The sequence below is a fragment of the Electrophorus electricus genome, chromosome 14, assembly GCF_041902795.1.
Source record: "Electrophorus electricus isolate QZ-2024a chromosome 14, ASM4190279v1, whole genome shotgun sequence".
NCBI lineage: Eukaryota > Metazoa > Chordata > Actinopteri > Gymnotiformes > Gymnotidae > Electrophorus > Electrophorus electricus.
Window position 1 is genome coordinate 11,743,951 of NC_137510.1, and position 121,896 is coordinate 11,865,846.

Genomic DNA, 121,896 nt, shown 5'->3' on the forward strand with positions numbered 1-121,896 from the left:
ACACTCAACATTTATCAAAACCAAATGCCTTGTATAAATATTATCGTTAGGACTGAAGTGTTCTAATTCTAAATCTCTTTAGTATTATGAAGGAATATAGTTACCTATCCTTCAGTTCAGCCTTCAGTTATTTAAATCTAAGTAAACAGCCAACCAGCAAGTAGATTACATACAAAATAGAACCTAGAGATGAAATAAGGCACATTTCAATATAGTCCTGAGTTTATGGACACAGTAGTGTTAAAACCAGGAGAGGAAATGGCATGGTGATGTGTGTACACTCTCTGTATTGTGTTGTGGTGACCTCACAATCAGCAGTGGAATTTGGGAGCAGGGGATTTTGGGAATTCTGTATGCTCAGCTCAAATTCACCATCTACTGTAGTGCTCAGACAGATGTAAAGGGATAATAGGCTGAACATATCAAAATGTTAACTAGATATGTAAAACTCCTCAGATCACAGGAAACATACTGTTTTTTACATTCTTTTGTTAGAGGGCCAACAATTAGACCAACTAATATTTATTTTCTCACTGAGTAAGAAATAAATAAGATGGTAATATTTCCTCATGTGAATTATTTTTTTCCCACAAAGTTTCTGTTTTTACATTCACATGCATATTTACAGCATTTGGCAGGGCTCTTATCCAGAGTGGCTTGCATATTTATCTATATTCATTGTGACCCAATCAAATCATCAGAAGTGCCTGCACCTATGGAAGTGTGTAGTGTTTTCCCTTTCTGTTTGATCACACTTAATTGTGGGAGTGACAATAGTGCGGACTATAGTCAACACCAACAGCTCAGTGGCCATGAGCCAATAGCCTAAGTGTGTGAAGGAGAGAGCAGAAAATGACAGTTATTGAACATAAAAAATTTCAAACCTGGTAATAAGGTTGGAAAAAAAACCTGGAAAAAACTGACCGTATATGTTTTGTTCCAGCACAAAAGATTAATAATAAAGACGGAACTTAGCAATGTGGAATGAGAAGATTCAAATGTGTCAGGCAGATTTGTAACTTGTTAATCAAACCCAGCTAAAGAACATATAAAACATTTTTTTTTCAATTTTTGGCTATGTTGAAAGAGCAATAGTTAACTTTTGGCAAGAGTTTAATTAAGACTTGGATAATGATTCACGGTTCAGCCAGCCCTGAATAAAATTCAGTGGCAAAAGGCTGAAAAGTTATGTAATCTGGCTAATGTCAGTAGAAAACATAAATGTAGATGGCCATGAGGTGGTGCTGGGATATTGAGGTCCTTTTGGAGCTTGTTAACCTGCAAACATCTGTGCCTTCTAATATTACGATCTGAGCTGAATAGTCCTAGTCTTTAGTTCATGTAGTTCATAGTCTTTTGGCCTGAGTCCAGCCAGGTGCAGATGTAGAGGTGAACCCATAAACCCACAGTAGCTAAGGAAGAGCAAAAATTAGTATCTTGCCACATGTATGCATGTTTATAAGGAAAGCTTAGACTATATGCAGAGTAGCCAAACAGGCCTGCAGATGAACTTATAAAAAAGATAAAAGATAAGAACTTAGGACACCATAAAAGTCAGGAAGAGAATATTAAAGTCTTGTGATGAATGTGCAGGGCAGACTGCGTAAAACCCCTTAAGACTTAGCTTGTGTGTGGTCAGCGCATACCAGATCTTGGCTCACCTCACTTTGTCCACAAACATGTAGGATACACAAATTGCACTAATGTTGTGTGCAATCAACCAGTTTTTATATAGACATTTTTTTATTATATTCATATATATAAAGAATCCCAGGCAGTCTTTTTCCTTCAAGCTCGGGTCCTCTACCAGAGGCCTGGGAGCTTGAGAGTCCTGCATAGAATCTTAAATGCTTCCAGGATGACACTCTTCTGGAAAGAGATCTTGAAGGTGCATTGCAGTATTTTTTACTGCTCCTAGGTTTGCACTCATCTGGACTAAGATTGATGTCATTCCTAGGATCTTTTTGGGCCACTCTTCCAGCTTAGGGTTCACAGCCCGGGGCCTACCTACCTCTGTAATTCTAAGTGAGGTGAGGCACGATGCATTTTTGGAGATGAGCAATGTTTATTTTAGGTTAATTCTTCTCATAAGTGGTAATATGATCCAAAGCAAAAAAAGCCAGAAGTAAATGTGGAAAACCAGAATATATGACTGAACAAAAAACAAAAGAGAAAAAATGCACAAAGTGGAAGACAGCAATAAGTACAATAAAGAAAAACATGCTACAACACATGGAGGTATCCACAACATATGGAGGTAGTTACAAATCACAGAGAGTTAGCAGGTGTTTACAAAGACTGACAAACTAGACAGGGTAACGTGGGGTATATACTCAGGATGTTCACACAAACAAGAAACACCTGAAAACAATATAAGGTGGGAATTCATGAGAGAACGAGGATGGAGACAGGTAGAAAAACAAAACAAAGAATACATGGCATCACTGCCATGGGAACCACATTGCCAGAGAGCAAACCTGTGACAGTCATCACTGGGACAACCTTGGTGTTAACCTTCAACATTCTCTCTATTTCTTATTTTAGTCTTTGATATTTGCCCAACTCCTTTCATTCCTTCCTTTGAATATTTCCTTCTCTTAGGACTGACACGTCTATTACCACTGCTGATGAGGTCTGGTTGCTTCACCACTACATGTTTATCTGTGTGAATCTGCAGGTCCTACAGGATCTTAGCCTTGATGTTCTCTGCAACCCTCTGCAGTTCCTCTCATTTTGGGGTGTCCAGCTCATATGGATTTCATATGTTCTTGTTTATAATCCCTGACACTTGGTTATGCATATGTCAATGTATGCACAAGTAGGGGATAAAGCCACATTTTTGTTCCCCATCCAGACATTTGAGGAACCAGGGGCTGATTTTTCTTCGCAGAACCTTCTTAGCATAGTGCTGCAAAGGAAAGGTGGTCTCAGCAATGTGGGTGAATTTTAAGAATTAAGCATCCACTATTCATTTACATCATTCAAATGCTAATATACTTGGGACCAAAGTGACTTATTGATCCTGAAACCAAACTACAGTGCCCCACAACCTAACAAACCTAATGCCAGGAGTTCAGCTTTAGATAGATTAGATAAACCAGAGAGTGTGTCATGTATATTATTATGCTTAATTTAACATAGAGCATACTGCGCTGCTACACATATCCAGACCCGGAGAGCCAAAATCGTGCATAGAATATAACTCACATCAAGAACTAATTAAGAAGTCCTGAGTAAATTAGCATATGGAAAGTGCTGGGACCCTTTAGTAGTATAATATGCATTGTTTATTTTTACATTTAAAAAACAAGCTCTCTGCTGATGGAATGTAACACTCATACAAGATCATGCAAATATTAGCCTATTATACTCCTTCCCCAGACATTACTCAAGGAACACATTATAGGATTTTATTGAAACTATGGCCACTAGGTTTGACTGAATAAAAAAAAAGGAAGTTTTATGGTGAACCTCTGTTGCTTTCAGGAACTCATCATGGCATGATTATTAATCAGCATATGGCTTATATAACATGCATAAGAATACAAGGCCTTCTGGTGTTGAGTGATGCACTTGAGATGGAACCTCTGTAAATCAATGTATCTGTAAACCATCAGTCATTGTAAAAATGTCTATACGGAACCTACTAAAGGATAAAGCAACACTTGCAGAACACCTGTATTAATCCAAAAATAGTGCACAGACACAGGCCGATAAATCAACAGCTGCAGTAAATGCAGTAAATTATTATATCTGGGAGCCTGACCATAAACTGAATTGTTCCTGGGTTTGTGTGCAGAATCTCTGTGTGTCTGTGTTTTGATCCCAGCTGTATGAAACAACTAAGACCAAGAATGCTGAAAAGCCTTAGAAAACACATAAAACCACAACATAAGGAAGGCTGAACTGCTACTTCAACTGCTGCTCAGAGAAAAGCTGCCCTGAACTCATCCATGTAAGTTGCAAGAACAAGGGGTCAGGATAGCAGAAGACAGAAATATCCTGTCACTCATGCATTAAAACCTGCAGTTCTGCTTAAAACTGTTTGATGTATCCATGATAAAGATATAAAGATCAAAAATTTTCTCTCACTAAAAAGATGAATATATCTCATACTTTCAGTATAAGATCAAGCTGAAAACCTATATTTATATTTTGAGCATTTAGCAGCCAATCTTATCTAGAGCAAGAGAATCAGTAAACAGCACTTGTACCCCCTGGGAACATTTGTCAGATAAAGATCTTGTTATTTTCTGTCTGCTCATTTTTACCAGGGGTTCTGTACAACTTCTACATCGTGTTTTTCCTCCTTCATAAAAGAAATAAGGGGAACAGTTATAGCACTGTGGATGAACATACACTGACCTGTCCCCCTGCTTTAAAACATTTGGTTCACATGCCAAAAAGCAAAACAACTTCACAGAAACAGCAAAGTGAATTAGTGAAATCATAGCACTGCTTATTCAAGGAAACTTCAGCTAAGTAACAAATTATTAGTGGTGAATAACACCTAAACACTTTAAAAGTTTATGAAAGTGATATAAACACAAGAAACTGCATTGTCATGTAAAAAAGTTATTTTAAACATGTTCTCAGCCTATGTTATGCAGTTGCTCATGTGGTTAAGAGTTAATCACATTCATATTCCCTGGCTTATCTTAGCTGGACTCAAAACTTTGAGCATGAGGATGTGGATATCAACAGAATAATTTCAGACATCAGTTACTTTAATTACTTCAGACTGAAGAAATTAATAGTACATTGCATATCAAATAGGTGTTATTCAGTGACTTTCTCTTTTATTTAGCATATAGAGGAAGGCTATGTAGCATTTTTTCTTCTATGGCTATCATCTGTGTTTGAGCAGCTGTAAAGCAATATGCCCAAAACAAAATCTGAGAACTGTTCACAAATTTGCTAGTATCGTTGACAGATTGCCTCCAAAATGTAACCATTCAGCTGCTGACCTTTGAGTTTGAGTGTGAAGCTTTTTGAGTGAAGGGGAGGGGTTGGGGCAAGGAAACACCTTCATGCAGCTGACAACGTTATATACATGTGAAGAACTCTACACAGTGGCAAACTGACGAAGATGGTCAAGGAAAGACCAAAAGCACAAGGTCCTCTACCAATGTCATTTTGAGCCAACCTCTTAATGTTAAAAAGTTAAAATATATGTTTTCTTTTGTCCTAAATGTCCATTTACCAACACACACTTAAGGAAATGGGTAATACTAAGCACTTGAATTCCAAGTAAAACCAGTTGATTTTAACACCATTCTTCAGAATTTCCAAACTACAGAACTATGAAATATATACTATACTCTACACACACACACACACACACACACACACACACACACACACACACACAGAACACAGAATAGACAAGACATAGGCAATACATAAAATGCAGATTTTGCAAATGACCCTCTAAAATAATCCAGCATCTTGTAATAAAGCATACGAGCTAGACATCCTTAAGTCTAAATCGGAAGAGCAACACAGAGTGGTGGAGAACAACAAGGATAAGACCATGTGTGTGTGTGCACATAAACAGACACACCGTATGCTCATAAAAATAAACCTAGTAATTCTTCAAATCTGTTTAAAACCATGAAGCAGTGTGTTTAAGACAGAACACATTATGGCCACTAAAGAGCCTCATTAATTTATATATTAGTATAGCACTGACAGTACGCACTGTAAACCTGTGTAAACCTTAGGAATGTCATAAAGCTGGGCTGTTCACCTCTGGTGCTGCAGGGTGGGTGGTCCACAGGCTGATACATCTCCAGGGCCAGAGCTGTGCACTCCTCTCAAGGCACAAAATACTCAAATTTTTTTTTTTTCTCAAAAGTAGTTAAAATCATTAAAGAGGTCTATACCAGTTAGGTTAGTTTGCTCAGGCTATAGCTAGATATTTTCTCAGCACCAGAGATAATTAGCCTATAACAAAATTGTGACAAGACATTTTTCCAAAGTATATTTACACAAATAAGTCACAAAAGTCCCATCCCTGTGCCAAATATTCAAGCAAAGAGTGAGCGAAAAGTAAGAACAGTTTTAAAAGGAGATATTTTAGAAGGGAAAAATATGTTGGGGTATAGACATTACAGCAGATCTGGTAGTACATATAGAAGGAAACTTTCAGAAATATTTGGACAAGAATATCTGTGGATACATTTTGGCCTTGTAGATTTGTTTAGTTGTACATTAGTACTTCAACAATAGATATAAAAAGCTTTATTGGCTATTGTAACTGTCCCATGCATTAATGAAGATATGGAAATGCTTTTCAAAGCTTTGCAAACTCCTGAAAAAATCTTGATCCATTACTTATCCATTACACATCCATACTTAGTGAAAAATAACAAACACGACTAAAACAGTACTACCAGCTAAGCTATATTTATTTGATGACCCAATTTCTCAGACTCTATATGGAAACTAAATCTTCACTTTTCACTTGAATTATCTGTATCTGTATGTATCTGGCATCTGTATGTGTTTTCTGTAGTTTCATATCTTATAGGATTGTGGCCAATCCTATAGTTTTATATCGTTTAAGATTGTAGTTTTATGTCTTATAGGATTGTGGCCACACTGTACATAGTTTAAACAAACCCCCACTGCCACCACTCTTCCCCAAATCCAAAAGCATTTGCTTATGCTTTTCATTGAAAACTCATGTTCCTATCCCCAATCACACCCACACTTGTGTATGTGGGGTGAACTCGTCCAGCATTGAAACTGATTAATTTCCTCAAGTGCTAGCATGTGCTTTAAGGGCTATCCAAGAGCTTCTGTAACCCATCTGTTGAGCACTACCCTGTGCATTTACCCGCAGTTTTTGTGTGGTCTACTACATCCCATGAGGCTCATTTTTCCATGCTGACAACATTCATGTATGGGGGTCAACGGCATGGAAACAGGCTTTCAGGAATAGAAACCTAAAACTTTTAAAGTGAAAAGTGCAGTTTATGAGCTCAATATTATTGTATCTTTTCAGGTTTTCTACACAGTGATTTTGCTGGCAGAGAGAATGGACAAAATTGTTCTGTTACCTATCAGTTTCCTATGACAGAGCAATAGGAAACAATGTGATAGATGGCAAGCACCACACAGGTTCTATAGATAGCAAGTAAGAGGAGCAATGGCAAAGTAATATATAGCTATAGGTGAAAATGAAAATCAGTTACAAGAGAATCTTCTTCTGCAGACAACAAGCAGACAGGTATAAGGAAGAAAGAGTTTTGGTGTGTGAATCAACTAATTAATAACTGCATAGTAGAAATAGCTGTAGATGAACAGCAAAAATCAGTTACAAATAAGTACTGAAATATCTGTACTGCATGTACCATTTCCATCACCCACAGAATCAATACATGCTTAACTCATCTATGTGTAGGATATGTAATGCAGTCTATTTTCCAAAAAACATTCAGAAGCTTCCAGTAGCAAAGAGGCCAGCCAGCAGTCTCGCAAATATGCATATTGAGCAATTAATGGCAGACAGCAACTGCAAATTCACTTCCACTCACATAAATCTGATGCTAAAGTTCCTAAAGTGGGTTGAGAAGAGATTTGGCAGGTTTCACACAAATGCAACCCATATACAATGATCAGCCATAACATTAAAGCCACCTGCCTAATATTGTATATGTAATATCCATGGAATACCAGGATCCAAGATTTCCTAGTAGAACATTGTCCAGAGCATTACACTGCCTCCTCCGGCTTGCCATAGGTCATCCTGGTGCCATTTCTTCACCAGGTAAGCAATGCACACACGCCATCCACATGATGATGATAAAAGAAAATATGATTCATCATACCAGGCCACCATGTTCCATTGCTGTATGGCCCATTTCTGATGCTCATGTACCCATTGTCACTTCTGGAAGTGGTCAGGGGTCAGCATGGGCCCCATACACAGCAAGCTGCAATGCACTTTCTATCATAGCCAGCATTAACTTTTTCAGAAATCTGTGCTACTGCATTTCTATAGGATCAGATCAGATGGGCAAGCCTTTGCTCCCCACATGCATCAATGAACCTTGGGCACAAATGACCCTGTCAATGATTCACCAGTTGTCCTTCATTGGACCTACCAAAAAATAGGTACTAACCACTGCATACCAGGAATATCCCACAGGACCTGCCTTTTTGAAGATGCTCTGACCCTGCCATCCAGCCATCACAATCTGGCCCTTGTCAAAGTCGCTCTGATCCTTTAAGCTTGCTCATTTTTCCTGCTTCCAACACATAAACTTCAAGGACTGACTGTTCACTTGTTGCCTAACATCCCACCTGACAGGTGCTACTGTAACAAGATAATCAATGTTATTCACAGCTGTCTGTGATTTTAATGTTGTGGCTGATTGGTATATTTTATTAAAATACATATGCATTTTTCTGTCAATAACTTGTTTTTGAAAATGATTAACATACATATGAAAGTAAATACGCTATTTAATAGTTGATGTATCACATATAGTAATGTGATATGTGATATACAACATCTACAGCTGATGTGTGATTGATTGGATTTATCACAGATGTGCTGACAGCACATCAGTGCATATTTGAAAGCTAGCCAGTTTTTGAAAGCTAGCAAGTTTCTTTCCAAACTCTAATTCATATTTGTCCTGCTCTTTGACTGCCCTTTTCTGACTTCTATTTCCTGTTCACTTTCTAAGTGTTCATTATCTCATGCCCTGTACCTTCCTTCAAATGACACCTTACCTTCTGAAGGAAACATAATCTAATATTCAGTAAAATAGCAATGGATGTAATTGCTGTATGGGCCAAGTTATAACATTATATGTAGCTAATCAATCAAATAAGTGGCCATGTAATAGTTGGAAAACCACATCACAACATAGCCATGGTCATCTGATCCATTTCCTCCATCACAGCTACCCATAAAATAAAGAAATAGATTGAAACCTCCAATGGAAAATCAACAAAGACCTTGACTTTTTGGAGCTTCATAATGAATATGTATCAAATCAGAAGAAAGACATGTGAATGACGTTAAAATGACTTATGCTGCCATAACTAATATTAATATTTAGAATGCCAGAAAAATTTTAAAGCACTGGAGCGTTCTGAGATTCCAGATGGTTCAAACTCAGCTGAACATCCATTATTAATATTCCTGAAGAACTTAATTATAATTTAATGCAGTGGCCAAATACTTCACAGCAAGTGAGTTCCATTGCTGGTAACTCAGTAACTTCATTTGTTTTGGATTTAAAAAATAAGTCCATGATAATCTGACATGTTCAAATGAAACAATCCAAAGATCACATAAAGGTTGCTGCATTTATAAAATTGCAATTGTCTTTGCACATTTCTAGTGGTTAAACTGTACTTCTTTAGTATAGGGCCGCACGTTTGACATAGATTGTGACACTGATGTACTGACAAAAGGAAGACATGTATTTTTCCCATGATTATTGGCAATCTGCCTATGAAAATGGCCTCGATTTCAAGAGCAATATATAACTTGGACACAGGTACCTACCAACATAGAACTAGCCTCTAATTTGGGAATGACAGAATTCTATCAAGACATAAAAATACTCTCACTAAGGTGACCAAACTAAAATTGCCAGAACATATCTTCTCCAATGTACATTTTGCATAATAACCATGAATATGAACATATGAACCTCCCTTGCTGGTGTTTAGTGGAAGTAGAATTGTATGGGCATCAACCCAAAAGCTACTGTTGCCCAAGTGTTAGAGATTGGGATCAGTCATCTTCCACTCCACTGAGCTCTAAAGTATAAATGAAGTGGATCCAGGCAGCATGCAGAGTCACATCACAGCAGCTGGAAACTAAGTCTGAACTAATAGTCGCTCCATGTCTGTGTCTCTCTTTAAGACCATCTGGTTTTTGGATGTGGTTATCTTTTACACTGGTATGCTTCTGGTACAGAAGCACTTTAAGCACAATACAGATTTTTGTGAGATGTAATCACAGGTTTTATTAGCTTGTCATGCATTTAATAAACTCACTGGATACTTATAGCCAAGGGATCATAGGGCTATACATTACACTGATAGTGGACACTACTCTTCCAATGAATTGTGCTTTATAATTTTTTATTATGCAAATGCAATGTTGCATACCATTTAGTTTTTTTGTTGTTGTTGTTGTTGTTGTTTTATTTTTGTATTACGGTGCAGAAAGATGTGTACTTGTATCAAAGGCTATTTTTAATTTGTAGTTACCTGTAAAAAAAACACCCGGTGCAAGTATAGAAAGATGCTTTCCTAACTGATAGCCACTTCATATTGGAATACCTAAGCAATTATCTCACTGAGGACAAAACAATACGGACTATATATTATGTTATTAGAATAAATGTATTTATTTAAAATACATCTAAATGTTTTCAGGTGTATAATCAACTACATCACACCACAAATCAAAGTCCTGTATCCATTCAGAGTATGTCAGGATTCTAGCATCCTACAGTAATCGATGACTTTATTTCACATTCTGACTTGTTTGTGATATTCAAACCCATCACTCATAAAGCAACAGCATCTTCCATAGCTCGTGCTCGCCCCATCCCTTGTGGAAGCCCAGCTTGGTCTTTCATACTTCAATAGCAAATCCAGGTGAAAAATTAATTATGCGAGCTCTTGTTGCCAGCTCTGAGTAAAATCAACATCTCATACATAGGTTGCCAATTCTAATTCTGCAAATTCCTCCTGCTGACTGGACATTTTGAATGAAATGGGGACAATATTCAAAGGAAACAGTCCTGGGGGTTTAACCTCCTGTTGGCTGAATGCTCTCTTCCTAGAGTAATGCTTGTGGGGGAGAAGTGCTTGAAAGCTGGAGAATAAAACTTAACAAACAAAAATGTAATTCTTAAGGTGTTTTTGTGTCTGCCAAGTGCCATTGCCCTAACCACTGCTTTAATCATCTCATGACTTGGTTTGAGCAGTGTCCCTACATTTTGGGAGCTATAGACACATTAACAAACTCTATTCCACAGACAGAGAAATGAAGAAGTAACTATATGTCAAACAAGAAACAGCACTGGCCGTCCCCATTAGGCTTTTAACAAGTGACTGGAGAAAGTGGTGATTAGCCACTAAAACACTCAATTTCCTGAAGACCAGAATAAGGAAATAAAGTGCTTAAATTACAGAAAATGAAAAAAAAAGACAGGAATGTCAGGGAGTGTTTCTGGATCCCAGCTGGAGAACTGTGGTTGTGGCTCAGAGAGAAAGGGCTGATTGCAGGATGCTAGTGCCTTTGCAGGAAGCACACATGTCGCTCCTACAGTCGTACAATAATGTCGCACCTCAGAAAAGTGACACAGCTGCCACACAGCTGTGAGGTGACACTCGCACCAGATTTCATCCAACTACTTATCCAGCCTGCAGATTTCCTTTACTGGCATCACTACAACATGAGCCATTAAGATAGGAACATGTCAATAAAAGAGAACAAAGGGAATCATCAGATTTAGTGTACTGCCACTGCACTTTACCTATCAAATTATTCACTAAGTAGCATTGAAGAAGAAGCGATGCACAGCTAACACAGGGTTGTGCATAATTCCTAACTGAAATGCATATATAGTATTCACAATTATAACTGGGTTTATAATTTCACAGTTGAATGGCTCTGATATCGGGCATCATAAAATATTTTAGGAAATGTTTATGTTCATGTAAAAGTATACTGAGTCAATATTTTGGGATATCTTTGTATTTCACTTAACGGAAACCTCATGTAGATTAGCTATGTCATTCTGTAGATACTAGTTAACTGTAATTAGGATAATGTAGGCAGCCACAAACTTGGTTTAAGGTAGTTTTCTCAGATTTACCTGCCTATCTGAAGGCTGTAAACAGTTGCATTGCAGATTGGCTTCATTCACATCTGCACTCACTATGCCAGTGAACCCTCTAGAGTCAATATTGTCTTTATTTTGTACACTGGAAGGCAGACCTTTGATGTTAAAGACATTCGTGAAAATTTGCTTATTGTAGTTTTCACCTATAACACCTAATAACACCAAATTATCAGCAAACACTAATTATATTTATCAATTTCATATGGAAACTCTTTAACATCATAAAAACTGATTTTAATTTTAATGTATTCTTTAAGTATCTTCAAGAATCAATTGAGTGCATGTTTTATCAGTTTTGAGAAAATTATAAAATCAGACACTACATAGACCAAAAGCGGACACATCTGTGCGTCATCAATACAGTATACACACAACATAGAGCCTCTCCGACACAGGTCACTTTTTGATGCAGTCCAACACAGGTTACAAAATGATTTTTTTCCTGTTGCAGCTATTCACTGCAAGAAGGACAGTGCTGCACTGTGTCAGGAAAAACTGGATTCTGAAGTTCTTAAATGACCTTGCAATGGCAATGGCAAGCTTTTATCAGTACTGAGTGGGTTCCTTCAGATGCTTAGAATCTAAGATTAAAGAACCCTGGAAATATTAAATCAGATATCAAATGCTCAAGAAAGGAACTCTATATGTGTGTTCATACCATTTCCTTTCTATTTGTCATTACAGGTTCTACTTCTACTTCTACTATAATCTACTACTGTAATCTACTACTATAATTTGATTCATGCTTCAATTTACCTAATAAACGTCAAAGAAGCTTTACTACCTGCAGTATATAGCCTTGTCATCCTTCTATATGTTCAGAGCCAGTGGCCAGGGTCATATGCTGTTTCTTTGGTAATATGAAAACATACCTATCTGTCTTCCCATTGTCCAGTGGTGACAAGAACTTTCCAATTAGTAACTCCATCCAGACTGGATGTAAACAACCAATAATAGTCTCTGTGTTCCATATGGGTGATTATCTGTACGTGCACTTCATTAATATAATAATAGTGTCTTAAAAGCTTAGCTCTCAAACCTATGCGCACAGTATGTATTTAAATGTTTTTATGCTTCCATTATCTCTTTCCTTCTCTCTCTATAACATCCGATGCAAAATTCTATAGTTTAATAATTTTAATGCCATGTTGTCCGAAGCATAGCTAGAAAGGACAATCCTATCTTCCAACCTCAGATATCGAAAAAGCAAGGATATGCATTTAAAGTGATGCCCTTTAAAGTAGATGAAATATTTTCCATACAGCAAACTCCCCAGAACTATCAATAGCATTTATTTAAACCCAGTGAACACTGTGTTATGTCCACTTTGTAGATGTTAACTTAAGGATAACTGAGGAAATTGCTGTGTAATAACCCAGTGATGCCAGTGATTAGTTAATAATGCCATGAAGGAATAACCTCTCATTTAGAAACTATCGTCAACTTTATTAGTAATCTGTCTACTTTCTCATCTTCTACTCACAGGCTGGCAATTTATGACAGGTGCATAAAATAAAAATCACTCATAATACCGCACAGTTAGGGCCATGTCACACTTGAAACGTTATTTAATGGTCACTGAAAAGGATTTACTGATTTATTATGTTAAAAAAAACCACAGGAATTATTTTATACTTACGGTTGTTTTTAGTGGACTGTATAGCACTATATAATAGAGGTCACACCATTTTTTTCCAGCAGATGTGATGTGCTGTGGAAGATATGTAATCATCCAACCATACTTTCCTGTTTTTATTTTTTCATCATCATCATCATCATCATCATTTTAATATACATATGTTGCCAATGTTAGCCAGGCCCCTGCCATGCCTCCTCACACAACTGTTTTTCAGAACCATTGTTTGGACATTTTAGGGGACTGCAATACAAAAATACTCTAGTATAGGGCCGCACGTAAAAATACTATTTTATATATTTATGGAGAGTTTCTCTCCAAAGTCTGATCAGTGATTGTTAACAAGAGTCAACCCTACCTGTAAAATGCCTCATTTTGACGTCAACTTACCTCAGAATTTCTGTAACGTATATCTCCACAATATAAATGACCTTAGGTGTGAGCAAACTGTGTTACAGTATGCAAGAGCCATGGTCTGATAATCTTCTGCTGGAGAAGGTGCAGGCTTATCTTGGTGGAGTGTGAGGCTTGGCCTGCTGGGAAGCTACTGTTACACTTTGATGAGCGGACACTAAACAGATGTACTTTGGGCACCATTCTTCCCTACATAAACCAAGACTTTGTGTGTTTAATCAACCAACTGCCAGGATAACTGAACCTGCTTTCATGGTTTAATAAGCATGATATCTACCAATGTTGTGTCTAAAACTCTCATCCAGTGATATTTCATTCTTGCTTGCCAAAAGAGATGTTTTGTGTTGACACCTCAAATGGAGTAAATACACAGTGATAGTACAATTATTGTACAAAAATCCATAATTTTTGTACCATATCCACTATATATCAAAATGATATTACCCCATCTTAACTTTGGGGAATATTAATATTGATATTATTTTGCAGGCCAGCAGGGAGGTAATATAAACCAAAAAAATAGAGAATGGTAAAGCTTCAAGTTTGCCAAAATTATCCCTGAAGTCATAACTAGCTTTTTGCAGAGGCCTCCAAGTCACTGAGGAAAAGAACCAGTTCTGTTGCTACAGCTTTTGGTTGAACCCTTTTTAACCTGATGTACTCACATCCTCTGCTTCACTCTTTCCAAAGACCAGAGGCTGACATTCCTGTTTTGCTTAGGAAAAAACTTCTCATTCCTGTAAATCCTAGAGTGTTACATAAGTTGGCTTTCATACATTAAGCTGCTGTTTAGCTTCAGCAGTCAAAGAGACATACATTTAAAGCTGTATGGTTTTCATATTATCTCATTCTCCAACATCTAAACCCACATTCATGCACAGACTTTACCATGTTCTTGATATCTTCCCCACTTAGAGTAATAAATGCCACCTAAAATGAAGGTCAAAGGCCTGCATCCAAGCCCCCTTCGAAAGATGATCCTCACTATCTTCTCTAAATGTTTTTGAGGAATGCAATCCCAAAGACTGAGTAGAAACCATTTTTGGTTAGGACACATGGGCCTTTCTTTATTGAGCCCCCCATTTAGAAGGTCTGTCAGTGTAACCAGATACCTGCACAAGATAATCAAACAGCCCACAACAACTAATGTCGTATTTTAAATTAGTCTTTGGTAATGCTGGCTGGCAGGTTCCACACAGACACTCTCTGAAGGACTCTCAAATTTAAACGGAGCATTCCACACAAACTGCAGAATTTGTCAAATATTTATACACTAGTTTCTCCCTGGAATCTTTTACTCACACACACACACACACACACATATGCATATATAGTGACAGCAGTTACTTACATTTGTCTTCACATTGTTTCTGGTAGAGGCTTTGCTTACACTGAATCAAGTATTTACACTACAGTGCAGACAGTGGTTAACAAAGCAAATTTTACATATTGTTAAAGTTATATCTTTGGAGAAATGCCATGGATTCCCAGGTTTCTCCAGAAATATTGGGTCTCACTGTGGCCCATAACATTACTCTTCAGCATAAGAAAACTAAATGATTAATGAAGTCCTTTTTGCATTTTGCACATTATAAACTACATGGTAAGAGGGAATGCAAGCCAAAAATCAGTACAGTTATTTTGAAATGCTGAAAAACCCACACCTCTGCTGCAGAAGCACCAGTGGCACAGCTTGTTGTGGCCTTTGTTCTGCCATGGGTCAACTGAGGACAACTGAGTGGTTCAGCTCTTGGGAATTGAAACATGGCTCTGAGCACCCTTGACAATGTCTAGATAACTAATGAAATGAACTCCGTCTGTGCCGATTACCATAATACAGCTGTTAATATTTGCAATAAATCTGGCTTTTGCTGGGTAGCTAGGTATCACGGCATACCAAAACAGAAAGTAATAATATAAAAAGCTACCCTAAACCTCTCAAAGCAGATTTACACAACTCTTATCAACAGCTGATCAACCATACACAAAGCAGACTGTGGGAATCACCATCTATGCTACTGCACACGTCATGTCTAGGAATCAACACACATTTGAATTAGAAAAGAATCAGCATTCCTGCTAATACATAGCAACTGGCTGTTTCCACAGCAACAGCTTTATTCCATTTGTGTTTACAGCTGGGGTTGGAAATATTTGTCCCCAGATGGACTGCCTGGCAAATTCACAACAGTACTGGCTGTGTCCTCCTACAAGATGACTCAGAGCACTACAGAAATCTTCATGAAAATGGCAACGATACAATAGCATAATTCACCCAGGTCTCAGGAAGCACTGTACAGTATTACTAATCAAAGACTAACAACACATTTACATAGAATTTCACCATAATCAAAACTGTTTTTCCATATAGCAATCAATTAAGCATTCCCATTTACATACCTGTTTTTAAATTGCAGCACTCCTGTCTTAACAGCTACCTTATTTCAAAATACATTTACAGTGAACACAGTACAGCTGAACTGAACACAATAAAGCTTTTGTGTATGATATTATCATTCTGGGGATTATTATACAATCTCCACTGCATGACATAATAGTAGTTTATCAGGTTTTCCTATAGATGAGGAACTACATATTTCCAATCATCACTCACTATAGGGGTAATTGGTGTAAAAATCAATGTGTCCTTCAACAGCATTGACTTTGAGTGTTATCATAACGGCATTTATCCTACCGGTCCAACTGCATGGTTTATCAGTGAACAATCATAGTGTACATCATGGTTTCTCTCATACTCACATACTGTCTAAAGAACTGACAAAAAAGTGCACATTTAATATGCTACTGGCTTTTCAGGAAGACACTATTGTAGCCCTGTGTCAATGTCTCAGATTTCTGGTCTGTCTCTTAGATGCAACAATAAGATCAACAGTCTCAATATTAGCACATTTAGAAGCAATTCATGTTGATGGGGAAGAAGAATTAATCTGATGTGATATTAGGGGTACTTAAACTTAGTTAATGTCAATGAATTAAAAAAAATGGTAAAACAAACAACTGAAAATAAACACCTTATTGTTTAATCAATACTGAAGTAGAGAAAAGTTTCTAATAATCTAAGCAGAATTTATTGATCCTTTACATTAGTATATCCAAATTAAACCACGAAGATAACCTTAAAGTGCACCATCACTGCAAAAGTGCAAGTTGACAAATAGGATGCGTGGAGCCACAGTAGTCGAAGGGAATCAGAATATGCATTCATAAATCGGACTACATAGCGTCAGACATGTTGTAGTGACGCAATCTCATCTGTTAATAAGTGGCATAATTGAACGTAACCAATATTTCCATTCACCCTACAGGCTATTTCTCAGACTTCCAGAGAGGACTGTCTCAAACGTTTTTCATCTTAATCCCTAGCACGCAGAAAAACATCAATATTAAAGAAATTAGGCTTTGAATTAAATAAACAGCAAAGGAAAACACAATGATGGTATTCTGTATAAGATGTCATACAACCAATACGGAGTAAGTAATGTAACTTTTAACACTGACCCTTGAAAGTCGTCTATAATGTGCAGCATGACATACCTTCCAGAAGTTGAAATGCAGTCCCTGGCTGGAGGTGCCACAAGTCAAAGAGGCAAAAATACCACAGCGTCAATCTGGTGATGGGAGAGAAGTAAAGATGTCATGAGAAAGCATTCTCGCATCGATGAAATCTGGGAGCGGAAACATTTGTAGTTGCAGTATTCATTAAATCACCTCAGCAAAGGAATATTTCCACGACCCATGTCTCTAATCTCATGAAAGATTCAAGGTGTCCGTAAGTAAAATTTGGAGCCCGTTCTGTCTCTCACTCACTCACTCACTCACTCACTCACTCACTTTCCTCTGAACTTTCTCGCTTTCTCCCCCTCACTCACTCTGGCTCGCGCACTCTGAACTGCCAGGAGTTCCTCGTGAACAAAGGCAGCCTCAGTTCGCCAGCGCGCAATCGGCCCGCAAAACACTGAAATCTGACTCCGCGTGGTCCTATCGTGGACCTCCACTTTATCCGGATACCGACGTACACGTTCGGATATTCAAATTGACGCACACCATGTCTCCTCCTTAAAGATTTATGATAAGGCAACTTTGATCAAAATTATATCATCGCTTTACTGAGAGTATACCCACGTTTAATAAATATGCACGTTATTAATGATTGTTGGTATTAGTGATTTTGGAAGGAGATATAAATGAACTTTTACTTTAATGCAAAAATATTTTATTTGTTTCGCTGTTATTTATAAAACACATAGTCAAAGAGAACGTGTCTTTGCTGTGCGCCCAAATATCAACACACTTTCCACATGAGGGTCTCAAGTAAAGGGCATTAAACACTACATACAATTCATTGTGCTTTCTATATTTGCTTTAGGTAGAATTTATGCACAGTAAGATGGTTTTCTACCAGTAAAGCTTTGTTGTTCTCTATAAATGTTTTTCTCAGATTCAAGTGCATCTAGACTAGATAAATGAATAGCCACGATTAGGTGATACCACTTCCGCTAGATCTTCTGGGGTAGAGCTTAAGGTATTTATCAATTACCAGTAGGAAGAACCTAATCTGAACAAACTTTACTGTGTTCACTTTGCATTGAAAACATCTGCATCTACAGGGCTTAACCTTCATATCTTCCCCTGCAATATTCCAGTACATGAACTATTTATATGTTTATAATAGCATTTCAGCATTATTTAGATAGATAGATAGATAGATAGATAGATAGATAGATAGATAGATAGATAGATAGATAGATAGATAGATAGATAGATAGATAGATAGATAGATAGATAGATAGATAGATAGATAGATCATTGATCCTAGGGGGAACTGCATGATGGGATAATGACATTTTCATGGATCACAAAACACAAGCTAAGTTACATACCTAGTCATAAATTAATTGCCTGTGTTCACAGTCTATTGTACATGATCATAATTTATACTATACATACATTAATACAAAGGTCAGTTTATACTTCATTAGACATGTACTGTCAAAATAAGCTTGAGATATCAGGTTATCTCTTGGAAATAAGTATAAGGAGAAGAAGCCCAGACTGTAAAAAAACAAACAAAAAAACAACAACACCTTGTTAAATTTATAGGACTTTTTAGAGTAGTTTTTCACTCAATTACACAAGTTGTCTAACCTTATCTAGTGTACATCTGGATACATGTTTTTTTGCTAGGTTTACAAGCCACATATTTTTATGTATCACAATATCTGAAGTGATAAAGAGATTACCTTTGAGATATGCTGAGTGTTTTATTATAGGCTGAAAGGTTCAGTAAACAAATGAACTTCCTCACAGCTTAACTGCGATATTTATTCATTCCCCAGACAGTGTTGTTAAATCCAGAACATTTCTGATCTTATAGCCTCAGCCAAGCAAAGAAGACTAGGTAATACTATCCACTCATAAACTCTGATGAGACCTGGTTTTCACTGACAAAACAAGACTCAGTGCTTATTAAAGCCTTAGGGAGAAGACATTGTACAACATTTTGATGATCCATTTTCCTCCCAATTTGGGAAGCTTCAACCACAGCAAAGTGCACATGATAACATATGACTTCACCACTACAGACATCTAGGAGACAGTGATCAAGCATTCAAGAACTTTTTCCGAACAACACATCCTTGAGTATATGTCATGATTCATCTTTAGGGGCATTTCAGTTGGAAGAGGTATGGATTCCACTCCCCCAAAGCAGTCTGAAAGGTGCCAAGAAGACTACAGAATTCCCATTTTCAGTCACACTGATAAGGAGGTATCCGACTAATGCCAAAAGCAGCGATAAACTTTCAAGAGGGTTCTTTAGAGATAACTGAAAGGCAACAACAAGCTTAGGGCTTTTGTGTGTCAAGCACATTATGTTGTGTCTGGGACAACATGGTTAAGGATTAGGACAGTTTAATGTGCTGAAAGAAACATTACATTTATGGCAGTTTGCAGGTGCTCTTCTCCAGAGTGACTTACAAATATTCAACAGCAGTTTACCCAAAATGCTAAATGACTAAAAACTGAATGGCTCTCCTCTAAAAATTAATTCTCTAAATGTGGCCTTTCCTTTAGAAAATAATTCTTTTATAACCCAAAAGTAAATAACATGTGAGGTTTGCCTTATACGAGTGTACAATGTAGTGCACAGTCATAAAGCACTTTTACATTTATAGGAAATCATGATGACTATTATTCATGCCATCTGTGCCTTTAAAACTACAATGAGAAATTAAGCCAAATTGAATTAGTTTTAAATGGTTGTGATCAAATAAATAACAACCATTAAATGTTCTTACAAGGCAACAAGTGACAGATGAGGCCAAGGTAATGGAAAGCATTATACAAACTGGGTGTTCACCTGCAAGCCTCCTACTGTATAGTATCTGTGAAACCATATACCTCATTTTTGCTGTAAATGCCTGTCATATGATTCCATGTGACACCAAATCTAACAACTTCAGTCAGCTCCAACAGCTCCAATTAAATCAACATAATTTTTCTCAAAAAATAAAATGATTCACAAATTATCACATCCCTCCTGTTGATAAAGTAACTTCATTGTTTTTCTTTCTTTCTTTCTTTCTTTCTTTCTTTCTTTCTTTTTTCCCAGGCATTGCTGAGGCCTAATATCGGTTGGTTTGACAAGTGTCTTGCTGAAAACCATGTCGAGAGTATACAGTCTTGCTGAAAAGTGGGTTAATTTGCTAACTTGTACTGTGAGTGAAGAGATCTCCATAGCAATTTGGTGGTGTTGTAGGAAAACAGTAATGCTCAGGGTTAGTGTCACTGATGAGGAGAGGGGAGAGTGATTGGGAGTGGCAGAACCATGGAAGTTTACAAATGTACCTCAAGGTCTACAGTGAGTCAGCACAGCCTGTGAGAACCGACAAGAGGAAAAAGCTTTAACACATCCTTCCCAAGGAAAGAACAGAGCAATGAGAGCATGAACCTTGGCTATGGGTAAAGATCTATTTATGTTTGTGGTTTGGTAATAAATGCAGTCTGCTTTAGTCCTCATACTGGAAGACCACTGCTGAGTGGTTTGCATGTTTGAGTGGTAGTCTAATACATCTGATTCAATGGCAGTTAATTATCAAACAATGGAAATGACGAATACTGCTTATATAAATTAGTAATATACATTTGAAAAAGAAAACAGGCCTTCAATGCAAAATGACTTGCTAAAAACTGAATATAGTAGTACCAGTAGAATACCAGTTGGCAGTTATAAAGTGAACTGTGTTATTGATGCATTTATATATATTGGACATGTTAATCAACTGAAACTATCCAAGTAGTAGCTACACACTGAATAGAAAAGTGGGAATACTCATCTGTGTTCCAAAAATAACTTTGCCACCCTCCACCCCCCCCCCCCCAAAAAAAAAAAAAAAACAACCTCTCAAAACAGATAATAAGAATGAAAACAAGCAGACATTAAGTGAATGGCTGAGATTTTCAGTCATGACCAAAAGTAGACTTTGATGCCTGTGTCTCTTGGCTGCCAACTAGTACAGTGCTTTAAAAGAGCTCTTTGTTATTAGATGCCTTTGGCGACAAACCAGTATGTAAACATAGGCTCATGATGGGTAGGGTCAAAAAGCAGCCAGACGCATACAGCTCATGGTTAGCCTGTCAATAAAACTACACAGCTGACTGCTCTCCCCAAACAAGATACATCTAATCATGCTTAGAAATCTTCAAACAACCTATGCATTATTAATTCAAAGTTAAAGCTTTTCTTTCTTTTACATTATAACAAAGCACTGAAGATATTATGTGAATTACAACAGATAAAGCAAAAATCACAAATAAAGCAAAAATCACAATTAATACTGTTATCTATCTATCTATCTATCTATATATCTATCTATCTATCTATCTATCTATCTATCTATCTATCTATCTATCTATCTATCTAAATAATGCTGAAATGCTATTATACTGATTCGGTAGCTTCTTCAGATTAATAGACAGATATTCAAATTAGGGAGATTCAATATCTTAGACAGTTTGCAGACTGACTGATCCCTGAAGGCCTTTATGAAAGAATATAGGAGGTAAAGGAAGTTAAGAATATCTGGTTCCTCTGTTTTCCTCATAAGGTCAGGGTTTGTTAGCATTAGACTTGAAGCTATGTTGACTTACTCTCCTAGAGAGTGGTTTCTATGTTTGCACATCAGTTTTCACAAACATGCTACTTCTCTCAATCTCTCTATAACACATATGCACATAGTAACAGCTGTAACTGTAAGCATTTATAGTGAAATGTACATTTTACTAGACCTGTGGCATTTTTACTACCAAGAAGCAAATGTATTTATTAAAATACCATTGATTATTAATTTATTAAAATAATTCTTTTTCTTTCTTTCTTTCTTTCTTTCTTTCTTTCTTTCTTTCTTTCTTTCTTTCTTTCTTTCTTTCTTTCTTTCTGTAGCCAGATAAATTAATTCAACACATTATACAATTTTGTATATATAGAATTATTCTCTTTAATGCCTTAAAGCCAAGCAGCATTATTTTAACAAGCAGAATTCTAGTCATAATAATGCACAGAGTTTGATGAGTTTGTTTTGAGGACAAATGCCATCTAAGATCAGAGGTCATGGTAAGGATTCTGCCTTTTGGTATAAGAAGATAAGGTGACTAAGCATAGCCTGGGGAGGTGTGGCTCACATTAGCTTCAAAGCAGAAGCTGTGTTCCCATTAGTTCACATGTGTACACACACACATGCATGCAGACACCAACAGAGAGAGGGAGAGTCAAATATTGTAGTATCATGTGGCCGCATTGTGGGGGTTCCTGGAAGGAGCCTACAGTTTGTCATCTTTGGCAACTGTGATATGCTCCTGACCCTTTAAATGGGCCATTTATTTTTTCTATTCCTGTCCAAATATTCCATTAATGGCACATGCATAAAATAATACATCTGTGTATCCAGTCTTTTATTATTCACAATGTACTGTAGATATGCACTGCAATGGCCTTAATGTTGAAATTATACCTCTTACAGGGTTTATCTACGTCTAACCGGACAATTTATGTGTGGCATATCAGTGTCAGTATAGTGCGTAAAACTGAGAGGTCAATGTAGAGCAAATGGTTTGCACTGCTGGTTCTTTTATTTTTACACATTAAAGTAGAGTATCTATTATGCAGTGATAGGTGCGCAGCCTCATTATGAATGAATGAGAGACATATCATTGTTATGTTTATTATGTGGTCACAGGTATATAATATTCATTAAATCTAATGATGGCTGTCCTTTTCCCCCTTCTAGGATGTTAGGGCTGAGATACCTGTGTGCCAGTCTTCCCTTTTCTTTGCTGTAACCACCCAATTCTCTCTGCACAGACCAACCTCCTGCAGGTCTACATACAGGCACAGGCACAGGCACATCGTGGTCTTGTTGTCCCAGTGGTGCTTTGCCTTTGCATTACCTCTCTGAACAGGATTATATGTGGATATGGTGGTCCTCCACCATTCTCGTTTGGCATACCATGGAACAGGTTGATCATTGCTTGTTTGTTCATTGCTCTTGTTACCAGCCAAGACTCACATAGTGTTCTTAGTGTTGAGTGTATTGAGCTTCGTATAGCCAGATGAGCAGACATATACATCTCAGAGCCGCATGGAGGAGTGGGTAGTACACAGGCATTGTAGATCTTTATTTTGGTTTTCAGTGCTATGGTTTGCTTCTAGGCCAACTGTAGCAACTCATTGAACTTGATCGCAACCAGCCTGATCTGACTTAATTTCCACCACACTCCCTGCATCGTCCTTGATCGTGCTGCCCAGGAATCTACTTTCTGGACCATCTGATCTCTAATCACTAGCTTCATGTCACCATCTTTCGAATTCTGTACCTATCTGCTGTATCTTTTTGACCATGACATTGAGGCCTGCCTCCTTGGTCTCCTCCAAGGCAAAAGTGAGCTCATATAGCTGGTCGTGGTTCCCAAAACATCCAGCAGATCCCTCTAAGGGACCTCACTTAAAACCTTCATTAAAAGTCAACTCAACCTTCTCTTCAGCCCCAGAACAGTCCATGGCTATGGAACACTGTACATGCACTTCCAGTACACCCCTGCCATTGCACCTGAGCCATGTGGTTCTATCACACACTGGGTGCCACTCTGAGATGTTTCAGACAAGACTCTTTCACACTGTGAGGGCTACACTATGCAGTCCTCCTTTCTGGTTTACCAAAAAGTAGATATAGGTGTAGTTACCTACTTTTCTCTGGCCCATTTCTTGCCCTTAACTTAACTAACACCAAACAAATTAATGAGGCAAGTGTGTGTGGTGAGACAGAGTTCTACCGGTTCATCCGTCAACTCTGTAACTTCTTTTGGGCTTTTGTTATGGTCACCTGTGTAGCCAGAGCAAGCTGGTTTGGGACTCTTCTCAGCCTTCCTTTGTGCAGTGTCCTTGTTATTTCTTGGTTTCATTTCTGGGTGACAGCCTTACAAGAGGCCCACCAACCAAGCGTCTCGGGGTGACTGATGTTCAACTCCTGACTGGTTGTACCGGCTAGACAATTACATTAGCAAACTGATCCAGGAGGTCCATTCTTGATCAGACAATCCAGATTTTAAAACAATCAAATTCTAATGATGCCAGACTAAGCCCTCTCCTCAAAACTGTAGTCTGCTCTTAATTACACCAAATAAACACATGGAAAAGGTTATTCTCCCTCTAAGTAAAAACCAACAGCTTGTCATTATTAGGGAAAAGCCATGCAAGCATGGAGAGGTCTATGTCACAGCTCCATGGCAGAGAAAGGGCGGCTCCCTGACGCAATGGAATTTTAGCAGCAGTGTATGCAGGCGGCCTGGCAGGCTATGGCCATGTCCATTCAGAGTGAGCAGGGGAAGCTCACTTGTATTGGAGGAGAGGAAAACTGGGGGAGTGCCAGATACTGTAGGCACCAAGAGGAGCCTTTGTCCAGGGCCGGGAGAGGAGAAGTCTTCCACTGGGATGCCTACTGTAAACATCAGCACATCAAAGTGAGCGAGGACATGCCATGAGACACTCCCAAGAACACACCCAGGGCTTTCCTTCCTCTGTGCCCAGTATACAGCACAGTGCACCTCCTGTTTAATGCAGCTCTCTCGCCTTTAGACCTACTTTCCTGTAAACATTTATGCATACGTGCACATATACCCACACACATGGTATATACACATAGAGTATATATTGTAGATTAATAGCCCGCTGGAGATGGAGTCATTTGAGGCTCTGAACATTTGTCACAACACGCCCCCTCCCACCTCAAGTCTGCGTGCGTGTGCGTGTGCATGTGCATGTCTGTGTCCATATTGGCACGCCCTCTTGTGTTGTGCACCTGATCCTTGTTGTGTGTAATTGTCATGAGTGTATATAAGTCTCGTTTCGTATCGTCAAACTTGTCTGTGTTTGGTCCAAGTAGTGTTAATATGTGTATGTTTAATGTGTAAATAAAACGTATGCTTATGTTCGATGTGCCTCGTCCCCACATCCTGCTTAACCCTCGTCCGTCACAACATTCATGTTTGGCTGTGTAGTGTAGTGACCTCATGAGCCTACAAAGTAATGTGTGTGACCTGAAATTCATAACTATAAACTTTTGTATAATGCCATTAAACTGAATTGAAAGTAGGTTCACCAAAATACCTTGCTTCAGGTCTCATGGAAGACAAGCATCAAGACTGTCCCGCATCGATTTTTTGTCCTGGCTCCAAGATGGTGGAATGAACTCCCACTTGCTGTTTGGTCAGCAGAGTCCCTTGCAGTCTTCAAATACTGACTGAAGACCCATCTATTTGTGGAATATTTAAACGACACCTGACCCTGCTCCCATATTGACTAAATTAGTACTTATTGCAGGGTATTGTTTATTACACTGATGTTGTTTAACAAACTCTAGCACTTATTGTTTATTGCACTTATCATTGTTTAAGATAGACCTTATGTATTTTGTACTTCTAGGTATCAGTATTGATCCCTGTATTTCTACAGTATTCTAGTTCATTGGTATGTAGGACTCTAACCTACTGTACTGTACTAGGATGTATTCTATCAGTAAATGACAAAGCACTTTTGTAAGTCGCTCTGGAGTGTCTGCCAAATTCCGTAAATGTAAATGTAATCAAGCAAGCACTCAAAAATATATGCGGTATAGTGTGAAATAGTTAATACAAATAATGAACTGGGAAACGTACACGTGTAAGCAATCAGTTGTCACTGTCTTCTTCATTACACTAATGCCTCCATCGCTCTAGGCACACTCATGTGAATGACTATGTCATACTCACACCACTGAGACCATGTTTGTGTCAAGGTAAAACACAAGGAAAGCTATGTTTGTGTCACTTTCCTTGTGTTTTACCTCGTTTTCAAGGCTTGTTTACAATCACAGGATCATACATTCCACTTGCAATCACTGTATTCTCAACACAAGTGATGAGTTTTGAAACCAAGACTCAAAAACAGTGCATGTCATTGTAAGTGGGCTGATGTGCACTATAGTCGTCTACTTATCACCTGCATTCTTTTGGTGTGCATACTCTGTTCAAACGGTCTGGGATGCAGTGCATTGTGGGAGCATATGATAAAGCCATTACCTCATGCAGCAATCTCATGACTCACAAAGCTTGCTGTCTCTCAGGGCCAAGCGCTGACCTGGAAAAGGTTTTTGAGATTTTTTTCTTGGTGTTGGTTGAGCAGCAGAGAAACATGGAGCAGTGTTTATGCAAGCAGGCACCTCAGGTGCTACATGAATGAAGGCTGCACAGCCTTTAAGGCACTGAATAGAGAGTGGCCAGTAAACTACTGCTTGCAGTTTCTGTTCACAGGACACACTTCCTCTAAGGCTCAAACCATAACGTATATGACAGCAATAGCAAAGCCAATCATAGATAAGAATTCAGACTATGTTACAGAGATTTAATACAGTTTCAACATTTAAAGTCACAATATAGGCTTCCAGAACAACACCCAGCACTGAATTTTCAGCAATCACTGAAGGAAGCAATTTGTGGTAGCTTGCCTTCATAGGCAGAACTAAAATGAATTTAAAGTGACTGTGATATGAACACTTATTGAAAGTATAAACAAAATCTCTTTTTTGACTTCCAAAGGGCTTGAAGAGCTGTATTTGATTTAAGGAGTATCTAAAATATGTTATTTTCAGTAATGTAACTGAAAATAGATTTACAAAACTCTGAGAGTGGTTTTAAAAATGTGACGGTGGCAGCATAGAGGGCGCGAGAGACGAGGCTGAAATAAAGTGATCTTTATTGTCCATAACTTAAGCGGCTGAGAAGCAGTGACCAAACGAAAACAGAACAAGCGCTGCATCAGCGTTGCACTCGGTCGTAGTGCGTAGCTTGAAGGTCGTTTAATGTGCAGCGCTGACATCAGGAACATAAAAATGAAAGATGGAGGTAAGGAACAGGTGAATAAGGTTAATAGGTGGGTGATTGGGAGTGGGGCTGGTGTGTGGTGAACAGGAGTGGGCGTGTCCCTTGTGCTGGATGTCCGGCCTACCATGACAAAAAAAGTTGAACTATAAAATGTTGTATAACCAAGATCAAGAACAGTGCACACATAACATTGAGCAAAATTATAAAATACATAGCTGAAAATTATCCAAAAATACACAGCATCAGTAACCCTGATAAACTCTGTAAAAAATGAAACGATATAAGAAAAAAAAACCTCAAATATGTGAAGCTAAGGGAGCTCTGAAATGAATGGGAAGGCTTGTGTAGTTTACAAGCTGGTAACAGGCAACACCAGATAATAATCCAAAGAGTGCAGTTCTTTATTTAGTCCCAGTATAACACTGTGTCCAGTGGAAGGTGGAGTCTTTAGTGCTCTTTCTTCCAAATGCTCTGTCTGGTTTTCCTTACGATGTCACCCTCTGTGCCAAATGTTTATTCTTGATACCTCAGTAGGTGGACAGTGCTGCTTAAGCTGACTTCTCTGTAAATGGGCAGAGCTACTCAGCTCTTTAAACTACAATGGAGGAATTGAGATGCACACTCCTGCAGTCTGCTATTCACTTCTGTACATTTACATAAAAATACACAGCTCCTGTGTGACTTCCTGTCAAAGATAATCATCCATTTTATCTGTTTATGAATAATACCTAGTTGTCTTCAATAACTGGCAAGTTGGCAGCGTTTAGAGACAAAAAGCCTGCTCAATAGTATCTGAATTGTTATTAAAACCAAGTAGGTCCTGGGAAGGTTTTGCAATGTCCTTGTGCAAATTGACATTAATAGGCCATATAAAGCTGCAGTTTGTGTTTTGGTTATGAAATTCAGTTCATAATGGACTGATTTTGATACACTTCACACAAAATGGAATAAGATGAACTAGACAAGCAATTTAGCTTTGTTGTGAAGAAGGCTGTGAAGCCCTCATTGCGAGAATGACCTCTCTAGAAATTGAGTCAATTCTTGCTTTTTTCCTCTTTCTCTCCCTTTAGATACACTTTTACACAGCATAGGAATGTGTGCAGGCCATAGAATTTGCCTTGACTAGTCTTATGTAATGTTTAGCCCAGATGGGTAAACTGGGCAAAGTTGAACAGAGGGGGCACCTATTACGTCTGTGCACTAGCACGTTGGAGTACTGTAGCCCAGTGTACCCCTGATGGAAGGGGTCAAATTGGGCCATGCACTGCATCTGCGAAACGTCCAATTTTTGTGATGGTACTGTGCAAGGTGTCTGTTTCTAATAATCCCAGTTAATATGCAATGATAGGACATTACTTAAGAGTCTGCCCTGCCTGCCAAAGAACATTTTTTCACTCTAAATCTCTTTGTGGAAACTTCCAAAGAAGTAGCACACTATGCTTGTGAAGACAAAGGTGCCTATGGCAGTGATGGTGGGGATAATGTGTGCCTGTATGCATGTACATATATAGAATATGAACATATGTACACACACACACACACACACACACACACACACACACACACACACACACGCACACACACACACACGGCATACGTGGCAATGAATTTCAATTCCTGTATGTCTCTCACTCACAGGCACACACACACACACACACACACACACACACACACATTCACATACATGTGCGCACACACACAAACACACACACATACACACACACACACATGCACACACACACACGTGCACACACACACACACACCCACAAACGCATAAAATTCCGCTTCTATTCTTAGGAGTGATCCATGCCTTTTTCTCCAGACATCCACTAGGAATAATCACACTCTGCCCTATAAATCTCCATATAATAGTGCTGAGTGGAACTCCACCCTGGCACGTGTTGTGTCTCTGAAGCGACAGGAGAAGCACCTTATGGAGTAGGCGGGAGATGAGTGACAGGTGGGGGAAATGATGAGAGCAGCTCAGCTGTGGCTCACAAGGGTCAACTTCATTGCCATAGAAACAGTAAAGGTAAATTAACTCCTCCTCCGCTGATGACTACAATAATAACTTTGTTAATTAAATTCCATCGCCCACCTCTGTCTTCTCTCTCTCTCTCCCACTCACTCTCTCTCTCTCTCTCTCTCTCTCTCTCTCTCTCTCCACTCACTCTCTCTCTCTCTCTCTCTCTCTCTCACACACAAACACACACACACACACACATTCACATACATATACTCACACACATATTCAGCTGATGTATGGAAATAATGTGAATTACATGGCAGAAGATCAAATAAATTTACTCTTCATTCTGTCGTTGCTTTATGAGCATATACTACTGAGTTGATGTCAAATTTATGCAAGCTGCAGCAATCTCCAAACATTGTGGAATGTTGTCTTTATTGTGGAACCAATTAGACGTTAACCTTTAAAGCATGGAGACCAATATCCTCCTGAGAGTTCATCCCTCTCAGGTTACCAGGGATTCCAAGGCCTAGAGATCACAGGGGTGTTCAGATTCAGCAACCATCTTACTACCAAACTAGAATAAAAGGTGAAATGATTTTAGAAAACTGTTTTAGCATTGAAATGTATAAATGTTTTGAAATTATTAGTTTGCCTGAGGCTTTTTGTTATGTTCAGCTGCTTTAACAGTATAACATTGTAGGATAACATTGTAACAGCAGTGCTTGGTTCAGCACTGCTGCAGTTTAGTGGACAGCTACTCAAAATCCTGTAACACCATGTCTGGGTTACATATCAATTGACATCAGTACATGTCAGAAGCACTATAATGTCTCTCATAAAGGTGTGAATTTGGACACTGCCATTCCAGTAACCAAGGGTAAGTGTCTATATAACACAGGTGCACACTATGAACACACTGTGCATGTAAGCAAAAAACTCTATAAAACATCTGATCGCATCACATGTGAGTGTGACATTTTATGTAGTGTGCTACCGCTAACATGAGAGACGCACACTATGCTGCTGCTCCACTCTACCTGGTCACCAGCAATTATGGCTGTAATCATTTGACAAAGAACATGTGATTTGAGTTAGGACATATCAACTCAATGTCAGGTCCGGTAAGAAATCACTGAGATGTCACACAGACTTACACACACACACACACACACACACATGCACACACAAACTGGAATTACTTGCTTTTTTGCAGTTCTGTTTCTACTTTTATGTAGTTTATTTTCACCTGGCAAGTCATTTCATAAGATCAAAGAAAAACTAACAGGAACACAGGCTGCCTATTAATAGGTGTCAAAAATGTTACTGCTTTCCTGTGTCAGTGAAGGTTTTATTACCAGGGGAAATCTCACTGAGAAAAAAAAACACATTGCCTATGCTCTATAGTGTAAACTACACATATCTGTTAATCACACGCGACCCTATGCTCTAAAGTGTAAATTACACATATCTTTTCACTGTTATCTGTTAATCTGTTATCTGTTAATCACATGCGGCCCTATGCTCTTCTAACAGCATGCTCCCCTATTCACACCTCATGTGGTACGGCTTGTCACATGCTTGTGTCTTTGTTGACAGTGCTCACTGTGACTGCCTTCTTGTTTGTAACCACACCCCCTATTGTTGTCATTGCATTCCATCACACCTGCCTTGTTTTACATCATTTATGTATGCATTTAAACCCCTGTGTCACTGGAGTGGTTATTGGTCATTGCTCATGTTCACCACTTGTGCTCGTTGTTCCTGTGCTTGCTTAAATTTATACTTCTGTAGTTGTTAATCATTTGCTGTTTACTTCACGTTTCACAAGTCTGTTGTATGAGCGCCATCAACATTTATTGTTTATTTGTGTAGCATCTCATGTTAATAAATATTCGTCAACGTTAAGAGTAGTATCTGCATCATGTTCCTCGCCCTGTGGCACTCGAGCCATCACAGCTCTAAATTGTAAACTACACATATCTGTTAATCACACACTGCCCCATGGATGAAGAAGTTTCACAAGAAGTTTAACATGAGTCCTTTTTGTGTTCTGCATTGTTAACCTGTTTGTTTACCTGGGTTAAACAAAATGGCAGGTTTAATTTAACCTAAATGATTTTACTGTGCACAGACATACTTAGCCACACTATTGAATCTAAAAATAAAATATTGCCCCAAATAAATAATTAAATCTTTCCAAATGAAAAAGAAACATTCTTTGCTAAAATTTACTTATTTGGTATTTATAAAATCTCCATGTAATAAAGTCATGCTTGAGACATTGTAATAAATCTATGATGAATGCAAACGGGAATGGTTAAAACAGGATCAGAAATTCTCTTGTCTCCATGGACAATAATCCCTTGATTTTGGAGAGGAGCTGGGTAGCTTGTACCCAGGATCTCTGCATGGTGCATTGCATCCCAGAGCAGGCCGCTGAAGAGCAGCAGTATTGTGGGAGGATTACAGTCCCTCTTCTTGTTCTTTGTTGTGGCTCCAGAAGTACTGGAGAAAGTGAACAACCTTAATATTTTATGCAATTTAAAGCTACATCTGACCTAATGTACTCTCATAAGAATTTCTTCCATTGACATAACAAATCACTTTTGTAGCTTGCACCCTTTGTTTGGGAATCCATGCTTCAGAATTCTGTGGAATGGGGTTTGCTACACCTCTCTGCACCTCTCATACTGTTTCTACTAACTTCAGGTTTCGTCATAACAGCCTAGTGCCAGATGCACTCCAAATAAGCCTCAAGCAACAGTTAAATTACACAGACATTCGTGCATTTTAGCATATACATTTATCTAGTGACTTACAATTAATGTTGGGTTGCAGATGTAGGCAAACATAGTGTTAGTAGGACTCCCATCGGTTTAGTGTGGTACACTTGCCCAGACCACAGACTGAACCCCAGTCCCCCATGGGAAAGGCAATGTTGTTACCTATGTTGGTTTTCGACAACAAAAAGAATTGTAGAAATGCATGATAACTGAAATACAGGCAGATTGTGTAAGGGATCTTTTCATTGCTCACTAAACCACCTCTTCACTAGTAACACCATCACTGAGACTGAGTGATAGTCAGATTGACATATCTACTTATCACTGCAAGCATCTAAATATTTCACTATTTCATTACTGATCACTGGTCTAGGCTGGTTTTGCACACTCATGGAAGACACGGGTATAAAACACAATACAACAGTAATCCTAAAATGATCAGTAACATGGGAACTCTCTTCCCTCTTCTGTTTCGTACCTGCCCTGGTTCACTGAAAGCATGCCGACCTTGACAAACTTGACTCTGGAGAGAAATGTGTTGAAATCAGGGTGCAACATCAATAGCTCTTTCACACACTGATGTTTGAAGATCCTTAGGGGGTAGTTAGCCAGATGCCTTTACTTTGCATAAAAAAAGCCATCTCTGAATGAGCCAAGAGCTAACACCTGCACATCAAACACACACACACACACACAGGCGCGCACACACACATACAGACCATTGGGCCAAGTGGGAGGATTAAAGATCACACACTGTACCCATATTTGCTTGAGTGCTCAGTTAAAATGGGCAAAAATAAACACACACACATGCACACGCACGCGTACACATACACACACACACACACACACACACACACACACACAAACAATGAAAAAGAGCAAGATTAGAAAAAGTTTGAAGATGGGGGTTGGCCTGACCCTCTGACACAGTAAGCAAATTAAATGCCTCTCTCCCTCTGTGTGTGTGTGTGTGTGTGTGTGTGTGTGTGTGTGTGTGTGTGTGTGTGTGTGTGTGTGTGTGTGTGTGTGTGTGTGTGCGTGCGTGCGCATGTCTGATGGCACAGCTACCCAAGTCACAGCATCTGAAACAAAATTGATGACAGTTGCAATGAGGATTCTAAAAAAGGTTTTCAGTATTTTTGTGGTGCCTCTGGAATGACACATGTTCACAATGAACACTCACCCATCAATTCTTCATTCATGGTGATTGTGGTAGAGACAGGTCTGGCTAAAGTTGCAGTTTGTGGAATAAATCTTAATTACATTTAAGCAACATTTTAAAATCTTTTTGTGATTTTCATGTTTGCATAATGGTAAAATAAATATCAGCCGCTCCATTTTGAAAAATAAAAACAAAATACCCACACACATGCCTCATGCTGCTGAGAATGGTTTCCCCAGTCTGATACTATACATACTGTACATACATCATACATCTCTGCTTGCATGGCTTCACTCTCTGGGCCTCTGCTTGCTTTACTGTGATTATTCATAGAGTAAGATGTGTGTAGGGATTCCTGACTACACATTCTTGCTCAATGCTTTTGATGTGGTCTTGACTAGGTTCATGTTGTTGGCGTGCTCTGGTCTTTTTGCACTCTGAGAATTACACTGCTTTGTCAGTGGTGACAGACAGTAACATTGACTTGGCAGAGCTTTGGAACACAGTCTGTTTATGGCAAAATTAAAGTCTTGAATACTCATGGCAAATCACGAATTACTGAATGTTCCACACAGCCATAACATACACAAAAGGGAGAAAGTAGTGTGAGTTTGAGTTATGTAAAATGTTTAACATCGAGCATCATTAGTTTCATAAATTTATTCTGTTTTTGTGGAGCAACTTATTTTCAGTATATTTGTTTTATTTACAGTTTACTATTTCAGAATTATGTCCTCTTAAAAGACAAGAGAATTTTGGGAGAGTGTACTGTGAGAGACACATCAGCCATGAAGCCATGTTTAAACAAAAACTAGCAGCAGGAGTTCTTCATTTGGCATGGGACACGAAGCTGGAGAATGCTGTCTGAGGCAGAACTGCACTGCAATAACACACATAACTTCTTCTAAACCTCTCTACTGCCTAATGGAAGAGAGAACTGTCCAACCCCAAACTCCCACTTTGCCTCTTTATCAAGAGGCAAGAAGATGAAAGGCTTGTGTATTTCCTATTCTGGGGAATTCAAAACAAGCCCTAGAAATTGTAGCTGAACAATAACATGAAACAACCGGTAGCATAAACACTCAAATTTCACTAGACTGGGGCTATTAGGAAGCACAGGAACTTGTAATCATCAAGGCACAAAATGACGATAATGAGCACACGTAGCACTTCCTGTAAGTTTTGGAGTGGTAGTCCTTATTACCCAATACACAGAGCAGTGGCATTAAGAATATAAAGTGGAAGCAGAGAAAAGTCAACGAGATGATTTAAAACTCTGCAGCACAGATGTTTTCTGGTTTCTCCAAGTAGATAGGGCAGAGGATAGTGCTATTCAAAGCTTCTGTTAATACTGTCTCCATAAGAGATTACTATAATAGCTATTTGAAATCAGTGTATTCTCTATGCATATCTATCTTCTTGGTTTATCCTCTGCTGTTGTACATAAGGAGCTCCATTCAGGTGGTGATAGAATCTTTCTGAATAGCAGCCACTGTTGGTACCTGAAACATGAACCTCTGCACAGGTGAAAGTTCAAAGACAGGTAGATATATAAGCTACAACCACTGAAAAGAACAGATGGAATCCTCCATGACTAAATTAACCTATAAATTTTCTTACCAGAGCTTTGTGAGGGATCAAATGTATTTGTATTTTTTTTCTGAAAGATTTATGTGAAAAGCGCTATGGAAACTTTATCATATCTTTCCATCCACCCTACCTTTAATTAAGGAATGCTGTGCACCAGCTGTGTGATTAAAGCAAATTGATTAAAGCAAAAGGAAGACTGGATTAGAAAATCATTTTGAAAACATGGCCCTGTATGTAAAAAAAAAACCTTAACATGACCATGTGTGCTGCAGGAGTCTGGAGAAACACATACTAAAAGGACAACTTAATTCATTACACACCATATTCTCACCAGCTCATGTGTGGTTGCTTAAAGTTCCCTCATGCTGTGATTTCCTTTGTGAAGTTTTTTAGTGGGTCACAAGCACACAATTACCATTTAAAAAGCTATTACGAGAGAGAGGCCTGTTATTCGAGACAGGCCTACAGGAATAGTGTGATATTGTCTGGCATTGCTGGCAGAATTTTTAAACAGGAGGATGCATGCTACTCTTAGACATCTGACCTCATTCCTCTGTCCCAAAATGTTAACAGGCTATTTCCTGACTTTTAAGAATTCATCTAAGGAGTATTAATAAGGTCATCGATGGCCCAAGTCATGCAGTGAAAGTAACACACCACACATCCTACCAGTTAGTATTTCATTCTTAATATTTTTTTAACTTAAGTAGTACTATTAACATTGCAGCCTATCTCAGTGTTTTTCAATGAGAATGTGAACTTTATATCCTTCACTCAGTTTCTTGCATGCATGTCATGCAGCAGAATGCTCCTCACCCAGTGTCCCGTGCCTGTGTTTGTGTGGTGGCCAAATGCTGGAGGAAGCCTCAGCTTTGATATTGTTTGAAGAATTACTGGCACAGAAGGCCAACATCCTGAAATAAAGGACTCCATAAAACATGGGCTTTCTAATAAGGCAACCCAAAAGAATAACATTCAGTGAGTTACAATCTAAATGAAACAGACTGTTTTGACCCAAATGATAACAGACTTCATTAAAACTAATATAAATTCTTTTCCCTCATTTGCACTGATGGTCTAACTTATGTGATTGTTTTGAGCTAATAAGCCTCTTTATGCTTTATTATCGCTATAGCGGGAATAAATGTACAATTCAGTGTACAGTTCAGAGGAAAAGAATGTGCATGATAGGAACTTGGCCAAAATGGGGTGAACAGAACTGAAAGAATGCAGTCTACAGTGACTAATAAAAAACATTACTCATATTTCCACTGAGACACATGGGAAATACCTCGATGACGAAAACCAGAAGCACACTGCAGAGCAGAGATATCAGACCTCTTTACTCTCATCCTGAAAGCCAAGCTTTTTGAGATGAAGAATCCTGTGCAGAGCAGACCATGGAAAGTACTCTTTGCTTTTCCTGCTTTGTCACTATTTAATCAGCTCCATCTACCACACTGCAAATGTAGTTTGTCAATATAACATAGGAGTCATATGCCTAGTGCTTCAATACCCACCTCTAGTGGTTTTCTAGGCTATTTCACACAGCTCAAAGGGAGGCAGTAGGTGCAAGCCTCCAAATGTCATGACAACCTTGAGCTGAAGCATGCTGGGGTAACACACAGGACACATCCAACTACTCAGCAACCTTACCACCAGTGGAAAAAAGAGAAGTTCTGGAGCCTGGAACTTTCCCACACATAAACCAAGCTAATGATCCATTACTGCACTAAAAGTGGGAAGTTAGGTATTCAGAGAGAGAGAGAGAGGGGGGGGGGGGGGGGAGAAGAAGAAGAAGAAGAAGAAGAAGAAGAAGAGGAGGAGAAAGAAATAATTACTCTAAAATGCATTGCTAATCAACAAAGATGAATGAATGATAAAGATGCAGAAATATAGCTGAAGAAGATTCTAGGTGCGTAACTTCAGTGTACTGTAGTAAGACCTGCAGAGATATTCAAAACTGCAGTAAAGTACACATAGTTTCCAGATAAACATGACGTGTCGCACAGAGGTGCTTCATCAGCTGTGCAAGCAAAGTACTTATGAATTACTAGTAAGAGGAGCCAGGTTATATATGAAAAAGTGGATGTTTAAATCATTAAATCATAAAACATTCATATATATATATATATATATATATATATATATATATATATATATATATATATATATATACATACATACACACACACACACTCACACACACACGCGCGCACACACATATATAAAGATAGCGCAAAAGAGAGATAGATAGATAGATAGATAGATAGATAGATAGATAGATAGATAGATAGATAGATAGATAGATAGATAGATAGATAGATAGATAGATAGATAGATAGATAGATGTCATCAGAAGTAAAGATTTCTTGTTTCCATTGGCAAGGCATTTTACTGCTAATGGCCACTGCATTAGTAACATATCTATTGCATTGCCAGTTGTTGCTATGGCAGCAATGAAGTTTGGAAACTCAAGGACACACACACACATACACCACACATACCAATCTGAATAATTCACTGTGGACTGGGACATCCAAACCAAAGGCCAGATGCAGTTCCCCCAGGAACTGTGGTTTGAGATGTTCTGACTACACAGAATGGGAAAGAGGTTTTTGTGTCTATGTGTGTAAGAATAATGTTCCAAATTATGAAATGAAATAAGAAGATTAAACCTGTTAAATTAAATTTTATTAAATTCCTCTTGCAGTAGTACCTTATATTAACCTTTGTCAAAATAAAAAGCCAAAAACATTTCAGTATTTCAGTAATATTTCAATTCTTCTTCTAACACTTGGTCTGCAATAGCCCTGTTTACTTACTGGTGCACTTTAAAATTTTAAATTATTCTAAATAGATGAAGTCTACAGATAAAAGGAAGTCCCAGGATACAACCCAGAGGCTGAGGAGTCATGTGAAAGTAACACAGACATGGTGGAATACTGACCTGAGATCAGCAGAAAACTAAAGGTTCAGTCAACACAACAGCGATTTACAAGAAGCATCAAAAGCCTTTGAAAACTTCTTCCTTTATTTCTTTTCTCTCTGTTCTTTATTTATAAAGGATGAATTCATGAGTTATGACATGTCTGATTCAGAGTGATTTGATTTACTGTAACTCAGTTAAGTGCATAAGCTTTCTCAAGTCTGCATAAAGTTTTAATAATACAATTTCCAAATGCATTTATTTATTTATTAGGAGGAGGGTTACATAAAGTAGTCACCAGACTGGTTCATATTTTGTTAAGGAGGTAAGGACATTTAGCTTCCTTTAATTGTGCAGGACAAGAGTCAAGGTCTCTTTAAATGACTACAGACAACTGTAGAGGAACAAGGACGTGAAGGGAAGAACAGGTTAAAGGAGAGAGAGAGAGTTAGTGAATACAACAGAGGAAGAAGAGACAAAAAATTAATATAGTAATATATCTCCACGTGTTATAAAATAGTCCTGCATTCTAGTCTCATAGGCAAAACCTTTTTTATATATGTTGGCTGAAATATTTGTGGAAACTGTGAGATACAAGCCATCCACAAGAACACGGGACAACATCCATGTGTCAGTGGAAACAGAACTGGAAAGAAAAATGCATGTGAGATGCTGAGCACTAAACAACACACACACACACACACACACACACACACACACACACACACACACACATTAGCTCTTAATGATATTTTTTTCCTAAACTGGTCCTTAACCTCCAGGATCAAATGCATAATGGGAGTAAATTGGGGTTTAGTAGTGAACATCATGGTAGAAAATGTAAGTCAAAATATGACAGAGCTCCCTTTTGTTTCCTTTGGTTACTCTGAATAGCTTAGCAAGATCAAATTTCATTCATATACAATATCTCCCTTGTACCAATTGCAAAACTCAGAAACCACATTATTAGCCCTTAACATGCATTGAACAGCTTCTGACTGCAGTGGACCAACAGTACAAGAATAAAAAACAAAATAAAATAAAAACTAAGAATACTATGCTTCTTCTTTAATGTGGCAACAGTGGGTTCCCCTGTTTTTTTATTCCCCATGTTTTGATGCTGTTGGATAACTGTCCACTCCATGGAGCCTGCAGTGCAGTACTAACATATTTATGATGGACTCTAAGTTTTCCGTGCTTAACATGCACAGTGCTAATAGCCTCAGTGATACACCCAGTTCATCTAGAGAGAGAGAGAGAGAGAGAGAGAGAGAGAGAGAGAGAGAGAGAGAGAAGGAAGTAAGTAGAATGAGGCAGAAGTTTGGGATGTCACCAGTGGGCAGGGAGGCTCCATAGGGATTGGAGCAGCATGCCTCGTAGGACAAGGAGAGTCCAACTGGGATTTTTCAGCACCACAGCACCTGGACCAGCCTGAGACTAATAGAAGAAATGGAACAGAAGGGTCAGCTGAGTAAAAAAGCCCCACACAGGATTCACAGCTTTAAAATTCATTGCTGCATTTTTAAGAAACAGGGGGTCAACAGTCTCTAGCACACTTTAAGCTTCTGTTCTCTACACACAGATCCCAGTCCTAGGCCAAAAAGCCTTTTTAGTGGAGAATCAACATTAATAGCATGCCTTCTAACGGTTCACTTTATCTGTGCCTGGAAAAGGGGTAAGGCAGTGTAAGCTGCATATCATGCTAAAGATAAGATTCAGGAGTTACTGACATGGATGTTCCCAGGTGAGTTCTGACTCACTAAAAGTTGGCTCAGTACTTATGCATAACAACAAAAATGTATTAGCAAAAAAAACAAAAAAAACAAAAAAAAACAAACAAAAAAAACAATGTCCAGTATTGAATCACCTCCAGCAACACTCATTTGACTCCAGGAAACAGTGTAGGAAAGTATACCAGAGAAAGCGCCCTCTCACATTTCCAGCTTGGACTCCAGAAATGCTGTCGTGTGATGTGTGGGTGCATGATTTCAGCTGTGCACTAAGGTGAGGGGTAGACCAGAAGGTAGCACTCAACTTGAACAGCAATAACATAACTTAATAACCAAGTGAGAGAATCTAGCACAGACAAAACTTGCAAAGACTACTCTGCTCCAGGCCTGTAAATGTCTGCAAGCTCTTCTTATTTAGGATGATGAACATATTATTTTACAAAATTTGAATTAAACCCATATACACGTTTAGGAGCAGGGAAATCCAAAGACAGATATAAGGCCCACTTCGTTGCATTTTGTTTACACAGCACACTTATCAACAGCATAATTACAGCGCTTTTATTTTTGCGCCACCTACTGGTGTAATATTGGAACTGTCGCTATAATTTCAAGCGGTAGGTATTTACCAATATATATTGTTAAAGGCAATTTTACAAAAGCCAGTCGAAAAAAACAACAACATCTGAATGCAGCTGTGTTGGGAACTGACGATTTGGTTTAATTTTTCGTGCTTACTATTAACACCAGTAACCTGTATGACGCCCTGAAGCGTTGTAGATGGAAATTGTGCAATTCTAATAGTTTAATTTGAATGAGGCCTGAAATGTTATTATTTGCAATAATGTTATTATTTTAACGGTGGTCTATATCAATGAATCTTGATGTTCATAAGTCTGATTTGAGCAGCTTGTAACGGCCGCAGTGCCGCAGGTCGCGGAGCAGGACGCACAGACTCCCTCGACAGCGACAGACGTTTATTAACGGACGCATATAACAATGGCACTCACATACAACGTAAACGATGAACACAAGCGCAGGCACTGACAATGTGAAAACAGATATGAACAAAGGCAACGACCGACAGCGATGCACCCACCCACAGGGGTTTAAAGACGTAAACACAGGACAACACTAACTAGGCGTAGTTGTGCGCGGACATGTAGGCGTGACGACGATCAAGACGGACAAGAACCTCCCACTGCGCGCAGCGGGCCGTACCACGTGACCAGCGAAGTACATTAACAGATCTGTGTGTCATTCGGGAAAGGAGATAAAGTGGTGCAGTTTCATTTATTGTTTTAAGTGAATTTAATTTGTTCGAAATACGCAATTGTTTAATTTAATTGTAATTTTGCCGTTTCATCTTTATCGTGTCTTATATAACGCTAACACAAGCAATCCTGACCTTAAAAATTTCTGTTAGAGCTAGTTTTTCTTAATTAGCTTGATTTAAACATTTACCAGTTAGGCCCTTTCTGCAAGTTTTTTTTTTTACTTTTAAATATAGCAATTCACTTTAAAATATTTGTGCCAAATATAGTGTACATCTGTGATGGCCATGAAAGTGAACCGGACAGCAGCGGTGGTGGACCAGCGTGTCAATGAGAAAGACCGATCGCGTTAGTAAACACAAGAGACCAAGACCAAGTTTTCGCAAACACAAGTTTGCTACAAAGCTGACACGAGCACAGTTATTGTCCTGCAAAGGTGCTCACCAGAAATAACACCAAGTGTGTACTAACCCAGGACAACCGGTTCCACATACCTGTGAACGAAGACAGGAGACACTCCGCAAAGGATTTTACTCCCCTATCAACAAGTAGATTACTTTTGGTTATTTGCTGAACATTTTAGAATCAAAAATTTCAAATATCTCTGTAAAACTAAAACTTGCAAAGTTGCAAATTAGTTAAAACGTGAATAGCTAGTAAGATTAAATAAAAACAGTTCTTGTTGGTATACTTGATATATAACTACATATCCAGCAATAATGCCCCTGAACTATATACTTGATATATAACTACATATCCAGCAATAATGCCCCTGAACTAAAGAACAAGAATACAATATATTTTTGAGATGGATGTTAATCACAAGTCCATTTACACTAGATGAATGCACGAGGCATAACGGGGTCAAAGCTTGTGGGATTCAGAATTATTTACTTCCAACTGCTGAGCTACTTTTATAGTTATATAACTTTATATAGCTATATATACTATTACCTGTTATGCTGTGGAAGTTTTTACGTCTCCAATTTCTAAAATTAAATGAACTACATAAACTATACTGTTTAAAGGCAAAGTTATACTAAAGTCAAAATATGATAATTTTATTGGCCAAAGAAAATGTCAATGTGCCTACATTCACATCATAAGGCTTCATAAGAAGGTGATATTGGTTCCTCCACCCATATCTTCATGCCATTCCATGGATCACACTCCTCCAAAGTAGACAAGGTTGCTGTGATCTGCACTAAGCTGTGGTTGTCACACTATGAGAAAAGAGTTTAGAATGTGCAGAGGCACTAATTTGGGGTTTTGGTTTGGAAATGGGAATGGTTTCCTTAGTTCCAGCACTCATGGAGTGTCTTGGCCTCTAGTTACAAAAGGTTTAAAAACAGTGAGGTTCTAAGCCAGGTTTCATTTCATGCAAATCGGTCTCTAGTGCAGAGTAGCTAAATATTGAATAAGTCTATATGTTTTGGAGTCAGTATGCTTCTTATTTATACTAGTTTTTGTTGATATGCAATATTATTTTTTTCCACAGCTTCACTGGAGAAAAAGCCACAAAAGTGAGAATTCTTCATCATCACATTTATGATCTGAAACAGAAAACTTCAAAATGCATTTATTGCTTTTAGTAAAATATAATCAAAGTAATGTTGGAAGATGTATCCAAGATTTTTCAGGCCATAAAGATCAAATCAAGATGTTAGACAGACTCAAGGTGAAATAAGTATGTTTATTTGTCAAAAAATATATAGACAATGCCCTTCTCCCATGTGTAACAGCTTCTTTTAAAGGTTGTTTATGATATGGATGTTACTGAACTAGGAAGGATATGCTTTGTATTGTGATAAGAAATCTGACAAATGTCTGTGAGATGATGAGAATTACCATGTAGAATGCACATGTTTTGGTTCACTCTACATACAGATTTACCTAAATGAAATTTGTTATTTATGAGCTGCATAAATGGACTGACCTATATATATATATATATGACATCAATTCATATAGGTAGACATTCAGCTGTAAAGTACACAGTGACACAAATTAGTAAATATGTTTGTTTAGTACACATTCCAAATAAGTTCATCTTCAGGTCCATATTGTCCACTAGAAGCAAACAACTGTGTAGAATTGTAATAGACAAAGGGGTTGTTAGTGAAGGGGAAATTGAGAGTTAAATTGAATCTTCCTTAATAGTTATGATAGTGGCATCACACTGGGTTAATCTCATAATCATATTCATCATGATGAACATTATCTCTAGAGAGACAGAAAACTAGAGAGAGTAAGAGTAAGAAAACAAAGAGATATGGAATGTTTAGTATTTATTTTTGCTAACATTCTCAATTTATAAGCCCTATCTCAGTAAATTTATCTAACCTATATATAAACCTCACTGAAATGGAGACTTAACCATTTCCTTCTATAAACTGGACATGAAGGTCCCTGAATCTCAGAAGGGTTCTAATGAAAAATGTAAAACTGCAAACCTCATAGTCTGCATCTTTGTTTTACGGGAGTTGGGCACTATTGTTACAACATAGGCTAGGTTGAGCCATAGCAGAACTAGAGAGTTGTGGATTTAAATATTATTTGTTACGGGCGGCCATCCAGCGGGAGGGACACGCCCACTCCGGCTCAGGATCACAGCACACACCTGCCCCACTCCCAATCGCCGTCATATTAATCATACTCACCTGTTTCACATTTCATTCCCTCGTTATTTAAACCCACAGGAGCCGGAAGGCAGTGCTGCACATTAGTGGTCTTATCACTGAGTATATGACGGCGCTGCTTTACGGAGTTTGTTTGTTTGTTTGTTTGTTTGTTTGTTTGTTTGTTTGTTCGTTCGTTCGTTCGTTCTACTCTACGTGTATTCACTATGGACAATAAAGAGCACTTTCTATCAGTCGTCTCTCGTTCCCTGTGTCGCCACCGTCACAATTTGGAAAATATGATACAATCTTTTCGGAATACTGGATAAATCCCCTGAGTTTAGTAACATGTATATTTGGGTTGGCTCATTGTTTTTTCTCTAAACCTAACATCACTTTGAAATAATGTAGCATAGTGTTATGAATGTTTTATATAATTAAAAATTGGAATAATGAATGAAAATCAATATACACAACATACATATGGGAATATTCACTGGATACTTGTGGGTGTACATACATATAACTAAAACAAGCATTTGAAGGTTTTGTGTTGATCCAAGGTGCTTTAATTCTCCCAGAGATTAATTAATAGCTGATTACAGAGCTAATTAAATAAATAAAAACTAGAAAATGCAATAGGAAATTGCAACTTTACTTCATACCAGTAGAGGGCACCATTCACTAAGTGAATGTTTTATATCTTAAAAATTCTGGTGTGTTCAGATGTGACATATATGTGACAAACCTCTCCCTCTGATGTATACTGGAGGGTCTCTATGGACCAGCTGGGAAAAAAAAACCAAGCAGTCAATGCATTCATGTAATTTTCTATTAAAAAAAAAATGCACATTTTACTAGCATTATTTCCATGACTATAGTCACAAAGCCTACCATATACATTTGAAAGGAAATGTGCAGAGGGATGGGCTGTGAATGGTCCTTTGTACTGAAGTCATGAATGAAATTCAATCATTCTGTCCAATGAGTTATCATATTGTTAGAGTAACATTTATGTGATGATTCTGAGGACTTAAAATGAGTTGAGAAGCCAGAGAACGAAGAAGGTGACAGCACACTTGCATTCATATACATGTTTTAATTCCATAGAGACAGCAGCATCTGTCTAGATGCTGTAAACCATGTCAGTGGCTTTCCAGAACTTCAGTGTGGGCATGTCAGGACAAGCAAGAAACAAATACATAGAGAATTCTATATGCTCATAAATGCATAAACTAGGGTTCAGTCTTGCGTGAGTACACTCGCACACACATACACACACACACACAGAGTAGCAGAGAAGGTCAGCACAGTGGAACACTGGCGGTTATTTGCAGAGCTGGCAGCAGCTCTGGTGAAAGACATGTAGTATTGTACTCAGTATGATGGATCAACATCTCTACCCTCCAGTCTTGCCAACGCCCCATACAGCACGTCTAGAAAATATAGACTTTAATGTTCCTAATACAGTACATTCTCTAGTTCAAGACAGATAAATATGTCTGCCACTCCAAAATATATACAAAGATCCATGCATCCACAATATACATACAGTACAATAAATAGAGTCCAAACATCAATAAAGCAGTAAAGTGGACAGTTTTTGACATTACCACGTTGAGCTGTAGAGCAATGGCAATAGGCAGCATTCACAAACCAAATCTTGAGGTGGAGCCCACAGCGATGCCAAACGCAGAACAGCCATGTAGAACTGGTCAGGTAGAAATCGATATATTCTTGGCAGTATGCGGCAAGCAGCGCAAACCAGGAAATGTGCATGAAATTCACATGATATCTCAGAAGTACTGCATCACATCTTGAGGAAAATATTTGAGTAGTCAAATAAAAGTTAACCAGGTGCAGTCTCTAACACTGTGGCATGGTGAAGCTTTTATCTACCCCACAGCCTGCAAGCTAATGGTAGATAATAGGAGATTGGCATTAACATTTGTTAGAACAATATTAATCAGATTTATGCAAAGTTTTTGCTTTAAGAATTTGCATTATGAATGTCAGTTGAGTCCCCTTATTGCTTCAGTACAATAAAGTTCTTAATATAAAACTTAATATAAAAAATAAAGGTAAAAAAAAAACAAACAACATAAAAATACAGCAGCCAAGAGATAAGGGGGCACCAGTTAAATTCAGCTGTTTTACCAACCAGACAGCTTTAGCAGAATAAGATGCAACTGGCTAGCTTTCACACTACCAAATTACACTGCAACTCACACTACCAGATCTTTTTTTTCACTAGAGGGAAAACGAAAGATACACACACACCACTCACTCACTGCTTAGACTTCACTAGTGTTCACCACTGTGGATACGGTGTGTTTTCACCCACCCCTAGAATAATCAAAATTAACGAAATCTATCAAAACTTAAAATCGCGTTTACTCCAGCATGACATGCCTCTGTTCGCGTCTGCACAGTAGGTGGTAGTAACCCAAACACACCAGTGTTCCACCTGTTCATGACCAAAGAATAATTACATGGCATGGCATCTATGTAAGTATATGTTATGGACAGAATACACAGGGCAACTGTGCACTGTACATTGTTCAACTCCACAAGTGGGGGGGGGGGGGGGGGGTCTACTTCAATAAGCTTTGTTGGGCTTTCATAGTCACCCACACTGACCCCTTGTGGTCTGGAGAGAGGTTGGAAACTCGAGATTGGAGTTGTGGGATGCCAGCCCTATTAAAAAGCATAGGTTTCTTATGTTTCTTTTTGTTTAATATGTTTCATCACATAGAACTAAGCCTACTGAAGCCTTTCCCTGTCTCTGCCTCAGTGCTCTGGAAAATGGCTAAACATTTTCTAATCTAATAGTTTATACTGTTTGTTCAAATTTGTACTCTGAGTTTCTGGTATAGCTGTCTCAGTTCGGGAAGGTTTCAGTCATCTTGTATCTGGAATTTACTTTCTGTGACAGCTGTCCACATGCACAGGTAAAATAAATATAGCATAGATATAACAGAAAAGTAGATTACCTTCATAAATTTGGAGCAACTATTCATCCAGAACCTAAATATTGACTCCAAACCAGTAAACATATAGACATAAAACAGCATTTTTCCACTCTATAACAGAATTTGGAGTTGAAACAAAACACAGCATCACTTCATATACCTTGTAAACCAAGGTATATAGTTAGTTCATAAGTACGATCTTTTTTGATGCCAATTGATCAATAGTTTTAACAATTATTGAACAATCTGCTTTAACGGTTTTGAAAATTGATGACACAATATCTATATCATCTGGATTTTAACTGAATTGCACATCAAATCAATGATTTTCCAACCACATATGGGGATAAAGTACAAAGAGAGGAGAGTGAGGCAAGAAGAAGAGTGGGAGAGACGAGGAGAAAAGAGCAGCAGGGTAAAACAGAACGACAAGAAAACATTTAAGACGAACCCCGTTGGCCCTGTGGAAGCCGGTTGCTAGGAAACTGTCTGAGGGTGCACAAAAAAGCACCTCTTTGAGCTCTGTGTCCTTTCATAGTGAACACCCATCTCCCCCGGCTCACTAGGGTCCCTCCACCCGCCACCTCGTCTCCCAGCAGGCGGTATGTACTGCATGGAGGAAAGGGAGTTGGGCATGTGTGTGCCCAACACTACAATATACTCCTCTCAAAACTATGTCAACTCTCCAAACAGAATCTAAAACCATGACAAAGGCCAAAACATTACCAGATGTGCACCAGTAAAACATTCACTTTTCACCATATAACTCCTTGGTGCTACATGAGCCCATATATTATCACTATTATCAAGTACACTAGCGGCCACTCATATCAGAGGAGGCCTGTGGGCTGAGTGCCAATGCATTGCTTTCCAAGTTTAGGTAAAATAATTACTTTTTCCTCTCTGACTCCATGCTCTCAACCTCTTGTTTAACCGGAAACAACTTAAAGCCTGTCTCTCCTCCTCTTGGCCATTCTGAGAGCCCCTTCAACTCCCCCTAATCCTAATATCCTTATCTACAATGTTTGCAAGTGCTACCTATAGAGAAGGGAAGATATACTCAAACAAAACAAAAGGACCAGTGTACATATACACTCCAAACATCTCCAGCTGTAACATGTATTCCCATGGCTTCAGGTTTTTCTTTTTTCTTTTCTTTTTGTTCCTTTTTTTGTATTGTTAAGAAACAAGCCAGGTGAGGAGTAGAACAGTCAACATGACTGCATCTTTTTTTCATGGGTCATGTATGACTGAAGTAAAAACCCACATGAAAACCAATTGTTCCAGTTACACGGGCAATATCATTTGCTTGTGTGTATTAATATAGCAATTATATAAGGGCAGCTTATCTGTGACGGTAGAGACACTTTTTTTCTTTGTCACAGACCAAAATATTTTTTCAGGTTGAAACATTTTTAGGAGGGAGTTTGGACAAAATGTTCAAATTAAGGAGAAGCATGTTCTCTTTTGTTTTTCCCAATTTTAAGTATAATTTCTAATGCCAAAATCTGGTGGTTTTTTGAAGAGATTAATGCTGGAATTGTCTCGGGATATAGTAGACAATTCATCTACATGTGACATTATGCAACACGGCGATCGACATCATGATGCGGACAAGAGCAAGCTTTCTGATATCATTTTCAAATAAACCCTCATCATGTAATTAGCGATATACATTTTAGACAATGACATTTTTAGTCTCTGCTTTTAGATATGCACGCATCTATTATCAGTTATTTCCTACTGCATAAATGAACAACACCCACAAATGCACCTCTCCAAGTTGTTCGTTAAAGGCTGTTTTGATGATAGTCACTCATAATTCTGATTGGTCCAGAATTAGCAGTAGGCACAAACTGGATTAGGTCTCAAACACTCCTGGCATGATGCTTCTGTCCTGGGCCCATTTATGCCTTTAGGAAAAAAAACATTTATAGCAGTCCAGTCAATTTGGAAAATGACCTATAGGGACATGTAATTAATGAGCAAGCCAAGGCTGCAGGCTAGCATGAATTTATGTCCACTCTTCTATTCATTTAAAAGGCCCATAATGAAACATTGCCACAATTAATAAAGCTGTTAAAATAACGGCTTTAGATTATTGCAAAAACATTCAGAGTAGAATCAAGAGCTGAAAAGTAACATCATTCAAATTCTCATGAACGTTTCAGCTGCTCATTTTATGCATGAAGCAGTACAAATATGAAGGACTGAGAGACTCTGGAAGCTCTCTGAGCTTGGCGATCAGAACACACTGCATGGTGTCTTTAGGACTATGGGACTAGCAGGCAAGCAAAAAACAACAATAATAATAATAATACAAAAAATTAAAATTACATGAGAATATTTACATATCATCAAAAGACAGTGTAGAATATTCAGGAGGAAAGTTTTTAAGCAATTTTGTGTGTGTGTCTATGTGTGTGTTAAAAATTGAATTAATATTACTGAGTGTCCTTCCAATTATAATCTTTGTGCCTCCAGATGAGAACTGTAGGGCAACATTCTTGGGTGCACTCATATAATCATCGCCTTGTGAATGAATTAACGCAGATGAACTGCAGGGATGATGGGAGGAGATCAGACACTGTAACAGTAGCATCACAGTGGAAATGCTGTACCCCTCACGGAGAAGTGCATACTCGGAAGGCCTCTCTAACAATACATACAATTCCTGATTTGATGTGAAACATTAAAAAAAACAAAAATAAATATGTCTATATTACACATAACGTATAAAAATTTATGCTGTTATGTACAGAAGGTGTTTTTTTTTAAAGTAAAAAAAAACAGTTGATTTCATAAAAATGCCAAAATAAATTTCTTAAAATAAATTTCTATGACAATTTACATTAAACCTTAGCCATGTGGCTAATATAACAGTACAATAAGCTGTCATAGAGGTTTACAGCAGTAATTGTTATAATGTACACATGCATGATACAATAATTAATATGATTTCTTACTAAAATCCAGTCATTTGCATCACTGTTGTGTCTTCTTTTAATAATAACTTATGACAGCAATATGCCACTGGTATATCACCCATGTCAGGACTAAGTAATAAGCTGTCAACATTGTAGAGACGCAGGATGATGGCCAATGAGTAAAGTTATGATGAATACTGGAGCTTTGTAATACCTCAACAACACTTAACAAAACCAATAAAAGACAGTTCAAAATAAAAATCAATCTTTTGGCTTGTAGGTCAGTCTTTTTGATAACAATCTTTTTGATTAGCAGGTAATCTTTTGAACACACGTTTTCAAATATTTCAAATATGAAAACAATTTGGGAATAACTTCATGTCAGTACAGTACATTGGTTCACAACAATATCTAGCACCTCTTGCATGTCTTAAATATATTTTGGTATACAGGTTTCCTAAGTTAAAACTGACTCCAGCTCTGTTTAGCCCTCAACAATGTGCACTTCCAATATGAACCTGCACTTATAAACCGATTGGGCCCACTCCAATGATATGAAGCTGCACATATAATCCAGCTGGGGTCCATCAACAGACCTATTTGAAATCCATAAACCTAGTCCAGAGCATACAGTTAAGAAATGTGTTGAGTGAAATGGGCAGCATTGGAAATCATTTCACCAGAGTTAAGTCATTAATCTCACAGCAGTGAGTGGCGCTGTAAGCAAACAATAAATGTATTACTATTGTCTCTGCTTTGTAACAGGCCAAAAAGATTTATGGTGAGCAATGCAATGAGATTCATGATTACATAAGCCAATCACAAAAAAAAGAAAAAAAAGAAAAAAAAGGGATATTTACTATTTTGCTTTAAGTTGTATCTCTGCCACATCTAAACTTGTTTGTTTATGTCACAATTATCGCAGTTGTTCTAGTCCTTGCTTGGTGGTCAGGTTGCATGCATGCTGGTGCACCTGTGCACAGAGTGCTAACCAGAGAGCACTGCTAACTGGATTCTTCATTTCTACACTCTCAGCAAGGCATGCAAGCACAGGGCAGCTCTGGATCACAGATCACATAGGAGCTGAAAAACACAAACTAGCGCTTCTATTCTAAAGCTTTGAAGAAGAGCAATGTTAGCATGCAAGGCTTACACTGTCCTCTGCAAACACAGCTTTAAAATCCTTGCCTATAGAGGGTTTTTAGGCAGATTTATTGCATACTTGACCAGTGGGGAGTTCTCTATAAGGCCTACTAGCCAAACTATTGATTTTTAGAATTTTTCTACAGTTCTAAATATGAACCCTCACACACACACACACCGGACAGAAGCACTCAAGCTCATTGCATTTGAACATTTATCTCCATATTAGAAGGACAGAGCCATGTTGGACATAGCTACATGTGTTCTTGGAGTGGCATTCACCAATGACGAAAATAATCTGCTGCACAGTTTTTGTTTGGCCCTCCATGCATCTACTAGGATTTGATCCAGAAGCAGTGCTGTTCAAAGAAAGCAGGAAGCATATTGCTGTGCATTCCTTTCACCAGGTTAACCAACAAAGCAAGCAACTGCACGTAAGAATAACGCAGAATGCAAAAGGCAGTGGTGTACTTCATTCCTCTAGTCCACAAGGGGGCCTTCTCTCTCTCTTTCTCTTTCTTATTTCCTAACTCCATTCCACACATCCATCTCACCACTTCCCAAGCTGCTCTAGCAGTACAGTGACATCCGGCTGCGTCGCATAGCCTCACTGATCAGGTAGGCCGGGCTCACCTCAGGCTCCTCTGTCATCACCACAATGTTCTGCCACTCGCCGCACTGGTTGGACTTCTTGATTGTGTCCACCACGCACAGTGCATACAGACAGTCCTCAAACGTGGCGGCCATGGTGAGAGGCCGCCCATCCCACGTGCGCCGATCGTCCTGGTCCTGGAAGGCCTGCCGCACGGCCTGCACCATGCGGATGGTGCCAGTCAGGTAGGGTGAGGGGATGTCGCTGAAAGCCTTGTCCGGCAGTGAGGCGTCACCCAGTGGCGTGCTGTCCTTCAGAAGGAGCTCGCGGCCGCCCTCACCGCTGTTCTTCTGGCCGTACAGGTCAGTGCCACTGACCGTGAGGCGGCCAGCGGTGCCCACCACCACCACCTCCTGCCGGAATTCGCCAGGCACGTTGAAGTTGAGAGTGACGGTGCAGCAGGCTCCGCCTTCCAGCACCATCTGGAAGGTGCAGAAGTCGTCACTGGTGATCTGCCGGATGCCCTTAATGTGGTCCGTCTGCTTGACGAATGTCTTAAGGAAGCCGTGTACCTTAGCAGCTCGATGGCCCGTCAGGAAGGTGAGCAGGTCAATGATGTAGCTGCCCACAGAGTGTAGCCCTCCACCACCCATCAGATCATCACAGCTCCAGTTGTACTTCTTCCCCAGGAGGCTCCCACCGTGCACCTGCGCCTCACACACCAACAGCTCCCCTACATAGCCCTCCTCCAGCAGTTCCTTCATGCGCACGAAGGCTGGCAGGAAACGCAGTACATTACCCATGATGCTCAGCAGCTTGGGGTAGTACTGCGCCGCCGACATCATGCGGAAGGCGTCCAGTGGTGTGGCCGTGCGGTCGCAGATGACATTCTTACCGATACCTGGAACATGACAGTGGGACAGGTCAAAGCGTGACTTACAACATTATGCACCGAAGACCAAACAATGACCACATCAAGCAATGCAGTCCCAAGATTTACTGATGTAGTCTGAACAAGCCAAAAAGGTTGTTTCAATGTTGTCCATGAGCTCAGAGTAAGCACTGGAATGACTGTCCTCCCTTTTAGAGGAAAGAGACACCCTCCGCTTTCTGGATCATCCAGAGTTGCTGTAGCTCTGCTAGAAAGCACACAAAGTAAAGTGGAACAGGGTCACCGCACTTCAAAAGGGCTTTAATTAGGACTTTCCTTTCATTTCATCACTTTGGAATCCCCACAGATGGTATGGCCTGATAAATATGAATATACATGTAACATGCCGATTCAAAGCAAAGGCATATTTAAATATGTGGACATATTTAAATATGTGGATATTTAAATAAATCTGCAATCCATATGAGAAGGGAAATTAATCAATATACAGAGATACAAAAGACCAATTAAACTTGAAATTACTTTACCCACAGCAATTAACATATTTACAGTTCTCTCTGCCTCAGTGTGATTTCTATAAGAATGAGGCAAAGTCACAGAGACACCTTTAGAACAGGATAGTAGGCTTCTCACACACCTGCCAATAAGAAAACAAATCCTCAATAATCGAGGGTGTGTGTAGGAGTATTTTGTACTTTTCAAGACTTTTGAACTTCTTGTCTCCAATAGCAGTTGAGAAAACCTGGGCTTATTTTTACAATGTCACGGTATGGCCCCTCCTCCCAGACATCTCCCTGTGTGTGCATGTGTGTGTGTGTGTTTGTGTGTTTGTTTGTATGGCCATGCCCTCCCCGTGGATGGCAAGAAGAGGAAGGGGAAGAAAAGGCGTGATCGCTCTTCCACAGCCCCTGCAGGGAAACCTTCCATCTTTTTGGGCACACTCCATACTACTACAATTGGGGAGCATGCCCCTGGAGGATTTTTGGGGGGCCCTGAGTGTGGTCCATGGTCGGACTCTGCTGAGTCCCACAGACCCTCAACAGACTACCGGAACTGGTATGATGACGACCAGTATCCAGGTTCGGCCTCTGTGGAGTCCTATTATCCGTATTGGGACTACCGAGAGGGTTACGAGAAAGACAATAGGAGGAAGTTGTATACAGTCGTCAGCCTCCGGTCTGACTCGGACCTCGACCGCTTTGAGGATACAGCAATGGAGGTGGAGGAGATCCTCCATGAGGATCCTCCCTCTGTGTCCAGTATCGGGTCAGCAGACTCCGAGAGCAATGAGCCTCCGGTGTCCAAGGATTCGCCCAAGGCACGCCACTTTAAAGCCAGCAAGCTGCTTCGTGTGACTTAAAGAGAAGAGGCGCTGTCATCTGAGGACACTCCCTCACTGAAGGCACACACCCAGAGAATTTGTGTGCCTTCCTGCAAGCTTCTCTGGACTGTTTCACAACCCCCTGTGTAGTTTTGTTCATGTACCTGTCCCTATCACTGTATCCGGCCCTGTCACACTTAATGTGACAGTCGCTTTGTCCCCCTTTGTGTCTGTTCCTTTTCCAGTCAGTGTGTTCTTCCCTATGTCTGTCATCATCTTGGTCCCTGTCTTCTTCCCCTCCGTTCTGCTCATGCTGGCTGGTGTTGGGTCGCTCGGTCCTACAGCCTCACCGTTTGGCATTGGTCTGGGGGCCATAGCCCGATAGGCTGGCATGCTGGGAGTCACGCCGTTGAGGAGGGGTACTGTCACAATACGGCCCCCTCCTCCCAGACATCTCCCTGTGTGTCACATCCACCCACTGTTGTCACATCCATGTGCCACTTGTGCCAGTCAGGGAAGAGGGTGTAAGGAGGTCAGTGTGTGAAAAGCGTGTGTGTGTGTAAATGTGTGTATGTATGTGTGTGTGTGTGTGTGTTCATTTGTATGGCCATGCCCTCCCCGTGTATCACACCTGTTCCTCGTTTTCTGTCATTACTGTGCGTGTATTTAAGGTCTTGTTTAGTCATTGGTGTTTGTCAATGATTGACCCCATATTAGTCTATGCACAACACTGTCTTTGGTGTGTCTGTCAATAAATGCCGTTGTGTTTTACACAGCTTGTCTTTGCATCGTTGCGCCAAGCGTCCTCACGGCAATCAGAACAGACAAAGACCTATCAGAAGCCCCATCCATTTTGGTCTTAGCATGGCTACATTGAAAACAGGTCTAGAAACCAGAACCTTGGCCATAAATGCATTGTGACTAAACACTCCATAATCTAACAACACCTTTAATGCCATGACCATGGATTTTGGAAGGTATGTACTAAGGGCAAAGCTTTATATTATGGTAGGTGCTTATTAAAGGTAAATCTTCCTGCCAGATGTGTTATTGTGCTCGGGAAGGACATCTGATTGGTCTAGTCAGCTGGATAAGGTCAGCTGATTGTTCTGGTCAGCTAGATGAGCAGCATGGGGCTGAACCACTCTCATAGGCCCCTCTCAGTGTCCTCTGGTCTGAACTTCTCTCCAAAGGGACTGTCCGGCTTTCCAGTGACTCCCTGAACAAAAATTTTCAAGATGATATTCCATTAGCTCGCAGCAGAGGAACCCAGGCTCCAATACAGGCATCAAAATTAAACCCACTTTTGTATTGCCAATTATGCGATTGAATAAAAGGTGATGTGATAGAGATGCTGAACTTGAGAGGTTAATTGTGAGGCTCTGATCTTGAGACCTGCCATGGGTGAACTTAAGACTCTTTGATGAAATGACATAGCCTAAGGGCCGATATATTTTACTGCAAATGTATAAGACACTATATTAATGTTATCTCCTTCCTCTGTTGGGTTGTATTTTGGAGTATGAACTCCACTTTAATTTTAATTATGTAACTATGTTCACTCAACTTAATATATTGTGCTTGTTTTAATCACAGCTTTAGAAATGCAATCAATGGATGTCACAAATGCTTGATGAATGTTCGGTACGCTACTCTGCAGCATGTTTTCTATTGATAGATGGTGTTATTTTCTGCTGTCCTGGAAAGGTCACTAGGACGTGGAACAGTGAGTCATTTCCACACATGAACACCTAGCTGCCTCGAGACATAGTGAATGATAAAATGGGAGGAGGGGTGATAAGGATGATGTCAATCAGAGAGAGAGGAGAGAGGGGGATAGAGGAGAGGGGAAGGATACACAGGGGACAGCTGTGTCAGCTGAGAGAGGGATAGAGACAGGGAAAGAGAAATATATATATAGAGAGAGAGAGAGAGAGAGAGAGACAGACAGAGAGAGAGAGATGAGGGAAGGATACACAGGGGACAGCTGAATAGAAGAGGCCACAAAATGTGTCATATGCTCAATGTGATTGCACAGTTAATTGTTGATATATGACAAATCACGAAAGGTTCCTAGGGCTGCCATGCCATCATACACATTCACTCAAAAACCCAGAAACCAAACACCCAGCTGTGTATTGGAGGCATGCTATCCAATCTCAATGGTCCGTGGGTGTTCTGTTCAAAAGCTTTGACATATGCAGTCATTTTCTCAGTGGAGAGCTAATCACAGGCAGCGAAACAGGATCTAGTAATGTGGATGTGGAAATTAATATGCAAAAAAAAGGGTATGAAAGATGATATGGAGAAAGGGACACTGAGGGGGGGGGAGAGAGAAAGAGAGAGAGAGAGAGACAGATAGTAGGAATGGGGAGCAAGTAAGAGAAGGCGGAAGGGGAGCCTCATTATTGTGAGACTAACCATGTCTGTGTCCCCCCCAGGGACCAAACAAGAACTAATGGGCAGCAATCTCTCTCTCTGTCTCAACCACACATCATACACACACATATCATACAAACACACACACACACACACACACACACACACACACACACACACACACACACACACACACTATAGTAAAGCTGTGTACAAGGCAAGCTAATAATTTTTTCATGGTTACGATATACCACATAACACAGACTCACTACCATAAATGTTAGCGTAATACAGGATCTCACTACTATTTGCCTGTGTTAAATAGAAACAACTGCCTGTGGAATTTACAGCTGGAACAGCTAATATAACCCTCATTTCAATTCACAATTAGGGTCAGGCTTGCTGATAGCCAGGAACACCACTGCCTCAGAGGTGGCTCGGAGGCCTGATGGAGAATCCGTGCTGAACCGTAATGGAGCGGAAAGCATCTCTGGGATCACCTCCCTCTTCATCAATTATCCAAAGCCAGTGCAGTCTGCCTTCAAAATGCCTGCCAGCATGACAGGCTGCCGAGGTCCGCTCTCAGGAGCACATTGACATTTCAAAGGCCAGACTGTGTGAACCAGTGACAGGTCTTGCCTCACTGACACTCTATTCTCTCTTGAATATTACGCCCTTCCACAGTGATATCATGTCTCTGCTCGGGACACTGAAGGACAGCATGAAGCCCGATGTCTTGCTTTCAAACCCTGATTCGTGGCACTCAGACTTAAACACTGCTCCTGTTCCCACTGCACTGCACCATGCAGTGACCAGCATTGCTACCTTTCACATTGGAGGTCAACATGGGTCGACATCATTCTGGACATTTTCTCATCATATGATTGCCTTAACATTTTATTTCACATGTGCAATCTTCTTGAAATCTTTCTCACATGTGGATGTGGGTGGTCTGACACAATGCAGGACAACTCAAGGTTCATTCCATGCCCCCATAGAGTGCTTTACAAATGCAGGTATCTCCAGCATAGACAGCATGACAAGACAAGTCAGGGAACTGAAGAAGATGATAAAGAACAGCACGCGTGATGTCAATGAGACTGCACCTACAACACTGCGCAGAGAAACGATAAGCTACAATAATTCTCACTCATTCAGTAAGGAGAAGTGAGTCATGTTGTGTGATGCTTGACTCACAGAAGGGGAATTCTCTCCACCAGGGCCAGAGATCAGATCTCAGATCTCCCTTGCTGCCACCACGCTAAATGAGCCCACACAGACCACAGCTGTGTAGCTCCTGTAGAAAACACAGGTCTAATTAAACACAGGCTGGTCTCCATAGTGCCCTGCTTTAACAACCCTTAACGCAGTGCAGGGCTCCTCTGTACAGCTGCCTCACTCTTATGGAAAAAGCCAATGGGGCTTATTTACAAAATGCCTTGTTTGTGAGTGCAATGTGAGACCATTAAACTATCTCAAAATAATAAGTCATTTTAAATTCCTAAATATATCTGCATGTAAACTAGTGCTTTCAGTAACATGTAACAACATTCATTACTCTCATCCAGACCCTATTTAGAGCATCTTTATTTCTAACCAACCGGAATGATGAAATCACACCTGAGTCACACCCAAGAGATAGATAATCACTTCTCCTTTTCTGACCATCCAACATGAATACATTATTACAGGGTACTGAAGCTAAGAGAGATGTGCTGTGCCAGCTAGCCTGATAATTGCTCTGCTAAGAGCAGGGAAAAGCATTGTCTACTGCGGAGTGCTCTCTCTCCCACATGGGGTGTAAAAGAGAGAAACTGCAAGGGAGAAAGAGAGAGGAAAGAAAGAGAGAGAAAAGAAAAGGACACAAAGGAGGTAATTACCCAGCCATCCATCCTAGCACAGCCTCAGAGAGAGAAAGAGAGAGAGAGAAGAGGGAGAGAGAGAGAAACATACAGAGAGATTTAGATAAGGTAACTAACTAGTAGAGGCACAGACAGGCATCTATACACAGGAAGAGGGAAAACTCCACACATTAAATGGAGGGAAAGAGGAAACAAGATGTACAGAAGGACTCTACAGTCTTTTCCACAGCAAGCCGAACAGCCTCTGGGCAATAATCCTCAGACTCAGCTAGCACACCTCAGTATAGCTTACAGAAAAGCGCCTGTTGACCAGACTGAAGAATTTGGCCCAGGACCTCATCAGCAAATGTTTTGAGGGCATATATTTAAAAATTGCCAAGTACCATAATAAAACTCAGTAAATTCTGCTAAAACAAGGTCTTAATGTAAAACAACATGTGCTAGAGCCCCACACCCCACAATTAGCCGTAGTGTCAGAGGGAATCGGTTACCCAGGAAACAATGACACAGAGGCACAGCCAAGCACACTCACAGTAATTGACCAATGAGAGCAGACGTGTCTGTCTGGAGACACAATAGTAGTTCCACCCATTAATTTCACAACACACACACTCACCTGACCCCGTTACATCAAGCATGAAACAAACAGCCCTATAGCGGGACAGGGAGCGAGTAAAACAGGTTCTGCTTACGCATCACACACACAGGTAAGTAGCAGAAAGCTAGTGCATGCACTTACAAAAGATTCCTCCAACCACCCCCGCTGTTGTCACATCCATGTGCCACTTGTGCCAGTCAGGGAAGAGGGTGTATGGAGGTCAGTGTGTGAACAGTGTGTGTGTGAGTGTGTAAATGTGTGTGTGTATGTGTGTGTGTGGTGAGATAGGATGCAGCTGCATCTCTATGAGAAAGAGCCAAGCAGGCTCCAGTTGAGCTGTGTTGATGTGGAACGCACTATTTCACATTATTCACAGAAGGGACTTACTTTGCCGCATGACTACACAATATTCTAATAAAGCTGTGTGTTCACAGGAGCAGTCAGACATCAGGCCATAGGAGGCTGTGCCTATAATACACACTGAGTGATTGGGCTGTTCTTGCCATTTATGTCTTCATCACCCATTAAACACAGTAACCACCACAGATTAAACAAAGGAACAGATATGGAACAGATATAAAGGCAGAACTGTGAAGACATGGGAATCATAAAGAGAGGTACTAGATTAATGTGTGATATACATGTTTAGATATACAAACTACAGGGTATACTGTTATTGTACCACCATTTATGCATGCACATGCACCCACACGCACGCATTCAAACATGCACACACATACGCATGCATACATGCATGCATACACACACACACACGATTGAGATACACACGTGGTGCAGCCTTTGACCAAAAATAGAATACCTACATACATTTCCCCAATGGCTGTAGATACTTAAGAACCACTAAGCACAGAAGCTTTACAATGCACCCTGAATTCCTATATGCAGGATGCAGACACTGAAATACAAGCACAATGACTGGAAGAGGGGGAACTGGAGGAGCAGAGAACGAGGAGGTGAGAGAGAGCATGAGATAGGAAGAGAGAGAAAGAAGGAGAGAGAGAGAAAGACAAAAATAATAACAGAGAGAGCTTGTGAGCAGGAGAAGAGGAGGCCAACTCTCAGATTAAATTACCAGTCCCCTGGGCAACTAGTCCAGACCATACTGAACTATTGATCTCTCGCTTGCAAATGTGCGCACATGTGCAAACACACACAAACACATGCACACACTCCTTGTTCCTCCTTGAATATTGGCTATGTACCTAAATCATTCAAATTAGCAGTAATCAGACCACTTATCAAAAAATCTAACCTAGACCCATGTCAGATAGCAAAATACAGGCCGATCTCAAACCTTCCATTTATTTCCAGGATCCGAGAAAAAGATGTAGTTCAGCAGCAAACCTCATACATGAATCAGTACCAGATACATGAAGTGTCTCAGTCAGGGTTTAGGCCTCATCACAGTACAGAGACAGCGCTGACTAAGGTAGTTAATGACTTGTTGTTGGCTTCTGACCAGGGTTATGTCTCTTTTCTTATCTCTTTTTTGCTTGTTCTCAGTGCAGCATTTGACACAATAGATCACAACATTGTACTAGATAGACACAAAAATGTTGGGATTAGGGGAAAAGCCCTTTCCTGGTTCAAATCTTATCTAGCCGGTCGCTACCAGTTTGTTAACATAAATGGAGACTTCTCAGCATACAACAAGGTTAGCTATGGTGTCCCACAGGATCTGTTCTAGGGCCTCTGCTTTTTTCTTTATATATGCTACCTCTAGGTGACATTATATGTAATTACTGTGTTAGTTTCCACTGCTATGCTGATGATACTCAGCTATATGTCTCAGCCAAACCAGAGGACTTATATCAGCTTAGTATTATTGAGAAATGCATAAAGCATCCCAGTCTTTCGTTGGAAACTCATGTAACTATTTCTCAGGAACATTGCACAGATTAGGAACATACTCTCCTCACATTATGCAGAAAAGCACCACTAAGTGCCTAAACAAGCTTCAGCTAGTTCAAAATGCAGCATCCATATACTGGCTCCAAATAAAATTTTGTATTGATTATAAAATACTTCTAATAACCTAAAAAAACACTGAATGGTCTTGCCCCACAGTACCTTAGAGAACTCCTAGTGCATTATGACCGACCACGTCTGCTCTGATCAAAAGGTGCAGGCTCTTTACTTGTACCAAGAATAAGAAAATCTACCACAGGGGGCAGAGCCTTTTTCTATATATCTCCCACACTATGGAATAACCTTCCTGTAAATGTTCGAGACTCGGGAGCACTGAGATAGTGCCCCTGTGCCTCTGGTTCCTTCTGGCTTTTAGCTATGCTGCGAGATAGCTAGATCTGCCAGAGTCTTTGTACATTATAGTTCCTTAATTTACACACTCTCATACCTGGACATGCGTAATAATTTCTGCCAAGGTACACCTACGTCTGATGTCATGATGTTACTAAGCCTCAACCCATCTCAGTGATGTCCCCTGCTGTAGACCACCACACCTCTTCCCCAGCCGACTACTTCTCCATTACCCTTGATGGACGATCTCATTCAGGATGGGTTTCGGACATGCACACACCATCAGGACCAGACTAGTACTTCTAGAAAACCGGACTAGATGTTAATAGCATTTTTTTTTTCCATTTTATTATTATTTATTTATTTTTCTCTTTCACTATTTATTCTGCTTCTTATTGTCTACAATGTTAATACAGTGGTGACCGTTGTCGGCCACAGGAGGATGGGCCCCCTTTTGAGTCTTGGTTCCTCTCAAGGTTTCTTCCTCATGCTCTAGGGAATTTTTCCTTGCCACTGTCGCCCTTGGCCTGCTCACTGGGGGCTTGGACATTTCTAAAGCTATTTTGTGACAACATGTTTTATAAAGCACTACATAAATAAATTTGACTTGACACACACGCACACACTCACAAAGGTTGTTCATTGCACAGAATCTTGAGGATGTCCCCAAGTCTATGTTTTACAGTACTACAAAATTATACTTAAATTTTGTTAATGAAAGCACCAAAATAGACAAAGCTACCGCAACCATCTATAGTTGCTGATAACAATATAAGTTTAGGGAATTACAATAAGTTATTATGGAACTAATGTATGTTCTGAATGCCATACATCATGCTTTGATGCAATGCAGAAGCAAAGGCATGATCTCATCTGAAAAGTCAATTACAGTATAAACAGGAGACTTATTGCCATGGTATCCAAAAAAGCTTGTATAAAGTGCAGCATATTTTAAATGGGAACTGCCAGACAGAAATCAGAACCAAGTGTAGCTTTTAATCAGTCACAACGGTGACCACTTCCATTCTCCAAAAACCAAGATGGAAAAAGCTGAGCTGGAAATCAGTCAGTCACTACCTGTGTGATATCTCCCACTGTCCCTGTTCTTGAAGGGAAAGGGCACACTCCACCCAGATTACTGTATGACACAGTAATTTAGAGCTCAGTACTGGCAATTAATGGCTAGGTGCTACAGTTCTACCCCTGAGCCAAATCATCCTCAGAGGCCAGAGAGACCTTTTAAAACAACAACAAAAACAACAACAACAATATTAATCTGTAGTGCAGGATAGTTACTGTTACTTCACAGAATAGCACATATATGAGCGGGTTGGAAACAAAGCAATGCATAAACAAACTGTTGCGATTAGCTAATAAGCGCTTTTTGCAGAACTCAACAAACCTTTGCCTCACACATTCCTCAAATCCATCTGCAGACAAACAGGCAAAGTAGACACAAGCTGATAGCAACTAACAAAATGTAATGTAATGTTTGACATTCCTTAAACTGAAAGTAGGTCCTATTACAGAGCACACCTAGTTTACAAGACAGGGAAAACAAAGCAGTCCTACACAGCCACACTACCTTTCATGCCAGACTAAGAAGACTAGCAAGTGGACAGGTCCAATTTCCTGACACTGTCCTGCTGAAAAAAAACATGCTTAAACTGATTGCTGACTCTTCCAGCCAAAAGCAAAATCCATGAGCATTAGCATGTTAATGCAGCTGCTATCAGTCATGATGGATGAGGCCATCTCTAGGGCCACAGGAATGTTTGTTTTATGGATCCAAATGAGGACTCAGATAAAAGAATGGGGATGACCATGACACTAACACAGTTTTATACTACAGAATGTGGCATAAGTCATTTGGGGCAAAATTCAAAAGAAAAATATACTGCATTTGGTGACTAAAAAGCTTGTGGTGTATATTCAGTAAATCTGGGACAAACCAAAATGTGTTTACTGCAGCGCAAGCAACAGCTTTACATGTGAAAGAAAACTGGGTCTCATTTACTTTTTATCCAGTGCATCTGGGCCAAGTGGCTACAATAGAAAAAAAAAACAACAACACAGATGCTGAAGTATTTCACCTCTCTTCAACAAACAAAACAATTCCAATGCTGCTATTTTCAAACCTGCAAATATTCGGATATCTAATGTGAAGCTCGTCATGAGAAGTGACTCCTGGACCCCACTGGAAGGTTCCATGCTATATTTGAATGGCAGAGGATTTAAAGAGCATTTGCATTTAGCTTTCATGAAAGACGTGCATGACTCAAAAGTCCATTACTTTTAATGAGAAGCTTTTAGTTCAGGTGGTGTCCATTAGCATCACTCAGTGGAAACTGTTTGCTCACTAATGCCCCCAACAAAGCCCCTCTTAAGGACTGTGTCCTACAGTAGGGCAACATTTAGAGGCTTTCTCCAGGGTATTCAGTGAGTTCTGTAACACAGTGACTGGATGTACTACTGTTAATGATAGTGCTTTTTGTGACTTTAGTTTTTATTACTGTTACTGAAGGTTTTTTCCTGTTCAGCATTGCTCCTCTGTAGTACTGGTATGTACCTTTGAGTAAACCAAGGTGAAAAGTCTTCCCCTGGGTCACTGCAGTCCTTGGTCACTACCTCTGCTGCTGCTGCGGGCTGTACTAAACTACCATGCTTCGTCCACTCCCTCTCCCCTAGACTTCTCTTTGATGCACTGATGCCATAGTGAGTTCCCATGGATGTCTTGAACTGAAGTGCATAAATGATGACATTGTAATAGGTAGTTAACCAGGAATGACCTGAAAAGCCTTTTAAGCGCAAATGAATGGGCAGTGGGCAGACACTATATAAATGAACAATGAGCACCCCCTGAGAATGGGTCGCCTCTAATTAATGGATAACATGAATGTCACAACAATTAAAGCTATAGATAATTAGAGACCGACGTATTAACACATGTACCAGTGTCAACCGACTTTAACTGTGCATGTAACACCAATGAGCTGCCCCAGTGGACCCTCTGTGTGTCTCCTTTTTCTGCTACACAAAAGAAACACATGCACCACAGCCCATCACAGTCTCCACGGCCCATCAGCGCCACATGACTTTAAGCTCCAAACCTGGGTGCGGTCAATCCCCAGGACAGCAGGCAGGAAGCACTGACTGCAGGGCCACACTCTGTCTCCCCCGGGACATGAGCTAGCACATGGCCCATTGGCCACATGGGCAATATTACGTAACCATACATTATGCCCTCAAGGCACACTTATTCTGGAAATACAGATGCTATAGCAAGAATAGAAAAGTTTTCTAGATGCACTGTAAGGTGCCAATAAATGTTATCTTGAACTCAGTGAAAGAGTGCATATAAACTATATGGACAAAAGTATTGGAACATATCTCTTAATCATGAGTTTTGAATTCAGATGTTTTCATTCAGTTCCATTGCCACAAGTGTATAAAATCAAGCACCTAGCCATGCAGTCTGCCTTTACAAATATTTGTGGAAGAATGAGTTGTTCTAAAGATCTCTCTTAATTCAGCTGTGGTACTATAATAGGATGCCACCATTGCAACTACACAGTTCTTAAAATTTCTTACCTACTAGATATTCAATGATCAACTTACTGAAAAGTGGAAGTGTTTAGCAACCACAGAAACTCAGCCATAAAATGGCAGACCATGTAAAGTCACAGAGTGGGGTCGCCAAGTGCTGAGGCGCATAGTAAAAGAAACAAAACTGTGAAGAACTCAAGAACTGTAGAGTTCCAAAACTCTTATGGCAAAAAATGTGCACCAGGAACTTCATGGCATAGGTTTCCATGACCGAGCAGCTGCATGAAAGCCTTATATCATCAAGCACAATGCCAAGCATCCTATGGAGTGTTCTGCGGAGTGATGAATCACATTTCTGTATCTGGCAGTGTGATGGACGAGTCTGGGTTTGGCGAATGCCAAGAGAATGTTACCTGCCTGACTGCATTGTTCCAAGTATAAAATTTGCTGGATGAGGGATAATGTTAAGAGGATGTTGTGTGAACAGCTTGCAGAAGATCGTTTTCTGTCTCACCATAACTGTGACCCAGGGCACATAAAGGCATTGCTATGTGGAGAACAGAGCCCTGATCTCAATCTCATCAAATACCTTTGTGATGAGCAGGCCCTCTCGTCCAACATCAGTGTTTGACTTCAGAAGTGCTCTTCTGAACGAACGGGCAAATCATCCCATAGGCAGACTCCAAAACTTGTAGAAACCCTTCCGTCCATTCCAATCCTAATATATTTTTTTTACTGGGTGACGCAACAGGAACAGAGCAGGCAGAGAGAAGCCGGGCACACTGAGAACAGCATCATAGAACACCAGTCTAACAGGATGGAGAGAGCAAGTGGTCTCATGATACTGACCCAATGGATCCTCGTTTCAATTAAGACCGTCAGCTCTGGGAATCCTCTGAGCAGGTGCTATTGACAGACATTGTCAGATCTGACAATGCAGCATTTTAAGGGACTTTCCAAAATGACCAACGCCACACAATCCTGAGATGCAGAAGACAAACTATACCACATTGCCTAATTAAGGTTCCCACTGGTCTTCTTAAATAGAGGAGACATGCTCACAAATAAAACACACACACTTAAATACATCTATTGTAACACTGAGTAAGATGAGGTAATACAAATGTGTAAGTGAGCATGCTTTTTATTTGGAACTTTACCCAAATTTGGAACTTTACCCAAATCTGAACCATTTTAAAGTGGAAATTGCAAACATTCAACTACAACAATGGTATTGAGTATTTTGTAGGGTGTGAACTGCAAAAAGGGTGTAACCTGCACTGGATAAGATGCACTGGTCTCCTAAGTAGCCAGTTAGAGATATTTGTGCTTCAAAACCCATTGTGAGATAGTCTTTATCTTTTGCACTCACTGGTGCTTCAGAAAGCCTTGCGTGTTTGACTTCCATGCTGTCAGTCTATGCATAGTCCATTGTTCTCCTAGGCCAGGCTGCAGCCTCCCTTATCTTCTCTCTCCCAGCTGTATGAGTGGCAGTTGGCGAGTAGTCCTGGTCACGTCCATGTTTGAGTCACCGTTCCCTTCTCTTTTCATTTATGGTCAGTGTGTGTAGGAAGCACAGACTTTGTTACTACTGTGGAACTCAACATAGCTGAACTTTTGGAACTACCTTTCATAATAGTTTTAATGTAGTTACTGAATAATTCACAAGTTACCAAATAATATGCCTTAAGATTAATACTAAAAAAGAAGCCTGGAGTTTGAGCAATGTAGTCTGTAATATAGTAATAAATAAATTAGTGTTCTAATGTATGACAAAGCTAGATGATAGCGGTCTACAAACTTGAGGGGCAAAACAAATTAGAAATGTAATTATGCCCCAAACTTAGGTTAGTAACTTAGAAAATCCAGTTTTGTTCAATTAAGATTTCAAGTCACTTTTCAGTTCAGTGAAAATGAACCTCAAAGGATTCTTTAAAGCAAACTGAGAAATGTATTTCCTGCCAATGCACCCTCTATATTAGGGAAGTGAATATGAGCAGAAGGGTGTTGTTAATCTGGTTGAAGGAACCCTGGTCTGAACTGCCTTATTAAGACAGTGATATTGTGTACAGAACCCTGTGCATCATGCTTGAGCTTACCATTAGCTCTGTCACCACAGGGAACTTCCTGTATCATGTAACATCATGGCAGTGATGCAAGAGACTTCAGCCAGCATACAGCAAGCTTCTGAACGCACTCAATTATCATACACTCCCACAGACACACACACACAGTCATACAAGCACACACACACACACACACACACACCCAAACACCTCAGAATGCAGAAACAAGCCACAGGAAGTCTATGAAATGTGTCTGCACACATGCTCTTTCCTATCTTTCTGAATCAAACTAAAGCTAGTACAGCTAACACAACAAAGTGCTTCAAAATATTCTGAGCATTTTTATCTCCAATATATCTCATGTGGAGTGTAAACAATCCCTTTACTAGGAATAGTTTATTTCCTACATTGACAGCCTAAGTCTAAATAAGAGGCAGATGACTAGAAGGCCCAATCAATGTCTCTCTGTAAAAATGTCAGCATTCAGTCTGTGTGGCTCCAGCTTTGACCACTGACCAACTTTCAGGATTTCTCTTGCTTTTTGAGCACACAGAGGTCATCAACCATAAGGCTGAAGAGCTGAACTTCTCGATCAGTGCACTATCAACTTCACTACTACACATAAAAAAGTCCTGATCCTGTGAATGCTTTCACTGAACGTTGTGCCATGAGTTGAGAAAAAGGTATGCAAGTTATTTTATGAGACAGGTTTCCTCATGTTAATTATACCTAATCATTTTGGTGAATTTACAGTACAATTATTTTTATGGTCTCTTCTACAAATTTTGTGGGCACTTATAAATTATAATTAAATCTGCATGGTGGGGTCATTCAAGCTAGGCCCACTTCATTAAGGAGTGGTCCTGGAACAGAACTACGGTCCTGCTGCTTTAGCTCTTCTCCATGAGTAGGAATGAACACTGCCTGCAACTCCAGGAAAGCTTTTCACTCCCACTGTAGAATATCTTTACATAAACACACACTGTAATGCATTTAGCGAGCTAAGCTAATATCGCATGCAAATGGGCTCTACTGCACCTGTCTTATGTGAAGTCAAATGAGGGCATTGAATCTTTTAAGAGGCAGACCCAAAGGGGAGCACACTGAAGGAAGAGGACCTGCTTCCTCTACGTAGTGAGACCCCACGGGTCCTTATGCCCATGAACATATAGGTTGCCCCACCCTTCCTGGCACAGCTCACTTGTCAGTTCTTACAGAAGTAAGGCTGAAAGCACCATGCCAACTGATTAATTTAGTGAACAAAGGTATTTTCATACAAACTTAAACCGTAATGCACGCTCTTTCCTTCACTCATTCTCTCTTAGCACCATTTGCATATAAATAGCTGCTCAGGAGGCTTAAGACAGAGGGCCTCTAAAAGAAGCGATGACATTTACTAGAAGAATGGAAATGGCAGCATGACTTTCTCTCTCTGGGGGTCTGGTGAAGGCGTCGAAAAAACAGGATTAAATATGTCCAGTTGGATTAATGGGTGATTCCACTCTAAAGCAAAAAGACTACAAAGGAAGCTGGATTTTGGGATAGGACAACACAGAAACTGAAGTCTTAGGTTTGTGGATCAGTTATAGAAGAATGGTTAGGCTGTATACCCTTTCAAATCCACAGTTGTTGAATCCCCCCATCTTTGTGCCTTAATATCTAATGCTCCAGCATAAGATGAAACAATATCAAGGTATTTATATAAAGTAGCATACCTTTCAGCTGAATACATACTCATTCATATTCTCTGGAACAGGTAGAATAGGGTGGTGGGCTTACACTCATGGAGCCCCCATGGGATTAAAATCAAAACAACAGCAACACACAGTGGAGAGTATCCACAGAGCCTACAGTTTAAAGTGCTTTAAATCCAGTATAAATATACACTACAGGTCCATTCTGCTTTTGCACCTAATCAGGATCAAACCCACATCCATCTCATTGCAAGCCAGTAGCTGCAGGGACTTAACAACTCTATTGCTCATGCCTCAGAGTGAGCTATTATGGTCCTACACTGCTGAACGCAATGCTACAGAAGTGCTCTTTGGCATTTCCAAAGCACTACACTCAGTGGTGTAGTGCTCAGAGCTGCCCGCCAGAATCCTGATTTATTCTTGGACCCCTGACGCTCACCCAAGCGTCTGTGCAGATGAGTCAGTATCTACTCCTTCAGTTGCGACCTGTGGCTCGAAATCACATTATTCGGTTTTGTTACATTTTTCTTCATGTAAACATTTTCAGTATATATTTTCAGTGTTTCTTGCATAAAATGAACCCCATGGCTTCATGCAGTTAGTCAGTTTAATGAGTTGCCCACAGGTTACCCTTCATGCCTTAGCATAGCCAGGCAGGGACTTCAGGATTTGTGAGGGCATAACCTGATGGTAAGCATCATCCCAGCATTTGTTTTCTGTTAGCTTAGGCCCTATACCCAGTTCCACCAAAGATTTTGCAGCTCCAAGAACATCAGTGTAAAGCATTAGAATGTACTACCTGATTAATGAAAATGTAAAAGTATGATGCTTTTGGGGACCTCACCCCTGACCAGGAGTCACTTAAAATAACTGGCTAAGAGGCACCATGTGATCAATAAACTCCACTGGTCATTCATTATTTGCTGTACATGTGCTGTCCTGAATCACTGTGATCAGCTGGTGTCTAAGAAAAGCAAAGCTTGTAAACATTCTGCACTCCATTGTCAGGAAGAGCACTGTCAGCTGCTTCATGCCCTAGGTAAAGTGACAGGTGCACTGGAACATCAACTATGATGTAAAATCACACAAAGACATAAAAAGAAGAGTTTAACTCCTTGTGGTGTGCTAAAGAAATGCTCCATGTAGAGCTGTAATGTGAAAGAGTGTGCCACATGGTAGTTAAGTTATTATGCCACATATCATTACATGACCTCAAGTTCCTTCCTTTTCATGTTCCTCATGCAATCTTTCTAGTGTCCATTAGCATGGCTGCTTTCTAGCTAACATTCCTGCACTGGGATAGTTTATTAGCCTATCAATGCACCACAAAATTAAGCAGACCAACAACTGCTTCACACCCTGGAAAGGAGAAAATGGTTTGCATTCTGGGACAAATTTTAAAGCTGCATAGTCACTTTGCCTTTTGTTGAGAGCTGTTTAACACTGTTATGTGTGTCAGCAAAGAATATCTTCTCAGATCATTTCAGAGGAAGGTATGCTAGAAGGTGAAGTTAACAGGATGCTTGCACAATTTGGGGATATTACAGCAACAGTTGATATCAGTCTTTGTTTTGAGATGGATAGAGGGTTACTACATAGTTTCTGTCAATGCAGTCTTTCACAATGCGACTAGACACAGACCTGTATGTGACACATTTCCACACAATGACTAAAATACACTTTTTGGTAGTACTACATCAAGCATTCCTGTGGTCACAACAATGCAATTGTTTGGCAGCCATGATTTCATACATTCAAAGCTTGAAGAAAACCACTGAGTGACCTGATATGGTGCGGTGCTCCCTAGATAAAGGAAATATGTGTTGTGGCACAATAACACACAAAAACTAGATGTATCCATAATCTGCTACCCATGTAGTAACATTACACTTGGCCATAAAATCCATGTTTTTTTTCAGACGTTTTAAATGGATTTGTTGTTACACCCTAGTATGAATACAGCAAGCCATTCATTGTAAAGTAAGCCTACAAAGAGTTGTAGACACATACCTGTAACTGACACAGTTATAGACAGCATTTCACAATGTGACTACAGCACACTTTGACTGGCTACACAGATAAGCACACCAAAAGACCTTACACAAAGAAAAAACTTTGCCTGACAGCTCTGTAACAATACATAAAAAGATTCATATGAATTGCTGAAAACCAGGCAAAAGAAAATGCCTCAGTGTTCCTTGCTGGCAATCAAAGCAGCAGGGAATGCTGGAATCACTAAAACAGAGTAAACACTAACACCCGGAGAATGTGGGAATCTCTAAAGCAGAGTAACCGCCAACACTAAGCATTATGATGCCCAGAACTGGAAATGAGGTACTAGCCCCAAATCACTGACCAAACACACATGAAAAATCAGTCAAATCTGATTTCCCAACTGATCCAAACCACAATACATTCATAACAATACAATACATTGAGTGTAGATCAGCGACCATTCTCATAAAAAGTGTTTAGTCCTCTCTGTGCAGAGTGAAACTGAAATTCATGAAGTGATACTGAATGTTAATAATGCAAAGGTTTTTATTAAACAAGACATTGTTTGTAATTATCAGTAGAGAATGACTAAGATGTAAAAGGAAACATCCTTTACTCTATTCACAGTGAAAAGAGTGATCTTTTTAATGACCTCGCGGTGGTCTTAATACACAGTGCTACATTTCAACTGTTAATTTAGATGATGTGAAACAAGATGGTGTCCTTAAATGTCAGAGTTCTGCGCAAATGGAAGCTATGTAAATAGCATTATGATCGTTAGCTCATATGTTGATGCAGTTCTGCTTTTTAGCCACATCGAAATGGGATATTTTTGGGTCATGATCAGGCATGATCTCGGGCTCAGTGATGAATCATAGTTATTTGCAATCATTTGCTGGACACCTGTGAGCATCATTCTGCCTGTTCCTTCACACTGCTGGCGGGACACCACAACCTGCCTGCCAAAACATGTGGGTGTATGGTAAGCAGGGAGGTCATGTACGATACCACAGTGCCCGAGAAATCTAGTCCTGCAATGGGCTAGGATGATTTGTCCTGCCAATATCAGTGTTATGGCATATAAAACTCTAGATTGCGGCATTAAACCAACAGCCATGACTTGCACCGTCAGCAACATATCAGTAGAGTGACAGCTTAAAGCAGAAGTAGTAGGTGTGTTTCACCACCAAGCATGTGTGCAATCACACCCACACACATTTCTCTTTAGCAGTCCTACATCTTAAGGAATGTTTTACATGTCATGACATTGTAGAATCCCCTAAAGGGCATGATGCAATGTTGATTCTCTCAGCATACTGTGCAGCTCTGCTGCATGCCCTGCTATGTGCAAGCCTGTGTGGGAGCTGTTGAACTACATGAGCCCTCTGATTTTGAGGACACCGTAATCAGATTTTTAAAATTAGTAAACACATCACAGCGTCCAATGGCCACACCAGATGTTGCATGACAGTGCTGTTGTGAGAGTGGATTTTTGCCCCACCTAGGCTGCAACCAGTTCACATTTGCTAATACCTGAAAAACGGTACATGAACAAACAAACATTCAACTTAACTTAAGATTAGAGCTCAGTGAGCATCAAAAAGCCATTGTGCTACTTACTGGACAACCTGAGATGACTGAATCAGTTCTAAGGAGAACATCACTTCTCGTATTCTATTAATCCTGTACCTAGCTATCCTTAAACACTGTTGTGCTGACAAAAGCCATTCCTTATAAACACAAATAAAAGCATATGCACGTGGAAGTTATGTGGTTTTAAATATTTTTCAGCCAATATAACGTTGCCACTCACCTAACGTTTTGACAGCGATTTGTCGCGTCAGCGGTGGAGGCAAATTAATGCAAACCAAGTCCACATCCTGGTGAAGAAGAACGTCGTCAATCCGGTTAGTGTAGAAGGGAACATTCATCTCCTTAGCAAGCTCCTCAGCCTCCTCTTGTGTCCGTCCCCAAAGAGCCTTAACGGCAAACCCCTCATTCTTTAATAAAGGGATGATCACCCTTGCGGTCAAGCTGGTACCAAATACTCCGACCCCGGGAAGCATGACTTGCCTATCGCCCAGGTTTACAGTTCTTTATGGGGTTTCTTGGCTACCATTGCAGGCTCACAATAAAACAGGGCAACAGAAGCGTGTTAAGAGTGCCTCCCTTACATCAGGTTGGCCATCCACCTGCACAAAGCGACCCGTTGCCACGCATTTTCGCATCCGTTCCACGACCACGTATCCGGGGCTATAGCGACTGAAGCATTTTGTAGCTAAATGCAGTACCTTATATTCGAAAGTCGACGGATACAGAATTGCAGCATTCTAATCGCGATGCCTGTTATCTAACGTACATGCAGCTCTGTACTAAAAGCGAAGGACACCGGATATCTCGCGCTGTAATTTCGCTTTTGAGATGTAGGTGATAATAAACAGGTGCCTCGATAATATTCATTCGACAGTTCAGTGTAGTCGATAAGGTTTCCCCATTTCCATTCAGAGACGGACTCCAGTGGTGATATGTTTCTATCAATATTGCAACCATGTACTGTGGCCAGTGCGGCGTACGTCAGCCTCCGAGTTCTCCCCTCCCTTTTTAACCCCTTCGAGCGAGAAGTGGGCGCGAGCTGCAAGAAATACACACGTTGCTTTCTCCAGGAAGCGTGAGAACACGTCATTGCTAGCAATATTTAAACAAATGTCGCTTTTGAAATAATCAGTATACTTAGGAGTTTGTTTTCCTAGTGTAAGCAAAATTTGAAGCAATGACTGAACTTGGAGGAATAAACTGTACCTTGGAGGAGACTTGAAATTTTATAATAATTAGAAACACAATACTTTGAAATAATAATATGATAATTCTGTCATGTTTAGAAATGAGAAATTAGTCATTTGTACTTAGAATAACTGATCCTCTAAAAAAAAAAAAGATAGCAATAAGTCTCCTGCTTTCTTTCAGTTATCAAATTTTACTTGGAAATGTTTTAACGTTTTTGACTATGCGCCGAAGGTTCTATCTTAATATTTTGAGTTTATATCAACACCTTATTATGAGAGTTCAGGGCTGTCATTTTGCTCAACAGCAAATGGTTGCTTACAGTATGCACTAAAGTAATACATTCCTGCTTCCAGAAAATCCTGAACACTTACTGCACCTGTAAAACCTGATGAAGCAGCCTTCCTTTGTGTTTTGGCTTGCTATCAAACTCAAATATCTCCTGAACGCATTGAAAGTAATCCTAATTATTGCGTAAGTGGAAAGTTGTGTTGTACACGCCCAGTATATTTTGTCAATAGACTGTGTTTTTCAGCTAAAGCTTTGGGAAAAGTTGATGGATCCGTTTCTGGATTTAAGCCCAATTTGGCCACCGGGGATTCTGAGCTAAGGACACTTAATTCAAATGACCACTGCAGATTTGCCCTGTGAGCAAAACGCTCTACTCCAGGCTACAGCAAGGGCCTTGCGTTTCACTCCCTCCTGTCAGTTCATGCTTGCAAAAACATTCAGAACGCACCTCCCTTGGTACAAAACAAATTAGTAAAAAATAAAGTAAAAAATTAAAAAACAAACAAAAAACAGAGTGCAGGTCATTTGCCTTTGGTCACTGATCATTAAAGCAAGAGCAAGCCTACAAACAGTGGCAGCAAACTCTGCTCCACATACTGTACCTGCTGGGTCCAAAGGGCATATCAGATCTAAGGTCACTGTGAGCCCAGGGTTAGTGAGGGCTATGGGTGGCACATTTATTGTTACATAATTCCAAAGACAAAAACAACAACAACAACAACAAACAACTTTGACTACTTTAGTGACACTGCTGAAGATAATGAGTAAACGAGCGAGAGAGAGAAGTGATGCAGTCAGCACTGAACAAGGGCTTTGAATGATTTTTTTGGCTTCCAAAATGTTTCTTGCTGTCTACTGCAAAAAAAAGAAGGTATAAAAAATATAGTATATAAGTACAAAGGAAATAAACACTCATAAATATTCCCATTCATAGTCATCATAATTATAAGAGATAAGAATCCTATGTTGTTATGTGTAAGACATGAGCAACTTGTTTGCAGAATACAAAAAGAGCATACAGGCCACCAAACATTCCTCCATCCCTGTCTGTTCTCTATCATGCAGTTGCATACTCCTGGTGCTGTTTTGCTGCCATTAAAGGTCAGAACATATGCACATGCATGGCATGTGAACAGAATGATTATCTGCTGACCATGCACTTTGAAAAGCTTGAATAAAGACCTGAAATTGATTCTCTGGTCACAGAAATAATTTTGGAATGGTAAGGTTTTGCAGTGCCCTAGGCCCCGATGCATTTCTTCTACACATTAAAACAACAGACAGAGGACAATTACTGCACAATATGCCACTTATCTGTAGAATTATGTGAAAAATGCAGATTTCTATATGGAAGGTCCCCACATCGCCCCAAATAATACAAAAATATATAATTTTATTTAAACAAATACATTAAAAAAAAACAAAAAAACATAAACATGTAGGACAGGTTGGAACATGTGCATCATATTTGCCTAAATTATTACAGCAAAATGTATTTTGTGACTTTTGGAAACTCAAGACAGTACTGTGGAAAAGTCTTAGGCCACCCCCCATAATATATTTAAACCAATTTATCAAAGCAGCATGTGAATTGATTGTTTAAAAACATAAATGGATCTATGATCAATTTTTCATTTGACTGGCTGGTTATGATCCCATAGAGTGATACTATACAGCTTCAAATATGCTGGTGAATCTATGAGTGGTCCATCAAACTTCAGTGGGAGCCATTTTACAAAGTATTGTTTATTACCATTGATATTCTTTTGTATTAGGCATTTATTTATGTGTTATATAAGAACAAAAAAAAACACTTAAATATAAATACTTAATGCCAAATAACTATCTTTTAATTTATTGAGTGATGCAAAACGTTTGCACAATAATGTACAATAATCCAAGGAATACATATTATTTGGAAATACACTTTGCATATTTTATAATTACAATCAAAAGTGTACATGTTTACTTGAGGATCTTTGTATACAGATGAAGACAGTAGACATGCACTGTTTATTTGTGGAGTGGCTGAACACTTGATGTTTCTGAAGCAAATATTGACTGAGTCACTGCTTGTGGCAAGATGGATCTCAGTGTCTATATTTGCACTGGTGTAGGAGAAAATAGAACCAGTCTTTCTCTGACTCAAACACTTTAAACGGTGATAAGATGCTACATGCTTGTTCATGCTTTTAATCAATATAAGGAAAACAAGAAAATGAGAATTGAAGTGGTGTTGAAGCTAATCATCTAACAGACTAAACCTTCTGTGTGATAAAGGAGGGAAGGTGGCTTATCTGTTTCACCCAGCGGAATCCTTTTATCACAATATGAACGCCGCCCCCTATTGCAGCAAGCCACCATGAAAGTAAAATTTCACACTGGACAGATTCTTCCTGCTGCAATAGGAAGTGTAGTTTGTTGGCCTTCCATTGCCTTTTCTTGGTTTAGTTTCTTAATAGAATATCATTGATTTTAATGTGCATCCACATTTCAAAGACTTTAGATGCAAAGCCACTAAAACAAACAAACAAACAAACAAAAAAAGACAAGCAGATGGTGGATAAATTGCAGTATTTTAAGTTAAATTACAGAGCCACAAATTTAACTTTAAGGGCTATACTTATATTTTCATCCACAAGTAACAACTGCAAATATTTAGTGCTGCTTAGTAGTAATGGGACAGAATAGAATTTGATGAACAAGGCTGATCTCACACAGGGATATTTTTTCTTTTCATGTTCACATTGTTAATATAGAAAATATAGAGTTATATAAATATATACTGATTAGCCATAACATTAAAATGACCATCTTAACGTTGTGTAGGTCCCCCTCGTGCATGGACTCCAAATGTTCTCTGAAGGTGTCCTGAGGTATCTGGCACTAAGATGTTAGCAGCAGACCCTTTAGGTCCTTCTGGCAGTACAAATGAATCATGTGGGTGGATGGAACTCACCCACCATCAAGACAAGAAAAGTCCTCACAACGCACATCAGGTTTCATAAATACACTAAGTGGATGAAGTGGGGCCAAGGATCACTGGGCATCAGAGCCACTATGCAAAGATGAAACATTAAAAATCCAGGAGTATGCCAGGAAGATGGCCCCGAATGATGAAGTGGTTAGTGAGTACCTCAGACAGCAGAAACCTGAGGAGGCTGGGAATGAGGAGGAGCAGGAACCATCATGGGAGGATAAACCCCTACACGATATGTACCACTGGCAAATAGTGGAAGTGCCTGAAATGGAGAAATCTTAACAAAGAGATTGCATGACGCTAGCAGGCAGAGCTTACATGGAACTCCATAACCAAGTGGCAGGAATTGTATAAAGAAATGTATCTGTGCCAAGTATGGGCTGTGACCCCCAAACTGGTAGAGAGGCTCCAACAGATCCCAGGAACTCCCAGGATCTCCATCAAGAAGAGTGCAGTCCTGGGACCAGTCAGGTTTCTAAGAAGGACTCGAGCACCCAAGTCTCCTAGAGGACCTGAACTTAGAGAAAAAAGAGAGACCATCTGGGGGAGGGCAAGTCATATATAAAGAGAGCCCAAAAAGCTTTCTATGTGTAATTAAATCAGTGAGCCATTGCAGGAGCTTGTTTTACCCTACATCTAATCAACAGACTACATGCCACACATCACGATTGCCAATTGTAGACTTGGAGATCTCGTTACCTGTTGAGTTTAGTTGTCCTGAAGGTAGTGATGATCTAGATAATGTGTGTTAGGTTAGGACTGGGATTAATCTCCTGGACAGAAGTTGGGAAGCCCTGCTAAAAAACCAGTAACTTCTATCAGCTGTTGTTTTAGTGGTTCAGTCCTCCTCCTCATCATCATCCCTCTCATCATGCTTCCCCCATGAGTAACACTTTAATAGCTAATCCCTCTGTACCTAATGATTGATAAAATGTAGTAAATACACAATAAAAATGGATTTAGCAGTGTTGTAACCCATTTATTGTCCTGGTCCCAAAACAGAGTTGTCTAAATGTGCATTTTGAACCAGAAAAGCTCTGCATGTTACACTTGCAGCAGGTTGAGGAAAAGGAATGAAGGAGAAAAGGAAAGAAGAAAAGCAAAATGGATAAACAAGCAAACAAACAAACAAGCAAAAACCTTATACATTCATCCCCCTCCCCATATAAAAAAAAATCTTCAAGTTTTACTAAATGCAAACACTTAAAACGCTTAAAGTAAGTGCAGAGACTACAACCACTGAAGTAATAATACATAAACTAGTGCATGGCTATAGATATCAGTGGTAAACTCCATAGAAAGAGAGTTCCTTTTAGGAAACGCCATTCTAGGAATTTTATTTCTGTGGTCAGTGATGATGATGACAACATCACAATGCACCATAGAAAAATACAATAGATATGTCTGAAACTGTACCCTACTTCACTATACAGTGCACTACTTCGGGGTTCTGCCATGTTGAGGTGGTGTCAGAAAACAGTGTGTGATATCCAGTGCACTATAATAACCCCAAAATTCATCACAATTAGTAGTTTACCAATGATTCACCCTAGCAGTCAAGGAATAATGTGCTGCATTGTTTGAAGATTCACACACAGCTTTTCTGAGGAGGACTAAAGGATGACAATGGCATCTTCAGAGACCCCACAAGCCTGTTACAAATTTAAATAGCAGGTTAACCGAAGAAATGCTTTCAGTTTTTTATGTTGTCAACTTGTTACAATGCACTGCGGTATGATGATTATGTGATGCAATCTATACAGTACAGTAATGAGCTAACATGCTTAAAGTAGTGTCCAAAATTGTTCACTATCTTGATGAATTATATTCCCTATAATAGTGCTCTATGTATTTATCCAGATGTTCACATGTAGGAGATAATGAACATGGCACACTTTCAGACACAGCTAATGTTCTGGTTGCAAAATACTGAGCTAAGAAAATGGTTCTAAAGAAACTGTCCACATTTATGCAGTCAGCTGTCCCCTTCCACCAAACAGATTTGTACTGTACCTGAAAACACTGATGCAGATATGGAGCAAAACAGGCCCAAAACACTGTGAACTTACATTAGGGAATCCTATATAATATTGCCGTCTCTGGCAGAAGTCTTAGATAGCAAAAACATTCTAGCCAACACCAGCCACATGCATGGTGATTATGGAAAGAAACCTTTAAAAAAGGTTTATATGTGTCTTTTTTATTAAATGTGGACTGTGCTTAACTTCTGTTAACTTGGAAAGAACACACAAGTAATAGTCAGGTCCAATGTTGTGACAACTAAAAAGAAAGGAAATAAAACCCTTCTGGTTCTTTTTTTGGCACAAGTCATACTTTTATACAAAAACAATGACATCAAACCAAAACAAATACAAACATACATTATAATTAAAACACAAGGGATTAAATTAAGAACAGTATTTCCTTATATAGTAACAGATTGATATATTTCCTAAAGGCAAACAAAATCTCTCCAAAGTATCCTCTTTATAATAGTTGGTGCTTGGAAAATCGTATACACAAATTAACTAAATTCAGTTCAATATTGTGTGGCTTTCCTACTGTTGCATGAGCAGCCTTGAATATCATTAAAAGGGCATCATAAAAATGGATGTCAAGGCATAAACTAAATGAGTTACACCAACACAAAGGAACTTTAGCTTTGGTTGTGAAGGCTGAGAATGCTGTGACCTTGTAGAAATGTAATCACTCTAAACTCTGCTGACAGTCTAAAAGCTTTAATGAAGCTATTAATTTCATACTGGTTTTAAATGTTTAGTTTTGAATCTGACAAGTTGGCAAAGGTGCAATGTCTTGGGCTGATTTCTGAAAAAGCAGCACAAGTGGAGACAGTATGACAAGTTCTGTTTAGAACTTCTGCTTATTGTTATTGTTATGCAGGTAGAAAGAGTAGGACCTTTATGGATTCCTTCAAATCAGAAAATGTCAGAGATTGTCAAGGCTCTTAGAGCACTGATGCTATGGCTATTTTCCTGGAGCACTGAAGGCATTTAATTACCATATTAGATTATGATACAAAACGCTTAAGTCACCAGACATTGTCTCTCACCTCAAGATAATGATCAATATGTTAGCAATAAAGGAAGAAAATGATTGCACACATCTAATTAAATAACATTCAGTAAAATAACATTCATACAGGCAAATGGGTATGTGAGCATAGACACACAGAAACACACACACACACACACACACACACACACCCTTACATCAACAATCTTGCTACAAATAGCATTTCAAAGAACAAAAATAAATATTCTTTTGCAATCTGAATTTGAAACTTAGTTCCAAAACCTCTGATACAGATCACAAATGAAAATGACCTGGAGCATCCCATAACCAAGCAAATTAATATCACATTCACAGGTGCTGTGATACACCAATGTATGCTTTTGACAACAAAGAGGGATCCTCTCCACTTTACTACATAATAAAACATTATTGTGTGTAAAAAAACTAATGCAAAAAATAACTGTTTTCAAATCTGAAACTTTGTATGAACATTTGTCGCCAAGAAAGGTATCTGCCTGGACCCCTGATATCTTCATGTAGCTGTAGTGAGCTTGAATGCTCCTGCAGCTGAGTGCTTGAGGACTACCCTCCTGATGAGCAGATGAGGAGATGAAGAAACAACAGTTCTCCATTCCAGGCAGAACAGCTACAGGAATGGCTACAGAATGTCTGTTGTAACATATGACAGTTCAGCATTGTAAAGCATCTTAAAGCAGTTAAACAAAGGCAGCCAGACCATGTGCACCTTGTGCAAAGAAACTAATTCCTTCAGAAACAAACAAAACAAAAGGGACAACATTCCCACAGACATCATGAGCAAACACGTGTTCAGGGGTAAATAAAGAGGAAAAGACCGACACAATAAAAGAGAGTCAGAATGTAAGTTAAAGTGTCGATATGCCGCTTCATCCTTTGGCCTGTGGTAGTCTTGCATCTTGCCTGAAACATGTTTAAAGCTAGAGGTGGTCTCCCCAGGCTAAAAGCCTGCAGTCTTTTCAAACACCCCACAGCCCTCCATAATGCCACTATCCAAACACCAGCTTTGCCATCTATACTTGGCCAAGCCCTTAAAAATCACTCTATTCAAGGAAAGTTGGGGCAGCCAAGGAGTTTATGAGTAAATGGTAATAACCTCCCGGCCACCACCACGCACCAACAGGACCCGGTTGAGACCCTCTAACAAAACCTCCAGGAACTCCATGTCTGTGAACTACCAATTAAGGAATATAAAGTTTGATTTCTGTCACAATTCTTTTACCAAACTTGCATACATTTATAATAGACCTCATAATTGCCAAAACTACATGCCAGTGTCATGCAGAAAAAATGGTTTTACACAAGCAACACATTTAATCTATAATAAATTGCGATTAATTCACCGATATAAAGATGAAGATTAAAAACATTTTGGTGACTTTTATTGGTCATCTGACCTTCCAAAAATTGAATCTTCTGCAGAAGCATTATAGTAAATGTAGTACATTACTGTTATGATGGACATGGCGATGTAGGTAAGGATACAGTTTTCATCTCCACCACAGCTCTTTGGGGGTCCAGGCATGTTGAGTAGGACGAGCTGGGCCCCCTGGGACTTGTTCACCACCACCTCGTTCAGCTTGACGGCTGTGTGCATGCGACGCACGTTGGACTGGTTGCTGCATGCAAGGAAGGAGGAGTAAGGACTAAGAGATAAGACATCTGAAACCCGTAGAGAATGAACAATAAACCAAAACCACAGATAGTGAAGTCAGGAGAGCCTGATATATGACTTAAGGGCTTTTTTAAAGTGTAACATGTTCAAAAGCCGAAGCGTAGCTGGGGAGTTAGAACAGCTGTCCTACAGCTGCTCCAGCATCTACAACATGTTGCAATGTTTTTAAAGGGTGTAGTCTTATTGCAGTATTGCTTCAAAGCATGTGCTGTTGTAGTACCTGGTCTGTAAGATCCTACAGTGAATTGTTAGTATCTTTAAAATGTAAATTTTCTGAAATGAGTACTAGGAGATACCCTTAAGTACTTCACCTGTAGAAGGGCTTCTGTACGATCCAAGATACAAAAAAGGTTTCAAAAACAATTACAATGTCAGGGTAACTTGAGACTTGCTTTTGAAATGGAAAATAATATTAAACATTACAGCCCTTAGTATGCTTTGTAAAAAAAACCCAAACAAAAACAAAACAGAATAGGAATGGCAAACTAACTGCATTAAAATTCATCATCGTCATATCACAAATAGTGAATTAAAAACCCATTTGATGAGGTTAGAGTGCACAGCAGTAAAAGCGACTATGCAGAGCATGATATGCACAGGGCTTTAATGCAAATTAGCAATAAACAAACACACATACAAAGCTCAATCAAAATACATGCTGATATCATAGCCTGATGTTAATTCCAACCAAATGTTATTAAAATACAAAACGAAATAATATCTGATACCAAGGTTTGGACTGCGATTTCAGATTTTTGGAAACAGGACAAAAATAATTGACACCAGGTGGTGTTGTCTGAAAGCACATACACTGTTGACTGAGATGAAGATGCACACTATCATGCTAATTAAAAGCTTATTACAGCTCTTATAACAAGTGGAGAGAGCAGACATTAAATGACATTACGCATTTGTGTGCTTCGACTGTGCTGAATGACTATGGAATAAGGAGACTAAGACAAACACAAACACACACGACTAAGACAAACACACAGAGACACAGCCTATGGTGAAGAAAAGTTGCACTTACAGACTTTCCCACTCTCTAGAAGAAGGAAAATGGAACAGAACAACAGAGACAGACTTAGACGCTTATGCAGATGTCCAGTGAGTACATTCATACCACACCAGCAATACAACAGGTAAACATGCTCAATGCTGTTCTCAAAATTTGCCTGATCATATACTGTACACACTATGGTACAAGTGTAATTGTTGCTGACATAAAATATGAGCAGAGTATGGAGCCCCCTGGACTGGGATTGGGGGAACACTGATATAAGTATTCCAGCTTTTCATATATTTTTTTTCTTCCTGTTTAAAGAAACCCATGGCATGTCAGGACATCCTAGTGAGGGCATGGGCAATAATATGGGTAAAACTATAAAAACAAGTATATAAACAAAGGCAATATGTCTGGCTACAGATATAGCAAGAGCAAGAATAAGCAGCTATATTGCTGTTCTCTGTTCATAATGATGAAGTTGACAAATGTCACATTATGTCATAATTATGACAGCAGACAGTCAAACCTAAAGGTCTTTAGTTTTAAAATTCTCTTTTGTGGGCTGTCATAAACAGCACTTAAGATCTTTAAAATAAAGGTGCTAATATTACTTGTAATAGAAAATCTTTGCATTTTGTATTTTTGCATACAGTTTTAACTGTAAACCAAAGAGACAAGTATCAAGGAATGAGGGCTATAAGGAGATATATTCATCAACACAAAGACACATGACACATGGTGAGAGCATGACCATTAGTACAAAAGCCCACACACTGGACCATGCTAGTTAACTTGAAGATTTCTGTATGACAATGTAACAGCCAATACATCATGCAGACTGTGTCCTAAAATAAATAAGTAAATAAATAAAACACCACTACAGAGAAAGTATAGGATCTTCAGGGTTGTGCATTTCACTTTTAGTGGATTCATTGTTTGAGAATTTCATTGTTTGCCTATCACAATGTCTTTTCTTGTGCTTCTGTACCTTTATCAAAATAACCACACACTTTGTGTCCTTATAAGTGTGTGTTTTTCAGTGTCTGGTGTTGAGTACTCACGGTTTCATGTTGAAAATGTCTCGCACGGGCATGTTGGCATTTGGCTCTCGGTTGCGAGTGCGTTCCGAGATGAACTTCTCTTTGGTCCAGGTCATGTGGACCCGCTCGGGGGTGGCGTCAGTGCTATGGTTCACAGCAGGATGGGACACTATGTCCTTATCATGACTGAGCTGCTCCTGAAGAATTAGAGGTGTCAGATTAGCTCATGCGGATCAGACACATAATCTTCACTAGCTAAACCATGCTGCACAGTAACAAGCTGCAGGGAGCATGAGTTCCCTTTCTGAGTCTCAGTCCTCTCATGATTACTCAGTATCTGTTCATTCCCTCTCATGGATTGTTTTTTTTTCTCCTATCCGCGGTCACTTTTGGTTTCAGCTTTTCAATCTGCTATCTGGCAATAATTATATTGAAAATGAAGAAGACATCAAATAGAAACACCAAAAGACCTAAGATATTACATGATTGTTGACTGGGCCAGTGTTTTTGTTTGAAGATGTGCTATCAAATTAGAAACATCATGTGAAAACATCAATTCATGGTGTCATAGCAACTATTTTTTATATGAACACCGGTGGTTTATGCTGTAGCTGAAGATAACACAAAGTGCAAAATACTAGAAGTTATTTTTAATTTCTAAATCTATTATGCACAGTCAATATGTGGCTCTATTAGACTGAGAACAGCATATGAGATGAAGTTATACCAACAAGCCTACATGCAATACTTTACATATTTGTAAATTGTAAATACCAACATATAAACCATTCACTAACATATAAACATAAACATATTCACTAATTTTTACAAGAGAACTAAAGAGGAGAGTGGGTTATAGGGAGGAGCCTCAAACAGCATGGAACAAGGTGAAAATTCACAAAGGGGTTTACAAGGTGGCAGTGGCCACTGTGCATAGTCTTAAAGGAGACATAAAGGGAGATCGAACACACCATGACAGTTACAGAGCCATGCTAATCGCATGGCATCCGATATTACCTGACTGACAGACCTCTTCACAAGGAACCAACATGCCATTCTAATCTGAACACCAAGGCAAGGTACTCTGCCTTCGTTGAACGTTTTGCAACTGGTGATGCTAGATCCAGGGAGGTAGCCTTGAGAACATGTTTTTTTTTTACTACCTCTCTGTCACTTTCATCTTCCAGCTGGGCAGCCTGGTTACTTGTGCCCGAGCCCTGAATCACAGGTCTGTTCTTTCTCCGAATGGAGCTCCGAGATTCATCAGTGATGCTCTGAATCTGAAAGGGGATAGAAGGTGATTCCAAATATCATCTGAAAATATGGCAGATGATGGAACACATGTAAAATGGCTACATAGTGGTGTGCAGGAAGCTTCCATGCTGGGTCTGTTAATGTTTTAAACAGCTGACATATCAGCTGATGTTCTCTCATGTAAGTACATTAAATGCAACCCAAGAGTGCATGTTCAAGATAAATATAGAACAAGTTTTTATGGTCACTATAAGTATCAAAGTCACCTGTATATTTATATCAATACGGAACACTTTTTAAAAGATGATATGACACAGTTTCATAACAATAATGTTACAAGCATTTCAGGCAATTAGAACTATGAGATGATAAAACTAATATACAATAAAACAATATCAGTAGTGCTGGTGATTACACTGAACTTCACTGAACTCTACCTTAGAAACCTCATTTTAACATCTCCATAACAGAGTAAGCACTGACAATACCTCTCTCTCCCGCTCAGTCCTGGAGAGCTGCATCTGCTTCAACATCTGTGAGCGCTGCTCCATCACTAGAGTCTTCTCATAGGTGAAAGCTGAGATATCACTGCTGTGCTATTTGAACAAGCACACAGGAGAATGCAAGATACAGATAGTCACAGATGCAAGACACTGAAAGGCTTGCTTTGAACATAGAATGCGTTAATGTAAACTGAAGTCCAGCGATTGCCATCAGTTAAACTTCTTACCATTTCCACAACCTCAACCTCAGCGTCCAGCCGAAGATGGTACAGGAACATTTGCAGGTCCTTCTTCATCTGGATGCTGTTGTCATCTAGCTGAGCTACAGTGAAGATACGCATCTTACACTTCCTCCACACCTGACAGAGAGAAAAAGAAGCAGAGAGTAAGAAGAAGGGAGAGATATCCAAAAGAAGAAGACAAACGATCAGACATTTTTTTTGCCACCAACGCCGACACACATGAACATGACATGGCAGATGTCAAGCATGTGTGGACCGCTCCAACCACCCCAGGGTCGTGTACCTTGTGCTGGCGAAGCAGAAAGGGCAGAAGCATGAGCATTCCTCCATCGTGGACCACCCACCACACATCTATTGTACCCTCTTTCAGCCTCTGATCCGGGAAGTTGTCCACATTCTTAGCGACCAGCAAAGCCTGGTGTGCTGCAGTAGTCTCTCGCACAGACTCTGAGGAACACACCAGGTGAGAGCCACTTTCAGACCCAAACTAAGAGGTATTTATTTTACACACTAGAGATATACATGGCTGAGCCTTTTATGCAAGCATGTTTCTGTACTGTTCACATAAGGAGCCTTGAGCAGCACAGTGCACGGATGAAAGCATAGGCTTTAGTGGTTCAGAGGTGAAGTGCTAACCAACAAAGTTTTTCCATGACAGAGGGTCATTGGTTTGCTTCCAGGAGCTGGGCCAAGCCATCAGCACCGTGTTGTGTTTCATGCCCCCGAGACCGGCCGACTGGATGAGGTGTGAGACGCCATCCCGCAAGTTGGAGGACACCACAACATGGCAGAAGCCCTTGGTCTTTTCTGTACTCATGGTTTTCTTGATGTTCTACCAAATAAAATAATAAAAAAAACATCAATTCCTGTGCTGTAGTCTCAGGTTATCTTATCGGTGTTCTTTGTCTCAAATTTTGTTGTCTCTTCAGGTAAGTAAATACTTTATTATATGATTTGTGATAAGGACTGGCAGAATCAACTAATATAATATGTGTGATAAGAGACTGTTCATGTTTTTTAGATAAGAAGTGAAATAATACTGAATAAACATAAACATTTCATGTTCTGAAAACAAAAACACTTGTAACTCAGACAAATCAAAACAATTGCTCACAGCTGCAGTTATTCTTAATGACAGTAGGTGTCAGTCTCTCTTCATGCTTAAGACAATGACCTTATTCTTCTCCAGCGGTTTGTTCCTGGTATGCAGAACCTCTACACTGTTCTAACGCACCCAAGTTATGCAGGATGTGAACATTAGTCGAGAAGTTACTAACCAGCTTTAAAGCATGAATAAAACTATATTGAACTATGTAGGGCTACACCCAACCAAAGAGCTGAGATGGCACCTGCTCGGCTTGCTTGGCCTCAGTCTCTTTGATGAGGTAGGTGCCCTCTAGTACAGAGCCCACGATGGTGAGACCTCTGCCTGCTTTGAGCTGTGTGGTGAAGGAGAGGAGACGTGGGTGCTTCACTTGCAGCTCTGAGTCCAGTTTCAGCAGCACCAGCACCTGAGGCCTTATACATATAAGCAGAGGAAGAATTGGTATTTGTGTACCATATTTCAGTTGCCACATATGTTTGAGCACAAATGCTGGTACTTAGATTTATTAAAGAAAATACACACAAAAAAGATACATTTGCAAAACGAATTAAAATAAACCATTCAGTATTCATATATGAATATGAAAAGCATTCAAAGATTTTGGTGGAGTTATATATGATACCATACAGGGAATGCTTAATAGTGAATACCATTTCACTGAAATAATTAGAGAGTATGCACTATATCTGCCATCACATCACTGAGCTTCATGAACAGAGACACTGAGCTTCATGAACAGCAACCTCATGAACTCTTAAAATCATAAAGGACAATATGAGAAAGCAGCTGGAACAAGGGTAGAAAGACAAAGTAGAATTAAATCAAATGACCCTAGTTTTCCACAGTAAGAATTTCACAAACTGAAATGCTCAACAACAACAAACAATTTGGAGCTGTAATAATAACATTTGTGTTTTGAAAAACAACTGATACAGAGCCCACAGTGAGTGACTGTGCCTGTGGTGAAGGCCAGTGGCACAGAGCCAGGAAAAGCAGCTTAGGCAACACCGAGGGTACAGCAGGACACAAGTGGCACCTACACACCCTTCCTTCTACACACTTTGCCAGATGGCACCAGGGCTTTTTGCCTTTCTTCACCCAGAAAAGGGTAACACCTTGCATTACTAGATGGACAAGAACAAAGGTTTGGCCTGAGTATTCTCCACAGCAGCATTCTTAGGTTACGACAGTCACTGTGTAGGCAGATTATTTATTCAATGGGGGATAAGCAAGGCTTCAGGGATAAATCAAACAGTATTATCAAACTGTAATTCTCTCTGGATTATACAGATGGCAAATAGGGAGACTATAATCTGAGAAGTGCAGTAAAGAGAAAGAAAATAAGCATTACCACAAAAGTGAATGATTACTATACTTGTGGTGTTCAAATATAATCACAAAAGCCACTGTGATGTATGAAGAATGACCAACTTCTCGGTTAGGCTTTTTCACATTATAACATTTCATGCATATTTATACAATATTGTGCATCGCTGCCCCACAGTGCACTGCAGTGTAGTGCATTAGAAAACACTTCAGGGTAGTAATGCCGGAAAAGGCCACTGGTCGTCTCTCACCTCCAGTTTTTGGTATGCGGAGGGGACTCCTCCAGTCGGATAAGAGCATAGCGTGCTGCATTGAGAGAAAGCCCACGAATACCATCACCCCATTCCTTCTCTGCGCTGCATGTATGAAGACACACACACAGGATCTTTACATAAGATGTGGACATTAACATTCCTGTTCATACCCAGATCATAGCCATTACACTTTATGTCTATCTGCAAAAATGTTAGTCAATCTAACTGGCTAATCCTCTATGCATGTTCCTGGGGCCATTTGTCTTACCCTCGGTATTCAATGTACTTGTAGATACAGGTAGCTATGACCATGGCCACCAGGGCATAGTTCCAGGAGGAGATGAACATCAGGGCAAGACACAGGCTCATGCCCAGGAAGGACAGCGCCCTATCGCACAGGAGAAAGAAAATGAGCACTCGCATCCAAACCAGAGTCCACCAAACTGCATTTGCTGTTACTCATAAAACCTTGAATAAGTGGCAAAATGAAATGGTGAAATGCTAGTCAATATACAGCCTGACTCCAAGCCTCTTCTTGACCCACCAACTGTGTACCAAATGTCTGGTCATTAGAGATGAAGATTGAGCATTGCTAAACTGGAGCCTTACACATGATAATGCTAATCCGTATCTTTTGTTACCAGTCATGAATTTTGCAAGCACACATAGTGTCATTCATACAAAGCAACAATGTTACAGAGCTCTCCTACATAGGAACTTCTAGTACCACCTTAGAGAATCATCAGCCTGTTAAAAATGTATAAGGGAGTAAGTAGGTGATTTGTGTGCGTTACTAGCTTTAACATCTGAAAGCAATGTTGTATTGCAAAGGCATATGTCCTACTTTTCCACACACATCACTTTGTATCTTAGTATAGTATGTGTGCATTTGCATGAGGAGGAGGTGCCTCTCTGCCACCAAAACTGCACCAGCCTGGCGCTTGCCAGGAACTGGGCGTGAGAAAGAGTGCATGACCTCAGAGAGAACTGAGACGTCTAAGGAGTACTGCTAAAGGAAACCACAAGTTTGCATGCTTGGATTCCACAGTGACCTAAACAGTACTGAAAGGTAACAGATTAACAGGAAGATAAGATGAATTCTTTCACCCTCATCAGATCGAGCTTTTCACCTTCCTTCACCTTTAAAAGGCCAAAGCAATGCCTGAGAAATTAAGGTGCAGGGTTGTTCACTAGGACCTGCCCCTGTGCTCACCAGTGATAGTACTTGAAGCGGGGCCTCCAGTTAGGCGTGCGCAGAAGGGTCTGCAGAGCACAGGCCAAGTTCACAAACAGGTAACACATCAGGAAGAACCTGTCAGAGGACAAACACACTCTAACACTCTAAAATTGGCACTACAGTTCGACAGCTTTCATAAACAGCAAGAAAGAATAGGGCCACAATAAGTAAGTAGGTGGGCAGGAACAGGGACAGACAGGGAGAGGGAGGAACATGAGCTGGAAGGAAGTTATTAAAGTTATTATCATCAGTAAACCAGGAGAGCGAGGATAAAAGGAGGATATGAAAGGGGCAGACAGCCCAGCCAGAACAAAAAGTAGGTAAGAGGATTAAACAATAGAGCATAGAATGCAGCTGAAATCAAAGGATGGATTAGTAAAATTAGAAAAAAAAAAATCTAGTCAAAAAGAGGACAGGAGCAAACAAAGCAGAGAGAAAGCATAGGAAAATTACTTCTTACTTCACAACAGGATGAGGAAAAGGCACTATGGCCAGTACAGCTGACAACATGAAAGACATAGCAGGAAGAGAGCTCCACTCACATGGAGAGGATGGGAGCCACATCATCCAGTGAGGCGATGAGGATGCCAGTCTCACAGATCCCAGCAGTGAGCAACAATGCCCAGGTGGGCTCGCCATTGGCTTTGCCATGCCCAAACACCTGGGAACAGGACCAACAGCGCACTCAAGATACTGGCCCAGATAGCAGTGTGTGCTTTGCTGGACATGATGTAGATGATGCAGGCTTTTCTTCAACTTCTGTGAATCTTGGTTATTGCATATAAATTACTGTCAGAGGCACTATCAAGATGAGCCAACCTATTCAAAGAATGCAATGTACTCTAATTAATTTTTTATGTCCTATATTTTACATATATTACATCTAGGTTTTTACATACAGGTTCTTGTTAGGCTGTTTCTAAGTGTAAAGATGTTTTACTGATAACAGATTGATCAACCACTGAAGATCAATACAAATAACGTGTTGCAGTGTCAGTGAGACCTCTAAGAAAGGCACAATGCCATCTCGAGCAATGGCTTGCAGCAGCCTGGGGGCGCCAGTGAGACTTTGTAGACCTGCGCCACAGCAAGAAAAGAAAGAGCCGATCACAATCACCCAGGGGGAGGGCCAGGATAGAGTACCAATGACCAAGTTTCCTTTGACTGAGTCTCCAAACCTGAAACACACGCACACACACACACACGCACACACGCACATGCACACACACACACATTGACATTTGGGTAGACATTTAGTGCCTTAATTCTCTCTTCTGATGTATTAATTGTATGACATACTAGGACAACTCTCCCGCAAGAGTTTTAATAAGGTCCTATTAATTGGAATTATTTGGATTTGGAACAGTAAGCACATTCACAGTGAAAGAGTAGCATTCAGTCTAAAACCATTTTTAGAGAAAAAAAAAATCAAAAGTAAAGAAAGAACTGACTTGTCTCGGAGAACCACTCCCTCGATGCAAGCACCAAACATCACCACACAGGATAGGTCTGAATTAGGCAGTTAAGAAAATTACTTTCCTAGAATTTGAAAAAACGCACATATTTCTACTTGGTTTCTTCAACACTGATTCATATAGTGACATATTGCCAGTACTGCCCACCTAGCTTGCTACGGAGCATAGATAAAGATACATCCTTACCCATAAAACACTACAACAGCAGGACTTTGAAAATATGTTATTGCAGCAAGGTTGCAACAAAAAAGTATAACATTACATTACATAATGCTCCTCCTAAAGCCATTGGGTTCATTCTGAGGATACAGATGGTAGTAGTAGTTGCTATGGCAAGAATGGTTCCTATGGGAATAGACCTCTGGGCATCCTTCAGATCCCCAGACCGGTTGGATCCTGCCATGATACCTGAAAAATGGACAAGGATAAAGAGGAAAAAAACTCTTACCTTTCAAAAATGTTTTATAATTTCATACACCCAGGAAAGTAATATCCCTATATGGCAGGTGACAATGGCATTGCAGAACCTTTTTGATTTAAATGTAATGCAGATCATATTTATTTTTCAAATGTAACCAAGTCATTATATCTGACTAGTTACATCTGGCTAAACTAATTTTGAGTGTACATGCCATGCATAAATGACTTCCTTTCTTAATAATCGATATAATGTATACATGCATTTACTTTCCCATCTCATTCTTTCATATATTTAGAGGAGCTATTGTATTTTTGTATCAGTCATGACCTGTGCACTATTGTGTTACATGGTGAGCAGGCACGGGGCCCCTCTGAGGGGAATGACTGGTCTGAGAGTTCCAGCTGAAAGGGGCAGATAAGCCTTATCTCCCTGCTGGCTCACAGGCTGCCTGTGGCACTTCAGATAGGGTTTAAGAATAGAGATTAAGGTGCAAGTGGGTAGAAAAGGACCAAGTGCACAATATACACCCATCCAATGAACACAGTGCATACACATCACATACTACATGGCATATTACAGAAGTAGAATAAAACTTGGATGAATGGGTTAGTTAGAAAGAAAAGGCACCCTACATATTCAAGGCATGATGAGTATGGTGCTAAAGAGATACAGAGAGCAAAGTAGCAAGTAAGGGAATGGTGAAAGTGTCCTTACCAGTGACCGAAGGAAAGTATATCCCCACCAGCAAAGTAAAGAATGTGGCGATATCGTTGACCACGTAGGGCAAGTACATGTCCTCAGAGGTATCAGACACTTCCAGTGACTCCATTTTCTTCTCCACCAGCATTTCAGAAGGACCATAACTTGACCACATGTTCTCTGTTCAGCAGAAACAATTATTGAAAGCTGGTAAAAACAAATTGTACATATACCCTCTGCAGTCTTGCTTGTCTGGTACTTATAAGGTCTTAAATGTGAAATGGAAGCACATGATCATGATCAGTGTCTCAGCCTTGCAATAAATCCTTTATCTCCTTGCACAATGTCAAAACTGTGGATCATCTCGCTGGTTCTGCTCTTCTTCAATCTTCTCCTCTCTCCCCAGCATCTATAACTTTCTTGTTTCAATGATATTCTATATCTGTAAAGATACTATCTATCCCTAAAGACTAGACAGGTGCCTTCTGGTTGTTTCTCCAAATGACTTGCTGTTGAGAAGCATGCTCTGAAAACCACAATTTGGTGTATTGAGTGCCTTTTACAAGAAAACTGGCCTCTCTGTTCATTCAGTAACTTACTCATGTGCTTCATCACAGAACTGTTTTAAATACTGACTGTTTTTCAGTTCAATAAGCTTTATTGGCATGACCATATACAATTATAGTATTGTTGACTGTTTACATTACATCTCAACGGTCATGTACCATACTGGACATAAGCCCCATATTTGTTTTTCTAGTATCAACAAAATGTATTCCTTTTATCCTTCCAGCTCTGACATCTATGTATTGTTTTACTTAGATTCATAAAAGAAAACATTGTCATGATTTATCAACATTAACATCCTGCAAATTAAAGACCCTCAGTGTTCAGCCAAACTCCATTCTCACTCCACTGCTCTCAGGTCTTCTGGTACAGGACATCTAGTTGTCCCAAAATTCAAATTAGTCACTGTTGGGGCAGATCTTTTTGTGTGAGGTGCCCCAAACTATGAAGCTCTATCACAAACTGTCAGATACAATCATTTATGTCTTCACACCTCCTGCCAATCTTCTTCTTACCCCAGTTTAGGATCATAGTGAAACTTATTTTATTTTGATGATTTTTTTATGTTTTATTTGAAGATGATGTTTTATTTTATGAGAATAATAATAATAAAAAGTTTTAAAGCAGCCCAAGGTATATTCTCATACCCAAGGTCTTTGTACAAACCACAATACACACATGCAAACATAACACATTATTATTATATAATTGCCTAAGGTTTGCAGTGAACTTAATGGCAGTGCTTCTCACCTGAGATAGCTCCACTGGTAAGGCCAGGAATACCCTGAATCACTGTGACATTGTTACTGGTAAAGTACTCATTGCAGGTGGCATTGAGATGGGGGCTGTCACAGAACAGGTCCCAAAGCTCTGTGGTAACCGTCATGTTATTTACAATCTCAGTCTTCAAACACTTGTCAAAGTTGTGGTTTTGAAGCGTGCGGTTGCCTAACAAGCAGACCCTAAGAAAGATGACCACAGACAGGAAAATGATTAAATACACACAATCAAGAAACTGTTAAATGCACACAATTAAGAAGCTATTAAATATACGTAACCAGTTTCTCATTTGTCATATCTGCTGGATGGCTATGTTTAGAAAGCAAATATGTGTTTTGTCTGATAAATTTGTTGTAGAAATTGTTGTAAAATGTTTTTAAGTGCTCTGTAGCTAAACTAACATACTATAAGTGAAACCATGCTTGGTTTAGAAAAATCTAAAACATCGGCATGGTTTCTTACATAACCAAGACCCTTCATTTTTGAGAAAAAATACACTGTTTTCCTCAGCAGTTTCAAATTAATTAAGCCTAGGCTATATTGGTAGAGAGCAAAAACAGACAAAGTGTACTGCACTGAAGCAGTGGCTGCTAAAAAGAAAGATTCACTGATGTACACTGCACTTGGCCAGTTCCTTCCTTGTTGTCAGCAAATATATTGCATTATATTTAGTTACATGGTTGCAGTTTGCACATTTTATGGGTCCAAATATAAAAGAACATATTGTTTTTTGACATTTAGCAGTGAGCTTATGTTCTAAATTGCCACTATAATGATAGTGAAAGCCTAAAAAGATATTTACTGACTTGAACTATATATAGAGGATAACAATATCCAGTTGTCTAAATATAACTGCTAATTAAGAGGTAGAATCTCTTATTATGCTTATGTGTATATATATGTGTGTGCGTGTGTGTGTGTGTGTGTGTGTGTGTGTGTGTGTGTGTGTGTGTGTGTGTGAGAGAGAGAGTAACCTGCAAAGCAAAATGAATTCAACGGGTTTATTGTCATACTTTACAGAAACCAGAAATTCCCAAGTAAAACACACAGACAGACAGACAGACAGACAGACCTCTAGCAATCATTCAAAAACCTCATCCTGTCCCAAAAAATGGATTATTTCAAATGTCCTTGCTCACCTAGAGCTTTTCAGTAACTCAATAATATTTGGATTAAAAAAAACAAAAAGAGTGAAGTTTTATGTTTTACTTTTATGAGCCCTATGGTCAACACAAACACATAGGCATTGGAACTCACGGAAATTCTGGTGGTTCAAAGATAGTTTTGACGACTCCAGCATAGATGGCAAGGATGGAGAGGATGACGCAGGCAAGGAAGACCAATGCTAGTTTATTTACGTATTTCACCCCCACGAACACGACGATTGCCATCAGGGCCAAGCAGCAGGTGCCATACACCCGCATGTTGTTCAGCATGGCTGCAGCCTCATGCTCTTTCTCAGCTGCCTTAAATATGGCAGCATTGGGAGCTATATAGGTCTGCATTGTAGAAGACAAAACAACAATTAAAGGAATACTCCAGGGTAGAGCCTTCCAAACCTTTTCTTTCAGCATTTATAGAGTTAAACATGGCTTTTAGACTTACATATATGGCCAAAAATTAACTTATTCTCTTCTCCAGGGCATAATTATTGCCAGTGAACTCACAGTACTATGAACTCACAGTACTGTCACTGTTACACAGATATGTGTTTATTACTCTAAAGGTAAGCTCTGTGGAGACACGTGTTCATTCTATCCCATACACTGAGGCTTCTTGAGAATCATGAATATGTGACACATTTATAATTTTCTCCTACCCTTTCAGCATAGTCATTCTGAAGATGAATGACAAAACCTTGAGTGCAAACTGTATAACCAACTCACCAAGAGTATTTCAATAGTACCAAGGATGTACATTGATCCAGCAAACGTGGTGCCCAAATAAAAACACAGTCCTACAGCCCCTCCAAACTCAGGGCCCAGCGACCGTGAAATCATGTAGTATGATCCTCCAGCTATGAGGTGAAAACAGAGAAATACAACATATACAATGAAGATTTTACATTTAAAGTAGCTAAAGGTCTTTATCTATGCAGTTATTTGGTGTGACATTATAATAACTGAGTTCTGCAAATACCAGGACATATCTGACATTTAGATATAATTCAACAGAGGTAGGCTCAGTGATGACAAATAGAATACCATCAACTCACCCGGAACTACCCCATTTGTAGCAATGGCACTCATAGATATTGCAGTTAGCATTGTCTGGAAAAAAACAAAACAAAAACATCAAGCATAGGAAAAAGAAAGGGTGAGTGCTCAGCAAGTGGAATACTTTAGGACTGATTCAAAATAGGAATCCTTCTTAAACACTAATTTTAGGAGAGGAATAGGAAATGGCTCAATTTCAGACATCACTGCCTCAGGATTGTGCAACAAGCTATTGTGTAACACGCCTGAGAGAGTGAGTGTCATTGTCCTTGAGTGCACTTGGACCTAATGACTGGGCTATATCTTGGCTGCTTCTTCCTCAGGCTTGGCTCATGCTGTGAAGAGCTGCATTACAGCTACTCACCGGCCATTTTCCTCCAGTTTAGTGATTAGGGACAGAATAAAATGACCACAAGAGCCCTTCTTGAATGAATGAAGCACATCCAGAGATATATGGCAGACACCACAAGGAGCCTGGAGGCAGATACCTCTTCTCACCCTACCTCTTTGACTTCAACAACATTACTGATACAAAATAAGATGATAAAATAAGATGATGTGTATCCCCTGACCAAGCAGCATTTTTTATCTAACACTATGCACCACTGCAGCCTGTCCTGTCATGACACTATGATTCCTGTGCTTCTGTTAAGGGGCTGAAGTAGAAATATCAATGTGAACAGTGACACCAGTTCAGGAAGTGTACTGTCACATTTCTTAATAAGCAGGCCCTAGAAAGGTGTGGTTGCTCCATTTGTCTGCTCGGGGTTATAAATAAGCACCTGTCTCAAAGAGTCCCATGCAAAACAGATTAAACTCCAAGACATCACACCCATGAGCACTGTCTGAAGTGGACGGACGGCTAAACTTTGATGGCAAGAAGTGTCAAGTAACCCACTCACTTTCTTACACAGCTTCTTTATATGCTTTCCTTTGTGTACTCATGAACATTTGTGTATTCATCTCTTAAAATTATTTCTTAATCCCTACAAACTGCTTAAAACTTTGTTGTGCTACAAGGAAAATAAGTTAGTCTAAAACCCTACAGTGACTTATGGCATTTGTTAAAACTCTTCAACTATAAGAGTAGCATTAAAACTAATTATCAAAACTAATTTGAGTCTAGCAGCACCGCCATCACGTCTCTCTTTTTTCTGAAACTGTGACAGTCATCCGACCTGTCTATCCATGAAAATCTCAGAACATAACGCACTTACACAACAGCAGCACATAGCTACAATGCTAAAGGCCTCCAGGATGCCAGCAGTCCCAACGATCCAGGTCATTCGCAGAAACAGGATCACTCCCAGGATATTCTGCATACAGGGAAGGTACACACCCATGAACGTGCCCATCTGTGGACTCTGTTTAGGGAACAGAAGAAAAAAGTGCCATCTCACTACACACTCTTAGACTCACAGACACCTGTGTATTTATATCCACCTGTGTATTTATACCTCTTGTCTTCCTATTTTCCTTGTTGGCCTTTACCAACCAATTACTTCACCACTTGGTGTGTACTTCTCAGTGTATATCTCTGGTTTTGTTCTGTTTCGTTTTCATTCACTTTTATATTAACATTCTCTAGTATATTTCCTCATGGTCCTTGCGAGTTTGTGTAACTATTCTGTGTTCCCTGTCTTCTGGTTCATTAACTATATTTCTTGGTATTCAGAACTTCACTCCTTTGCTTGGTGTGAAGCTGATCATCAGTGCTGTTTAGCAGGCAGCTTGTTTTCAGGTTATTACTTGGCAACAGTTTTATTTAGATTTTATATAGGGTCACTATCCTCACTGGAAACAAATCTGGCTGGAGCTATCCTGTTAGATAGACCATAAACAATAAATAATGTGTTCAAATTCTTCTTTATTTCTTGTCTTCAATTCTCAGGATATTAGTTTTGTTGAGTTCTCGTTACATATCTCTTTTTCTTGTAAAAATCAAATAAATAAAACAATACATAATATAATTTCTTACTCATCAAGTACATTTGCTGGTCTACTTAAGATCAGCGAGTTAGCTTCTATGACAGTGACAACATAACTGATGATTACAGAGATAACACAGGATAGCTAAGGCTACATCAACATTTAAGAGAACTAGTTCCATAGTTCACCATATAAGCACTCGAGCATAAATGCCAATATATTTAGCACAATCTTCAAACATTTCACAGTTTATCAAATCAACTAGAAACATGTTGCACTTACATCACAAAGGCATTGTAACATAAAATATCATGGTTACAACATAGGATGGCACACTTACAGGCATATTTAGGGCCAAGATTTTACAGAGTGAAAAAACCACGACTGAACTTTTGGATGAGCAACTCATAACTTAAACTGAGTCATGTAAACACAAGATTCTCAAATATTAGTGGAGACCTGAAGAGGACACTAAAACCACAGGAAATTCATCAAGTCCCTAATCCCATATAAAGCATTACTCCCCATCTGGTATAGTTAAGTTTATATCAATATCCCTTTTCACTCATCAGCCTTTTCTATAGGCTCCTTGGGGAGCAGGAGGACAACCTGTGACACCTGTGACAAATGCAATTAAATGTGTTGAGTCCCTTGCTTCACAACTCTAACCTCCACCTTTCTCATTCTGTTGTCTTGAGTTGGGATACTTTTGATGATGAGACCAATAGGCCAGTCATTTTTCTCAACTTGGTCATACTTCAGTAAGATGTCTAGGACTTGAACCTCATGTTTGTCAGCAATCTATTTCTTTCTGGATTGAAGTGTTAACAGGTACTCATCTCCAATGGTTCCAAAACAGTACTCAATCCTAATCACTGAAAGGATTCAGCTTCCAGAAAGTACTTGTCTTAGAGCAGTTTTTTTTACTTCATCCTTGAATACAAAGTGTTGAACACAATGGATGATTTGCAATTTGGCTTGGGTTTCTGGACCTTTGGGTTTTTTGGACTTTTCAGACATTTCCAGGAGGACTTTTCAGACATTTCCAGGAGGAGTTGTGAAGTTGAGAAAGCACCTACTACAGGGCGAATCTCAACGAGCTCTGGGTTGACAAGGTCAAACTCAGTTGATGTTACTGGAGTAGACAGCTGCTGTTGAACTTGCTTTAGGAACACGGGCCCAATGAACCATCTTGTTTGTTGCATGAGGCTTGCTTTTATTGGTCTTGCTGCAACGTTGGCTAGGTTGTTGTCTGTTGAGACATGGTGCCACTGTGTGGGTGTAGAGGACTTCCTAATTCTTGAAACTCTGTTTGATACATGGATATAAAACCTTCTTGAAGTATTATGGATGTTTCCTAATATGATCTTGCTGTCTGTGTAATACTTTACAACTTGAATCTCCAGATTCATTTGTTGGCAAATGAGCTCTACCATCTCCACAGCAAAATCGTGTGTTCAAGTTTCGGCACTAGGTTGGCCTTTCCCACGATGAAGCCAATGAGGTACTCTCCTCTTTCACTGAGAACTCACTTGGCCAATTCCAAGTCTTCGAGGTCATTTGCTAAATCATCATTTGGTAACGTTTCCATCACCTTACTGTTTGGGGCAAATGTGTGTAACCATAATTTGGACTCAGCATATTTTTTTTGTAGGAGATTAACAGCCTCTGTTTTGGTGGAGAGCACAATCAGACTGTCATCAAGTTTTGGGTGACAATATGGCTTTGCATATTTGCAATGTTCCTTATAACCTGCTTGTGCAGTTCTCCTTGCCCACAGCTGGTGCCACAGCTGGTGAGGAGCTCTTTCCGAAACATGGGCACTTTCTTGCATACTCCGTCACCTCTTTTGCAAGATCAGTGTCTCTATACCATAGAAAACATAGATCATTGAGATGGACTTCACTTACAGTGAAACTGTGTGGGCTCCTTTCGAAACTGCATCAGTACACAGACAAGAGTGTTGTTTATGTCCGGGCCACTTAAGAGGATGTCATTCAATGACACACCCTCATACTTGAGTTGAAGACTACCTGTATTTGTCTGGGCTTTTGTGGATGGTGTACTACAGACAATGGGAGGTACTAGCACTCTTCATCAGACTCCAAGGCATGAATTTCAAAAGTGAACTCTCAGGTCTTCTTTTTTGTTGAAGCTCAGACTGAGGGTGTAGAGCTGTTAAAGAGCCTGCTCTCAGTTGTTTGGTAGTCTCTGCTTATGTGTTCTAAAGAGAGGAGCACAACTTATTTCACTCATCTTTATACATCTTGTCCTATGATTATGAGAAAACATTCATCTTCTAGTGCAGGTATTGGCCTTTCATCATTTTCCTTCCTGTCAAACACTGTCACGAGGCTCTCTGTCTGGTCCCTATGGTAAAGATCTCTAGTTTTGTGAGGTGGATTGCAGACAATTTTTCTTTTGCCTGTTTGCTGCTGGGACATGGACTGAGATATGATGGTCTCCCATTAAACAGCATGTTGGTTTTATAGGTCTTCGCAGAGGCCGGCTTGTGTGTGCGTCCCAAAGAGACATCTCTTATGACAACCCAACCAATTTCAAGGAGTTGGACGAATGGTGTGTCTGGCGGCCCACTGTGCTGCTTTCTGACCTTGTGCAACCTCAACATGTCTCTGCCTAAGAGCAGGATTTGTGCCTCATGATCAATGGATGGGATTTTGTGTGCAGTGGTGTGCAAGTAAGAGTCGTGTGTGTTCTCAGGAAAGATATGTCAAACTGGTCATCTGGTAACATGCCAAATTCCAACAATAAGGAAAGCGGCACCTTTATATGACCATCAAAGTACTCTATGGCACACTTACAGGCATATGTAGGCCAGGATTTCAGAGAATGAAATTTCCAAATGAGCAACTCACAAATGAGCTCAAGACACGTAAACAAAAGCTTCTGAAATATTAGTGGAGACCTGACGAGAGTACTAAAACCACAGGAAATGCACCAAGTCTATAATCCCATATAAAGCATTACCAGAACATATATGCTAGAATTCAAAATATTATGGCTAAATAAATACAGCATATAACGGCAAAGGATAAAGGCTGAAAATGGCTAAGACCCATTTTAAATAAAGCTCCATTCAGTTGAAGACATAATGCCATATTGCTGAACCTCAAATCTGTTCATTCTGGGAGCCTTACTTTCACAGTTTTCTTCCTGGCACCTTCCTCTTCATCTGCTTCCTCATGCTCCCGAACCCCCTGCGTGAGGTTGGTGTAGTTGGCCAGTTTGCTGAGTAGCGATGACACCATAGGATTGCTGTCCATCTCTTCCTGCAGATAAATGGGTCATCCCTTTTCTCACACTTTCATAAAATTACAGCAGTCCAAATCAGCAAATCCATGGCAGCCCAATGAAATACAAAGAACTGAACCCATCAAACACTTATCTGTCAATACCACGGAATGGAGGCCAATTTGTATCTTTGCCCAAAATGATAATCCATGCATAAATTAATTTATAATTGGTGAAAACGTGTGAAAAACTGAAAACTATGAATATGACTATACGTACACACACGTCTGCATTTGTCTGTGTGTACTTTTGGAAACTGAAAAAGTACCTCAAACAGCGCCATGTTTGTTCCATCATAGAGGCTGCCTTTTTCATTGTCAATGTTGTTGATGAATGGACTGTTCTCTTTTGGGTTTCCATCACCTGAGGCAAAACAGAGAAAGTCACATCTTCAACTATACAAGCTTGACTCTCACTGCAGCTTCTAACAAATCAGATACTTGTGACAAATCACTGTGGCCAGAGAAAGAACAAATAAATAACAAAATAAATTAGCCAGTTAGAACTGATTAAAGTGCTTGCTTCCATCACTGACCATGAATTAAGGAAGAAACCGCACAAACGAGCTACACTGCACAACCCGAAAATGTCTATCAGACTCATCTGAGTAAAAACATGTAAAACTTTGCAATCTTTTCAGCACACCTGGCAAGAATCTGACCTCGTTCTATGTCTCTCATCATGAGCTGTGAGAAGCAAGAGGGAACAGGTTGGCCCCTTTTCAATGAATGAAAGTGCAATTTTAGTCAAATACAATTCTGAGTTTGTGAAAGAAGTATACGTACTAGGGGTGGAGCTCAGCTCACAATAGGATTAAATGTATGATACTGTGTCCATGACTTTATATTCTTAAGATACTGTGAACATATTTTGAATAAAGTAAAATAAACATCTGAATAATTTGTAGATGTTTTGTTTTGTATGTCATCCTGTTTCCATTTTTTTCAACAAATGGGAATATTGTAATACTGCTGCACAACTAATTTAAAAGACAATGGGGCAATCCCAATGACAGTCCAACTTCACTTGCATCCAGGTAATGTACAGTACTGTGTAAAAGTCTTAGGCCACCATTATAATAGTTGTTTAGTAATGGTATAATGACCATATATAAATGACCGTATCTAATTATTTATCAGTCTCTTAATATAAAAACAGAGAATATAGGAAATATATGCACATCATAAAACAAACAAACAACAGATTTCAGAACAAAATGGCTTTTACATGTAAAAGTACTTAGTGTGACCTCCATTGGCACTAAGAACATCTTGAACTCTTTTGGGGATACTGTACTGAAGTTTTCTGAAGTAATCCTCTGGTATTATTCCATTATTCCATTCAGGTTCCATTCCATCTAGGTTTAAAAGAGTCAGGTTACTGCTATTGCTCAAGTGTAAGGCTCTATGAGGTGCATGGCTACACTTTACATTGGAATATATTGTTACACAATGCACCCCTAATACATAAGCATAAAAGAAAGGACATGATTGTTCAGCTAATTCCAAAAATCTGGAAATGTAATGGAAAATACACTGCTTTCAATGGCAAAGTCTATTCTCTGGTGAGAGCACTGAATAGAACGATATATTAAATGTTAGAACCATCATTCACTCATTTCCCACTTTCTTGACTTTCTTGTACAGAGGCATGCACACTTAATCAAGACTGCTCCAAACTGAACAGCACCAGACAGGCCATAGAGCAGGAAACAGCTGGGGACCTCCACACCATCACAGTAAGAATGCTGAGAGACAGTTTCCATGTAAAGTTTTCCTCCAGTAAGGCAGGAAACCTGTGGCCGATTACAATCAGCTCAAACAGTCAGGCACTCTGACTCCAGGTTTCAATAACTGCATTATAAAAATGAAAACATTCTGTATTTCATGTCTTGTTGTTTAACAAAATAAAACAGTATACTTTAACCTATTTAACTGAATGTAATAGTAAAGAGATCAAGCTAAGTCAATTACCCAGTCAGTCCATCTGGCACATTGATCTTCTTATAATTAGAACAAAATGGTGATCAATGTCTTCTCTTTTAGGTCACTGAATCCAATTCCTGATGACTCTCAGAACTGCAGCCTATAACTTAATGGTGTGGCATTTCCATGTAAAGTAGACTGAACGGCTTAAATGCATGAAAGCATGTGATTCTTACCACACTTCTATTCATCACATAAGCTTATAGGTTAAATATACATGTGGCATAGACTTCAGAACCACCGATGAGGGAAAAATCAACTGGCAGTGAAAAGCAAATGACATTCACAAATCACCAGTTCTGAGAAGTGTGCTCAGTGCTGTTAGGTTTGGAGGGAGCGCTTCCAGGCAGGGAGCCGAGCTGAGCTGGCCTCGTTAACGCCGGAGTGGCCAGGAGGGCTGCACGCTGCCTCCTTGATGAATGACTGCAGGTGTGCCCAAAGCTCTCCCTAAGCTCCAGCCCTGTGCCACGCTCATGGTGTAGTCCTTGAGCCAATCTATGGTGTGACCTCTGCGGGCGCGCCCAGGGCAGCGCTGGGACTGTGGGACTGCACGCCTGTGCACCAGCAAAAACTACAGAGGAAGCAGCCGTCAGTTTCTGAGGTAGTACAGCTCAGCTTTTCTTGGACAAAAGCATGAATGATGGGCCCTTCTAAATTCCACTGCTGCCTGTAATTACCTTGGTAGACCGATGCTGTATGGCTTTCTAGATGAGAAATGACTGTCCCACAAATCAGCAGGAGAAAATTAAAAACTTAGTCAAAGAGGTTAGGTATAATGGCTTGCTTATTAGGGTAAAAGAATAACAACAAACAACAACATATTGTCCTATACAGTTGAGAAATCATTTGTAACCTGGAACTAAAGAGGGGAGAAGCAGAGGCTGGATTACAGACCATGTGCAGTTGAAACAAGAGCATCAGCATCAGGAGCCTTGCATCTCCGTGTCTATGGTAATAAAATGACCATGCACTCTATTTATACGTACTGAGCTCCATCTGTAAGCTGCCTTGCACACCTAGGCTGCAGCTCACAGTGCTGGTGTGACAGAGTGTGAGAGGAAGGGGGGAGGGGTCACATCAATCCTTTTATCCAATGGTTTCAGGCAAAGACCAAAGACACAGTCAGGCAAAAGTACAGAAAATAAACCCAGGCCAAAAACTGCAGTTTTAGCTACAGTTCTGCACTGACTGTACTGACAACTTTAGCAAAGAATAGTTGAAATTATCTATGTTGAATATGTTGAAATTAAATGTACTTAAAACAGGGTGGCACATTTATGAGAAGCACCATGTAACAACTAGTGAAATCAACAAAATTGCTGGCTTTAAACCAAAACGGCACCTAGTTAAGTATCTCAAATATAGCATCCAACCTGAGAAGTACTGTATCTAAGCACCCATCAAGAACCAAAGTCCTCTGACCCAAGCTTGACCCCAGCCACTTACCCTGCTGATGAGACCTCTCTACCTGCTCCATGCAGCTAAGGTAGAGGCTGTGGGGTCCCCTGAAGTGCTGCAGTGTGGGGGTCTCCCCTATGCCTGACGTGAGGGTGGTGCTAAGCTAGTCTGTGCTCTTAAGATCAGCTACTGTGACATTGCCTGCCAGAAGCCAATGACACATCAGTTGCTGATCCCTAGACATCACCACTAACAGAGGGGGAGGAGAAAGGGGTAGGGGTGGGGGGGAGACGGGACACAGAGAGAGAGAGAGGAGGGAGAGAGAGAGTCCAAGAGTGATGTGCAGCTGCTCACCTGCCCAAGGGTATACAGTGCTCCACTGCACACTAAAGGCTTAGAGAGAATAACTGGAGGGACAACTAAGAATGGAGTGAATTAATGTCATTTTATGCAATGTATGTCATAAGTGCCATGGGTCTTTCGCTAGAAGTCATGAACTCTAAAAGTCCAGAATGGACAAACCTTCAGCATTCTCATTTCTAATGTCTCATAATGAAAGTGAAGGAAGATCTTTATGCAGCCTATCAGAATTTGTCAAACACCTTATGATGAGGTCAGGCAAGATCCAAAAACAACCCAGATTTCAAATACAGACATGCTAGACTGAGAATCTGTGCCTGTACAAGAAGGAAATTGGCATGGAAAAAAAGCCAGTTTGGTAGTAAGGCAGAATGTTAAAATTATAGCTACCACTTTAATTTAGTGGTCAATAAATCACTTCATCAGCATGTCAACTGGGCTTTAGTAATCACTTAACCAGATTAGCCAAATCCTGCCCTTTTTATAAATCACACAGGCAAAGTCTGCAGGAAGCAGCACCATCATACAATGAAGACCTAATGTAACCCATCTAAACATTTACTACTCTAAGCATTCCAGCAGTGAAACCAGACTGTGAAGAACAAAGAATAAACAAGAAAGAACAGGGGAGTATAAATTATATATACACTAAGCCCAAAACACAACTGAACTCTGAACTACTGTTTAACTGAACATGTCATCACTGTAATGTCCCTCCTTTTGCTTCTTTACCACAGCCAATATGTGAAAACAAGTGTTCAACAAACTATGTGAACACTGAATTTGGTCTGCTTTTTCTAGCTGACCATTGTCTGGCAAAAACTAAATTAATAAAGCACTCCACAATGTTTCATCAAGCTTGGCAATATGTCATCAAGGCTAGGGAATCCTCAGATTAACTACAGCATATCTCAACTTGCACATATCCACCAGGCGGGTTGCCTGGGTGACGCTGGATGTAGCCAGTGTTGGTTGGTTAAAAGGCGGCTCTGTTGAGCTTTGTGATGCTTTAAGCCGCTACGGCCCTCAGGTAAAAGAAGAGCTTCTTACATAACAGTGAATGCAGAGAGGGTGGGGGCCTGTGTGCCAGGTGGATCGAGCCAAGGTAGCAACTCAGAGGGCTCAAAGCTCCTTAAAGCTGCAGGTCACATCTATTATACCTGTCACTAACAAATTATTCTTTTTAAAAAAATTTTATACTATGATTTATCCATAGTAGAGGTCATGGTGAGTGCTCTTCACCTTTTTAAACATCTTTTAAAACATAGTCAGGTTTGGACTTGACATGGAATGTTTGCATAGTTTAGGCAGCAGTGGATATGCATGAGTGCTAATTTGATTTCCGCCCCAGCAATCACTGGCACAGACACTTTTATGGTACAGATGGTACAGACGGACAGATTTGTATTCCACTGACAATGTGGGAAATCTGATTTAGCTGATATGGCGGTCAGCACAGACCATGTGAGCTATGGTGATTTCCAGTGACTATGACAATGACCCAAGACACACATGCACACAGTTTCCTCCTCCCTTGGGAAAAAAAGGAAAGAAAAACCCATTTATGTACACAGTCTGCAAGAGGGCATGAAGAGAGTATCAATATTAAGTGAGGCAAAATAAGTCATTCAAAACTCTATCTTAAAACCAGATGTTTTTCACCACTTAAAAAAGCCTTAAATCTCAGCAGGTTTAAGATCAAAGGAAAGATTGTGGGCTAGTAGGATTATATCAGCAAAATCAGTTTTTCTTCCCACATGCAGTTCACACTGGGAAAGGGGAATGCAGCACGACAAGGATTCTAAATGCTTGACGACTGCTATGCTTTCTAAATGCTAAATGCTTCTAAATGCTTGACAACTGCTATGCTTTCTCCACCAGAGGGCAATACTGACATGTAGCATCAATGTGAGTCACTCTCTCTCTCACTCTCTCTCTCTCTCTCTCTCTCTCTCTCTCTCTCTCTCTCATCTGAACATAGAGGTATGCAATTTCTGATGAAGAGATTTATTGTTATATTCAGTGTTAAGCTTGCTTAAAAACAATAAAAAAATCTACATACACACTAAGCAGGCTTCTGGGGAGAAATCATGATTGCTCGTGCTGTCTGGTGCTGATTCACAGCTCACACAACCAGTATGCTGGTTATCCCCTTAGCACCTTTTGTCTAGCCACTCACTTACTTTTCTGTATTATACCTATTCAATGCCCGCTCAAGCAGGCTCTCTTGCTGTCTCTATCCCGCTACAAAAGAGTATCTGCTAAATGCTGTAAACACACACACACACACACACACACAATACTCAGATATAAATCTATATGAGACAAATGTGTTCAGTGCCATATTTCCATATTTATAAAAGGAGAATTCAACCACTTGTGCATGTCAGTAAATAAAAATTATGCTATAAAAATACACACATGTATATTATTACATATATTTGTAATTATACAAACACGTGTATTACTCGGAAAATATGAGATTTTTAGGTTTTAGATCTAAAACAAAAAAAAATTAGACTTAGGTTATCATAATTTCAAGCCCTGGCAAGCACATACAGGTCTAATCCAAATGACCCTAAAGTAGAACATGTCAAACAAGCATGAACATGTGAGTCAATATTGCAACACAACAGCTAGACATGTTCAGTGCCATGTTTATAACAGGGGAATTTAACCACTTCAGTTATGCATGCCAGTAATCATGAATAGGAATAATAATAATAATAATCATCATCATCATCATCATCGTCATCATCATCATCATCATCATCATCATCTACTACTATTACTACTACTACATTTACATTTATGGCATTTAGCAGACGCTCTTATCCAGAGCGACTTATAAAAGTGCTTTGTCATTTACTCACAGAATATATCCTAGTACAGTACAGTAGGTAAGAAGCAAACATCTTAATGACCTAGAATACTGTAGAATACAGGGATGAATGCTGATACCTAAAAGTACAAAATACACAAGGTCTATCTTAAACAATGATAAGTGCTATAAACAATAAATGCTAGAGTTTGTTAAACAACATAAACAATACCCCACAATAAGTAATAATTTAGTCAGTCAATATGGGAGCAGTGTCAGTTGTCCTTTAAATATTCTGCAGATAGATGGGTCTTCAGTCTGTGTTCAGTTTACATTACTACTACTACTAGTACTGCTACAACAACAGCTGCTATCAAGTTACTGATTTATATTAGCTTTTATGCCTTCCTGACACATTAAGAAGAGTAAAAACCTGCATACACAGAGATTACAGGACCATACAGCTCACACTGCCAGTTCATGATTGTTGCAGACTACACATGCAGCATGCTTCACAGATCAGCATGCCATCTTACTATACACCAGTTTGCTAACTATGCTTTAGCTGCAGCAATATTTAATGCTTTCGTTTTCAACAGTAATGTGATCCAATATATTTTTATAGAAGGCTGATTCTAAAAACTAAAGGGCATTACTAAAGTGTTATCAGCGTCATACAGGCCATTATTAGCATAGTCATATCTATTCATGTCAGAAACACCTCTGTCATTCCCAGAACATGCCAAATGACTCTAGAAGTTTGCTTTCAACAATGAAACAGAAAACCAGGAGCTTACTGTCACCAATCTTGACTGGTCGGCTCCCAATGTACAGTTCACATGAAGCAGAATGAGTCAGCGCATATAAGTAAGAGAAAATACAAAATAAATGCTCTCAAGATGTTATCAGGTAGAGTACACAGAGTACAAAATGGGTGGTAGCACTGGTAGGTACACTGGCCAAAAATCAGGAAGCATGGTATGCGTGTGTGTGTGTGTGTGTGTGTGTGTGTGTGTGTGTGTGTGTGTGTGTGTGTTTGTCGTCTAGCTATTTCTCAATGTTTCACTTTTAGGGGAAAACATTTATTTTAAAGCTAATTAGCCCATATTGTTTTTTAAATCATACTGTTGACACACCACTTGATCATCCGACATACAGCTGTGTGTAGATGTCAAGGAACAGACAAACCACTAAACACTAGCCTCTACTTGGTGGGGGTGTAAATTGTGAAACTGCATGCAAACCAAGCTTACTCCCGTGCAAACTCAGTTTATTGCACAGATGTGTTGTGTAAGGCTCACACAACCACTCCCAATAGGCCAAGCAGAGGCTAAGGTCTTCAGAGTAGGTATTAATTTGGAAGGCAGAGGTCATGAAGTGAGCTGGAATGCTCGTACATGACCTAGAGAAGTAATCATATAGTTTAGTGTAGCTAGTCTTACTGGTTTCATGCACCAAATGGGACAGGTGAATACATACCTTATGGTTGTATATCTAATAATGTCTCTGATATTCAAGTCCTCATTCCACATTTCACAACTGGCATTCAAAATACTCTTCCTGTTTCCAATTTTTCACCTTTCAGTGAGAAGTGTAGATCATGTCCTGCTGATATTGTCTGGAAATCAGGACTATATATCCAATGTAAACATTCCTGAAATTCAGCACACTTAATTTTTTTTAAAAGTGTCTTACTTCTACTAAGCCCTTCCTTTTCCGACATTCACAAATTGCAAACAATTGCTTTACTGGCAATGAACAATCTCATGTACTATCACAGAATGGCAAAGGGACATAAAACACTTTAGAAAGACAAGAACTCAGAATATTTGCCAGAATATTTGTTGGACCAAGGACCCTCATGAAAACAGACATTCATTGACCCCAGGGCAATCAAGAGACATGATAGTAAAAAAAAATATATGTGCGAAAGACATGTGAGAGTATGCGTGGGAAAGGAAAGCCAGGAACCTTACAGCAAGGCCACATCCAGTGCTGCACCACATGGACCAAATGGCACAATGATCTTAGAATGGGACATTATCTAGGGTACACATTTGACATTTCCACAAGCCATCACTGAATAATTTGGTGGAAACAATTACTGTGAATTTGTCACAATGCATGAATGCATGTGATTCATCTGAATGTTGCCAGCATCCTGCACGATCAGTGACATGAGACTGGTCATCATGGTCACAGCACAGGAGAATCGCTGCAACACTCTCACTAAACACAGTCACCTTAACTATTCTGATATACTGAATGCACTATTTTGAATCCATTTGCAATGCCATACAGTAAGGGCCAATATTTCTATATTGATTCACATGGGATAAACTGAGCGGAAGCAGAAACGTGAGGATTGTTCCTGATCATGAGCTGCTAAGATTCATGGACTTTATTTTACCTTAAGATCATGACACATACTTTACACTGCTACACAAGGGTTGTTTTTAAAACCCACAGGACAGGTTGTGCACGGTACCAGCACATTGAACACAATGAACAAACATTAATTGTCTTGAATACTTATCTGGGCAACTTATTAGGAACATGCCTTAGACTGGATAAAAATGTTTAAAATATGGATAAACTGGATAAAATATGGGATAAAAATATGGGAGCATTCATTAGGTCACAATGACACAGAGGAGACCAACTGCAGACTGAAACACTGAAACAAATAACTGCTTTGCACAAAAATAAAGCCAGAAATATACAGCTCAGCAACAGTTAACAACCACACAGACAGTGTGGCTGTGGGGTAAGAGTCATTGACACGAGCATTATAAACTTGAGAAGTCAGGAGAGAAGGTGAAAAACAGGAAGCATAAGGGTAGTGTGGATCACTGGCCAAATAGCCAGCAGCAATCTTGTTAATGAGATCAGACAAGAGCGCTGAATAACTGCAATGTTTAATGTAACGGAGGCATACAAATATTAAATAGTTAATTTGCTCAACCTCTATTTATATAGTGACAGGCAGCTTTGGTCATGCTACTCTGTCAGTAAAAATGCTTACTTTAGCCAGGTGCAAAATTAATGTTCACCTCGAGACTGCTAGGCAGTGCTTTTATTTGGTTTGCAGCTGGGTCTTTGGCAGGTCCCGCTATGTGCCATCTCCTTTTACACTGAACCAGTGTTCTGCTGTGCCAGAGCATTTGTTTATGCAGACAAAGAGATGGAAGAATACTAGCAGAAACTCTTGCTAGTCATTTGAATCCTTAAATCCTTAAAATCTGAACCAATTTGGTTTGTCACTGTTTATGTTAAGTAGTCAGAGCTTACTTTAATTAAGTAGTCAGAACGTACTTGCTGATATACTAGAAAGCATTTCTTGGTGTAGAGAAGTCCCGGGTGTAGCTCTGCATGGAACATGGAAACACAATTAACAAGTTCTTTTTTAATCCATAACTAAAAATTCTGATGCTGGCTGTAATTTCTGTCTGCAGTATCAAGAGAATTAAATGTCACTTGTGAAACCATGTGCTAAAAACGAATCCATTGTAGAGGTATGTTACGTAACTTGTTTAAGATGTGTTGTCTCTTTATGAACCAACTTGCATGCAAAAGTCAACAAAATATTCTGCTTACTTTGGCCAGAACTCAGTAAAAGCTAAATCTAAAAAAAAGAAAAGCCTGTACTGAGATTCTGAACGATAAGCATGATCTGGGTTTACAGTTACCGTGTTATTTAATTTCAGGTTTGTCTTTGGGTGGAGCTCAGAAATAATTTGACACAGATGCCCAGCTTCATGGTCCATTCCAGCAGTATGTAATCAGAGAGGAAGAGCGCGCCAGACTCTCCTGGTCTCAGAGGAAGCTTCTGCGGTAATGGAGTAGATACAGAGTCTGAATTTGTCTTTATTTGGATACTCAAGTCCTTGACTCAAATCAATAAGAACAAAGATGAGAAGCTGATCCTGAACTTCCTCTGAAGGACAGAAGATAAAAAGGAAAAACACTACCTCCATTGCCGAGATGGCTGATAGGTGGGATTATCAACTCCCGCTGAGGGAGACCAACAGAAACAAAGCTACAAGGCAAATCAATAGTACTGACCAGAATCTGACTGGAGAGGTGGGGAAGAAAAACAGCCATTGCACAACACAAGACCCCACCAGCCGACAAATCTTACATAACCCTCAGTTCTCTGCGCTTGCTGCTTCTCCACTGAGTCTATAATATTCGGGCTATTACTGCACAACATGATGGCAATTACCAGTAACAGACTGAAACAGTGAAAAAAACTGTTGAGCACTGGCTCAAAAGAATTTGATGGTAGAGGTAGTTGGTACAGTGTTGAACAAATGCACTCAGTGACCTTTTGTGAACACACAGCAAAGTGCGTGTCCTAAACTGAGTGACAGCTCAAAAAGATAATGATACTGGTTCAACAGAAGCCTGATATTGGACCACGCTATGCTAATAGAACATGGAAACATTAGCCACTCCATTAGCATGATACTGTAAAGTCGGCACTCAAAGTCTTACCTGTTTAAGAGTTTTATTACAGCTTTGCTAAAAGACAGATCACAGGTAAATATCAAGAAGCATTATAACTGTACTAGCTGCCTCAAAGACATTCAGTGGAGCACTGATAATGAAAGAATGCAGAGGGGTAAGTGAGAGAAATAGACAGGAGCTACTATTGAGAAGTGTTCCTCTCGCCATTGTGTGAAAAGAGGAAAAAGTGTTTCTAGAAGGCTCCACTTTATTGTGCAAGCAAGGCAGACAAAATATTTTTTAAAAAAAGAAAAAGAAAGAAAAACCACAAGGGTTACGTATTTTTATATAGCCTTGTGGCTCAGGGTTTAGCACATTATAGGTTCTAGAAAGGTCCACAAATGTCACAAGCTAGGCTCACCTGGAGTTGTTTCATCCTCCTCCCTCAGGACATTGCTATCATCTCCGTCTTCCCAGGACGACTTCCTGCCGTCACCCACGCGGACCACTGTGAAGTTTGTTGGCATTTTCTCACCATGTGCTTTTCCGTCAACACGTCTCCCGTTCCTTATCTCGCTCCCGCTTGGTCTTGCTCTGTCTCTTGCCTTTATTGTCTTTTCTCTACCCCCCCCGTGAGCAACTCCCTCTCCTCCCGTGCGATGACTTGTCTCAGCTGTAGTTCGAAGTTCTCCGTTTCATTCCTACTGCTTGGTTACCGGTGGCCCATGTGACCAGCCTTCCTCCAAATATGGAGCTTAAACAACCCCGCCTTGTGGGCCAGGCACAAAGACACACACACACGCGCACACACACACATGCGCGCGCACACACACACACACACACACACACACACACACACACTGTAAAGACAGTCTGCCTTTCTTTTCTGTGGGAGTCGGGATCTCCACAGAGGGACAGAGACAAAAGAAGAGGAGATGAAAGAATCTATTGATTAAGTTTAGGCCTCTACCACTTCCTCTCTTTCAGACAAAGGGAAAAAGGCTTGACATAAAAAAGCCTGATTCCTGCTCAAGGAGCAATGAAACCCAGTCAGAACTGTAGCAGTTCAAAGCTTTACAAGAGCAGTTCAAAACGACCTTACAGATGAGTTTCTCCTAGCCACAGCAGCAATGGGATCCACATAATAATATTCAACATGTCAGCATGAATGGTCAAACATACATTTCTAACCAATAAAGATCTGAGCCTTGATCCTAAAAAATATGAGTTGCTGGAAATGGTCTTGTTCTTATATGAGTATCATACCCAGTTACTCAGTTATCATAATGTCACTCCACATGTCACTCATCTGTTCAAGCTTCACTACAAGCTCAGTTTATTGTATTCCCCACGATATGATAAAGACTTAGAAGACATATTTGGATTTGAAAACTGTCTAAACTCAAGAATCTCATAAAGACATCACAATCTATTTATAACTCCAAAATATTTGAAACAAACAAACAAACAAACAAAAAAGGTACAAAAGGTGCCCCTCTAACATTTAATGAATGAAGTCACATAGGTTTTAGGTGACTTTATTTTACGGCTGCTTAGAAATTCTATTTCTAGCTATTTTCTGCAAGTCATGGGATTCAATATCTTAGAATATTATATCACTATGGAGTCAAATTACAGTCATTTCCCTCTAAATGAACTATATAATGGAATAAAGCATAGAAGAAAAAAGTCCAAAAAGATGAGTTGTAAGGTATGATGCTGGAAACTGTCCACCTTGTTCCTGGGTTATCTCTAGACAGGGGTTATGAATCTTATTGGGTTCAATAAAATTTCTCACAAACATAGTATTCAGTGTGTTTATTCTGGCTTGTGTCCTCTGCCCACTGGGTTCTCTTAGCCAATGTGAATTTTATTGTGGTTGTGGTATAAAATATGTTAAATAATGAAATGTTTCTTCCTGAACTGTTTTTTCTTACAACTGCACCCTCAGGCAAAGTTCTCCACAAGACAGGGCATATAATGTTAAATACAGCTCAGACTGTAGTAAGAACCGATGACACATCCAGTTGGCTATAAGGGTCAAACTGGCAGTACAGACACATACAATTAATCTTATTTTCAATAAATATGAGCATCTATATTGCCGCAATGCACATATGATGCAAAATTGTCAGGCAACTTTTTGTGACCTTGAAATAACAGAGGCATAAGGCCAAACTGTTTATCTGCACATACAGAGGCACTGTGAACTACATTTCACCAATCAGTCACAGCAAATTGGATTAGAGCCTACATAAAAGGGCGGGTCTTCCATGAGAATGGTCCACCCACTCTGTTGCCTCTAGCAACTTTACTATGGGGCTCATACACTTAGACTGAAAATGGTGGTTAGTTTTTTTTTTTGATGTTGATCAAACCCAAAGGTGGGATTTGAACTGCATGTCATTACAGTGGCTCATTGTGATGGCGTCAGCTATCTTTTTAAATGAACTTATAATACAGTAATTGTTCAACACAGGACAGATTTGTCGTCAAGCCCTGATGCTGTTGCCATCTCACAAAGCCTTCTCTGGGCTATGTGCCATAATAATGTGCTGAACTCACAGCAAAGGTTATATTGCCTAGTAAACCCAACATCCTCATTAGTTATGGCACAAATTTCATCCAAAAATCATTTTCCTAAATGACCAGTGTAAGACAGATGAGAGTAGGAAAGAAAGATGAGTTTGTCTTGTTATCTCTGAAACTGTTCTTCCAGTGATTCTCATCAGAAGATGTGTCTTAGAAGGCCTAAAACTAATCAAACTAATCTGCAAAAGTCTCTTACAAAAGAAGCCTAATCAGGAGTCTATACCCACCAACACGTAAATGCACTCAGAACATGCCCTTTAGCTATTCTGGAATAGCTTAGTCATTTGTAATAGTTCCCTGTTACTTGCTAAAGCATTACATTTTAAAAACATTACAAAGGTTGTTAGTCTAAAGCTATAATAGACATAGGCTAATAGTCTAGATAGGGGTTGTGATGATGCTGAACAGAAACATTTATTTTTCAAATTAACATAGAACAGAAATCTATTTTTGCTTCTATTCTCGGCATGGTGGCTAGATGTGGGTATTGATGCATCAGGAAATATAACAAATGTACAGAGATGGGCTACTGAACCTTCCTATGGGAGACAAAGCTGAAGGGAGTGTTCTAAAGGAACCATATTTGGCTAACCTCAAGAATCATTAATCCATACAGTTTTCTGGAAACACTGGAAATATCAGACCAATTATTGGTAACGCAATGACAGACACTTTTAACAGCAACAACACACCCTAGAAAATGTAAACTGTGCAAATAGTCACACACAAAGAGTTTCAACAGTACAAGACATCAGAGTTTACAACCCAGTTGTAACTGAGCATGCTCCCAAAAGCAAATAAAAACATTCCAGCACATCCCAGGGACTTCACCCTAACGGTTTAGTCATTTGAAAATGAAGGGCTGTCTCACTTCTTGACCTTTGATTTACTGACAGTGTTATGCTCCAAAGGCACCCTGTTATTCTGATACAGCTTTCGTTTATGTTGAATCCTAACAACTAACGGCCACTTTACACACCCCACTAAGTGTATTAGTGCCAGTCTGCAATCAGTTGTTAACTAAGAGAGCATAATGCAGCTTTCCTACTTCCTTCTCCTGGGCTTCATCCTTAATCACTGGGCTTCCTGGGCACTGGGTAAGAATGACACACCTGCTAGCATGTGGAAGAAGCCAAGTGGAAGCATCATGAAATGTACAGATTATTGGGAAAGTAACCATAAAAAAGAAAAGTGACAGAAAGTCACTGGAACCTTTAGAACACAGATCTTTCATTTTTCATTCAAATCCCCAAATCAATACACCTTTACTGGAGCCCTTCTCTACCTCTCTATGTCTGGCCATGTCATGAGAGGGGTGTGGCTTCAAGGCACCTTCCACTGTGAAGCCTGATTGCAAAAGCCCAGGGCCTAGGTTAATCTTGTCAATGCAGACAAAAGATGAGATGGCCCTTAAACCAGCCATTATATAGAGGCCAGCAATTCATTCTTCCCTTGAAAGACAGGAGAGGCAGGTAATAGCAGAAATGGAGCGGAAGCTTGGCACTAGACATCCTGAATAATTAAAGAGCATACTGGTAATAGAGTGTATGGGGATCACACAATTTGTTAGATCTGCTGAATTATGTTTCTGAACACAAAATAAATTCACATTTCATTTTACTTCATCTGGCAAAGGTGAGATGCAATTTCACAAACACAGAAAAATGATTAGCTAAAGAAAAATGGTGAATCTCTAATCATTTGACATGCATTAGATATGAGATCCAAAAATAAACAGTACTTACTGTAGAATTATGATGCCACCTTCTGGTGATTCTCAGTTAAAGCTAATGTGCTCTTGTTTTCAGCAGTTTCATCTGACAAGCATTTTTTGAATTAAGAACAAGACAAAAAATTTAAATAAATTCAGATAAGAAAAAGACTCAGATAGGATTAAGGTATATGCTGTCTTAAGATAACCTTTTGATACTGTACAACCTAATCAAATTCAAATATTATGAAAAAAAATGGAGAAGGCTGATATTCAAGCCAAATATAGGTGTTTACGAATAAATAGGAAATATACAAAGGCTCTTTAGTCCCTCTTAGATAAGCTTCTATACACATTAAGTGATGATTTATTTAGGAATTTAATCAACAGTGTGAGGCAACGGTTAAGCCTGGATTACAAGTGATACTGCAATACAATTTGAGGGAACAACAAACGAAACAATCACAGATGTGTTGAGGATTTCTTCTCTCTTTGCATGTTTTGTAGTCACCCAATCAGTTTTACTCTACTCTGTTCCACAGTAAACATTTTACCAGACATCACTACAAAACTTGGTACATATGGAACTTGTCAGAGCTAGTCTGTTTTAACAGACTGCAGTGCTTATAGTAAAGACCAGTGGTTACCTTAAAGTAAGAGAACTAGGAGTGTTCTTCTTTAAGAATTCCCTGTAATCAATAGAGTGTTTAAAAGCCATAGAACAGGCAAAAAAGTCAGACCTTTCCAAATGCAACTAAAATTAAATCAAAAGAGCAAACAATTGTGTCTATTTAGGTATTTCAGATTATAATTAGTAGATCCATATATACCCATGCAATAATCAAAAAAGACTGCGAACCCATTCCCCTGCTGGGTACTGTTGTTACCAAAAAGGATCAGACTGTAAAAGGGTAGGCATGTTTGGCAAAAGTTCAGAACAGGAGGGTAAGTGCTGTGGAGCTATACTGTAACATTGCAAACCTGGATGTTCACAAAAATAGATATTCAGTAACCTGTAAAGACCTTTCAGTTCATCATGGACAACTGGTCAAAATTCACGAGAGCTTTCCTTTCTAACTCAGGCAGCCATTAGCAGGTGACGACAGCTCCACGAGCAGTCTCGCTGGTATCCTTCTCAAATGCTGCAGTACATGCCACTCTCTCAGCTGTCTGTTTCACGTGGCAGGATCAAGTGCTACTTTTTTATGGAATCACTTATGCAACGGAAACCACACAGCGGGAGGATTTCGCGGAGCGTGCTGCAGGCTGCCCTTGTGAATGGGAGAGGTTTCCTGGACCAGGGGGATAGGTGGAGGGAGGAGAACAGTGTGACGCCGGGGGCCATCTGCTGGGGCTACAAGGCCTCAGGCAGTTCCACTCCCATCAGTAAAACAACTGAGAAAGGCTGTCACCTGAGATTTAATAAGGTAGAATTCATTGCTGCAGCCAGACAATTCTCAGTATGGTAACAATAACAAAGACGTTCAGCAAAGTCAAAGATAGGGCATGGGGTTCAGATTAAAAACACCACCCCTGGTGCAGTTTTTTTTTTTTTTTTTATGTAAAGATTCATGAAAGAGAGCTGGTACACAAATCACCTTGTATATCATGCCTGGTTACAAAGACTAAGCCAAAAAATTTACCGAAGACAATGAGTTTGATTGTTTGTTTTGTTTAGCTCCTGTACATTATAAGGGCAGCTCTTTGGAAAGATCTGTAAATTAACATTTATTTCAATTAAACCAATAAATCTACTTCCAAACACTATTTCCAGTATGTATTGTAATTTAGTTTTTTTTTCCCCACTTACATTCTGCCAGCCCAATCAGATCTGCGACAATGACTGTTTACAGAGACAGATGGTGCATAAGCTATAGAGGGAGGTTCATGCCATGAACACTGCTCTGTCAGCTGCAGGCAGTAACAAGACACTAGAGAGGTGGAAATTCCCATAATGCGTTATGGACAGAAAAGGCAACCCCGTTTTGGTCTTGCATTTTTAAACGTTTGTAAGCGGGCATGGAGGGTATGATGACTCACGCGACGATTAACTGTGAGCTTCATGCAAGTCTTCTAGCATGCAGTGGAAAAATACACAGAGGCCTCAGAAAAAATGGTGGCGCTACTATAGATAAAAACAAAATGCAAAACGTTAATTGAGGATAACAACTGTATGGCCTATTAATAAAGTGTTCATATCCATATTCTCAAAACCACATTGGTGTCCAAAGATCCTTTAGAATACCCATGAGACCATTAGAGCATGCACTACTGCAAATATCTTCATTATAAGACTATAAAGATGATTTATGAGGCTTAATGAAGGAAAAGTGAGAACACCAAAGTGCTGAGGGAAACACTATTCTCAGTATAGGCATACGTGGTACCAGTCAACAGCAGCATGTTAGATAACAAATAAACTACTTAAAATTGTTAATTCTTTCTTTCTAATGATTAGGTGAATCCAAACAATTTTCAGAAATCAAGAGGTCTCAGAAAATAATCTCAGAAGTCAAAGCATCTCTACACCATACAATTAACACCTCTTTATAAGACAGCATCTGAGTGTCCTTTTTATTGAAATGTATGATAAAATCACACATAAATGATTGGATGATTACTATTTAACCAACGATATCTAAGCACTTCTCTTTCTATGTCTTTGCACCTTACTATGCAGTGGTGCCAAAATCATAGGTCAAGCCCCCAGTGATCTAGCATGGAACAGCCTGGTCGTGAACTTGAATGCCCAGTCAGGTTTTCGCTGTTTCCTGACTGAGAGAGACTCCATGTAAAGGTCCATATAAAGCCTACCTGACAACCTAGTACTCACTCTCCCTTTTAGCCTCTGCCAACCAACATCGATGCGCACACAGGCAGGTGTGAAAATTAGATTACACTTTAGTCAACACAGGGGAAACAACACCCAAATGTGTGACAACTGCCCAAATAAAAACAATGCAGGGTTTTTAGGAGTGCTTTGAGCAGGAACTTGACAAACTGACAAGTTAGGCAGGAAACATTTTCTTGTTGTTGTTTGCTTGTTTGTTTTTTATTTGCTTTTACTAAATACATATGGCATTGTTTAGGTTTAAAGATGAGTTGCTGTGACTCTCATATGCCATGCCATGCAATCTGCTGTACACAGTGTTATTTACTGACATTCCTGCACCTTGCTGTAACTTGTTCATCACATTCACCAATTACTAATGGATGCCACTACTTGTTGAATAATGCTAATAAAAAGCCATTTAAGAGCAAAGCATTCTCTACCTCTGAGAACCACTTAATAAGATCTTTACAGTTATGTATTTACTAGACTAAATGCTATTTTTTAATTACTCTAGAACCTATCTAAACTTCTTTTCAAGCTTGAACACAAAGAATCTGATCTATTAAATTCCAATTTGAAATGAGTCTGTGTTTCAGAAAATGTTCACGGAGTGGTATAGCTTGTCTAAGCAAATGAATGCAATTAGGTTAAATAAATGTCCATGGAACATCAAATCTGATTTGAGTTTTACTGGCAGAACCACTCTGCTATAAGAGTGTGTAATTACATACACCATAGCCCATGTAAGTCAGGCAACTAAAGGAAGGCACAATTCCCAGTCGGGTGTTTCACCTGGATGTAACCCCACTAGTCCATTTTGGGCAAGAGAAATGCACTTCCAAGAAGTCAGTCATTTTTACTGATAACCCAAATACCTACTGGATGCAGTCGACTGCTCCAGATCAAGCTTCTCTGTGATGTTTGCATTATATACAGGTTTCAGCAAAGCAAATGTGAGATGCAGTAAAAGAAAAATGGGAAAATTTGAATATTTTGTTAATAATATTGTGAGTGCCATTAATAATGTTAATAACAACAGAAACTGTATATTTCAAGACATGGTCACTGTGAACTCCACAAGAAAGCCTGTGAATTATTTTCCATCAAGTGAACTATTGTTGCTTTCAAAGTATTTGAATAGTGCTGCTTATGACGGATACAGCAAGCACAATATTAACAGACTACAATGGATAATAACAATGACACAGACATATATTTTACGAAATCCTTACATGTTAACATGTTACATGTTAGTTTATATAGAATAAAGAATAAGTGATGGATAATATCAGATTTAAATCTGTTTTTCTTTATTCATGACACTACCCTTCTATCATGAATATGTTGGGGAAATTTTGCATAATCATGGAAATTGAAAGTGTTTTGTGAAATATCTTCAGTGCCTAAAAGACTAAAGGATAATTTATTTAATTTCCTTTAGCAAATTAACAAGACAGCAGACAGTACAGGTCAGTAATGTGAGATGAGATCCCTGACTCAAATGGTGACTGATGTGTGCAATTCTGTTGCAGAAAATACTGAGTATGCTACAGTCGCCAAGAGATGCTCTTGATGAGTCAGGTTAACAGCAGAATTATCCACGTTTGCTGCTGTTTCTGCAGTCTCAAGCTTCTTGAAGCCAATACATGAGTGTCAGACAATATGACAATCTTTATTCTGTGCACTTTAAGGGAAAGTGGCATCTAGCTAAACAAGAGTTCATAGTTCATTACTTTTTATTTTGCTGTTAAAGGCATTTATCACAGTGTAATTAATTGTAACGGCCACTGAGTAAAACTAACCTAAAGGTCCAGCCCTAAACATAGCCACAGATTACATAACTTATTCAATCATATACACCATAAATGGCATTACAATAGTAATGCCATTTATGTGAAATACAGGCCTACTATATTTCTCACAATAGTTGCAAAGGTAAATAAATGCTTATACCAATAACATAAATATCTAATCAAGGCCTAATATAACAATGATCTAATCTATTATCTAATAACATAAATGTGTGACATTATATCTAATAAATATCTGATCTAATATCTAATAACAAACATTTTGAAATTTGTACCCTCTGCGAGGCTACACCACAATTTTAAAAAGGTTGACAACACAGGAAGCCAACACATGTGACACACCTGAGGGGTGGAGAAGCATTATAATCCCATACTGTGCTCATTGTGAATAATTACATGAACATGGAAACACATTCAGCAATTACCATTCACAACACTAGACATTAGGCTTAAATTACATAAACCCATCCAATTTAGCAAATGAATGTTCAAAGCAGTGATTCAACTGAGTATGGCATTTTTGATAAATGTGTCATGGTAACAGAATCCTTCTCTGTACCTAATGTATAAGAGCGGACAACTACTTTGAGACTCTACCAACTTAACGTAACACGTAAACAAACAAGGAGCGTCATTATTAATAAAAGGAGATATCTGAGCATAGAAAGTGCAGTGTATCAAAGAATAGCCACTGCTTAAAAGACAAACTAACTTTTGCCCTTGTACATGTACTTATCATGTGCAGACCCCACCCAATTCTATTTCACAATAAGTCAACTGGCAGCGCAAGCAAACACACGCACACACACAAGCAAACTCACACACATCTACACACATACACACGCACACACACAAACGTTAACAGAGTACAGAAATAAAGAAGCACAGGCACCAACTTGCATTAATTGAGCTATTCTGGTGAACTGAAGATGCTAAGCCTCATTGCTCTCTGATGCTAACCTAGCCCGTGTCTGTATTACACTGAAGAGGCCTGATGGTTTTTTTTAATAAACAACACTACAATTGCTAACCATCCTAACTAGAGCATGCTGTGTGCCCCTTGTAAGTGTCTCTATTTTTGTACAAGGCAAGGACACTTGAGAATGTTGATGAATGCAATCAAAGTTAGGTAATTACAGTATTCGTGAACATACAGTGAGAAGTACTATACCGTTCAAATCCACTAAAAGATGCGAGAACAGAGCGCTATATATATATAAACTGCCTAATAATAATAACTAATAATAATAATAATAATAATAATAATAATAATAATAATAATAATACTGTAACTAACATCAGATTATATACAGGATGGTTCTAAAATTGGCTGAAGTCTGCATGTAGTGAACGGTATCAAAGCAATCACCACTCACCGTATTTATTCGGCTCTCTGCTATACTCAAGGATAGGAACAGCTTCACGCTGATCTAAAGCTCCCTCATCTCCAAAGCCAGGTAAGGGGTCATGGTGAACCCCCGCGTTCGTGCTTTCATTGCCGTGACCTACGGGGATGACAACGAATCTTTCAGTCATGCTTGTCTTTTATTTCACCTCTCCTGTCTACACAAAACTTCAGGTCTCCGACGTCTTCGCCATGTGAAACATAGTCGACAAGAGACTGCACTAGCAAAGCAAGTTCAATAGTTGGTGCAGCTACCAGAGCAGCACGCGTCTGTGCTAGGCAGAATTGATTGCGTTATAGGCGTATAAAGGCGTGTCAGTTTAATACGCTCTCTGATTGGCTGACTCATGTACGAACTTCTGTCAGTCCGCGCCAAACATAAACGAAAAGACAGTCTCTGCTGGTAGGGATATTTCTGAACTGGTGAAGTCTACGTAGAATATTACAATTTACTTGTTAGCTTTGTATAAAGCTCTGTGTCATGTATTCACCAACATTCGAACAGGATTCATCTGGGGCTATAGTAATAGATTAAGGTAATGCTATTGAAAAAAGAAGTGCAATTAGCCGTCAATTTAATTCAGAGTTTTATTCAGGCTTTATGATACTGAGAAAAGATATTCAATAATTCGGCGAAATAGAAGTGGAGTGTTATCGTTAAATACTGTCAA

General features: G+C 39.6%; 3 protein-coding genes across 15 annotated transcripts in view; all 3 read right to left on the reverse strand.

Annotated features, from left to right (window-relative positions):
* Window positions 1-17,925, reverse strand: part of col15a1a (collagen, type XV, alpha 1a) — a 62,511-nt gene extending 44,586 nt beyond the window's left edge. For all 3 annotated transcript variants that reach the window (XM_027002959.3, XM_081696834.1, XM_027002958.3), the window contains exons 1-2: window positions 17,668-17,925; window positions 17,494-17,567 (exon numbers count right to left, since the gene is read on the reverse strand). In XM_027002959.3, coding sequence (XP_026858760.2) covers window positions 17,494-17,567; window positions 17,668-17,696 — 103 coding nt within the window. In that variant the 5' untranslated portion in view covers window positions 17,697-17,925. The remainder of the gene's footprint in view (window positions 1-17,493; window positions 17,568-17,667) is intronic.
* A 26,590-nt stretch (window positions 17,926-44,515) lies between these two features.
* Window positions 44,516-72,278, reverse strand: gfod1 (glucose-fructose oxidoreductase domain containing 1). The gene is made up of 2 exons (XM_027002995.3): window positions 71,512-72,278; window positions 44,516-51,966 (listed from the first exon to the last, which is right to left on the reverse strand). Exons 1-2 carry the CDS (start codon window positions 71,762-71,764, stop codon window positions 51,044-51,046), a joined length of 1,176 nt encoding a protein of 391 aa, XP_026858796.1. The 5' UTR covers window positions 71,765-72,278; the 3' UTR covers window positions 44,516-51,043.
* A 4,430-nt stretch (window positions 72,279-76,708) lies between these two features.
* On the reverse strand, window positions 76,709-121,480 carry slc12a7b (solute carrier family 12 member 7b). 11 transcript variants are annotated; one of them, XM_081695699.1, is made up of 28 exons: window positions 121,197-121,331; window positions 115,211-120,647; window positions 111,295-111,642; window positions 100,129-100,223; window positions 99,707-99,838; window positions 95,837-95,983; window positions 94,619-94,673; window positions 94,290-94,420; window positions 93,661-93,902; window positions 92,374-92,585; window positions 91,072-91,236; window positions 90,246-90,344; window positions 89,913-89,970; window positions 89,465-89,639; window positions 89,004-89,122; window positions 88,438-88,536; window positions 87,493-87,612; window positions 87,222-87,326; window positions 85,889-86,057; window positions 85,176-85,371; window positions 84,823-84,986; window positions 84,525-84,656; window positions 84,283-84,390; window positions 83,704-83,820; window positions 82,562-82,737; window positions 81,525-81,539; window positions 80,305-80,438; window positions 76,709-79,986 (listed from the first exon to the last, which is right to left on the reverse strand). In XM_081695699.1, the coding sequence occupies exons 3-28, from the start codon at window positions 111,398-111,400 to the stop codon at window positions 79,895-79,897; spliced, it is 3,363 nt and encodes a 1,120-aa protein (XP_081551825.1). In that variant the 5' UTR covers window positions 111,401-111,642; window positions 115,211-120,647; window positions 121,197-121,331; the 3' UTR covers window positions 76,709-79,894. The 11 variants fall into 11 exon arrangements, 10 of the variants coding, with proteins under 10 accessions (XP_081551825.1, XP_026858749.2, XP_026858750.2 ...); XM_027002948.3 differs by having other exon boundaries at window positions 115,211-115,282; window positions 121,197-121,309; XM_027002949.3 differs by lacking the exon at window positions 115,211-120,647 and having other exon boundaries at window positions 121,197-121,312.
* Between the last annotated feature and the right edge of the window lie 416 nt (window positions 121,481-121,896).

Bases quoted from the DNA above. Each gene is read 5' to 3' on its own strand.
- gfod1 (XM_027002995.3), bottom strand. From the start codon at position 71,764: ATGCTTCCCGGGGTCGGAGTATTTGGTACCAGCTTGACCGCAAGGGTG. The intron at 51,967-71,511 runs GTGAGTGGCAAC...GTCATGTTCCAG, and splicing joins AATCGCTGTCAAAACGTTAG to GTATCGGTAAGAATGTCATC.
- slc12a7b (XM_027002946.3), bottom strand. From the start codon at position 121,356: ATGACTGAAAGATTCGTTGTCATCCCCGTAGGTCACGGCAATGAAAGC. The intron at 89,971-90,245 runs GTATCCTCAGAA...TGCCTAATTCAG, and splicing joins AGCAACTACTACTACCATCT to ACCTATCCTGTGTGGTGATG. The intron at 85,372-85,888 runs GTGCCATCTCAG...TTTATTTGGTAG, and splicing joins AGGCCAAGCAAGCCGAGCAG to AACATCAAGAAAACCATGAG.